This window comes from Carcharhinus amblyrhynchos, chromosome 11, assembly GCF_965287045.1.
Source record: "Carcharhinus amblyrhynchos chromosome 11, sCarAmb.v2.hapA, whole genome shotgun sequence".
NCBI classification, from domain to species: Eukaryota; Metazoa; Chordata; class Chondrichthyes; order Carcharhiniformes; family Carcharhinidae; genus Carcharhinus; species Carcharhinus amblyrhynchos.
This window is the reverse complement of record NC_137334.1, coordinates 81,735,941-81,880,119: the sequence shown is the minus strand read 5'-3', so window position 1 is coordinate 81,880,119 and position 144,179 is coordinate 81,735,941. Positions and strand designations below refer to the sequence as shown.

At 41.7% G+C, this 144,179-nt stretch overlaps 1 protein-coding gene and 1 non-coding gene across 2 annotated transcripts; both read left to right on the top strand.

Annotated features, from left to right (window-relative positions):
- Positions 1–43,006: 43,006 nt before the first annotated feature.
- LOC145350293 (ras-related protein O-RAL) lies at positions 43,007–102,047 on the top strand. The gene is made up of 5 exons (XM_080199478.1): positions 43,007–43,116; positions 76,012–76,176; positions 82,486–82,694; positions 99,622–99,799; positions 100,083–102,047. Exons 2-5 carry the CDS (start codon positions 76,063–76,065, stop codon positions 100,200–100,202), a joined length of 621 nt encoding a protein of 206 aa, XP_080055604.1. The 5' UTR covers positions 43,007–43,116; positions 76,012–76,062; the 3' UTR covers positions 100,203–102,047.
- A 33,311-nt stretch (positions 102,048–135,358) lies between these two features.
- trnae-cuc (transfer RNA glutamic acid (anticodon CUC)) lies at positions 135,359–135,430 on the top strand. The gene has a single exon. It is a non-coding gene; the product is annotated as a tRNA-Glu (tRNA).
- Positions 135,431–144,179: the final 8,749 nt, after the last annotated feature.

The window sequence follows — 144,179 nt, the reverse complement described above, 5'->3', positions numbered from 1 at the left end:
TTTGAAGATTTCAAGCAAAGATTCTGAACTTGAAAATGGATTGCTGCAGGGAATGGAATCTCTGTGCACGTGCCAGGGCTCCATAACCGCTGACCCATCCACACTTTGCCTCAGGCAGATAGAGATATAGTGTTAGATTGGTTGTTGCAGCGTAATTGTAGCCTAAGTAGAAACTGAGGAAAAGTCCTCACAGAGATAAGATCATCCTAGTGGGGATAGGTATTCAAGAGAGCTTGCACTATTTGAATAGAAACAATATGCAAAGGAAAAGAAGGGAACGCACAGTACTCCAAATGTGGTCTTACCAGTGCCCTGTACAACAGAAGCATAACCTCCCCACTTCCGTATTCAATTCCCTTTGCAATAAATGATAACATTCAATGTTGACAAGTGTTGACAATGCATCAAATTTAACTTCTGTTCTTTTCATGTATTATGTTTTAAACAGTTCTGCTTGGTTTGTTGATATATCTGTGAGATGTGTGTTTTCAAACTAAGAAGGGTGCCAGGGACCTGGGTTCAAATTCCAGCTTGGGTCACTGTCTGTATGGAGTTTGCACATTCTCCCCGTGTCTGTGTGGGTTTCCTCCGAGCGCTCCGGTTTCATCCCACAATCTGAAAGATGTCCTGGTTAGGTGCATTGACTGAATAGGTGCCAGAATGTGGCAACTAGAGGAATTTCACAGTAACTTCATTGCAGTGTTAACGTAAGCCTTACTTGTGGCTAATAAATAAACTTTACTTTTTACTTTAAAAAACAAACCTCTTCAGTGTTGATCCCAAGTTCTAAATGTCTCAGTGCAGCTTCAAGGGCTGGTAATTAGTTTGCTGCTGATTATTTTAACAGACTGAGGATGAAAAGTACCCCAAGAGTGATTAGCTGAATATTAAGGCAGTTGATAAGTTTTCAGGAAAGGAATCAGTTCTTCATCGTAGCCATATAGTCTCTAGAATCATACTTTTCTTTTGACAAGGTAGGAGACTTTGTATAAATCTAGAAACCACAGTCATAAAACTGTGAATTTGATGCAGATGTGATGGGCCAAATGACCTCCTTCTGCATTGTAATGTCTCTGTGATTCTGTGAAGTGATGTTTGGTATTAGTCTCCAGTGTGAAAAATTCCCCAGAAGGACTGATCCACAAATTCTCCAAAAACACATCAGATCTTTCATACAATGGCTCCATCAAAGGAATCAAGTGGAAGGTGTTGCTCAGTTTGTGGCAACCTTAAAAAGGCTGGCACAGTGGTGTGAGTTTGGTGCTCTCTGGCTGTGGGAGACGTGCCTGTGTTGGGAACATGTGCACGAATACCGCTAAATGGCCGACACGTACATCTCCCAACCTGATGCACCAAAAAACGTGCGTGCCGGGATGAGAGAATCGGGCCCTATGTGTGCAAGCCGTATCTTTTCTTTTCATTAATACCCATGACCCCTAACACAGTTAGGACATTACAGATAGATTCTTGTTAAGCGGGTGGTAGGTTAACAGGGGATAGGTGGGATGCAGATTTGAGGTTACTATCAGATCAGCCGTGATCTTATTAAATGGTGGAGCAGGCTCGAGGGGCCTACTCCTGCTCCTTGTTTATATGTAACATTGAGAGACTGACTCCAGCAATAACCTTAATGGTGAAAGTAGTTTTGATCATTTGACAATTGTTTTTGACAATTCAATAACGATTAAAAAACACGGGGCAGGATTTTCAGTCTCTGCCGGTCGTAAATAAGGAGGCAGAAGGAACCTGACAATATGGTTCATATATCGGCTGGTTTGCTGATTCCATTTCTGGGTGTAGTCAGCTTTGCAGCAGTGAGTATGGGACAGGGAGCACTACGAGTTAACAGTATAATTAAAGGCACTGAAAGCGTCTTGACTGGGATTTTTCATTCGGCTTCTAGTTTCCTCCACCTGTAAGTGGACACCTCTTATCCCTGCGCCCACTGCCTTACCCAGCTGGTGGTCCAACTGTATAAACCACTTTTTAAATTAAACTTTTCAACCAAAGTTGGTGAGAAGGCACCTCCATAATGAAGTGCCCTCTCAGCTTCTTATTATCCTTTGCAGCATGCGGCCTCTCTCAGGACAGAATGCCTTTGATAAACCCAGTAGCTTCCCAAGCCAGTCCACCAACCCAAATTGGGCAAAGAATCTATCAACAGCAGGTTGGGGGCAGGGGGGAGGCGTAGAGGTGGATGGGTGGGGAGGTGGCGGTAGAGAACTGGTGAGCTGGTAAAAATTCCAACCAGTGAATGTTTCCACCTGGGAGCAGGTTGAGGATCAGGAAGGCTTGTGTTGCCCTCTGCTTCAGGGAAAATCAGCCTGTATTGTCTCCCTTCTTTAACGTGGAAAACAAATTAACCACAAAGTTCTGCAGAAGGGTCATGATGGGCTTGGAATGTTAGCTCTATTTCTCTCTCCACTGGCAGACCTGCTGAGTTTATACAGCATTTTTATAACTGCAAAGGCATTCTAAAACGGCCGCCTGGGTACCCATTAACAACTGTCTGTATAATTATTATTACAATATAATGAAAGAAATGATTCTAAAGATCAGGAATGATTTTCCTATAACAGTTTATGACTGTCTGGCAGAGGGAACGTTAACATTATCCTGTCATTTTCAATTTAGTCCTACTCATGGCTAAATGTTAACATCTCCCTGGCTTCCAAAGATAAAGGAAATGAAGCTGCAGCATGCGTGTTCACTGTTCTCAGAGCTGATTAATAACTCATGCTGCACCTAAAATACATTTCTCAGAATGCTAGCATTATCAGCTCAGGTAGGACATTTTCCTGGAGGTTTCAAACTACTCTCCTATCCAAACGCCAATTGCCCTCACATGAACCCCTCACATTCCCCTGTATTAACAGCAGCAACATACCTTCTCATTCAAATGTCAATCTGCACTACTTTTGTAACAGAAGAGGTAAATTGTTCAAAATGAACAAAAACCTTTATAAATTCCTCAGTGATTTTTCTCCTGCCTCACTTGCAGCATCCTGAAGATTCACAGACTACTCTGGAGGGTTAAGTTAATTTATTAGTATCACAGGTGGGCTTACATTAACCCTGTAATGTAATGGGCAGCACAGTGGCACAGTGGTTAGCACTGCTGCCTCACAGTGCCAGAGACCCGGTTCAATTCCTGGCTTGGGTCACTGTCTGTGTGGGGTTTGCATCTTCTCCCTGTATCTGTGTGGGTTTCCTCCCACATTCCCATATGTCAGTATTGTGAACATTTGAATGAGAAGGTACAATGCTACTGTTAATACAGGGGAACGTGAGGAATTAATAAGAGGGGAATTGGCGTTTAGATGGGGGAGGGGTGTATTTTGAGACCTCTGGGTGCTCTGGTTTCCTCCCACACTCTGAAAGACGTGCTGGTTAGGTGCATTGACCCAAACAGACGCTGGACTGTGGTGACGAAGGGAATTTCATAGTAACTTCATTGCAGTGTTAATGTAAGCCTTTCTTGTGACTATCAAAATAAACTTTACTGCAATGAAGTTGCTGTGAAAACCCCCAAGTCTCCACATTCTGGCACTTGTTCAAGTACACTGAGGGAGAATATAGCATGGCCAATGTACCTAAGCAGCATGTCTTTCAGTCAGTGGGAGGAAACTGGAGCGCCTAGAGGAAACCCACGCAGACACAGGGAGAATGTGCAGACTCCACACAGACAGTGACCCAAACTGGGAATCGAACCCAGGTCTCTGGCGCTGTGAGGCAACAGTACTGGCCTATAATCCTATTCAAGAGCAATAATCCAACATGATGACGGCAGGACGATTGTGAATTATAATGGATGGCATGGGTGAGAATTCGGATACACAATGGTTGAGTAGATACTTTTGTGAATTATGTGACCAGCAATTCTATCCTGAAACACTTACATTAGCAAAGTCTGATCGATGTTACACCTAATTGAAAGAGAACAACAATAGTGATTATGATCAGTGGAAAAAGAACTATTTGGTGATTAATCCTGAAAGGTAGTTGCTACTGTAATGTTATGTTATACCGGGAGATTGAGATGTTTTTAGGAAGTAGAAAGGAAGATGAATTATTTTGGAAATAATAAAGTTTTGATGCCTTATTTCTGGAATCAAGCCAATCGTTTCTGGAAGGGGATCACAAAAGAATTTTTGAAAGAAGGTTCCCGAATTAGTTGAAGACTTTCAATTTTGTCGCAACCTACAGTGTGGGCCCTAAAGAACATAGCTGCTGGACTGGGACAGTGGCAGATGATGAGGGGACCAACAAAATGGACAAACATACTTGACCCCATCCTCACCAAGCTGCCTGTTGCCCACAGATGCATCTGTCCTTGACAGTATCAGTAGGATTGACAATTGCACGGTCCTTGCGGAGACAAAGTCTTGTCTTCATATTGAGGATACCCTCCATCATGATGTATAGCACCCATTTACCGTCACGCTAAATGGGATAGACGATTTGATCCATTTGTCCTGCTCTATTGCCTCAATAGATGACAACACCATAAATAGTACCCATTTCGAACCACCAGCTCTGTAAACTCACTTAAGCAGAAGCAGTTTGGCAGCATAATTAATGACACCGCCAAACTCAAAGTAAATCTCCCTGACCATCCACTTTCTGAAAATGAAGGGATTTTTCTTGCACACCGTTTCAGTTTTGGTGTGCCTTTGTCCCACATCAAGTGGGCAGAGGTATTTGTTGAGTTCAAGCTCCTCTACTTCTAGCTATCCCACCACAAACCAGCATCCAATGAAGATGCTGTGTCTGTGAAAGCTCACTTAACTTCTCTCGGACCTGCATATCGTAGGATATCCAATGCTTTGACCAATTTCTGCCTGAAGCATGAATGTCTGGTAATGTCAACAGGCCTCAAGATCTACCCAGAAATACATATCTGTACACTTCACACAATGACCAAAATAATTATCTTTAACAAGGAAGCTATGTTGACAAATTGCATGCTGTTCTTAATGATGGGTCTAAATTGGTATCGATGGGAAATACTGCTAAGAGAGACCATACAAAAGGCTTGTCAGACTTGTCTGAGAGTGATGAGCTTCCTGGTGGTGTATACCTCATAGTTCATTGCATCCACATATGTACAGACTGCCCAACACAACAGTGATGTTTCTCTACATTCTATTTAGTCTATCACTGGTCGTGCGCAACATCAAATGGCCAAATGGTTGAGTGAGTTGCCGCAAACAGTTCTGAGCAAGTTTTCCATATATACAGAAAGGGATTCCTTCACCTTTGTGAAGACCATACAGGACTTGCGTATTGTCAATGGAGAAAGAATGACTACAACAATGATTTAACAACAATATTGGCAATAGTAGCTTTAAAATGGCTAGTCTGGCTAAGAGTTAAGCATAATGGGATCTCTTTGGTCAGCTTGTAATTATAACCAGATGCAAGTCGTAAAGTTGCTCTGAGTCAGGTATCTGACTGAGGAAGGGTCATCTAGACTCAAAACGTTAGCTCAACTTTCTCCCCACAGATGCTGTTAGAGCTGCTGAGATTTTCCAGAATTTTTCTGTTTTTGTTTCAGATTCCAGCATCTGCAGTATTTTGCGTTTATCAAGGTGTCTCAACAATTTGACAACAGGGCGAAGGTAGCCATTTCACACTGCTACTATGCAGTCACAACATGAGTGGTATTCTCCACCAACAGGATGTTACCATCTAACCAAAAAGATGTTCTGTCCATTACACCAGTGAGTGATGTGGTATATGGATTTCAAGCTGGAGTGATACCAGGTACCAGTGATGGGCGGATTGTATCAAACAGCACATCCCCTGAGCTGCAGCAGGCAAAGTGCTGACCACACTCAGACAGGCCATGCTTGCAAAACTCAGAACATAGTGTTCAACATGAGATGTGATTCCATTTTGGACAGCACTTGTCCTGATTGTGCGAAGAATTACACTGAAAGCCAATTTAAGGTTATCAGTTGAGTTTGCAGTGGGACTGGCTTAATGCGTACTGGAAGCCACATATATTCCCACAGAAGGCCCTGTCTTTTGCAAACAAAAAAATGCACGTCCACATATTTTCAGCTAAACAAAAGCTTGGGAACAGCCATTCATTGGTTCATTCCACATGGCAGTGCCTTAATCAAGCAGAGTAGAACTTCCTGGTTTGAATTTAAACTAAGGCTTGGCAGTTTACTGTTCCCTGGTGCATTCTCCATGACAGCACTGCCAGCAATAAGACTTCCCTTGTCATCCAATAAGCACCCTCTTCTCACGCTGTATAAATTGTAGTTGCTTTGAAATTTGGTATACTTGTGAGTCTGTCCAGAAGAGTGCAGGATGAAAAGCTTCAAAAGCATGTCTCTTTTTAAGCAATACTCAAGTTCTGTGATAACAAGCATTTTTCTGATTGATACAGAGAAAGTCAGACATAGAGCGGGTAGCATGGAATCTTACACTACAAAGGGAGGCATTCAGCCCATCATGCATTTGTTGTGTTCTTGAAAACTCTATCCAATTAGTCACACTTTCCTGCTCCTTTCCTGAATAAAAACTGGAAACATTCATTATATCTTGCTAGATGGGTGGCGTGATGGCACAGTGGTTAACACTGCTGCCTCACAGTGCCAGGAATCCATGTTTGATTCCCAGCTTGGGTCACCACCTGTGCGGAGTCTGCACATTCTCCTTGTGTCTGCATGGGTTTCCTCCAGGTGCTCTGGTTTCCTTCCATAGTCTGAAAGACGCGCTGGTTAGATGCATTGGCCGTGCTAAATTCTCCCTCAGTGTACCCGAACAGGAGCTGGAGTGTGGCGATTAGGGAATTTTCACAGTAATTTCATTGCGGTGTTAATGTAAGACTACTTGTCACTAATAAATAAACTTGAAAAAAAGATTTGTGGGTAAATGTTACACCTGGTGTACTTCCAAACCAGACAAACTCGATCCAGCCAGGGCACCAGGAGATGGAAGTTTTCAGTACGTTACTGGTGTCCCTGGCTCTGCATGGTGAAAAATCAATCCTAGTTCTGATTCTCATTTGATGTTGGAATAAAGCCATAAAATGATGAAAGTGCACAGCTGGTTTTGCAGATGTAAGGAGAGGTTACCTTAAAAAAATGTATCCTTTTATCAGAGAATGGCTGGTTTGATCCAGCACGGAAAGGATAGCCAATTGGTATGATGCTGGAGGCTGCCCACATTGCGTGGTATCATGCCTCAGCGTGTGTACTGGTGTCGACACTGAAGGGAATGGAAAAATGGCAGGAAGTCAAAAGAGAGCTGTGGTTTTTTATCAGCAATTTGTTCCCAGCTATCCTGAAACCTACAATTTCACATAGACAAGAAAGTTGTCCTTTTTTTTAAAGTTTATTTATTAGTCACAAGTTGGCTTACATTCACACTGCAATGAAGTTACAGTAAAGCTCATTTATGACCTCAGGATGTTCTAAAATGGTTTAAAGTACTTTTGGAGCGAAGCAACTTGTTGCTGTGTAACCAAGAAAGCAGCATGGTTGGTTAGCACTGCTGCCTCGCAATGCCAGGAACCTGGGTTCGATTCCCAGCCTGGGTCTCTGGCTGTTTGTGAGTTTGCATTTTCTCGCTATGTCTGTGAGGGTGTCCTCTGGGTGCTCCAATTTCCTCCTACAGTCCGAAAGGTGTGCCAATTAGGTGCATTGGCCATGCTAAATTCGCGCTCGGTATACCTCGGGTCCTTGTGTATGAGTCGCAAAAACCCAGCTTGCAGGTGCAGCAGGTGGTCAGGAAGGCGAATGGGATGCTGGCCTTCATAGCGAGGGGGATTGAATATAAAAGTAGGGAGGTCTTCCTGAGGCTATATAGGGCATTGGTGAGGCCGCAGCTGGAGTACTGTGTGCAGAATTGGGCGCCGTACTTACGCAAGGATATTTTGGCCTTGGAGGGAGTGCAGAGGAGGTTTACTAGGCTGATGCCGGAGTTGAGGGGGTTGAGCTATGAGGAGAGGCTGAATAAACTAGGCTTGTACTTGTTAGAGTTTAGAAGAATGAGGGGAGATCTCATTGAGATGTATAAGATGATGAATGGGATGGATAGGATAGAGGTGGAGAGACTCTTCCCGCTCAGAAAGGACAGTAGGACTAGGGGGCACAGCCTCAAGATAAAGGGGAGGCGGTTTAGAACGGAGTTGAGGAGGAACTTCTTCACTCAAAGGGTGGTGAATCTCTGGAATTCTCTGCCCGTTGAAGTGGTGGAGGCTGCCTCGCTAAATATTTTTAAGAAGCGGGTTGATGGGTTTTTGATAAGAGAGGGGATTAAGGGTTATGGGGAGAGGGCGGGAATGTGGAACTGAGCCACGACAGATCAGCCATGATCTTATTGAATGGCGGGGCAGGCTCGAAGGGCCAGATGGCCTACTCTTGCTCCTATTTCTTATGTTCTTATGTTCTTATACCCGAACAGGTGCTGGAGTGTGATGACTATGTTCCATCTGAGAGGGGATAAAATTATAGATAAACTAAATAATAGTTTAGTTGAGTTAAACTTAGATGATAGGTTGTCTGAAGTTTTTACAATAAGCTCCTCTGCAACAAAATTCTGGATGTGACCACAAGGTGAGATAAATTTGTAATGTACCCCCAAAACCCTAGGCTGCTTTTAATGACACAGTGGTACAATGGTTAGCATTGCTGCCTCACAGTGCCATGGATCCAGTTTCGAATCCCAGCTTGGGTCACTGTCTGTGAGGAGTCTGCACGTTCTCCCCGTGTCTGCGTGAGTTTCCTCCGGATGCTCCGTTTTCCTCCCACAGTCTGAAAGATGTGCTGGTTAGGTGCATTGGCCATGCTAAATTCTCCCTCAGTGTTACCTGAACAGATACCAGAGTGTGGTGACTCAGGGATTTTCACAGTAACTTCATTGCAAAGTTAATGTAAGCCCACTTCTGACATTGATAAATAAACTTTAAAAAACTGACCGTTTTTAATAAAAAATCGTGAGAAATGGTTTTATCTGACTGATTTTAACTGGGATTTAGTGAATCGGTATTTTAGAAAGCTGCCTTTGTCATTAATGGGAACGAAGTGACTAAGAGTGATGAAGGAAAAGCAATATTCTTCTCTGAACTACAATATAGAAACATGGAAACTAGAAGCAGGTGTAGGCCATTCAGCCCTTCGAGCTTGCTCCGCCATTCATTTTGATCATGGCTGATCATCAAATTTAATATCCTTCCCCCATATGCCTTGCTCCCTTTAGTCCCAAGGGTTATATTTCATTTGTTCTTGAAATCAGACAACGTTTTGGCCTCAATTACTTTCTGTGGTAATGAATTCCACACTTTCACCACTCCTGCATGAAGAAATTTCTCCTCACCTCAGTCCTAAAAGGTTTACCCTTTATCCTCAAACTATGACCTTTGTTCCTGGACTACCCCCACCATCGTTCTTTCTGAATCTGTCCTGTCTTATCCTGTTAGAATTTTATAAATACAGCAAGATATCCCCTCTCACTCTCCTAAACTCCAAAAAATATAATCCTAACCGACTTAGTCCCTCCTCATATTTCATAAAATTTCATAGAACCCCTACAGTGCAGATGGAGGCCATTCAGCCCATCAAGTTGCACCGACCACAACGCTATCCAGGCCCTATTCCTGTAAGCCCACATATTTACCCTGTTTATCCCCCTGACACAAGGGTCAATTTTGCATAGCCAATCAACCTAACCCACACATCTTTGGACTGTGGGAGGAAACCAGAGCACCTGGAGGAAACCCATGCAGACATGGGGAGAATGTTCAAATTCCACACAGACAGTGATCCGAGACCGGAATTGAACCCGGGCTCCTGATGCTGTGTGAGGCAGCAGTGCTAATCATTGTGCCACTCTCCTGCCCATATAATAGACCTGCTACCCCAGGAATCAGCCTAGTAAACCTTCGCTGTATTCCCTAAATAGTAAGGACATCCTTCCTCACATTAGGACACCAAAACTGCACACAATATTCTAGGTGTGGTCTCACAGTGCCCTGTATAATTGCAGTAAGATATCCCTATTTCGAAACTCAAACCCTTTTGTTATGAAGGCCAACATACCATTTGCCTTCTTTACTGATTGTTGAGGTTTAAGCTGGCACAGAAGAATTTTAATTGAAGAAGAGGAATGAACGATTTTCAATGGGAGACTGTTTAAAGTTTATTTATTAATCACAAGTAAGGCTTATACTAACACTGCAATGTAGTTACTTTGAAATTCCCCTAGTCACCACAGTCCATCACCTGTTCAGGTCAATGCATCGAACTAGCACATCTTTCAGAATGTACAAGGAACTCCATGCAAACATGGGGAGAATGTGCAAACTCTATACAGTGACCCAAGCTAGGAATTGAACCCAGGCCCCTGGCATTGTGAAGCAGCAGTGCTAACCACTGTGCTATCATGCCACATACTTACTGCAGTCTAGTTGTATTTATAGAATCACTTTTCCTCAAAGGGTTTAGACTCACTGTTCATATAAAAGTTTGGCTGGGACACAGTAGATAAGCAACTTGGAAAGAAATCATTGTAACCAAGTGAAGCAGAAAGAAATTTTAAAAATTATAGCTAATGTGCTGCAGCTTCACATTGAACAACATGAAAGTGCAGCTGGCAGAATTTAGGGGGAAAAAAAGCACTCAGTGGAAAACATTACACCATGGAAAGTTGAAAGTTAGTGTATGGAATTATAGAAGATTGCATATCCAATATTGCCAGCGACACTTTTATTCAGCAAGAACGGAATTCTTGTAGTCATAAGCATCTGGTGACCAGGACAGAAAGCAAGTCTGAAATCCAGACATGACAAGTGAGCTACTTGTGAGGAATTATTCTGAATGTAGCGAATACAGTGATCTTCCCGAACAGGCGCCGGAGTGTGGCAACTAGGGGATTTTCACAGTGGTTTCATTGCATCGTTAATGTAAGCTTACCAGTGACACTAAAACGTTTAGACAGTTACATGGGTAAGATGGGTATAGAGGGATATGGGCCAAATGCAGGCAATGGTATTAGCTTAGGGGTTTAAAAAAAAGGGCAGCACGGACAAGTTGGGCCAAAGGTCCATCCTGTAAACCTCTATGACTCTAATAAATAAACATTAAATACTGTCACATCCACAAAAGTCCCACAAGTATTACAATTCTGTTGCATATTTAATGCTGCCTGCATTCTTCCACTCATCCTTGGGCTACAGTGAAGTCTTTTTGAATTAAGATCTTGGGTTTTGGGTTTTATTATTGATTAAATGGTGACACTTCTGGCCTCATGTAGCCATTTCCTAAATAAAGGGAAATGTGGTGAGCAGACATCTTCTGTTAACATTCTTAATGTCCTTGGTTGTCTACTCAAGTAGCTATTTGAGGCTTCAAATGAAAGACCTGGCACCTCAATCGATGAGAACTTTGAAGAAAAATGCTAGAACTGCTTTCATGGGGTAATCCCATATACAGTTTGTTTCAATTTCACAATTCACATTTCCAAGTGTAATACTCCTTCCTTTTAACTGTGAAATAAAATGCAGTGACACTAAACACTGCTGCTTAGGGAAATTGTACTCACAGTCAGGAAGCTCTTTACATTGTTTGGCACTTTCCTGCCTGGAAGTGCAGTGTTTCTCGCTCAGGAGAGTTATAGTCTGGCAACCCCAGCACTCATTCTCAGCAATTACTGTACGTGTTTAGACAAGGAAGAGTACTCCCTACTCTCTAACAATTCAATAAAACCCTGGGGAGATTTAATAACAAAAAAACCCCTGTATTGGCGCTTTGATTTTAAAGTTAAAATTTATTTGTTAGTCACACGTAGGCTGACATTGACACTGTAATGGAGTTACTGCGAAAATCCCCCAGTGATCACACTCCAGCGCCAGCGTTTATTGCCCATTCCTAGTTGCCTTTAAGACTGAAATGGTGAGCTGCCTTCTTGAACTGTTGCGGTCCTCCAGCTGCAGTTGAGATTTATCTTAATGCGGATTCCTGGGAACATCCCACAGAACACACAGTGCTGCATTACAGAAATGTTCAGGACTCACCTTGACAAATGTCACTCCATCTCTAATGGACTGGCTTTGCAAATGTACACTGTGGAAGGAGGTGGGTGATAGTCCCCCTCCCCACCCACCTCCTGGGGATCTTGCGGAGACTCTGGTCACGCAGGTGGGCTCTGATGGGGGAAGGCCCTTCTCATCACCAATGAAAATACATTGTGGTGCTTGTTTGAAAGGCGATGCAGCAATCTGTTAAATGATTTTGACAGTCTGCCCTGGGAACCATCTGAGAGGATCCACAATCTCCTTCTCCCACAGGGAATATATGTTATGTGTTTATGTCGATGATGTGCTGTACCCTCTCAGAATTATGCTGTTGATAGAGAATATGTTCACATTTGAATATTCACAGTATTTGTGAAAAGGTGAATGAAATAATTGCAAAATTCATAGAATCTCTACAGTGCAGGAAAGGCCATTTGACCCATCAAATCTGAGCTGAATCTCTGACAGACTATCCCGTCCAGACCCTCTCCCTCACCCCACCCCTGTAACTCCACATTTACCGTTGCTAATCCAGCTAACCTAAACATCTTAGACACTAAGGGGCAATTTAGCGTGGCCAATCCGTTTAACCTGCTCATCATTGGACTGTGGGACAAAACTGGAGCACCCGAAGGAGGGCCACACAGACATAGAAACATAGAAACTAGAATCAGGAGTGGGACTTCAGCCCTTCGAGCCTGTTCCACCTTTCATTTTGACCAAGGCTGATCATCGAAGTCACTATCCTGAACTCCCCTTTCCCCCTGTATCCCTTGGTCCCTTTAGCCGCAAGAGTTAGATCTAATTTCTTCTTGAAATCAGACAATACTTTGGCCTCAATTACATTCTGTGGTGGTGAATACCACACATTCACCACCCTCTGGGTGAATGCACATTCTCCCCAGACATGGGGAGAACATCCAAACTCCACACACACATTCACCCAGGGCTGGAATTGAGCCCTTGTCTCTTGAGCTACGAGGCAGCAGTGCCAAACACTAGGCTACTGTGGTAAATTGGTGTGATATGATAGCCATTACAGCGATAAAGTTCAAGGCGACCAAGGCTGAAACCTGAATATCCAGGGGTGTTTAATATTTTGGAGGGACAGTAGGGGGTAGAATAGCTCTGTTAATGGATGATATCAGTAAGGCAGTGAGAAATGATCTTGGTTCAATGGATTGGCCATAGAATCAGTTTGGGTGGAGATAAGAAATAACATAGGGAGTAAATAATTAGTGGCAGCGCTTTTTAGGCCCCCTAACAGTAACAACACTTTAGGATGGAGTATAGGAGAGAAATAATTGGGGGCTTGCAAGAACTGCAACAAGTCATGGCAGATATTGATTACCAGAAAGGTTGGATGAATCAAACTGGCAATGGTAGAGTTCATTAAGCGTACTTGGGGTAGTTTCTTAGAACAATATAGTCTGGAAGCAACTTTGGAGCAGACTTTATTAGACCTAGGGTAGAACTGCCTCTCCTTTCACTGAGTGCTAGCTGAGGCGAGAAAACCAAGCGTCTCCTCTCTCCCTGGGGGCTATTTACTTAGTTCTCATTATTAAAAACCGGTTGTAAACCTTGCTGACATGACGAGATGAGATTGCAGTGTGTGTGTGTTTGTGTGTGTGTTTGTGTGTGTGTGTGTTTGGTGGGGGTGGGTGGGGGGGGAAGGTAGGCTACAGCAGGGAAGCCATTTAATGACATAATTTATTTGAATGAGGTTGCTGACTTTTTTCGGTGACAACCTTGCCATGTCACCAGCGGGGGCCAGGGAAAAATCCGAAAATGAGATTTCCCCTACGAGATTCTCACTTTCCAGCTCTTGCAGGATTTTGCCACAATGCTGATGGTAGATGCTGAGTCCCTCCCAGGGAGTCTAGAACTTGGAGGCACAGTTTAAAAATAAAGGGTGGGATCTTCCACACAGTCTGCTGCATGCTTAGTGGCAGCCTGCACGCATTGGCCAGTGACGGGGTCTTCTGGTCCCACCATTGTCAATCCGGTTTGCCATTGAATGCAGCCCTCGCTGCTGGAAAACCCACAGAGGGAGTGTGCTGTCAGTGGGACCGGAAGACCCCGCTGGAATGAATGGCTGGAAAATTCCAGCTGAGTGGTCTCCCGTTTGATTTTGCGGTGGCACAACGGTTAGCACAGTGGTTAGCCTCACAGCGCCAATGACCCAGGTTCGATTCCTGGCTTGAGTCACTGTGGGCAAAGTTTGCACATTCTCTCCGTGCCTGTGTGGGTTTTACTCCGGATGCTTGGGTTTCCTCCCACAGTCTGAAAGATGTGCTAATTAGGTGCAATGGCCATGCTAAATTCTCCCTCAGTATATCCGAACAGGCGACAGAATGTGGTGACTAGAGGATTTTCACAGTGTTAATGTAAAGCTACTTGTGACACTAGTAAATAAACTTAATAAACTTGACACTTAAATAAACTTAACAACCACAAGGGACGTGGGACATGGAAAATTGGTTGATCTTGTACTCGGGCAAATGATTGACCTAATGAGGTCAGTCCACTGAGCTGGCACATCTTAGCAACATCATGTCCACTCAAGCTATCCATCCATCAAAACAAGCTCTGCTACTTAGAAACTTCAATGCTTTTTTTCATGCCTTTCCACACGCTACCATGGTTGAAGATGAGCTTTTGCCAGGTGCGATCGATGCTAATCATTAGCGTTAAGAAAGGTTGCACACCTTTAATTGCCCTTATAAAAGACTTAAGCTCAACGCTACTTACCCACATTCAATCTCATTTCAGCCGAGGACATTGCTGAGCAACTCTCAGCAAAGGGAAAGCAAGGGCACCAGAAATGTGCTAACTCACAAGAAAAGCAGTCACTCTCAGTTTATGTAACTTCTAAATCTTAATGCACCAAGGAAATATAAAACTGGTAAAAACAATTTCCAGTTGATGTGATGATAGTGGAGAAGGGACAGCGTGGAATATAGATCAGCAGGAAATGTTATCTCATTTTTTGAAAGGCTTGGTTGACGCTGGTGATAATTGTGATCCCACACCCCTGCCTTCCCATCCAGGATAGGATGGGAATAGAGGGATACCTGCAAGCGTGGGTGGTTTTAGTTGAGTTGGGTAGAATGATCGGTGCAGACTTGAAGGGCTGAAGGGCTTGTTCCTGTGCTGTAATTGTCTTTGTTCTTTGTGGTGGTGGCGGTGGGAGGAGGAGGGGGTTTGATGAAGATACTGGCGATGATCGTGGGGGGGAGGAGGTGAATAAGTTTTGTGTTCACTTTAAAGATGGCACCCCAATCTCAGTGTCGCCTGTCTCGCCAGCTCTAAGAGACGTGCCTCATCATAGAGGCTCCAAATCTGGAGGGAAAACTGGTCAGAGGAGCTGGTGAACTTCCCGCTGGCTTTCTCTCTAGAACTGACACTTTGCCAAATTCAAGTAAGGTTGCCCCCCCCCCCCCCCCCCCCACACCCTCCATCCCAGACTATTTTTTGGACCTTGAGTTCCTTTCACTGGCGGCCATATTCTATTCAAGATTCCCGGACACAGATGACCACCAGCAAGTAAACGTGTACCAAACCTCTCTTGCTCAGGTCAAGACAGTTCTTGTAGTGTAGCAAAGGGGCTAATCTACATTCAGGATAGTTTTCCATCGTTGTGCCTGCTGTGCAGTCTGTTTTCATCCTTATATGGTAGACAAATAACTGTGAGTAGACGCCTTGTTAATACAACTAATATTTATTTAAGTCACACAATCAATAATCACCCACCCAACCAAAAATAAGTTATAGAAAATACAAGAACTTGACTTAATTTTGCGTGATTGGCAAGTACCCAAGCAGATATTGGTCTTTAACTGTGAGTTGGTCTCAGTCGTCCTCTGTGTAGTCTGGTCCTTTGGTCTGGTTTGGCACACTGCCTCTGGTCTTCCTTCCTTCTCAGGTGTGGTGGCTCTCATGCTGGTCGTCGCTGGCGATGGTCACCAGTGTTGTAGCTCATCCATGGGGTCAGAGAGAGAGAGAGGTCTTGGTTGTGCAGCACCCTTTATACCCCATTGGGTTTCACGCTCCTTTTGGCCATTGTAAATCAATCGATCAGGACTTGATCACCCTAATTGATAAAGCGCAGTTGGGTGCTGCCACACCAATCTCCCAACGTCCATGTCTGCAGGCACTGGGGGCACATAGGGTTCACACCTTCCTCCCAAATAAGGGGTTATGGCACCCTTATGGCACCAGTTTGTCCAGAAAATCTCTTTTGTCCTGGAGATGACCCAAATCCTGTGTCTCCACTTGTCTAGGTTGCAGCCTGTTTATCTCTGTCTTTTAGGCTGCAGCCTGTCGTTTTAGTTCTTGCCCAATTGTCCCAGAGTGCTTTACAAACTGCCATTTAAATGGCCTGTTTGGCCACACCATCTTTCATACCCGTGCTGCTTTCCTCCTGAATAAGCAACTCCTTTCATGGAAGTATGAGCAGAATAGTTTGCAGCACCAAGAATTTATAAGTAACTTTCTAGGGGCAGTGGGGCTGCTGGATAAGGTACATGGTCCCAAAGTTCCTTTCTTGGCTACAAACCTGTTTTGCAACTAAACTACACAATTATAAACACATTACTGGCTCTTATAGTGCTATTTTTAAATTGCCCAAGGTAATTAGGATTACAGCATTATTTTGCTGGCTGTTTCAACACTGCTGGAAAGTCAAGCTGATGTAAAATTGGATTTTACAATTGCAAGTGACTGGAATCAATTTGAATATGACAGTTCCCAGCCAAATGATCTGAAAATCAATGGTACACTGTCCATTTGGAGTACAAAGTCAATGGACCATTAATTAATTGTATTTTGTTTTTAAATCAATAATTCCCCTAATGGAGATCGGAAAAAAAAACTTATACCTCCAGGGAGCGAATATAGGGAATGGAACAGCAACATCTGAAAAAAGTTAACATTGGCTGGAATATTCTGGCCCCCCCAACACACACACACACACACACACACACACACACACACACACACACACACACACACACACACACACACACACACACACACACGGAGAGGAAGGAGGCAGGTGGACCTGAGAGATCAGCGAGTTTGCACTGGGACCGATACCTGGAGCTTTCCTGCCTCCACTGAAAATAGATTCTGGGTGGGAAATGTCCATTGTTGACCTTAGTTTGGTTTGATTCATTATTGTCACCTGTACCAGTAAACAATGAGAAGTATAGTTTCTTGTGCGCTACACAGACAAAGCATACCGTTCATAGATTACATAAGGGAGAAAGAAAGGAGAGCCTGCAGAATGTAGTGTTACAGTCAAAGCTAGGGCGTAGAGAAAGATCAGCTTAATACGCAATAGGTCCATGCAAAAATGTGATGGCAGCAGGGAAGAAGCTGTTCTTGAGTCGGTTAGTATGTGACCTCAGACTTTTTGTATCTTTTTCCCAGTGGAAGAAGCCGGAAGAGAGGATGTCCTGGGTGCGTGGGATCCTTGATTATGCTTTTCCAAGGCAGCAGGAAGTGCCATTCTGCCTCCACTTCAGTTCCTCAAGTGGCTAATTTATAACTACTTAAAGGCCTTGTCCCATCGCTACAACCTTCCCAGCTCCAGAAAAGCCTGCTAACAGTTGAAACTGGTTGACTATTTAAAAAAAATATAAAGTCGCCATCGTCTCAGATGACCATAGGCTGCTGTCCACTTTGATTGGGCAACTGGTGATGATTTAACCTGAGGATCACCACATCTCAGGTGAGTGGTTGAGAAGACAGGGCCTTCATGAATAACCTCAGCCAGTGCGGGAATTAAACCCACACTGCTGGCACTTCATTATGAGCCAGCTGTCCAGCCAACTTAGCAGGCCAACTCCTCTAGACTGGTACATGTCAACTGGAGGGGATGGGGTGGGTCACTTGATCTGTGCATAATTAAGGACATGAACATGAGCAAGGGTTGTTCATTTACAGCCACCTCACCCCACCCCACCCTGGCTGCCAATCCCCATGCACCCCCTCTCCCCCTGACCTTCATCCCACAAGATCCCCTGCTCCCAAAAGCACTTTTTAAGGTTTAAGTAGGCTTGCATTAACACTGCAATGAAGTTACTGTAAAAATGCCCCAGTCACCACACTCCGATTTCTGTTCGGGAACACTGAGGGAGAATTTAGCATGGTCAATGCCTCTAACCAGCACATCTTTCACACTGTGGGAGGAAACCGGAGCACCTGGAGGAAACCCATGCAGACACGGGGAGAATGTGCACACTCCATACAGGCAGTGACCAAAGCTGGGAATCGAACCCAGGTCACTGGTGTTGTGAAGCAGCAGTGCTAACCACTGTGCCACAGTATTGCCCATACCCTTTTCCTTGGATAATTCTCCAATACTGGCACTCCGAGCGGCGTTGTACCAGTAGCAGCAGTGGTTTCCTCTGTGCCGTTGCCAAGGGCAAGAGCTGCTGGACTATGATGGGCCAGCCGTTCATAGGAGGCAAGAAGTCATCTTCCTTGAAGAAGGTGTGCTGCTGACCACTTCACTGCCTGACAGGTGACACCGTGGCACAGTGGTTAGCATTGCTGCCTCACAGCACCAGGGACCTGGGCTCAATTGCACCCTTGAAAGGAGGGTAAATCAAGCGCATTATTGTGGATCTAAAGTCACATGTAGACCAGAGCAGGTAAGGGCAGCAGATTTCTTCCCAGATTCAGCATGGGTATCTGGTAGCATTTTCAGGCAGCAAGTGAGACACTCATTGAAAATGGGAGATTCTGCCCAGTTCCTTTTCATCAGAATGTTACATCTAATAGGTCCTTCCCTTAGGCGGCATGGTGGCACAGTGGTAAGCACTGCTGCTGCATAGTGCCAGGACCTGGGTTCAATTCCCGGCTTGGGTCACAGTCTCCACATTCTTCCCGTGTCTACGTGGGTTTCTTCCGGGTGCTCTGGTTTCCTCCCACAGTCAGAAAGACGTTCTGGTTAGGTACATTGGCCATGCTAAATTCTCCCTCAGTGTACCTGAACAGGTGTTGGAGTGTGGCGACTTGGGGATTTTCACAGTAACTTCATTGCAGTGTTTCTGTAAGCGTACTTGTGGCAATAAATAAAAACTTTTAAAAAACTTAACTTTCATACTCTGATCAAGCTCCTGAATATTTCTTACGATTTCTACTTCTATCTGATTTTCTGTTCACTGTTGCTGAAAATAACTAATCATCCAGGAGTCATTGTGAAAAGTTTTATTATCTTTTTCACACCACTCTTAACAGAAACCCTGCCGTGTGTTTGTTTTGGTAAAAATCAGTGCTGCGGCTGCTGTTATTGGAATCCATTTACCGTTTGCAGTGGACAAAATGGAGCTTGAATCTCAAAGTTCCTCTGTAGCCTCTGACACTTTGTTTTTTTCCCTTTCTTCCCCTTTTCGATTCAAATGTGTTCTCGAAATAAATTCTATTTTTGCATCCATGGTATTTGGCTTTTATTTCTCTTGATAACTTCAGCTCACTTCCCTTCCATTTGCTGCTGACATTGTTTTCCCTGTATTCCTCCTATAATGAGGCCTTTTTCTTGTATGAAGTGAACAGCCTACATTTATGCCTCTTCCCATCCTACCTCGTCTAACCCAGTCAGCAGAACTCTCTATTCCATTCTCCCTCACACACACGTGGCTTCCCCTTCAATAAATCCAGACTATTCATTTGAACCACTCCTTTTGGAAGTGAGATTCTTTAAATTTGTTTTTATCATGTGAAGTGAGCCTTACTGACATTTGTCGCTGTCCCTGATTGTCCTTGAAATGAGGGCAAATCAGGCACATTATTGTGGATTTTAAGTCACACGTAGACCAGACCAGGTAAGGACAGTAGATTTCACAGAATCTTAAAATCCCTACAGTACTTGAGAGGCCATTCAGAGGTCTACACCGCCTCTCTGACAGATTATTTTACCCAGGCCCTCCCCCCATTACCCCACGCATTTCACATTGCTAATCCTGCTAATCCATCCATCTTGGGACACTAAGGGGAAATTTAGCATGGCCAATCCGCATAACCCACACATCTATCGACTTGGAAGGAAATCAGAGGACCGGGAGGAAACCCATGTAGACATGAGGAGAATATGTAAACTCCACACAGCCATCCATGTGTGGAATTGAACCCGGGACCCTGGTGCTGTGAGGCAGCAATGCTAACCACTGTACCATGTCACACATTTCTTTCCCTAAAGGGCATTATTGAGCCTGATGGGTTTTTACAACAATCAATGATAGTTGTCATTGTCATCATTACTGAGATTAGTTTTATATTTTAGTTTTACTGATTGAACTTAGATTCTACCAGCTGCCATGCTGGGATTTGAACTCATGCCCCTAGAGCATTAGACTGGGCCTCAAATCTAGTGATACTATCATAACACCATTATCTCCCCCATAGTTCCACATTCTTACCATAAAGAAGTTTCTTTTGAATTCCCCGTTAGATTTCTTGGTTGTTGTTGTTACCTCTTCCTACACCTAATGGTGTACAAGACAAACTTTCATCTGCTCCCATAACAAAGTCTTACCTGGATCAGGTCACTAGCCTATCATCAGAGGTTTATAGCATGAGGCACACCACTCCACACTAAGCATGGCTGATCAGGAGTCTTTCCCGCTCATCCCACCTTTCATTGGCGTATTGGAAGAATTTTGCAGGTCGATATATAACTTGTTGGCTGTATCCTGAGTTGAAACAGAACTTCTGGATTAGATCTAGGGACACATGGCACCACAAGACCTCTATGTTTCTTGGTGACCATCACATATCGATGGTCTCCAGTGTTGCTCTTTTCCACAAGTGAGAAAGCTGTCTTGCTATTTGCCTTATCAAAATCTTTCATAATAGATCTGATGCCTATGAGGTCAACCCCTGCTTTGCAAGAGAGGGAAAGATCCAACCTGTTCCAGGTATAACCTGGTAATCATTCTATTTTTTTTCCAACTTCTCCATTAACTTTAAAACCCTTTTACAATATGGCAACAAGAATTGTACACGGTATTCCAAATATCATCCAGCCAAGCTTTGATATATCTAGATTAATTTCTCTTCTCAGTCCTGTCTCTCTAGAAATAAACCCCAGCGCTTAGTTTTATTTTATAAGTGGGCTCATTTGCACGCTTTTGTGATGCCAGATCTCTTTGCTCCTTTAACTTGCTTGGAGTTTTATTTTCCAGTTAATATGTGGCCCTGTTGTTCACCTCACCACAGTACAATAACTCACATTTATCTATGTTGAAATTCAGTTGCTAATTATATACCCATTCTGCAAGGTTGTTAATGTTTTCCTGTAATTTCTTGCAGACCTCCTCAGCATTGGCCATCAGCCACCTCAGTTTGGGTGTTCACCACAAAATTGGAAATGATGGCTGGAATTTTCTGGGTCCATTGGTGACATGCTGGCAAAATGACATCAGGGAGTCTGCTGACCCCCATGCCAAATTTTCGTTAGCTGGAAAGGTAGCAGATCAGCTGCTGGCACTAAGTCAATTGACCTTAAGTGGCCAGTTAAGGGTCACTTCCGGCCACCATGGACATTTTGCCCATGTCAGGAGACGACAGCCCAGTGAAACCTAGCAGCATCCTAGTGGACTCTGGGTGGTCACCCTGCTTATAGGTTACCCCAAGCTTTGGGTGTGAATTTTCCCGTGCCGCCCACCACGGGAATCATAGTGGGTGAGGGACAGACCATGGAAAGGATGACCTCGGATGGGATTTTCTGGTTTTGGGTGAGCGCGGCTGGAAAATTCCACCCTTAGTCTCTGATCTCCACCAGATTGGACTTCCCTCTCCCTATTGTCCCGCCTTCCCCCAACGAAACTCTTTGAGGATTCTCAGCCATCAAGGAGTCCTCTTCTTGGATCTCAACCCTCTGCACTAGCCACCATTAGCTGTGGCACTGCTGAATTGCTGGCCCCCTGACTGGGGCAAGGCCCTGGACTTTAATTGATCAACAGCCCCAGTCTACTGGCAAAACACTGACCAACTTCCTCTGCCTGCCAAAGTCAGGTTGCTTTCTACCAAAAGCGATTGGATTTCTGCCCTCTCCACAAAATGCAGCTCAGTGCTTTTTGACTTCAAAGTTTTAAATCATCGATATAAATTGTAAACAGCAATGGTCCCATCACCGATCCTTGTGAGATCTGACTTTCCACCTTCCACCACACTGAGGAGTTACCCTTCATCCCTACTTTCTGTTTTCAGTCTTGCAGCCAGCTAAATGGACTGGTTATGTGTTGTAAATTCTGTGTGATCAAAACAAGGTTTGACAGTAGAGATTGTAGTAGTAGGATCTGGTATATAAAGGGTTAATATGAGACTGAGTGCAATACCACTCACACAATGATGTAAGAAAACACATGACTCAGATCCTGGGGCAGTCTGGAGATGGACAGAGTTGAATAAAGACCTAGGATGGAATTGGCTTCATACCTGTACCCTGTACTATAAATATCTACGTACGAGTTGTTCATGAAAACTTGCTGTTAACATACTCTGGTCTGTGAAGCCTATTTCATGGTGTCTGAAGCAGGGGCGGCCTGGCGGCAGGGTGGTTAACACTGCTGTCTCACAGTGCCAGGGACCTGGGTTCAATTCCGGCCTCGGGTCACTGTCAGTGTGGAGTTTGCACATTCTCCCCGTGCCCGCATGGGTTTCCTCCGGGTGTCCGGTTTTCTCCCACACTCCAAAGATGTGCCGATTAGGTTGACTGGCCATGCTAAATCATCTCTTAGCGTTAGGGAGACTAGCAGGGTAAATAGGGGGTGTTAAGGAGACGGGGCTTGGGTGGGATTGTAGTTGGTGCAGACTTGGTCGGCCAAATGGCCTCTTTCTACACTGTAGGGATTCCATGATTCCATACAGTAGCATCATCAGGATCAAAAGAATGCTGAGAAACGAAGAGAAAGGACACCTTCAACGGATTCTGCACCAAGCCTAACTCCTAACTGAAGCTATAGACACTGACAAATTCACCAGAAAGAAATAAAGAAGAAGCTCCAGAGACAGAAGAGCTTGGAAGTAAATAAGAAAGGTAGAAATTTTAACTCAAGCAGATAACTCCATTGCAGTCTCTTTGGAAATACAGCTTCAGGCAAAGGTTATTATGTCAGAATTGCTGTCTGAAAACAATACCAAACCCAATCCCTGTCTCTGAATCTCCATCCATGTCTCCCGAGTCCAGCACAAAAAATACCCATTAATGATTAATTTTGCCTACTCCATGTACATTGCAACTGTCTATGTTCCAAACAGCAAGTCCATGGTTCCCTTTCAAGAGTACCGATTCGTAGCATGATAGCACTGTATGAATAAAGCCGGCAGCTAGCTGACTGATACCACCCTTGCAGTCCCTTCTTCTTCAGGCGGAAAAGCACTGCCGCCATTTTGAAAACGACTGCCAAAATCTAGCAATTGTGGGAAGATGCTTTGTTCAGCAGCAGTGGACAATGCTATCTTGGAAGCCGGTAATCTCTTAAACCACACTTCTTAAAACCTTCAAAGAATGGATTGCAATTCCCCATTTTCCAGCTCCACCAGGATCTGCTCTTGGCCCAGACCAGTCACAGAATTGGAGTCTTTGAAGGAGAAGATTTTTAAGATACAACATTGCCGCAGGCGTAAATAAAAAATCTGAGGCAGAGCAAGTTAGTACACTTCTTACTCGATCGGGTCAATGGCAGATATCATCATTTCATGACATACTATTGATGAATCGCCTACCAAATTTATAAGAACATAAGAACTAGGAGCAGGAATAGACTGTCTGGCTCCTCAAACCTACTCCACAGTTCAATAGGATCATGGCTGATCTTTGATCTTTATTTGACTTATTACTGTCACATGTATTAACAAACAGTGAAAGGTATTGTTTCTTGCGTGCTACATTGATTTGTGCGCTATACAGACAAAACATACCGTTCATAGGGAAGGAAACGAGAGAGTGCAGAATGTAGTGATACAGTCACAGCTAGGGTGTAGAGAAAGATCAACTTGGTGAGAGGTGGGACCATTGAAAAGTCTGACAGCAGCAGGGAAGAAGCTGTTCTTGAGTCGGTTAGTATGTGACCTCAGACTTCTGTATCTTTTTCCTGACAGAAGAAGGTGGAAGAGAGAATGTCCAGGGTGCGTGGGGTCCTTAATTCTGCTGCCTGCTTTGCCGAAGCAACGGAAAGTGTAGACAGAGTCAATGGTTGGGAGGCTGGTTTGTGAGATCGATTGGGCTACATTCACAATCTTTTGTAGTTCCTTGCGATCTTGGGCAGATCAGGAGCAATGCCAAGTTGTGATACAACCAGAAAGAATGGTGCATCTGTAAAATTTCGTGGGAGTCATAGCTGACATGCCAAATTTCCTTAGTCTTCTGAGAAAGTAGAGGCATTGAGGACCAGGACAGGTTGTTGGTGATCTGGACACATAAAAACTTGAAACTCTTGATCCTTTCTATTTTGTCCCCGTTGATGTAGACAGGGGCATGTTCTCCTTTACACTTCCTGAAGTCGATGACAATCTCCTTTGTTTTGTTGACATCGAGGGGGAGATTATTGTTGTCACACCAATTCACCAGATTATCTTTCTAATTCCTGTACTCTGTCTCGTCACTGTTTGAGATCCTCCCACTATGGTGATGTCATCAACAAACTTGAAAATCAAATTGGAGGGCTCTTTGGTCACACAGTCATAGGTGTATAAGGAGTATAGTAGGAGGTTGAGAACATAGCCTTGTGTGGAACCGGTGTGTAGGATGATTGTGGAGGATGTGTTTCCTATCCATACTGATTGTGGTCTGTGAGGTAGAAAGTTCAGGATCCAGTGACAGAGGGAGATACCAAGGCACAGGTCACAGAGCTTGGAGATGAGTTTCATGGGAATAATGGTGTTGAAGGTTGAGTTATAGTCAATAAATAGGAGTCTGACATAGCTATCGTTGTTATCTAGATGTTCCAGGATTGAGTGCAGGCCAGGGAGATGCCGTCTGCTGTGGACCTGTTGCGGCAATAGCCAAACTGTAGTGGATCCAGGTAATCTGGGAGGGTGGAATTGATTAGTGCCATGACTAACCTTTTGAAGCACTTCATAATGATGGTTATCAGAGCCACCGGCCAATAGTCATTAAAGCATGTGGACTCAGCTCCACTTACCTGCCCGCTCACCATCATCCTTGATTCCTTTACTGTTCAAAAATTTATCTATGCTTGCCTCAAAAACATTCAATGAGGTAGTCTCAACTGCTTCACTGGGCAGGGAGATCCACAGATTCACAACCTTTTGTGTGAAGAAGTTCCTCTTCAACCCAGTCCCAAATCTGGTCCCCCTTTTTTTGAGTCCATGCCCCCTAGTTCTAATTTCACCTACCAGTGGAAACAACCTCCTTGCTTCTATCTTATCTATTCCCTTCAGAATCTTGTATGTTTCTATATCTGATGATGTTCGAAATCTTTTGATGTCTATTTCAACTTGAAATCCAATAACATACAGGAGACAGCTAAATTTAATATGAAAGTTCCAGTTCTTTAGGAACTTGTCAGTTACTTCATTTCTGATCTCTATGGGGTTTGTAGGAGGATATGAATGTGGCTATTGGCAATCTGAGCTCACCCGAGACAGAATTGTGGTGGGTGTTGCAGATGACTCACTCTCTGACCTCCTGCAAGATGAGGCAGTAAGGCAATCCAGCTAAATAAACCATCTGAGCTATGTAGACACCACAGTCCTCAGGGAAGGAACTCTTCACTGGGCAGTAACCAAGCCTCCATTCATCACATCAAGTGGCAAAAATACAGGGACCACCCAAATCAGGGAAAGCAATCCCTGACCATTTAATAGAGTGACCTTGCCAATGCTGTGGTGTGGAACGCCCTTACTGGAAAGATTAGTGTCCATCGGGTACAGCTCAATGCTTCCATTGCAACAGCCAAGGACACTTAGGTAAATCGTGCAAGAGCAAACCTCAGCACCACACAAAGATAATCCACAAGGCTGAGACCAAAGACCCAGAAGGCACACAGCCATTCTTCTTGGGTGACATCAAAGAATGCAATTCCTCATTTTAGCATGCTGACATCCTGATAAATGGTCACCTCACAAATCTCAAATTATTCCAGGTGGCTGTCCTGCCAGGTGAGGAACCAAGATCATTGAATTTGAATGACAGACACTCCACTCTATAGAGCAAAGGAATCTGACTCCTTGAGTGGGATTTTCTGGCCATGCTCACCCCAAGACACCACTGCCCCCCCCCCCAACTTCACCGCCTGCGACAATTCCTGTGGCAGGCAAGATGGGAAATTTCTGTCCCCTGTCATTGGCACATTTCTTGAACCAATGACAAACAAATCTTCACCTAATATATGTCATCTGCTTTCCTGCTGAGCAGGGATAACCGTGTAGCCCTTGATCTTCTCTAGCCAGAGGAAGATGTGTAGACTAACACAGTCAGAACAACAGAGTCCTGAGTCCTCAAACACTGAAGACTATTTAGGCTGTGGTTTCACCTGTGATCTCTCTTCTCTTTTTGTGAAGCAGGTTTGTCTATCAGCACTCTGGGCCCCAGAAAGTCCCCAGTGGTCAGACCAACATACTGCATGTTAGATTACCATGGTACCACCAATGGAGGGATTAACAGCTTGAGGAGCCGTTGCCTCCAAATACAATGATGGTACAGTTGGTGGACACAACAACAGCGGAGGTGAGCAGGCTACTCAGTCTTCTTCATGCCACGGGGGTGCTCTTATTATAGAATCATAGAAACACTACAGTGCAGAGGGAGGCCATTCAGCCCATCGAGTCTGCACCAAAAATAATCCCACCCAGGCCCTATCCCCGTAACTCCACATGTTTACCCTGCTAATTCCTCTAACCTATGCATCATGGGACACTAAGGGGCAATTTAGCACGGCCACTGTGCCTAACCTGCACATTTTTGGACTGTGGGTGGAAACGGGAACATCCAGAGGAAACCCACACAGACATGGGGAGAACGTGCAGACTCCACATAGACAGTGACCAGAGTGGGGATTGAACCTGGGTCCCTGGTGCTGTGAGGCAGCAGTGCTAACCATTACGCCACTGTGTTGCCCTTTTTTTGGCAGTAGTGCTAATCATTGTGCCACCTTGTTGTTCTTTCTTTGGGCTCGGAGAGCTTTCAAATGGCCTAACGGAGAAGAAATAGGGAAAAACACCAACAAGAAGCTGAACTTATCATTTTTGTCCATCCTGCAAGAAACAGTCAAGAGTAACAACACCCATGTACAGACAAGCCAGCCAGACCATCAAGCAACGAAAAACAAATGGATGAAAGCATATTCCAAAACTGTCAAACTTTCCAAGTCAGCAACAAGAACAAACAACACCAGAGGCCACCCCTCTCCTGACAGAATGGTAAATGAGGTGTGGAAGGCATAAATAGTTTCCAGACTGCCTGAATTTTAACTTCAAGGATTTGAAATGGTTAGATGGAGTTGTCAATGTTAATCCTATAATGACAAAAATGTTAGACTAGCACTAAGGTTGTAACAATAAGGTGAATGCACAAGACTTACAACAATGTAACTGGAATAACTCTACCTCTTTGGGATGAAGATTTGGGGGAAGGTTTAGCAGTAGAATCTGGTACATAAAGGATTAACGTGGGACTGAGTGCTGTACCGCCTATATAGTGTTACAGGAAGACACATGGTCCCAGAAGCAGGCAGTTCAGAAATAGACAGAAATGGGTAAAGACCCATGGGGTGCTCTTACCATTGCACCCCGCAGGCTGAGGGATGTGTGAGATCGTAAAATCCCGAGAGAGCCTAGAAATCAGGTTTCGCACCCAATTTCTTGCCTCTTCTGATCTCACCGACACAGATATCTGATGTGATCAGCCTCGTGCCCATTTCCAGCGCGAGGCTGAATAAATTATTTAAATTCAACTTGTGCCTATTTTTAATGTGCTTAGCGAGCCTGGGGTTCAACTATCCAGACTCACTTGCCTCAGTGGCCTGACCACTCTCCGGCGAGAATCACAGCTGGTCGCCATCAACAGGGACCGGTCTCACTGGTAGAACCAGAGGCCATTTGTGTATATCTGGGTGATCAGGAGCAAGGGGGATGCCGTTGGATAGTTCCAGCATGGCATCCTAGCATTGGCCATGGGGAGAGGGGTTGGGCCGGCGATCGGGGGAGGGAGGGAGGGGTCGCAGGGTCGATCGGTCTGGGCAGGTGGAGGGGGTCACAATAGCCTGGGGGCCTACATGGTAGCTTGCGGGGTGCAGTGCTTAGGCAGAGATGCTGGCTGAAAGCAGCAAAAGTTGAGTAACAGGCCTCTGCTGCTGGAGACCTGCACATGCGCAATTGCACCCTTTGTTGCTCTCAGCCCATGTTCGGGTGATTTAAGCCCTATCCTCTCCCCCTATAGGCGAGAAACCATTTTTGAGGGGGTTTTTTTACCCTAAGTGGATAAGATAGTAGATCTGAACTCACCCAAAAAACGGATAAGAAATTCTCCTGTTTTCCAGGCCAGTTGGGTCTTAGAATTTTTTTGATAAGATCGTTCCCCCTGGACCGGAGTCAGCTCCATACTTGTACCTTCTGCTATAAACATGTACATAGTTACATATTGTTAGTAAAGATTAAGATACTCAAGATTTCAGGATCTACTTCATGGTGTTTGAAATAGGGTTCTTCAGAGCTCTTGCCTGTTCTCACCTGCAATTATTATTTCAAGACATACGTTTCAGGTTTGCTGTGAAGAGGCCCAGGTGGTGTCTACACTGAAACCTCCTTCAATTGACATTTTTGCAAAAACAGAGACAAGAAGAGGAGGCTGATGGAGAGAAGAGAGAGATCAGAGGGTACTGAGGATCTGTCAGTCATTTCCTTTCTAAATATAAACATTTTCAGAATAATTTTAGAATACTTTCCAAATAGTAAAGACTGACAATACTAAAAATCCTAGCATATGGTAGGGCCACAGATTAATAATTTGTTCATTGTCAATGTCATTTTAAAAAGTGCTGCAAGGTCATCCTGCTCCATTTTGACTTGTTTTAACATAAGGGCACTGATTTAAGTAAAGTATTTATTAGTGTGACAAATAGGCTTACATTAACACTGCAATGAAGTTACTGTGAAAATACCTAGTCACCACACTCCGGCGCCTGTTCACATAACACGGAGGGAGAATTTAGCATGGCCAATGCACCTAACCAGCATGTCTTTCAGACTGTGGGAAGAAACCGGAGAACAGGAGTAACATGGAAACACCATATTAAGATTCCAGTCCAGGACAGAATTATGGCATTAGGAAATGCTTCCAATCTCACCTCTCTTGCTAAGTTGGAACAGAATTCTGCTTTAACAAACACGTCACCATAGGAACTGTAAGAGGAAGGTAATCCAAGATTATCGAGAGGTAAAGACAATAAGGGATGATTATAGACACTGAAAAGATTAATTGTTTCAACTGGCCGATGCAGTAAATTACATATTGCTGTTCATCATCCATATCAGCATCATTGTAGTTATAAAATTCCAGATACTTCTCATTTGGCAGGTTGCTATTGCGACCTAAAGACAGATTACTTTACTTTGCATGCCAAGTATAATGACTGGATATTTCACAATCCTATCACCCTCTTTGAAATTGAAGCATCACTCTTTTTTAACAATCTGCTTCAAATGACTTCCAGATTCTGTAAAAACCTGAGAACCTTGGAATCCCTTGGGTGCAGAAGGAGGCCATTTGGCCCATTGAGACTGTACCGACTCACTGACAGAGTATCTTATCCAGGCCCTCTCCCTGTAACCCCACATATTTAATCCCTACAGTACATAAGAGGCCATTCAGCCCATCAGGTTTGTACCATCTCTCTGACAGAGTATTTTGCCCAAGCCCTCTCCCCATTACCCCACACATTTCCCAATGCTAATCCATCTAACCTACACATCTTGGAACACTAAGGGCCAATTCAGCATGGTCAATCCACCTAACCCACACATCTTCGGCATGTCGGAGGAAACCAGAGCACCCACAGGAAACTCACGTAGACATGGGGAGAACGTGCAAACGCAACACAGACAGCCACCCAAAGCTGGAATTGAACCTGGGTCCCTAACGCTGTGAGGCAGCAGTGCTAACCATGGTGCCACAGTGCCACCTTGGTAGGAACATAGGAAGACATTTAGTGAGGAAATACATAGAGCCCATTTAATATTTTGTGAGGAAATACTTGCTTGTTCCTCTTTCTTAGCAGGAGAAAATTACCCTGTCATAAATTTCACACCAAGTTCTTTAATCACTTGAGGACTGATTTGACAATCTTTCCCCCTGCCCCTGAAGTAATAAAGTGAAACTCCAGAACACGTACTCAACCTTTCAAAATGCATGATTCATTCTTGACTGCTTTGAATCTCACAGGATGACAGCTCACCAACACCTCTGTCGACTCCACCACTGTTGCTAAGTTAACAGACTGTTTATCACACATCCCGTATTGGTTAAAGGAACCATTGTGTTCCATAGCGAATTGACTGTCTTAACCTATCCTTTGCCCTGTAACTTCCACTACTTTAAGAAGAATTTTCCCATCCTGTCCGGCATGGGGATTGTAGTGGGGCGGATCATGCAAAGTCCATTGATCTCAGTTGGGAGTTTTTGGCCTTGTGGTGAGTGCAGCCAGAATATCTTATCCTTCATATATCAACGTAATTTGCTTGGAATATATTGCACACCTTCACTGTGGAGGTGAACATTTCTTAATTTAGGTTTTGTTTGATCTTATTACTTCTGCACTTGTGAATCCTAAAATTAATATTGACATGTCAAATTAACTAAACCTGTTTGGAACGACACTACCTATGTCTCCCAATAATTTGGGGAAGCTGGCGTTGGACTGGGGTAAACACAGTGAGAAGTCTCACAACACCAGGTTAAAGTCCAACAAGTTTATCTGATAGTGAACCCACTAGCTTTTGGAGTTTGCCCCTTCGTCAAGTGAGTGGAGAGTTCCACTGCTTGTGACCAGAATTCTCCACTCACCTGACGGAGGGGCAAATCCCGAAAGCTAGTGGGTTCACTATTAATTAAACTTGTTGGCCTTTAACCTGGTGTTGTGAGACTTCTTACTGTCCTAATAATTTCACAGAGTCACTGAGTTGTTACGGCACAGAAGAGGCCATTTGGCCCATAGTGTCTGCACTGGCTCTCCAAATGAGCTTTTCCCCATACCCCTGTACATTGTTTGTATTCAAGTAATTATCTAATGACCTCTGAAGTGCTTCGGTCTAACCTGCCTTAGCCACAATTCCAGCCAGTTCATTCCTGACCCAAACCATTCATTGTGTGAAAGTTTTTTTTTCTCATATCACATTTGCTTCTTATGTAAATCACTTTAAATCTGTGTTCTCTTGTTCTTGATTATTTTGCAAGCAGGGACAGTTCCTCCCTCATGATTTTGAACATCTTTATTAGATTGCTTTTCTTTCTCCTCTCCAAGGACAATAGTCCCACTTCTCCAATCTATCCTCATAACAGAATTTTCACATTCCAGGAACCATTCTTTTAAACCTCTTCTTCACTGTCTCCAATGCACTCAGATCCTTCCCATAGTGTGATGCCCAGGACTGTACACAATATTTCAGCTGAAGTCTAATGAATGTCCTGTATAAGTTTGCTCTTATTAATAAAGCCCAGAATACTACATGCTTTATTAACTGCTATTTCCACATGTGGATCTCATGGCGCCAGAATACTGGCACTGGGAGATGCATTCATGGCAGCAATGCATGCCCGAATCCAGTGCTTGCCCAGGCTTGCGTCACTGTCTGTGTGGAGTCTGCATGTTCTCCCCATGTCTCTGTGGGTTTCCTCCCACAGTCTGAAAGACGTGCTGGTTAGGTGCGTTGGCCATGCTAAATTCTCCCTCAGTGTACCCAAACAGGCACAGGAGTGTGGCAAGATTCCCCCACTCTGCTGTTCTAGAAAATTGGCCCAGCGGGGTGGGAGAACCACTGCCATTATTTGACCTGCAATAAAGTTCCAGACTTTTTCTGCTTTTATTCGGCGGAATAAATATTTTTAAAGATCTTTCCTACATACACGATATCAGGCAATTATTTGATTTCAACACTGAACTTTAGTTGATGCTGAGTATAGGATAGTTACAACCTGTTTGGGTATACCCAATTGATTCTAGGTTGTTTAAATTGTTGATGCAATCCTAATTTGAGCTACATTTTTAGTCTGCAAGAATTGATATCTGATGGGGTCCAATACTCAATGGGGGCGGCACAGTGGCACATTGGTTAGCGCTACTGCCTCACAGTGCCAGGGACACTGGTTCGATTCCCAGCTTGGGTCATTGTCTGTGTGAAGTCTGCACGTTCTCCCCATGTCTCTGTGGGTTTCCTCCCACAGTCCGAAAGATATGCTGGTTAGGTGTGTTGGCCATGCTAAATTCTCCCTCAGTGTACCCAAACAGGCACAGAAGTGTGGCAACCAGGGGATTTTCTCAGAAACTTCATTGCAGTCTTAATATATGTGTACTTGTGGCACTAATAAATGAACCTTAATATAATTGTCAAAAGGCTGACACTCCAGTGAAGTGCTGACAGAGTGCTGCACTATTGGAAATGCTGTTTTTCCAAAAGGACATTGAACTAAGGCCCCTTCTGCCAGCTCGGGTGGACGTGAGAGATCCCAAGGCAATATTTTGAAGAAAGGTGAGGGAGTTGTTACTGTTTATTCCTCAATAAAAATTGCAAGAACAGATTACCCAGTCGTCATGACATTGCTGTTGTGGGAATTTGCAATGTGCAAATTCACTGCTGCATTTTCTGCATAACAACAATGACTGCACTTCAGAAACACCTCATTGACTGAAGTGCTTTGAGACCTCTGGTGTGCTTGAAAATCCCAATATAATTGCAAGCCTTTCCTTTCATAAGACTAGTTTTTTTGTAGTCCTCATGAGCTTTATGATGATGAACCTAGAACAAAAGAGATAAACAGTTACAACTTAACAAGGATAGGACAGGTTGGAATTTAAAGGCTAAAAGAGACAGTTGTACAACATGCCACTTACCTCGACAGCTAATTAACTAGGAGATAAACTGGCGAGTTGACCTTGCACTGACTCCATCTGTTTCCCTTCCCCTCTGAATATTATTTCTTCCCTTCACAATCCGAAGAAAATCACCAATTTTTTTTTGGTTTTCTGCAGATGTGTTTTCTGCACATTTTACTACATTCGCAAATCTAAACAACAGCAGAGGAGCAAACTATCAAAAAGCGGAAGTTTGTTAGCGATTGATAGAGCAGTACAAGAGGAAACAGGATCTGAGCTGCTTCATGACCATCAACAGTTAGCTTCCTGTGCAGGGTTGTAGCATTAGCAGCTATCCTTCGACAGTACATTGCCAGATTAACTTGCATGATTTCATGTGTTATCAATGTGTTCTTGGACAACGTGACAGTTTCAAAATTATGTCGAACTAAGGCTGGAATCTTATCATCATTCACACCAACGTGATTTTCCCATCCCACCGTAGTGAACGGAGATTTGGCTGGCCGCCAAATTCTCTGACCTTATTGTAGCAGGAGCATGGCATAAATGGAAGGTAACCCTTAGGGTGGGATTTTCCAGTTGCACTCGCCCGAAAACTGGAAATTCCTACTCAAGGTCAACGGATCTTTGCATGGTGCGCACCCCCCCACCCCCCCACCCGCTACAATTCCCATGATGGGCAGGGCGAGAAAATTCCTCCTTAAGCTTTGACAAAGGGTCATCTGGACTTGAAAAACATCATCTCTTTTCTCTGCTGCCAGACCAGCTGAGATTTTCCAGCATTTTCTCTTTTGGTCTCAGGTTCCAGTATGCGCAGTAACGTGCTTTTATGCCCCTTAAGTGTTTTATGTAACATATCCCACATGATTTTCCACTTCAGGCAAATTTATGTTGCAATTTAAAACTATTCAACAAGGTACTAAATTAACAATATTCATTATTGTTACAACTGTGAGATTTCGTAAGATTTTTATGTTTATCTGTTTTAATATAGGATAAAATGGAGGAATGATGGGGGTCACATGACCTGTTCTGCGTTCTCCTGGCAACAAGCCAGGATAGCATGAATGTTAAGAATGAAAATGAGGCCATTTTACTTGCAAGAAAATGCAAGGAGTTCACACTTGTCACCAATGATATAAGCTTTAGTGCAAACAATGGATGGATTGTTAACCTCCAAAGTCCCAGTGAGGTGTTGAGAATGTCAGGTTGTAAGTCATTCTACCTTAAACTGCCTATTTAATTCCAAGGAAGTATAAAGTTAAGGGCTCAAGGTTAGTTAATCTGCATTTCTACATGGATATAAGAGCCGCACGATTCACATTGCCTTAGAGATGAGTTTCGAGAGGGGAGGGTGCATAAGAAACTATTGTAGGAATGATTGCACGATTCTCCTGAACGATATCTCTGAATTTCACTGATAGGCAGTCTACTAGGAACTAAGAGAGATAAAGGGAGCAGACTGAATTGGCAAGTTTCTATGGTTCACCATGCAGGAATGCAGGCAAGGGCTCATACTCAGAGTATAAAGACCAAATTGTGATGCTTTAAAAATGAGAAAGGGAAATTTACATAGTTTGTACTAGAGGGAGAACCTCCAGGAAAACCCTCACCATGATAGTTAAAAGTTACTAAGCTAGGAAAGTAAAATGGTGGAAGTAAAACTTCAGGAGCTAAGAATCATTCTTTCCTGGAGAACTGAATGTCTACTTAAGAAACAGTGTAAAGGAGAACCAAGGAGCATGAGATTTTTGGTTATTTTAATGTTAGAAGGGAAATTTTCTGCTCCTTAGTTTAAAGTATAAGTTTCCTAAAAAAGATGTGTTTAGTCAATGTTGCTTTTAGTCTGTTTGTTACAGTAAAAGTTATAAAATATTAAATCTTTTCTGCTCATCCTTTACTGGGAATGTGAAATTATTTTGAAGGTTATGAGTCTCTATGTAACATTACATATTTCTATTCACGTAAGAAAGTATGACATTGAGCCTCACATTATTTTTCCTAGATGATAATATTTGACCCATTACCAATTTTTAATATTCTTTGTTTCTACAATGCTGCGATGACTTCAGTCAGGCCATTGAAGTTGGCCTATTGGGGTATGAACTCCCTGATTAAGGATCTATTGGATGAGGCAATCGGGGAGTCTTTGCCTTGTACGTAACTAGGAGTGTCAGTTCCTCTGACACCCCCTGAGGTAGACTGCTGAGTGCTAGCACTCTGTATACGGCTGTTAAATAAAGGGATTTTTGTGAAGGGACTTCAGCTTCCAAAGACTTGTTAAATGCACAGATGAATGGATTTTAATAAGAAATCAAAAGTACTGGCCCTATGTTGCATATATCCATTAACAAAATCAAAATGGGTATATGATTTTCTCAATGGGAGAAAGAGAGTTAGCTGCAAATTGGATGATTTTGTTTTTTAACTTTGATATATGTGTTCCTGATTGCCCTTATAGGTATGTCCTTGCAAGCATTCACATTTATCTTTCAAGAGTCAGAGAGATGGATTTTTGCTCGGTCAGATTTTCAGGGGATAGGGAGCAGAGGGAGGTCAATGGAGTTGAGATACAGATTAATCATGATCTAATTGAACAGTCTCGGGAGGCTGAATTGCTTAAATCTGTTCCTATGTTAAACCTGGGGAAATTTGATAGCCCGCCGGTGGTTGTGAACAGAAATGTTTCTTTAGACTTGTGGATCGCCCCTGGTTCGATCCCATGCCTTCACAAGATTTCCCTCGACTTTGAGAAGTGGCAAACACCAGATATAAGCTTGAACACTTCATCAAATGTAGTTCAGAATGATCAGGCAAATAAATAACTGAAGTTTGGCGTGTAATTTTGCAGCAATTGACAAAAATTTTTAACCCGTTGGTCATGATTTTTGTCACCTTTCCATCACATTTTCCTGGATGATTGGGACAACAGTGAGGTGTGAGTTGCAAAAGAAGCCAACATTGCCGCTGATGTGATGTTGAGGGAGGCTTCAATATAGACAGTGGACCTCCCACTGGAGGTAGGCAGGCAGGACAGACTAATGCAAATATTCATTGCGGGATCCTATCACATATTTCCGACTCTGGCACCAGTTCGGTGTCAGTCAATAACACCATCATTGACCTTTAAAGCCGCCCGCTATCCACATGCCAAGTTCTTCCTTCTTGTCACTGAGGTAGTTGTAGAGTAGCAGTTATAATTTTACATTCAGGTAATTAAGCCAGATCATTGCACCAAGAGAGGAGTCTATCACCATTGGGGCCTCCTGCGTAATTGTGAGTATCCATATCTGCCATGGCTTGTGTGAAAGGCGGTTTTGGGTGGCCAATGAGCTTCACGAACTATTTTTCTTATTAGTTCATGGGATGTGTACTTTGCTGACGGGTCAGCATTTATTGTCCATCCCTAATTGCCCTTGAACTAAGTGGTTTGCTATTTCATAGGGTATTTAAAAGTCACTTGACCCGGAGCCACATGTAGGCCAGACTAGGTAAGGATGGCATATTACCATTAGTGAACCAGTTAGGTGTTTACAACAATCAACAATGACTTTATGGTGAGAGTTTTAGTTCCAGATTATTATTGAATTCAAATTTCAAGTATGGTCAAATATTGCTTACTAATAGCCTATACAAACATCATCAACCAAATTATGACTGGGGCATTGGAGCAAATTACTCCTGTTAAATGGTTTCTTCTCAACCACAGCTTTGAGCTGCTCCTCCAAAGTTTTCAGTATGTGAGTAGAGCCTATGACAGAAAAGATTGAAACATAGAAAATAGGTGCAGATGTAGGCCATTCAGCCCTTCAAGCCTGCAGCACCATTCAATATGATCATGAAGTATTTTAATGTGACATGATCCTGGTTATTAGTACACATTGGCCGGAACTCTACCACCTTGCCCGCCACAGAATCAGCATGGGTGAGGATCCACCAATTATATTCTCCATTGACCTCAGGCGGAAATTTCCGGTCTTGTCCGAGCGAGGCCATAAAATCTCACCCACAGACTCTAGCCAAAAGGATCTGAATTCAAGCAATAATGCAACTTAATAATTTGAGGGGGTGCGGATACTGGATTATTGGAGTGGGGACAATGTGGTCTGTGTTTCACACAAGATGTCAAACTGTACTGTGTATAGTGACCCAATGAATGTTAAAGATCAGGGAGCTGGGATTGCTTTTCAACCACTGAGCACTTGTTTCTACCTCAGAAACTGGCGGGGCAGTAACTCAACATGGTAGGTGCTGCCCCATTAACCCTCTTGATTATGTTAGCAGTTCAACGGCTTGAGCTTCATCCCAATAAGAATGGCTTCATTGATTGTGAGTCAAAGGTATCTGTTTCTCCATACCTTTCAGCATGGCACATGTTGATGAAAAGCAGGGGTTGGTCCTGGTCAGCATTCTTATAATCAACACAAGCAGAAATAGTTAGTGATTCATCTTATTGTTGTTTGTAGCATGTTGCTTGTTCCAAATGGCTGTTGTGTTCACCCATATGGCAACACGACAGCGTGATGGCATTCATTCTATGTGAAGTGCTCTAGCATGCTTATGAGAGATGTGATAAGGTGCTATGTCAATGCAAGTTGTTACTTTTTATAGAAACATAATACAGCATAGTTTAGTCAAATGCTCAGCTTGCATTCTACTTTTTCTATGACCTGCCATCATTTTCCTCTCAGAGTCTGCATTTAATGATTAAAGATAATAGCTTACAAAGCATAACTTTGACATGACACAGAAGGTACATGAATACTAAAAGCATGATACACAGATTTGAGCCAAATTCTGGGTAGTGTCCAGAAGTTTCATTTGAGATTGTATTAGGTTCTCTCGGCACAGAACAGAAATCTAACCCTGTATGTATTTTAAAAACATCATCCTTAAAAATTTATTTATTAGTGTCACAAGTAGGCTCACATTAACACTGCAATGAAGTTACTGTGAAAATCCCTGAGTCGCCACACTCCGGCGCCTGTTCAGTTACACTGAGGGAAAATGTAGCATGGCCATTGCACCTAACCAGCACATCTTTTGGACTGTGAGAGGAAACTGGAGCATTTGGAGGGAACCCACGCAGACACGGGAAGAACGTGTAGACTCTGCACAGACAATGACCCAAGCATAGGGAATTGAATCAGCAAGGGAATTGAACCCGGGTCCCTGACACTGTAAGGCAGAAGTGCTAACCACTGTGCTGCCCTAATTTCTATTTCTTATTTTTAAACTGCACTTTTCTACTGAACAAAGAAGATCCAGCTGGTGACCAACGAGAGCTGACTCTGCTGCTGGGAAAATACTCCATGACTGTCCTGGAAAATCTGCCACCGAGTTGGAAGCAGAGCAACAATGGGAAGGAAGGTTCAAAATTATACAAAATTTATTTTTCCAATCATGGATTGGTATCATCCTGTTCTGAGGTCATACTTAATTGTCACTTCCTTTTTCTTTTTCAAGACAATGAAAGTGACACACCCAGAGGCATATATCAAAGTAATAATGAAGATTGGTCTTCATTTTGAGATGTATAACTAAAATACCTATTGATTGCCATAAAAATATCCTCAGAGTATTTATTTTGTAAAACATACAAATTTGCATTTAGACTTCCATTCTTTTCCTTGACATGCATTTTCCAAATGGACCATTTCATTAATCACTTACGTAACAGGAACAAGTGGAGAAACCAGGGGGAATTTGCAAACCTTGTATCTTATTAATCAAACGACAGCCAACTTCGGATTGTCTGCTTTGAAAATAGTTTCAGCTTTGTGGAAAAGCTGCATATAATGAGGGTTCATATTTATGGCCATCTTAAAATAAGTGATCTAAATTCTTGTTAAAAAGAAAAGGTGGCAACTTGTAAAAATTGATATGAGATCCAATATTCCATCAAAAGGACGATTGGGTACAAAAGCAAAAAGGTAATGCCAGACCTGTATAAATCACTGTTTAGGCAAATGGTCAGTTATTGGCCCAGAAACGGAACTTTGTTTTTCAGGCTAAGAGGAGGTCTTATTGAGGTGTTCAATATTGAGGTGTACTTTGGTAGGAATAATGGTAGGAAGGACTATTACTTACGTGGCGAAAAACTGCAGCATGCGACAGTGCAGAGGGACCTCGGGGTCCTTGTGCATGAGTCGCAAAAACCCAGCCTGCAGGTGCAGCAGATGGTCAGGAAGGCGAATGGGATGCTGGCCTTCATAGCAAGGGGGATTGAATATAAAAGTAGGGAGGTCTTGCTGCAGCTGTATAGGGCACTGGTGAGGCCGCAGCTGGAGTACTGTGTGCAGTTTTGGTCGCCGCACTTACGCAAGGATATTTTGGCCTTGGAGGGAGTGCAGAGGAGGTTTACTAGGCTGATTCCGGAGTTGAGGGGGTTGAACTATGAGGAGAGGCTGAATAGACTAGGCTTGTACTCGTTAGAGCTTAGAAGAATGAGGGGAGATCTCATTGAGACGTATAAGATGTTGAATGGGATGGATAGGATAGAGGTGGAGAGGCTCTTCCCGCTCAGAAAGGACAGTAGGACTAGAGGGCACAGCCTCAGGATAAAGGGGGGGCGGTTTAGAACGGAGTTGAGGAGGAACTTCTTCACTCAAAGGGTGGTGAATCTCTGGCATTCTCTGCCCGTAGAAGTGGTGGAGGCTGCCTCACTCAATATTTTTAAGACGCGGGTTGATAGGTTTTTGATAGGCAAGGGGATTAAGGGTTATGGGGAGAGGGCGGGAATGTGGAACTGAGCCACGACAGATCAGCCATGATCTTATTGAATGGCAGGGCAGGCTCGAAGGGCTAGATGGCCTACTCCTGTTCCTATTTCTTATGTTCAAAAGTTTGAACTGTTTTGAAAACAAAATCAATTCCACCAGCCCCTGAATTAGTAATTAAAGGGCGTGAAGATGAGATTGTCACCAAAAAAGGAGAGAAAGAATAGGGGATTTGTTTCTGCAGAGACTTAGTTGAATACTTGGCAGATTTGGTGGTATAAGCAAGGTTTAAAAGGAAACTGAACAAGTATTTGCGAAAGAAAATCTTTAAATTGCATGAGGAAAGAGTAAGGGAATGGGAATTTCAGAGATCAAACACAGGGATGATGGATTGAATGGTATACTTATATGTAATAGAGTTCAAAGCTTCGGTCAATGCATTTGCAATTTTATATGAGACTGTGTATAACACTCTTCCTTATTTGTCACACCATGAATGTTTATAAACGCTGATGAGGGAGCAGTGCTCCAAAAGCTTGTGATACTAAATAAACCTGTTGGACTTTAACCTGGTGCTGTGACACTACTTACTGTGCCTAGCCCGGTCCAATGCTGGCATCTCCATATCAAGTCTTTAAGATTACACTGTACAGATGAAACATAGCATTGTGGTTATTTGGGGAGTATAGCATGGTATCTGTGGCACAGAGTGGGGCTTTAGAGGGTAGGTGTGGGGCATGAATGGCCATTGGAGCTGGGTGGGGACCATGATGTGACATGGGTTAGAATGGACGGGGCATGCGTGTGGTTGACGGGAGGTGAGGGGAGAAGGTTGGAGGAATGTTTGGCATTTTATTCTTTCCTCTTAAACTTTGGACACCGTGTTGGATCTCCGAGGCACACCGGTTGACTATCGGAGGAAACCAGAGCACTCAGATGAAACCCATGCAAACTCAGCACAGACAGTGACTCATGCCAGCAATTGAGCAAAGAGCGTAAGAACATAAAAACTAGGAGCAGGAGTAGGTCATCTGGTCCCTCAAGCCTGCTCTGCCTTTTAATAAGATCATGGCTGATCTTTTTGTGGACTCAGCTCCACTTACTCGCCAGCTCATCATAACCCTTAATTCCTTTACTATTCAAGAATCTATCTATTCTTGCCTTAAAAACATTCAAAGACGTAGCTTCAACTGCTTTACTGGGCAGGGTATTCCACAGATTCACAACCCTTTGTGTGAAGAAGTTCCTCCTCAACTCAGTCCTAAATCTGCTGCCCCTTATTTTGAGGCCATGCCCTCTCTTTCTACTTTCATCTGCCAGTAGAAACAATCTTCCTGCCTTATCTGTTCCCTTCAGAATCTTATATGCTTCCATAAGATCTACCCTCATTCTTCCAAATTCCAATGAATATAGCTCCAGTCTACTCACTCTCTCTTCATAAGCCAACCCTTTCAACTCCGGAATCAAGCTAGTGAATCTCCTCTGCACCCTCTCCAGTCCCAGTATATCCTTTCTCAATTAAGGAGACCAGTCCTATACACAGTACTCCAGGTGTGGCCTCACCAGCACGTTATACAGCTGCAACATAACCTTGCTGTTTTCAAATTCCATCTCTCTAGCAATGAAGGACAAAATTCCATTTGCCTTCTTAATTATCTGCTACACCTACAAACCAACTTTTTGTGATTCATGCACAAGGACATCCAGTTCCCTCTGCACAGCAGCATGCTGCAATTTTTTAATCACTTAAATAATAGTCCATTTTGCTGTTATTCCTACCAAAATGGATGACCTCACATTTACTAACATTGTACTCCATCTGCCAGACCCTCATCCACTACTTAGACTATCCATATCTCTTTGCAGACTTTCAGCGTACTCTGCACACTTTGCTCTGCCACTCATCTTCGTGTCATCTGTGAATTTTGACACACTACACTTGGTCCCCAACTCCAAATCATCTATGTAAATCGTAAACAATTATGGTCCCAAAACTGATCCTGAGGCACACTACTGGTCACTGATCGCTAATCAGAAAAATACCCATTTACCCCCACTCTTTGCTTTCTTGTTAGTTCACCAATCCTCTATCCATCTGATACATTACCCATAACATTGTGCACCTTTATCTTATGCAGAACTGGCACGGTAGCATAGTGGTTAGCTTCACAGCCCCAGTGACCTGGGTCCGATTCCTGGCTTGGGACACTGTCTGTGTGGAGTTTGCACATTCTCCTTGTGTCTGTGTGGGTTTCCACTGGGTGCTCTGGTTTCCTCCAACAGTGTCAATAGTAGTCATGATGTGGAGATGCCGGCGTTGAACTGGGGTAAACACAGTAAGAAGTCTCACAACACCAGGTTAAAGTCTAACAGGTTTATTTGATAGTAAACGCTACTAGCTTTCACAGTGCCTTTCCTTCGTCAGGTGAGTGGAGAGTTTTGAATAGCAGATTAGCTGTAAAGACTCACATTCTAATCAGTATTCTGTAAACTGTGTGTGCCTTTATATGCTCTGTTTCTGATCAGAGCTCTCCAGTTGCCTGACGAAGGAACAGCGTTCCAAAAGCTAGTGGCATTTACTATCAAATAAACCTGTTGGACTTTAACCTGGTGTTGTGAGACTTCTGTGTTTCTCCCACAGTCCAAAGATGTGTGCGTTAGGTTGATTGGCCATGCTAAAATTGCTCTTTAGTGTCCTGAGATGTGTAGGTTAGAGGGATTAGCGGGTGGATATAGGGGTAGGGCCTGGGTGGGATTGTGGTCTGTGCAGACTCGAAGGGCCTAATGGCCTCTTTCTGCACTGTAGGGTTTCCATTGTTCTTTTCTATGGTTTCTAACCCAGGTCCCTGGTGCTGTGGGGCAGCAATGCCAACCACCGTGCCACCAGTGGTTAGCACTGCTTGTATACTTGTAACACTAATAAATTAATTTAAACTGGTAATGTAATCTAATTGACAGCCTTCTTGAAAGGTTTGCAAACTGAAATGTAAGCTGTGTCTACTCATTAAACACAGGGTGGTGAATCTAATGTCTTACTTTTCCACTCTCTGCCTATTTTTATATATATTTGCACTGGGCGGGGCGGGGGGGGGGGGGGGGCGAGGAGCCTGGTGGGTGGAGCTGAGAGGGGCGGAACCTTTCTTTTGCACCACCCACTCAGCCTCCCTCCCACCAGCGGGAGGGAGTGGGGGGCTTTTTGAGGCGGGACGCGCGCCGTCACTTCCTGTCTGCTCCGGCCGCGGTAGCAACCCATGGAGTGACCGACTGCCCGGCAGTTTTCATGCCCGCCCGCGGATAGCTGGCTCTCCGCGTAAGTAGCCGCGCTTTCGTCCCGCTGACGCCGCCGCCCTTTAGTCCTGGCTCCCGCCGGTTAATTCACAAATTTTACTTCGAAGAGGGAGAGGAGGGGAGGGAGGGAGGGAGCGGAAAAAAACCGTGAGCGCTCAACCCAGCTTGATAATTCGAGGTGTGATTGACAGCTGCGCTGACCAATGGAGATTTGTCATGGGCCATCAATTGACCAATGGGCCCTCTGGGAGGGCGGGGCTAGGGCTGGCTTTAGCAGGATTGGTTGCACTGTTCCCTTTCAAAGGTTCCTGCCCAGGTTCAGTCTCTAATCTCTGGAATTGCTAACAGGCAACTGGGCACTGAGCTTTTCTTTACCATGCTTTTTTGCAACTTATTTTTTAAGTTCTGTTTATGTCACGATAGGCAGTATGTAAAACGAGCTAAATAAATTGGGAAGTTTTATTCCTGATTCCTATCGTATCACTCATTTCCAATCCAGTAGAAGCCCCACTCACTTATTTTTGTGCTTTTTTTTGGATTTTTCATTTATTTATTTAGTGTCACAAGTAGGCTTACATTAATGTTGAAATGAAGTTACTGTAAAAAATCCCCTAGTTGGCACATTTGGCACCAGTTCAGGTACATTGAGGGAGAATTTAGTATGGACAATGCACCTACCCATATCATTTTAGACTGTGGGAGGAAACTGGAGGAAACCTCATGCAGACATGGAGAACATGCAGTCTCCACAAGACAGTGACCCAAGCTGGGAACACAACCTGTGTGCTGAGACAGCAGTGCTAACCACTGTGGCACTGTTTGCGCCTTTTTCAGCTCTGGTGCAAGGTATGCTATTGAGGATTGAACTTGGGGCCAGTGCAGCTACTAAAAGTGGCAAAATTCTCACTGAGGGAGGATATTAGTGTGGTCAGTGCATCTTTTGGACTGTGGGAGAAAACAGAAGTGCCTGGAGGAAACCCGCATAGCCATGGGGAGAACTACAGATTCTGCATAGACAGTGACCTAAGCTGGGAATTGAACCTGGGTGCTCCTCCACCCCCCCCCCCGCAAGACAGCAGTGCTAACCATTGTGCTGATAAAAGCACCTCATTATTCACGTCAATTGGTCAACATCACTTGCAGTCCTAAAAGGGTTTTTAAGGGTTTTTTTTAAACACTCATTTGGGGTTTGCTGCCAGTGATGAATATTTGCAAAGTGTGGAAGTACCATTTTGCTTAAATGTCTTGATATTGACACAATAATTTTTCAATTCTGAGCAATAGGTGCTGCTGGAAAGGCAGGAGTTTAATATCTATCCCTCAGTTGTGTGAGGTGGTTGAGCCTCTGCCAAAAATTGCTGCAGTCTGCTATGTGGAGAGCTTGAAAAATTGGACTGTATGATGGCAATGTATGTCCAAGTCAGGTTGGTGTGATGGAGATGGTGGTGTTCTTGTGTGTCAGTTGACCTTGTCCTTAATGTTCCATGGTTTGATAGGTACTGTCGGAGAAACCTTAAAGAGTTGCTGCAGTGTACCCTGTAGCTAAAACACATTACAGCTACAGTGTGCTGGTGGTGGAGGGTGTGAATGTTTAATGCATCGGATGTCTTCTGTGTGAGCTACTTTATCCTGAATAGTGTTGAACCTCTTGGTATTGCTGCAGTTAATACTCCTGTCAATTATCTTTGTTATATTTTTGAGTTTCTGGCTGAGCTGCATAGTATATAGTGAAATGTTAAGGATTATTTGGTTGAATGTGGACCTCTAACAACCATTTTGAATGTATATTTTGTACAAGTTAACACTTGGGTTGAGATGACTTTCATCAGGATTGTTCTGTTGAAAGCTCTCCTTAACCTGAAAGGATAACTCTTAACTTTCAGCAGGTGCTGCCCGAACTGCAGAGTATTTCCAGTATTTTATTACTTCAAATATGCAAACAGTTGGAAAGTGGTCTGTTTAAATGTGCTCGGGGATTGTCAAACTTCACACATCCTGTGAAAAATTTGCAGGAGCAGATGCCAGAATTTAGCTGCCACTGATATATTCTTGGGCTATCTTAGCTCACAAGTGTGGAGCGAGTCATTTTTTTAATGCTGCAGAGCAATCTTAAGCCAAACAATCCAAAGATGGGTATCTGTTTAATGTCATCTGTAAACTGATGTGAAATGCGTCCTATACAATGATTGCCATCTGTCTGCAATATCATTTACTGATCCTTGAGCTATTTGTATCCTTTGTATTAATTTTAAAATGTGTTTGCTGCAGTGGGAGTTAGTGAAATGATAGCTGTTGATTAAAGTAGTGGTACAGGAGCGGGACTGGTGTCTCTGTTCTTGGACTGTGTGGGGTAAATCAGACATGGCTCCTGTTCTTGATTTCTTATTTAATTTGGGAACTGCATGCAGGCAGATGAAGAGCGAATTGTGTTTGAATATGATACTCGTTAGTTTGCAGATAGTCACTGAATAGTAACTCCACAGAGAATGCTAAGTAAAACAACTGCACTTCAGCAAAAAGTTAACACTGTCAGGAGAAAATCCATTTCCTGCAGGGATTTTTTTTTTTAAAGATGAAATTGTAAGAGGATTGGGAATGTTGTTTGACTGGTTGCTCATCATGTTCAGTCTGGTTAAAGCTAAATAGAACATGCTGGCTTACAAAATGTAACACATCTATGAATTTATAGAGAGGCTGGTAACACTCAGCATCTGTAGAGAAAGAAGGATAAAAGTCAGGTCTTTGTTTGAACTGGGTGCTGGATTATATTAAATTATTTGACTTAAATCCCTACTAGTCCTGTCAGTTTTATAGTGCTTGGGCCTGGTTGCATAAACATTTAATCCTTCCACCACTGGTGAGCAGGGGCAGCAATGTGCACCATCTACAAGAGGCACTGCAAGCATTCACTAGGTTCGTTAGGTAGCCCTTCCAAACCTACAATTGGTACCATCTAGAAGGACAAGAGCAGAAGATACTTGGGAACATCACCATCTGGCAGTTCTCCTTCCAAGTCAGTCACTGTCCTTATTTGGATACGTATTGCTGTTCCTTCTCTGTCGAGTCAAAATCCTGGAATTTCCCTCCTGTGGGTATATTTGCATCTCAGGAACTGCAGTGTTTCACCACCACCTTCTGAAGGACAACTTGAGGTGACAAATGCTGCCCTAGCCCATATCTTGCAAAATGAATTTTAAAAAAGAGCTTTTCACACTAGAGGACAGTGGACAACATGTGGCCCACAAGACATTGACTGCTCATGCACAGGTTTGCCAGATTCTGTTGGTTTCCATCTAGGTAGCTTTTCTCCTCCTGGCATGACTGAAGTCAAGTATGTGTGAAGTGAGGTGCATACTCATTGACTGACTGAGAGCCATGCACTCCCACTAGGTCCAAAGGGTTAGAAGTTATTTTGTTTTACCAACTGAAGTTGATAGAAAATGATTATATATTAAATCAAACTATCACTCATTACAACATATTTGGTGTATATTAAATGTGTTTAATTTTATTGACTGGGTCATAGTTAGTGAACAAGCCCAATTTGCAATCTTGTGGTTCTCTACGACGGAGGCGTGCAGCCCACTCATTTGCCTACATTGCCCATCACTGCTGTAGGAGGATAGAGCAGAGTAATGCAACTAAAGCTGTTGTTATAGAAGCAGTGAGGTTTCTGCAACCATAAACTGATCTGAAATCAATTTGTAGCAGGTCTGCAGCATGGTGCACGTGCTTCTAGCAGTGTTGGTAAATGGCAGTCAGGACCAGGAACTGTTCTCTTTCTGATTACAGCTGCCTGGTAATCTTCAGACCAATTTATAAGATCTATCATCCCAGCTGAAGCCAACTAACTTTGCACAGATGAAGAATTAAAACTAGACCTTCCTGGCTGCAAGACTCTGATCTTGCTAAGTTTGTCTCAGCTGGCTTTAACCAATCTTTCTTCAGGCTATTTTTTTGAGCAAATTTATTACACTAAGTTTCCAGCATATGCACATCCTCTGGGTTTTTGTCAGCATGTAGATGCTGCCTTGAAATATGCCTTAAATGTTACATAGAAATAGGAGTAGGCCCTTTCAGCATTCTCCACCATTCAGTATGATCATGGCTAATCCTCTGTCTCAACACCAAGCTGCCACACCCTCCCCATACCCTTTCCCACTATTATTGTCTAGGGAATGCTCTAAGAAAATGGAGGGTAGTGTTTATTTTGAAGATCTTCCTTTGGTGCAAAAGCTTTTTATACTGAAACATGTCCATTGTACTAGTGTAACTTCTTAGAAAAGCTTTTCATATTTCTCAATATCCTATTATTTTCTAATGGCAAATATTCATAGAATCCCTATAGTGCAGAAGGCCATTGGATCCATCGAGCCTGCATCGACCACAATTCCAACCAGGCTCTATCCCCATAACCCCATGCATTTACCCTGCTAATCCCTCTGACATTAAGGGGCAATTTAACATGGCCAATCAACCTAATCTGCACATCTTAGAGAAATATAGTTAGAAATGCAAAGAATAGAAATGGTTTTGATATATAAAGAGAAATGTTGGTGTTCGTGCTTGTGTAGCCCACTGGGGTATGTTCAAGCGATTATTCTTTACAATTCCTCAGGATTTGGCTGAGGGAAGAGGCCTGTCCTGTCACTAACAACGTTGTTCCTGGAATAGTTGTAATCTATTACCACACTTCTGAGAATTAATTGAATATTGTTTTATTTGACACAGTGAAGTTTGGCAATGGCATGCTGATTTTGCTATCAGCACACACTTAATGGTGTATGTTGTCATAGTGGTTATTTTGCTGGATTAGAAATCCAGACAAGTGGATGAATGATTCAGACGCAAGTTCAAATCCCGTTGCAGCATCCGGAGATTTGAACTCAAATAATGATCACCATGAAACTATCGCGATCTAGTTCATGACTGTCCTTGAGGAAAGGAAATCTGTTGACCTTTGGGTGGCACAGTGGTTAATGCTGCTGCTTCTCAGCCCCAAGAACCTGGGTTCAATTCCTGGCTTGGGTCACTGTGTGGAGTTTGCACATTGTCCCTGTGTCTGCATGGTTTTCCTCCCAGGTACTGATTTCTTCCCACAGTGCAAAGATGTGCAGGTTAGGTTGATTGGCCATGCTAAATTGCCACTTGGTGTCCAGGGGTGTGTATGTTAGAAGGATTACCAGAGTAAATATGTGGGCTTTTGGAGATGGGGCCTGGATGGGATTGTCAGTATAGACTCAATAGGCTAAATGGCCCCCTTCTGCACTGTTAAGGTTTCTATGACTTCCCCTTTGTAGGACACCAAACGCACACCATTATAGCTAATGCCTACCTATCCTATGACATCATGACAAGAAGATAGCTCATAATCTGCTAAAGGATGGGTAATAAATACTAGTGTTGCTAGTGACATTCCCACCTAGTGAACAATTTATTTTTGCGACACAAATGACCTAAGCTGCTTTCTTTAAATGTGAAAGTCAAGAAGGATATGGCTCCTGTGAGTCAAATATTCTTCACACTTAACAGCATAAACTGTAGGGTGAGCACGGATTGGGTTAAATTCAGAACAAAGTACTGTGCTGCAGTGAGCATTTAACCTCAACTTTTGAGCACCCTTATTACGCCATGTTGACCATTGTTACTTGCAAGAACACACCCTCATTTGATAGTCTTTAGATCCAACCTATAGGAAGTTTGTAAACACATACCTGAAAGGAGTTGAATTAAAAGCTGTTTTATTTGTTTTCTTACTACATTTTATCACATCAGCCTAGGCTATATTAAGTCTGAAGTTGAATGACTAACCAGCTGCACCGTCCCTTTGGGAGCTGAATTGACAAACTGTTGTGGTTTGCAGTTCTTGCACACCAAATTGCTGGTTCTTTAGGACAGTCCGTCTCTGAATTCTGGTTCAGCATTATTGCTTTGTTTTGTACTGTTCATGTGTGAACTGCTGTGTTTTTAAAAAAAAAAGCTGTTGTGCTAATCTATATTTGGTGTGCAGAGAGATTTGGCCAAGAAGTCAGTGTGAGCACAGTATAATATGAAATCTTCTGAATGTATCTAATTTAAATGAAATTGAATGTGATAGATATTGCTTTTTTGTGGACCATAAGATAATTCATTATTCTGATTTCTGTTTTGTGGAGGTGGCTTTGTAATCTCTTAATGGTGAGCATTTTGTCCAGAAATCTCTTCAGATACTTACCCATTGACTCTAGGAATTTTAACCATTCATGTTTCTCATTTAGTGTAATTTGGTCTAACTTGTTCCTTTATCATATCTGCGTCTCCGACTATTGCAGTGAGGCTAACACAGGAGTTAGTCAGAGGTTTATAGTGTGGAAATGGGCCCTTTGGGCCAATTTGTCCATGCTGTCCTTTTTTAAACCCATAAGCTAATCCCAATTGTGTGCATTTGGCCCATATTCCTCTTACCCACGTAACTGTCTAAATGCTTTTTAAAAGAAAAATTATACCTGCCTCTGTTACTACCTCTAGCAGCTTATTCCAGACACTCACCATCCTCTGTGGAAAAAGTTGCCCCTCTGGACACTTTTGTATCTCTTCTCTCTCACCTTAAACCTATGCCCTCTAGTTTGACTTCCGATCTTTGGGAAAAGATAATGACTATCCAGCTGATCTGTGCCCTTCATTATTTCATAGACCTCTAAGATTACCCCTCAGCCTTCTATGCTCAAAAAAGGTTCCAGTCTATCCAGCCTCTCCTAACTCAAACCAACTCCCAGTAGCATCCTAGTAAATCTTTTCTGCACTCTTTCTAGTTTAATAATATCCTTTTCTATAATAGGGTGACCAGAACTGTATACAGTATTCCATATGTGGCCTTACCAATGTTTTGTCCAACTTCAATAAGACATCCCAATTCCTATATTCAGTGTTCTGACCGTATTCTGACCAATGAGACCAAGCATGTTGAATGCCTTCTTCACTACTCTGTCCACTTGTGACTCCACTTTCTAGGAGCTATGAACATGTACCCATAGATCTTTGTTCTGTAACTCCCCCCAGCACCCTACCATTAAGTCCTGTCCTGTCCTGGTTCAGTCTACCAAAATGCATCACCTTGTATTTATCTAAATTAAACTTCATCTTCCATTCGTCAGCCCACTGCTCCAATTGATCAAGATCCTGTTGCAATCTGAGGTGACCTTCACTGTCCACAATGCCACCAATCTTGGTGTCATCTGCAAACTTACCAACCATGCCTCCTGTATTCTCATCCAAATCATTAATATAAATGACAAATAACAGCAGAATGAGCACTGATCCCTGAGGCACACTGCTGGTCACAGGCCTCCAGTTTGCAAAACAACTCTTTACAAATTTTGTATCCATTTAGGTACCTCACTTTGGGTCCCATGAGATTTAACATTATGCAGCAACCTACCATGCGGCAACGTTCCATCAATTGTGAATGTTTGTGTCTTTTCAAAGTTTGTCTGCTTTTGCTGTCAAATATGCTAACTACACAACAGTGGAATGGATTAAGCATTAACTTTTCCGGGAGTTTTTGAAAATCTGCTTATAGATTGACTTTTGCACCTGAGCCAAGCCTTTTAGTTAAACCACTGTTGGCACTGCCTGAGTGGCAGAAACGCAAACCCTAAATTTGATGTAAAAAAAAAACTGGGAAGCCTTATAAGGCTACAGGCCAAGAACTGGGTCATGGCATTAGACTAGGTAACTTTTTTTTTGGCTGGCATAGTTATGATGGCTTCTGATCTGTTGTCTTTGATCCTATTGTTCCTACCAGTGAAAACACTGTTAAAACCCAGGAAACTTCCTCTGAGGGAGCATTGTAGTTTAACTATTAGATATCTCAACCACAAATGGAGCTAATCAAATTTTCGACTTTGCCACAATGAAACCAGACTGTACCATTGTGACCAACCTCTTTTGGGTGTTCTGTGACTTGGTTTGCTTTCTCTCCTTTTCCTCTTCTGCCTCCTTTTTCTCGATTTGTGTCATCTTAGTTGTGACTGGAAGCTTTCGATGCTGAACGTTTCAGGTCATGTCTGCAGTGCAGCTTCTGCACCTTGTCACATGTTATAGCATTTAATTCAATTAGTTTAGTGCCTTTTTAATTTTACTGGTGGTTTTTTAATATCACTAATGCCAGCCGCTTAATTTTTGTGATGACCTAGTGAATGATTATAGCCAGGGATAATCTAAAAGAGAATGCTGGAAATACTCAGTCCAGGCAGCATTCTGAATGACAGTTTTACAGGAGCCAGAAATGCTGATGGGGCAGAAAAGAAACACACAGGATGATGTGCTTGGAGTAGGTGTGCTGCTGACTGGAAGCAAAAAGAGAAACAATGGGTGGGACTGGCAGCAGACTCATCATTTGTTTATCCCTGGAGGACTGACTCCTGTCATTTAGTCTCCTATTTTTCACCTGTTGCAAGTCTTCCCTTTGTCCATGTCCCGTTCACCTTGAACAAAATCTGTTTACATCTAACTTTTGCCAGTTCTGATTAAAGGATGTTGACCCAAAATATTACTTGTTTCTCCATCTATGATGCTGCCTGGTCTCATGAGTATTTCTGGCCCTTTTCTGTTTCTAATTGTGATTTCCAGCATTCAGAGTATTCTTTAAGACAGGACCGATGTTGGACCTGAAATTCTATAGTGCAATATGACTACTGCAGTATTGTCTAATTCTTTTGTTAAAATTCACCAACTGTCTTTCATGGTCCTTTTCAGTAACCCCTGTTTGTTTTTTTTAACTATACTGGAACATTATCATATGTTGTTGCAGTTTGCCCTTGTGGTGTCCAGGTACTGAAACAGATATTTCTGAACAAGGCGAAAAGAGGCAGTCCGCAAGAACTGGTGTGGGGATTGAACCTATGCTAATGGCAATATTCTGCACCACACTCGCCATTTGGCCAACTGAACTAATCTTGGATTTGCTATATATAGATCTTTCAATTTAACAGTACTATGGGAACTAAAAATTACACTATTCAAAATCTGCTTATGATCCTGAAGTGCAATGTGGCATTAATATTTCTGAGCCTGTGTCATTAATGCATTCATTGGGGGCCACTATCCTCCGCCGAAACAATTTGCAATATATGTCTTAAAATTCACTTAAAATAAGACCATTGCCATTAAAGTTGTGAAGACAAGTCCTATGAAGCAGATTGATGAGATTGCTAGACCCAAGTTCCACTTGAGGGCCTTTCCTATCTTGTGCAATTTAATGATCTTTTGAGACAAGCCTGATGTGTTGCTTGTGTTGGAGGATGACATGAGAATTTTCATTTGAACACCTTCCCCTGGCGACGACCACTTCCAAGAAAACTGTGTACTCTTTTAGTCATATTTGCGTCATTGCAAGTCAGAAATTAAAGCAGTCTTGTGTCACATCTGATCCTGAGGTGAGTCTCTGACCTAACGTGTGTCATGGTTAACTTGTGTCTGATTTTTCTGGACCAGCAATAAATGAAGGGTGGGGCTTTTTTGTATATTTTTGATCTCCTTACTTGAAGGATATAAATACATTAGAAGTGGTTCAGAGGTTTCATTAGATTGATTTCGGGGCTGACGGACTTGTCTTACGAAGAAAGGTTGAACAGTTGATGCTGATATCACTAGAGTTTAGAAGAATCAGAGGAGATCTAATTGAGTTATAGCAGATACTTAAGGAGATTGACTGTATATGTAGTACGGATGTTTTCCCTTGTTCATTCTAGAACAAGAGGCCATAGTTTTTGGCTAAGAGGTGGCACATTTAAAACAGAAATGAGGAATTACATTACTCAAACATTGTGAATCTGTGGAATTCTTTATCCCAGAGTGCAGTGGATGCCAGGACAAATTTGAGGAGAGAGTTAGGTTTTTAATTGGTAGCAGGATGAAGAGCTATGAGTGTGGTTAGGAAGTTGGAGATGAGGCTTAGATGAGATCAGCCAAGATTGTATTGAATAGTGGAGCAGGCTCAATGCTTGCTCCTCCTAATTATGTTCTTTTGTTTTGATGGGACTTGAACAAAAGTGTCTATTTAATTTTTGCTCTGGGATGGCAAACTTCACTGCTACGCTAGTGCCAAAGCCCAGCAAGTCACTATAATATTCCAGGTTTTGAGGGTGGAGGAGCAAGCTGTAGCACATGGATTCAGAACTGATTCCCCACGGCATTGAGCTATGGTCCTGGCCACATCACAGAAATGCCAGGCAAAAACCTGAGGTTTTTGAAAGAGGGGAGAGAAATGGGAGAATGTCCCATGTGAGGCTGATTTTTGGAGGCAATTGGCCGTCTCCAGCCACATTTTGTATGTATCCTATGTTTGTTCAGGGAAATAGAAAAGCACTTGAGGTGAAAATAGCTTCCTGCACTCTTATCTTCTGTATTAATTGCAGATTTAAAACTGCTGAGTTTAACCAAATGCTCTGCTATATTAAATACACTTTTATTTTCTACTTTAAGGCTGTTGTCCAGAGTGCAAGTAAAGGTTGGAAATGTCCTACTGCATGTGATATTTAGTTTCATGAGGTCAAAAATGCAATTCTAGATAGTAACTCAGACTTTCCCAGTAATTCCGTAGTAGAAATGAAGAATAAGTCTGCTATGGTCAAAGGTGGGGTTGAAACTTCTAAGTCAATCTCACTGATTTTTCTCCTCTGTTTGTTCTCTTGACCGAGGAGAAGAGGATGTGTGGGGGGAGGGTTCTGCCTGAAGGTCAACCTGTTTTTCTTCTAAACTTGCAATGCTAACTAACTCCACAATCCTGGAAATATACAGTTGTACAAGCCACCTCATGGCATGTGTGTGAATTGAGAAGTGACCTTTTGTATTTTTTCAAAAACTAAAACATTATGATCTTGTATTTAATGAACTAATTATTAGTCACGTAGTCCCATTCACAGTGCTATTTTAAATCGCCCACATCCTGTGAGCAGTATTTTTGTCCCATAGCATCTGGAATATAACTTGGAAATTTTTAAGCAGGGGAGTTGAGTTGGTGAATATGTCAATAAATATTAAGTTATGGGAATTAAATCTGAACAAACTATTTTACTTTGGAACAACAAAAACGTTGAGAGGAAAGTGGCTGATTTTTATTTGGAAAATGTAAACGTCTAAGACTGAGATTAGCAAGGATGTCAAAGTGGAATGTTACAAGGCACTGTCACTGACTGTACAGTGTCCTAGTTATCAGGCAAAATCATGGTTGCATGGGGCATGGATCTGAGCTTTAGGTGTGTAGGTTATAAAAATGTACAGAGGTCTAGTGTATGTGGAATTTTATGATGTGTGCCAGGATTTTATTTTCCATCCTTGTAGTTACGGATATGATTTCATTGTGTCAACAGATGGTAGCCTGCCTATTTTATTTTGCAGCATTTCCACAACTAATTTAAAGAAAAATGATTAATTGTTCCTTTTTTGTTCTATCCCAATGATGAAAATTCTCATCAGTTACCAGAGATTAGTGATAAAAAGCTTCATATTTAATTACTAGTTTTTCATTCATTTTTAAGTGAGTAGATAATTATGATGCAGTAAGTCAGTGCTTGATTTGTAGAATGTTAGCTTGTGAATGTTAAATTTCATGTGCAGATGCATATGATATTTCATTTAAGTTGAAACTCTATGAAAAATTATTCATAATTACTGATGTCCTGTGATTTGTTTTTGAATGCAAAATGCTGCAGATGCTGGAAAACGAAACTGCCAGTCTCTTTTGCCTTCCACTCATCCAATCCCTGCCTCTGTATTTGCTTAAAATTCATTTAATCTCTAACTCCTTTCAGTTCTGACAACAGGCCAGTAAGAACTGAAAAATTAACTGTCTACAGACACTACCTGACATGATGAGTATTTGCAGCATTTTCTGTTCTTCTAATTTACTTAAAATTTGTTTCTGCTGAGTTTTGAAAGTGGAGTGATGCAGGAAACCTTTGATTGCAAAATTAATAATGACATAGAGATGCTGGTGTTGCACTTGGGTTAACTCATTAAGTCTCAACACTAGCTTAAAGTCCCATAGGTTTATTTGGTAGCAAAAACCACTAGCTTTCGGAGCACTGCTCCTTTATCAGCTGAGCGGGTGATGGGGGAGGGGAAGCAAATTTTAATGCAGAAAGTTATGATCAAGAATGGACTGCCTAAAATGGTGGCAGAAGGAGATTGTGGTAATTTCAATAATAGGAAATAGTAATTGGCACAGGACATGCTAAATGGCCTCCATCTGCACTGCACAGTATGACAGACTCTAGAGGTGGTGCTAACACTGAAAATTATAGGCGGGAGGTGATAAGTGTGGTGATTTTGAAATTCTAGCCAAATAAGAAAGGTGCACTGTTTTTCCAATAACATGGCCATGCAGGGGTGGCAAAAAATCAGGTACCTATGACAACATTTAGTTTGTTTTCCAGAGGCAAACATCAGATCATTTTTGTTTCATTGTCAATGCCAACAGGCAAATTGTGGCAAATAAACAAAATTATGTTCACACATCTATTAACTGTAGAGTATTAGGTTGACACCACCCAGATTAGTAAACAGCAGCTCTGCCACAAAGATTTAAATTCTAAGATACTGTGTAGCTCAATTTCAGTTCTCTTTTCCCACTCTTTCCACCCCCCCCCCCCCACCCACCAAGCCATTTAATTTCTGTTGAATAATCATAAGAATATCTAATCCCCCCCCGCCCCACAATCCCATCCCTATTTCCATAATATCACCCTTCTCTCTTCCACCTCAGTTCATCCGAAATGGTCATCATGCCTGTCATTTGTAGACTTGACTGTTCTATGCTGTGTGACTTTCCTTAAATCTTGCACCTTTTATAAACTTGAGCTCATTGGTATCCTTTGTGCCAAATTCTGATGAAGTATAATTGACCTGACCTGCTGAATATTTCCAGGATTTTCTGTTGATTTCAGATTTCCTGGCATCTGCAGTGCTTTGCTTTTGTCACATCGAGTCCAATTCATCCATCACCTCTGTGCTTGCTGACCTTCATTGGCTCAGTTTTTATGTTTTCAAAGCTCTCTCTACCCTCGCCCTTCCGTATCTGTGTAATCTTTACCAGCTCTGCAATCCCTCAATTTGTGCAATCTGTGTTCACATGCAGCCCCGAATTTCTTCATTAGACAGTTCTCTGCCTTAACCCTGGAATTTCTTCCCCCGTACCCCCCTCAATGACATTTCTTAAAACTGATTTAAAACGTCTTGGTTTCGAGTTTTGTTTATTTGCTTAAGAGACTTTGTTTAAAAACAGTAAATAAATGCAAATTGCTGCATAAATCTCTATTTTCTTAAAAATTAAAGAAATCAAAGTAATTAAACAAAATGTAGTTTTTCTATGATTCTATAAAATGTGCAAGATGCACTTGGTTGATGGTTTATGGTAGGGCATGTGTCATTCCAATTTGTAGTGTTGGATAGCTGATAAATTGCCAATTATTAGTGAGTCAGCTTGAAATTTGAGATTTTTTGTTTTTAGTAGATTGCAGAGTTTTGTTTGCGCCAAAGAGATTTCACACCCCGTGCTTCACCATGGCAGTTTACTTTCACTCCTTAATGCTAATCTGCTTGACTTGCCCCACTTCAGGCAGGTCCTTTTTAATCACACTTTCATCTACTTAATATATGAATTTATATTGTCTAATTGCATTTTCAGGACATCCTAAATGCACTGAACCATTCAATTACTTTTTGAATTAAGGTCATGCACTTTTTATTAGGCAAGTGTGGCAACTAATTTAAACAGCAAAATCCTCTTCCTTTAAAATAAAGGCAAGAGTGGGAATGAGGAAAATGTCGGCCTTTTTTGGCAGTAAATGAAGGAATAGTCACCAGGACACTAATGTCATGGAATTGTTTGTATCCACTGAGCAGGCAGCCAGAGCCTTGTTTTAAAACCTCATGTGAAAGATGGTGTTTGACAATTGAGTGCTTCCTCAGTACTGATTTGTCATTTTGGTGCATTATATGGGGGTATAATTGCTGACTAGGCCCCACAATCTGGAACTTGCTGTTTTCAGTTAGTCTGTTTAATCCCTTAAAACTGCCTCTCTGGCAAAACATATGTGCACTGATGACCACCTTTTCAAAAAGTAAGCATACAGTACAACAACCAGGGAGGCAAATGGGATTTTGGCTTTCATTGCATAAGGACTCAAGTACAAAAGCAAGGATGTCTTACTGCAGCTGTACTGCACCTTGGTGAGACCACACCTGGAGCATTATATGCAGTTTTAGTCACAGGAATTTTTTGTCCCACCTGCCATTGGAATCTAGCAGGAGGGAGGCAGTCCATTGATCTTGGGCAGGATTTTCTGGTTTTAGGGTGAGTGCAGCTGGAAATTCCCCCCCCCCGCCGCCACCGCCATAGCTTTACAGCACGGAGAGGAGCCCTTCAGCCTATCACATCAGAACTGGCCATCAAATACCTATCTATTCTAATCCCATTTTCCAGCACTTCATCTGTAGCCTTGTATACTATGATGTTTCGAATGCTGTTCTGATTGCCTCTCGAATGTTGAGGGTTCCTGCCTCTACCACCTTTTCAGGCAGAGAGCTCCAGACTTCTACCATGCTCTGGGTGAAAAAGTGTTCCTTCCAGACTCTTCTAAATCTCTTGCTGTTTACTTTAAACCTATGCCCCCTGATTGTTAACCCCAATACCAAAAGGAACAGTTTCTACCCTCCAAGTTCCTCATAATTTTGTACACCTTGATGAGCCACCACCCCACTACCTCAGCCTTCTCAGCTCCTAAAAACAACCCCAGCTTTCCACGTTGCTGAAATGCTGTAGCCCACACAACATCCTAGTGAATCTCCTCTGCACCCTTTCTAGTGTTATCATACCTTTTCTATAGTGTGACCATCAGAACTGAGTATAATATTCTAGCTGAGGCCCAACAAGTATTTTATACAGCTCCATCATAACCTCCCTGCTCTTATATTCCATGCCTTGGCAAATAAAGGCAAGTATCCCATAGGCCTCTTAACCATCTTTATCTAGCTATCCTGCTGCCTTCAACAGTGTTTGAACATACACTCCATGGACCCTCTGGTCCTCTGTACTTCTAGTGTTTTAACATTCATTGTATACTCCCTTGCCTTGTAAGGTGATGCATTCTGGGAGGGCTAACACTTTTAAGGTTAAATTCCATTTACTACTGTTTTGCCCATCTGACCAGCTGGTCTATCATTCTGTAATCTGAGGCTTTCTTCCTCACTTACCACACCATCAATTTTTGTGTCATCTGCAAATTTGCTGATCATATCCTTCACATTCACATCTTGATCATTAACACACTACAAGCAACAAGAGACCCAGCATCCATTCATGAGATACACCACTAGACATAGGCTTAGCGGAACGGTCGAAGATTGTTTTTGAGTGGAAGCCTATTTTGGATCCAACTTGCCAGATTGTCCTGGTTCCATGGGTTCTTACCCTCTTGACCAGTTTCCCATGCAGGACCTTATCAAAAGCCTTACTGAAGTCCATGTAGACTACATCAGCTGTTTGTTCATTTATTAATGTCACAAGTGGGCTTACGTTAACGCTGCAGTGAAGTTACTTTCTAAATCCCTTAGTCGCCACTCTAGTGCGCTGGTGGGTACACTGAGGGAGAATTTACTATGGGCAATGCAACTAACCAGCACACGTTTTGGATTGCACTACCCTCATCTGCACACCTGGTTATGTCCTTGAAATAGTGAATCAAATCTGTTAAACATGACGACCACACACACACACACACACACACACACACCCCCATTCTGACTATCCTTGATTGATCCTCCCCTCTCCAAGTGAAGATAAATTCTATTCCTCAGATTTTTCCAATAATTTCCACACCATTGATGTTAGACTAACTGGTCTGTAATTACCTGGTTTTCCCCACTTTCCTTTTTTGAATAACAGTACCACATTGTTGTCCAGTCCTCTGGCACTTCTATGATGTGGAGATGCTGGCATTGGACTGAGGTAAAACCCAAATAAATCCCACAACCAGTTTAAAGTCCAAACAGGTTTATTTGTAGCAAAAGCCTCAAGCTTTTGGGACAGCCTGTCCCTTTGTCAGGTGGCTGGGAGTTTTCCTGTGGCCAGAAAGGAGTTGCATTAATGCCTCTGCAGTCTCCTATGTCTTGCACAGCAGCTGAGGATACATCTCACCTGGGCCTGGAGATGTATCCAATTTCAAGCGCATAAGAACTGCAAACCCCAACCATGCTAATCTGTTCAATTATGTCACAGTTCCGCTGCCTGCGTTTTATACTTCGTCCCTTTCCGTAGTGAACAGAGAAGCAAAATATTCGTTGAATCTCTCACCTATATCTGACTCTTTGGTCCCTAATTGGCCCTTCTCTTCCTCAGGTTATCCTGTTGCCCTTAATATATTATAAAATACCATGGGATTTTCCTTTTGTTTTGCCCATCGATGTTTTCTCATGCCACTTTTTGCTCACCTAATTTATTTTATTTCACCACCCTTGCACTTTCTATACTCTTCTAAGGCTTGCACTGTTTTGAGCCCCTGAATCTGCCATAAGCCTCCCTTTTTTTCTTATCATATCCAATCCTGAATACTCCTTTGACATCCAGGATTCTCTGGACTTGTTGGTCCCATTGCTTACCTCTTACAGGAGCGTGTTGGCATTGTACACTCTCTCTCATTCCTTTTTGAGTCTGTGGATCTTCCTACAAGCAGCTGCTCCTAGTCCACTTTGGCCAGATTCTGTCTTATCCTGTTTAATATTGGCATTCCCCCCAGTTCAAAACCTTATTTTTGGTCTATCTGAATTTTCCCATGGTCACTATCATTGAAATGGTTCCCCCACTGACTACTCTACCACCTGTCCAGCTTTGTTCTCTAAGATTAGGTCAACCACCGCCCCCTGTGCTTGTAGGACTTTCTGTGCTTGATTAAAAAGCTCTCCTGGGCACACTTAATTCTGACTTCTAAGTCTTTCACACTTTGCCTACCCCGATTTAATGTTGGAGGAATTGAAATCCCCTCTAGTATTTTTATCCTTCTGAGATTTGCCTGCATATCTGCTTTTCTCTCTAACTGTTTGGTCTCCTTACTTAAAGGACATACTTGCCATGGAGTGAATACAGCGAAGGTTAACCAGGCTGATTCCTCGTTGTAGTATGAGGAAAGATTGGAGCGACTGGAATTCAGAAACATGAGAGGAGACCTGATTAGACAGACTGGATGCGGAGATTTTTGTTTGATGTGGCTGGGGGATCTAGAAGGGGTCACGGTCTCCATGTGGAGTAGGCCATTTAGACTGATGAGGTGAAACATCTTCACTCAACGGATGGTGAACCTGTGGAATTCTCTGACGAAGAATGTTGTGGAGGCCAAATTACTGATATATTTAAGAAGGAAATGGGTTTCTCGGCTCTAAAGGTGTCAAGGCGCATGGGAGGAGTGCTGTAGAATGGTGTTGAGAGAGATTGTCAGTCATGGGCATGTTGAATGATGGGTAGGCTTGAAGGGGCAAATGGCCTACTGATTTTTTTCAGTGTCTCCTGACCAACATTGAGGGATAAATCAACACTACTAAACAAAACAATCTGGTTGTTACCATTGGTGTTTGTGGGACCTTGCTGTAAACAAATGGGGTGGCATAGTGGTTAACATTGCTGTCTCACAGCACTAGGGACCTGGGTTTGATTCCTGGCTTGGCTCACTCATTGGGTTTTCTCTAGGTACTCTGGTTTCTTCCCACACTCTAAAGATGTGCAGTTGGGTAGATTGGTCATGCTAAATTACCCCTTAGTGTCAGGGGGACTAACTAGCATTAATGCATGGAATTATGGGGATAGGGCCTTGGTGGTCTGTGGTTGGTGCAGAGCTAATGGGCCGAATGGCCTGCTTCTGCACTGTAGGATTCTGTAAATGGTTTGCTGTGTTTTCTACATTACATGACTGCAATTGGAAAGTGTACAAGTGGTTGTAAAACTCACCCTGTGCGGTTTCTTTACATTGAAACACAATAAGTGGGAGTACTGTATCATTTTGAATATGTTGTGGCCAGGGTGGTGTAAACAGCTGTTCACAAAATTACACAGTAAATGATCAGGTTTTTGTTGTACTTTGCAAATTTCCATCAGTTGCCCCATACAGTGCAGTGTACAGAGAATTTTTCATATTCAGATTAAACCTGGACTTCCGTTCTAAGTCTTTTTAGTTTAGTGGGTGTGGCTGAAATTGCATGCATATCAGGAACGGAGGATCTTGTGACTATTTGATCTGAAGATTGGGTAAGTTAAGGTTTGTTGCAGGAAATCAATATTCTTTGCTCAAAATTACTGTAGTGCTAATTAGTGCATTTTCAATGTTACATCATCCATAGCTGACAAGCTATTTGTCACATTTACACTAAAGTAAATTTACATTAAAAGTATTTTCCTTAGAATTTATAATGCTGCAATAAGACTGTCATTCTAACAGGCTTCACTAGGTGAAATTGCTCCTGCAGATCCCTGGTATGCTGCAGTTAACTCTAAGTAAGAATTGATTACAAATAAAGATGCTTTAACACTTTTTGTGGTAAGTCTAAATAACTTGTGTATCCTGCAAGGTGTATTCCGAGGCCAATTTGTAGTGTAAATATTTGACTTTTTTTGAGTATTTGCTTGAGAGCCGGTTTGTCTAGTATTTTTGTTAATTGGAGCCCCTCAGCTGCATTGAGCTCACTTTTATACCCAAATATGTTGGCACCAAGAATTTGTCTTCAAAGTCTTTGAGTGAAATTGTACTATAAATTGTTAGGTTGAGTCATCAATATCTTACTGGGTGCCATTTTTGTTTCTGATTCAGGCAACTAGAATTCAAGTCCCACTATGGAGATTTGAGCGCAAAGTTTAGGTGGTTACTACAGTGCAGTTGTGTCTGAGCTGCAATATTTTAGCTGAGACGTCCACTGGAGAGAGCAAGCTAACATAAGATTTCATGGCACTACTTCGCAGTAGAGCAGGGGACTTTGCCTTGGTATTTTGGCCAATATTTATCCTCCATCAACATCTCAATGCAGATTATCTGATCATTATCATATTGCTTTTTGAGACCTTGCTGTGCACAAATTGCTGTCATGTTTCCTACATTACTACAATGAATATACTTAAAAAGCCTTTGGGACATTTTGACTTTCCTATATGTACCTTTTTTTGAGGTCCATTTTTCTATCATCGCTAACCCCTTTTTCAAGATTCCATTGCAGCCAGGCTGTCAGGAGATGCACTCCCTGCCCCTTTTTACTTCCTCTGTACCTATCACCCAAGGCCCCAAATAGTGCACTTGGGTAAAACTGCAATCTAGTTCAATTTATTATATTGATAGGATTTATTATTGTCACATGTATTACACTGAAAATTGTTTCTTGCGCGCTATACAGGTGAAGTATACTGTACATAAAGAAGGAAAAGTGCAGAATGTAGTGTTGGTCATAATAAGGATGTAGAAAAAGATCAACTTAGTGTGAGGTAGGGACATTCAAAAGTCTGGCAGCAGGGAAGAAGCTGTTCTCAAGTTGGTTGGTATGTGACTTCAAACTTATCTTTTTCCTGACAAAACAAGGTGGAAGTGTATGTGTGCTGTGTGTTGGGTCCTTCATTTATGCTGGCTGCTTTTTTTGAGGCAGCAGAAAGTATAGATAAAATCATTGGATGGGAGACTGGTTTGCATGATGGACTGGGTGTTGTTCACAACCGTTTGTTGTTTCTTGTGATCTTGGACAGAGCAGGAGCCATACCAAGCTGTGAAACAACCAGAACAAATGCTTTCTATGGTGCATCTGTAAAAGTTGATGTGAGCTGTAGTGGCCGTGCCAAATTTCCTTAGGCACCTGAGAAAGTAGAGGAGTTGATGGGCTTTCTTAACTATAGTGTCAGCATGGTGAGACCAGGAATGTTGATGATCTGGACACCTAGAAGCTTGAAGTTCTCGACCATTTCCACTTTGTCCCCATTGATATAGACAGAGGCATGTCCATCTCCTTTAGAACTTAGAACATTACAGCACAGTACAGGCCCTTCGGCCCTCAATGTTGTGCCGACCAGTAGAACGAATCTAATGACCTACACCTAAACTATTCCAATGTTATCCATATGCCTAGCCACTGACCAATTGAACGCTCTTAAAGTTGGTGAGTCCACAACTATTGCAGGCAGGGCATTCCCTTACTACCCTCCTGAGTAAAGAACCTACCTCTGACATAGGTCCTATAATTACCACCCCTTAACTTAAAGCTATGTCCCCTCGTTAACCATCACCATCTGAGGAAAAAGGCTCTCACTATCCATCCTATCTAACCCTCTGATCATCTTGTGTGCCTCAATTAGGTCACCGCTTAACCACCTTCTTTCTAACGAAAACAACCTCAAGTCCCTCAGCCTTTCCTCCATAAGACCTCCCCACCATACCAGGCAACATCCTGGTAAACCTCCTCTGCACCTTTTCCAGTGCCTCCAAATCCCCCTTATAATGCGGCAACCAGAACTGTACACAATACTCCCAAGTGCGGCCGCACCAGAGTTTTGTACAGTTGCAACATGACCTCATGGTTCTGAAATTCAATCCCTCTACCAATAAAAGCTAACTCACCGTACGCCTTCTTAACAACCTTATCAACCTGGGTGCCAGGTTGCATCAACAGCTCACATCAACTTTTACAGATACACCATAGAAAGCATTTGTTCTGGTTGTTTCACAGCTTGGTATGGCTCCTGCTCTGTCCAAGATGGCAAGAAACAACAAACGGTGGTTTTGTTGACATTGAGGGAGAGGATATTGTTACATCATTTCACCAGATTCTCTATCTCTTTCCTGTACTCCGTCTCATTGTTTGAGATCTGCCCCACCACGGTGGTGTCATCAGCAAATGAGAAAATCGAGTCGGGTGGAATTTTGCCTTAAGTTTATTAAGAATATAGTAAGGGGCTGAGGACACAGGTGTTGAGCATGATCATGGAGGAGTGTTGCTGCCCTTCCTTACTGTGGGTTAGGAAATCTAGGATCCAGTTGCAGAGGGAGGAGCCAACCCCAGGCCATGGAGTTTGGAGATGAATTTTCTGGGAACAATGGTGAATAATAATGTATTATTCACTACTAACAATTTGCCCCATGCAGTGGGCAATTAACTGAATGATAACATCGTAGGACAAGCATGACTGAGCTTCTGGTTGACTGTCATAGAAGTTTACAGCATGGAAATGGACCCTTCAGCCCCACTTGTTCATGCTGTCTCTTTTTTTGTTTTAAAACCCCGAAGCTAGTCCCAATGCCAGTGTTTGTCCCATATCCCTCTATACCCATCTTAACTATGTAATTGTCTAACGCTTTTAAAAAGACAAAATTGTACATGCCTCTACTACTACCTCTGACAGCTTGTTGCAGACACTCACCAGAGTCTGTGGAAAAATTGCCCCTCTGGACCCTTTTTGTATCTCTCCCCTCTCTCCTTAAATCTATGCCCTCTAGTTTTGGACTCCCCTACCTTTGGGAAAAGATTTGACTATCTAACTGATCTATGCACTTCATCATTTTATAGACCTCTGAGATAGCCCCTTAGCCTCCTACAGTCCAGAGAGAAAAATGCCAGTCTATCCAGCCTCCCCTTATAACTGTAACCATCAAGTCCTGGTAGCATCCTAGTAATCTTTGCACCCTCTTTCTAGTTTAATATCTTTTTCTATAATAGCTGATCAGAACTGCACACAGTATTCCAAGTATGGCCTTAACAATGTCTTGTACGACTTCAAGATGTCCAAGTTCCTGTATTCAATGTTCTAACCAGTGAAACCAAGCACTATGTCCACCTGTGACTACTTTTAAGGAGCCATGAACCTGTACCCCTAGATCTCTTTTTCTGTAGCTCTTCCCAGTGCCCTACCATTAACTGAGTAAGCCCTACCCTGGTTCGATCTACCAAAATGTATTACCTCCATGTGCCATTCATCAGTCCACTGGCCCAATTGATCAAGATCCCATTACAATCTGAGATAATCACCTTCACTGTCCACTATGCCACCAATCTTGATGTCACCTGCAAACTAAGTAACTATGCTTCCTATATTCTCTCCCAAATCATTAATATAAACGTCAAATAACAGTGGACCTAGCACTGATCCCTGAGGTACACTGCTGGTCATGGGTCTCCAGTTTGAAAAACAACCCTTTACAACCATCCTCTGGCTTCTGTCATCAAGTATTCATTTAGCTACCTCACTCTGGATCCTGAGAGATTTGACCTTGTGCAACAACCTACCATGCCTTGTCAAAGGCCTTGCTAAAGTCCATGTAGTCAACATCAACTGCACTGCCCTCACTTACCTTAGCTACCTCTTCAAAAAACTCAATCAGATTTGAGACACTCTCAAAGCCATGCTGACTGTCCCTAATCAGCCCTTGCATCTCTAAATGCCTATAGATCCTGTCTCTTCAAAAACCTTCCAACAACTTACCCACCACAGATGTGAGGCTCACCGGCCTGTGGTTCCCAGGCTTTTCCCTGCAGCCCTTTTTAAACAAAGGCATAATATTTGCCAACCTCCAATCTTCAGGCACCTCACCTGTGACTATCGATGATTCAAACATCTCTGGTAGGGGACCCACAATTTCCTCCCTAGCCTCCCACGATGTCCTGGGATACATTTCATCCAGGTCCTTAAGATTTATTTACCTTGATGCGCTTTAAGACTTCCAGCACACCACCTCTGAAATATGTACACTTCTCAAGACGTTGCAGTTTATTTGCCCAAGTCTCCTAACATCCATGCTTTTCTCAACAGTAAATACTGATGAGAAATATTCATTCAGGATCATGGAGGAGCTGTCATTTTGATTTCTTGCCACACACCCACACTGGCCTCCTCTTCCAGTGAAGCTTGAGAAACTCAATGCCCCTCATTTTTAATTTGGCACTTTGCAACCTTTCAGCTTTAACCGAGTTCAGCAATTTCAAATAACAACCATTACTTCCATTTATGTTAACACTGCAGCTGTTGATCGTGAATGTCATTGCCAGTTATACTTCCTGTAGATCCATCTTTTGTCCCTTTTTTGTCTTGTCTCATTACCATCTCCTTTTGCCTTGCACAGTCATGCCTTGTCATTTAATTTCTTCTGACTTTCACCTTTTTCACAGATCCTTCCTTTGACTCTCCTGCCTCTGCAGTTGCTTAAAACCTGTTTCGTTTCATACACTTTGTTTCTGATCTAAGCATTCTACCACTTTCTGCTCATGCTTTGTCTTATTTCAAATCCCCTAGGCTGCTATAAATAGTTTAATTTAAAATTTTGCTTTTATGTTGAAGGCAAAGCCCACAGATCCTCAAGAGTAAACCTCCACCTAACCTCCATGTTTATACTGTGGGAGAACATGCAAACTCCACACATCAAAGGCTGCAATCAAACCCAGGTTCCTAGAACTGTGTGGCATGCAGTGCTAACCACTGTGCTGGCACTCCGAATCTGCTGCATTGAAAAAAATCAGATCAGAATATTCCATAGGATTGAGCGAGAGATGGATGGATGTCTAATTTCTGGGCCACTACCAGCTTTAGCAATTACTTGAACTGGCTAGATAAGCTCAGAGTAGCACCTTGATTTTTAATTGGGTGCTATTCTGAGTTTATCTAATCAGTTCAAGCAATTGCTAAAGCTGGTAGTGGCTCAGAGGTTAGTCATCTGTATCTTTCTCTCTAATTGTATGAAATATTCTGACCTGATTCCAATGAGTTGCATTGAGGAAACACCAAGCCATAGTCTTGTGACAATAGCATAACAAACCCCTAAATCTGATAGTTCTTTTGCTGCATTAAATCTGTAATGCAAAAACTCAGTTACAGGAATGTGACTTGCCATAATAGCAGATCTGGTAGGAGCAGAAAGGGAGACAGATGGAATATTTGCATCCCAATTCACTAAGTCCAACTAGTCAAATTCTGACACCATATGACGAGTGGTTTGCTTGATCTGTCATTTAATTGATAATCCCTCTGCCAACAAGACACTGGTTCAGGGTTGTGCCAACCACAGGAAGTATTATAATTCACTATGGTTGCTTAGACGTTAACTCATTCCTGCAACAAACCCTGCCATGAGAATGATGGACAGTAATGTTGTAAATGATCACATTGAGTCACACACCAGCTTGAAATGGATATATGTTGTCATTTCTTCATTATTAAGTAGTCTGGAATTTGTTACAAATACAAGTTTTTGTTAGGTATCAAATCTTTAATGTAGTAGTATGTCTAAAGTGTCACACAAGAACATTGTCAAACACCATTTAAAACTGAGCTCCATCTGAGGAGGTATTGGGGGGATGGGGGGGGGGCGCGAAGATCAAAAACTTGGTAAGAGGTAGGATTTAAGCATATAAAGGGAGGAAAGAAGTATGGAAACAACTTCAGGGCATTGACTGCTGAAGGCAAGGTTGCTTGTGGTGGAGCAATTTAAAATCCGGGTTGCTCAAGTAGTCAGAACTGGAGGAGTGCTGATATGTTGGAGGTCTGGAGGTGGTTACTACGTTGTGTAAGCAGAAAGGCTGTAGTGGCTCAAGGTGAGAACCCACTGCCCTGCTTCTCAGGTCAGGCAATAAATGTGGCTTTGCCCAATTCCTGGAAATGCAAAACCCCAGATTTAGTAACTTGTCTTGCTCAGCTTCAGTGTTGCATTAGCCTGTACTACAGTGATTACACTTCAGAAGCAATTCATTGGAGACAAAGCACTTCAGTACACCTGAGGATATGAAAGGCACTCTATAAATAGAATGTCATTACGTTTTTAAAAAAACTGCCAGTAGGCATACGGAAATTCCAGTCTCCTTGAACTGGTCATTAAATTTTTGGCTCACACACCAATGTTGAAATATTTGGTATGAAGTGATTAAAGTTCCAGTAGTATCTCTGAGGCTATGGAACTAAAATGTGTTTATACACAACTTGAAATTTCCCTTGCATTATTTTTATTCCTATGGCCTTTTGGTACTGATATTTTAAAATCTGCATAATGCCTATTTTTCTAAATGGAGATTAAAACTGGCCTTATTTTTCCATAACTCACTCCATCCACCCTGATTTACTGAGACCTACTGTGGAGATCGAAACTGTTGGGGCAATTACTCTGAAAACTGATTACAATTTTTCTCAACAAATTGAGTGTCAGGAACTTTGCTGTGAGATGGATTAGTACTTTTAGGTATTTTGATTAATTTGCCTCTTGCAATATGTGCATGTCCAAATTTCATTGCTGTTGTTAGATCTTGCTGTGCATTATTTAGTTACTGTGTTCTTACACTAAAATAGTGACTGCACTTTGAAGATAATTGCCAGCACAGATGCAGTAGGTCAGATGGTTGTATCATGTTTTGATCTGAACGGGGAGGCACTGGCCTAGTGCTATTATCATAAGACTATTAATGCAGAAACTCAGCTAATTTTCTGGGGCCTGGGTTCAAATCTCACAGCAGATGTAGAATTTGAATTCAAATAAAAACCTGGAATTTTGAATTTACTGACCATAAAACCATTGTCAGTAAAACCCATTTGGTTCAGTGATTTCCTTTTTCAGGGAAGGAAATCTACCATCCTTACCTGGTCTGATCTACATGTAATTCCAAAGCCACAGCAATGTGGTTGACTCTGATTTGCCCTCAAGGGCAATGAGGGATGGGCAATAAATGCTGGCCAGCCAATAACACCCATATCCCATGAATGAATGAAAAAATTATTCACCAATCTTTCCCAGTGATGAGCTGAAGAGGGAGAGCTGTAAGGCACAGTCAGAGGGGGCTTGAATAGAAGATTCTCAAGTTTGGGTGGGATTGTGCATGTCTGAAGCTGTGTGTGGCTATGAGAGGACTAAGGCAGAGAATCTCGACTTTGAGGTGTTGTAGAACTGGGAGCCAATTCAATAAATCTGGAATGTTGGATGAGCAGAAGTTGGAAGGAGACAATAAGGAGAGCTGAAGTTTGGATATTTCAAAAAGGGAGACTGCTCAGCAGAGTATTTGAAAATTCAATACCAGAGGTGACAAATTTTCATTGAAACAAATCTATCAATCTTTAGGATGTCACTACAAATCAATTTACTATTTCATTTTGTGTACACCAGACATTGCAAGACATTTTAAGAACATAAGAAATAGGAGCAGGAGTAGGCCATCTGGCCCTTTGAGCCTGCTCTGCCATTCAATAAGATCATGGCTGATCTGTCGTGGCTCAGTTCCACATTCCCGCCCTCTCCCCATAACCCTTAATCCCCTCTCATCAAAAACCCATCAACCTGCTTCTTAAAAATATTTAGCGAGGTAGCCTCCACCACTTCAACGGGCAGAGAATTCCAGAGATTCACCACCCTTTGAGTGAAGAAGTTCTTCCTCAACTCCGTTCTAAACCGCCCCCCCCTTTATCTTGAGGCTGTGCCCCCTAGTCCTACTGTCCTTTCTGAGCGGGAGGAGTCTCTCCACCTCTATCCTATCCATCCCATTCATAAACGTTTTGTTGAAGTGGAACCTTCTACTTCAGAAATAAGAGCTGCCAACTGAGTTACACCTGACATCTAGTCAATTTAAAAGATGCCTGTGTCATAAGTGCTTGATTTTAAGAACCATCTTCAAAGACCTACCAATGGGCATAATGGAGAAACATGCACCAGTAATTAAATTGATCTGGAAGCATGTTCAGTGAGTGGAGGAGGTGGACCTGCTTCTGGTGCAATGCTTTTTAAGCAAACATTTAAGATTGTTGAAATTCTATATGCTGAATATAATCTGCACTTGAAATCCTCATGATCTTTTGCGCTGATTTTGGTGGTTTTTGCTGCACTGTACTGGGAATACCAGCTTTACTTTTGCTCTGAGGTGTTTTTACATTATAAAAGTTAAAGCCAGAGGCAAATGTGCAGTTCCCACATCATGTATGTTCTAGGATTGCTTTGCTCTAGCATTAGTGGCTTTTGACTTTAGATTCTAAAATTTCATCTGTCTCCCCAATACCATCCCTTCTTTGGACTTCTGGTCACCCCTCCTAATAATTCTGTTTGCTCATTGTTGATCTTCTGTGAGGCACATGAGATTTTAAGTGTTATTTAAGTGCAACTGTCACTTTTTTTTTGTATTATTTGAAGTGAATCTATAACATGCTGCATCCTCACTGAAAAAGGTGAATTGAGGTTTTCCTAACTTGTATTCATCTCCGCCAATACAGATTAACTGACCAGGCCATCTGATTTGCTGTTTGAGACTTTGTGTCTGCAGAAACTGACATACTGGGGGGAATCCTCCTATCTGTCCACCATGGGAATCATAGTGGGCAGTGGGGTGGCCCATACAAAGGTCCATTGACCTCAGGTGGGATTCTCCACTTTTGGGGTGAATGTGGCTGGGGAATCCCACTCATTTTGTATTTTTGCCTACAGCCCAATAGGGATTATACTTCAGAGGTAATTAACCTGTAAATTGCTTCAGGCATCATAAAATTTCAAGTAGTATATGAATGCAAGTTCTTTTCTCTATTCAATGGATGTGGGCCTTGCTGACAAGGCCAGCATTTTGTTGCTCATGAGCTGCTGCCTTGAACTGCTGCAGTCCATCTGGTGCAAGTACACCCATAGTGAGGCTCGGAAGGGTTACAAGACTTTGACCCCCATGACAGTGAAGGAATAATGATGTAGTTCCAAGTCAGTGTGATGTGTGGCTCGGATCTGTTGTCCTTGTTCTTTCAGCTGATCTCAGTCTCGGGTTTGGAACAAATGCTGTTGAAGGAGCTTTAAGTTGCAGCAGTGCCTCTTGTAGTGGTACATTGCAAATCTGAAGGAGGGAGTAAATGTTTGGGTAGTAGATATGCTGGATAATGAGCTGCCTGAGTGTTGTTCAAGTTGCATTCATTCAGACAAATGGAGTGTGTACCATTACACTCCTGTTTTATGCCTTGTTGGTGGACAGGCTTTGGGGGATCTGGAGGTGAGTTACTCGCTGCAGGATTCACAAACTCTGATCAGCCGCTGCAGCCACAGTATTTATATCACTGGTGTTCAGTTTTTGATGTGGGTATGCCGGCGTTGGACTGGCGTAAACACAGTAAAAAGTCTGACAACACCAGGTTTTAGTCCAACCTATTTATTTGATAATATTCTCACTAGCTTTCGAGGGGACAGCCTCTTCGTCAGGTGAATGGAGAGTTCTGGCCTCAGACCATATAAAGCACAGACAGTTTAGAGATTACTGATTAAAATGCGAATCCTTACACCTAACCTGCTGTTCAAGACCTGAAGTGGCTGATAATGTGAGTGGTAGGAGCACTGATCACAGTTTAAAGAGATGTGTATTGTCTCCAGACGGTACAGTAAGTGAGGTTTTGATAGCCAAGTTCCGCACACATGAGGACGGTCTCAACAGGGATCTTGGGTTCATGTCGCACTATCTGTAACCCCCGTGACTTGCCTGGGTTTGCAAAACCTCACTTACTGTACTGTCTGGAGACAATACACATCTCTTTAAACTGTGATCAGTGCTCCTACCACTCACATTATCAGCCACTTCAGGTCTTGAACAGCAGGTTAGGTGTAAGGATTCGCATTTTAATCAGTAATCTCTAAACTGTCTGTGCTTTATATGCTCTGTCTGAGGCCAGAACTCTCCATTCACCTGACGAAGAGGCTGTCCCCTCGAAAGCTAGTGAGAATATTATCAAATAAATAGGTTGGACTAAAACCTGGTGTTGTCAGACTTTTTACTGTGTTCAGTTTTTGGTCAGTGCTTAGCCCCAGGATATTGATCCCCTTGTTCTCCAATGCCTCTTTAATATGTCTAATCCTAGAATTCAATGTCACTGCATGTCAGGGGATGATTAATTAGATTCTGTCTTGTTAAAGACAGTCATTGCCTGGCACTTGTGTGGGGGGAATGTTACTTGCAATTCACCAGGCTAAGCCTGAATGTTGTCCAGGTCTTGATGCATATTCTGTCTGAGCAGTTGCAAATTGTATTGAATGTTGTACAGTCATCAACAAACTTCTGAACTTACGATGGAGTCATTGAAACAGCTGGTTATTAAAATAATTGAAACTGGCTGAACCTAAGCCTAACCTGTGTAGCTTCTACAGCATTGTCCTGGGAGTAATTTATGGTTGTGACTGCTGTATCAAAACTTAAGCTTTAATATTGAGCATAGCACACTTTTTTCAAGAGTTGTTTGTCTTGCGGTAGAATATTTTAACTGTTGGAGCTTCATATGCTCTTTTCCAGTCACAAACCCAGTGCCCTATTTAGGGATGGGTTGAAGCAGTAGCAAACTGAATCTGCTACTTCAGGTATAGTGCTATAGAATTACTGCGTTCACCAGGGATCAGTGCTGGGACACTTTTTTAAATGTAACTGGTTTGATTAGTTTGCAGATGATGCATAGGTTGGTGGAATCTCAAAGCAATGAAAACTATTTGAGGATATAGATGGGTTGGAGTTTAATTTGGACAAATGGGAGGTAATGCATTTTGGAAGGTCTAATACAGATGGAAAATATAGAACCGTTGAGTATTGATAGGCAGAGGGATCTGGCTGTACAGGTACACAGGTCACTGAAAATGAGAACACAGGTGAAGAAGGTAGTCAAGAAGCATATGGCATGCTTACCTTCATTGGTTGGGGCATTGAGTTTAAAAATTGGCAAGTCATGTTGCAGCTTTATAGAATCTTAGTTAGACCGCACTTGGAAAGTAGTATTTAATTCTGGTCACCTCACTACCAGAAGGATGTGGAGGCTTCAGAGTACCAAAAAGATTTACCAGGATGTTGCCTGCAATGGAGGGCATTAGCTATGAGGAGAAGTTGGAGAAGCTTGGTTCATTCTCATTGGAACTGCATGGACAGAGTAGATAGTCAGAAGCTTTTTCCCCAGGGTGGAGGAGTCAGTTATTAGGGAGCATAAGTTTAAGGTGTGAGGGGCAAGGTTTAAGAGATGTACAAGGCAAGTTTTTAATGATGTGGAGATGCTGGTGTTGGGCTGGGGTAAACACAGTAAGATGTCTCAACACCAGGTTAAAGTCCAACCAGTTTATTTGGTAGTAAACCCACAAGTTTTCAGGTTAGCTGTAAAGTTGTGCATTCTAATCAGTATTCTGTAAAATGTGCGTCTTTTATATGCCCTTCTCTGATCAGAACTTTCCACACACCTGACGAAGGAACAGCGTTTCCAAAAGCTTGTGGGTTTACTGTCAAATAAACTGGTTGGACTTTAAACTGGTGTTGAGACTTCTTACTGCAAGTTTTTTTTAAGAGTTGGGTGCCTGGAATTTGCTGCTGGGGGAGGTAGTGGAAGCAGATACAGTAGTGAGTTTAAGGGCATCTTGAAATAGAGGGATATGGTCCCTGAAGGATAGGGGCTTTTAGTTCAGTCAGGCAGCATGGTGCAGGCTTGGAGAACCGAAGGGCCTGTTCCTGTGCTGTAATTTGTGTCCTTTACTGCATGGAAGTTCTGTACCCTGTTTTAATTATGAAAGTTTCAAAATAATATGCTTATCATTAAAATTGTTTTCCTAATTTAAATTCAAGGCTAATGAGGTGATAATTTGTGCTGTAGCATTTGGTTATAACTTGAAACTTCTGTCACCCAAGGTTTAAAAATGTTTAGGCATTCAGTAAAGTTAACATTTTGGCTGATGTACTAATTTCAGTGAGCCTGAAGAGCAGTCTCTGTGTCACTTCTACTTTGACAATGAATCTTCTGATCACCTTGGACCCAGTTGAGTGGTGGTATGCTTTTAAAAAGCATTTAGACAGTTACATCAGTAAGATGGGTATAGAGGGATATGGGCCAAATGCTGGCAATTGGGACCAGCTTCATCCCTTCTTTTAAAAAAAAGGCAGCATGGACAAGTTGGGGCCAAAGGGCCTGTTTTCATGCTGTAAACCTCCTCAGACTCCTTTTTTTTTTGCTGGAAATTGTTCAGATCTCATTTAGAGTTCCTCACTACTTTTTTTTGTTTTAAATATACAAAATTAATAGGTTTTGCTCAGACTTTGGCAATGACTGGAAAAGTATTTAAAAAAAAATCCCAACCCTTCTTTCAGTTTGCTTGCCTTGTCCTGATGCTGTTTCCCACCCCCCTGCCCCAATACTGTGAATCTTTGTCAGTAAATGAATCTGGCAATTAATTTTCACTTGGAACCATCTATTTCAAAATCACTGGTGTACAGTATGTGGATAAACTGGACAACTTAAGTGGAGGAGATTTGATAAAGATGTTTAAAATTGTGAGTAAGGAGAAACTTGCCAATAGGTGAAAGGTTAGTTGAAGGGTTTGGTTTAGCTCAGTTGGTTGGATGGCTGGTTTGTGATAGAGTATCAGTAAAAGTGAAGGCCCTGCCTTCTCAGTCTGGCTCCTCACCCTGAGCCTATGGTCATCTGGGACTATGAACATTTTATCTTTTTTTACTTAGTAACCAGAATATTTGCAATTGGCTGAAGAATCAGTGGAAGAAAAGCTTTTTATAAAGCAGGTGGTAAAAGTAGATCCATTGTTATCCTTCAAAAGGGAAGTGGGTGAATATTTGTTTGGAGGAACAAAATATAAGGCTGTGGGAAAGAATGGATGACTGGGATGAGCCAGATTACTCTTCTGAAGAAGTGTAGACTTGATGGACTGAATGGCCTCCTCCCATGCTGTTTAAATCCATGGTTTAGCATTTCTCATGTGAAGGACACCACAACACCATTTTACAATGCAGTGGGGGGAAAAACTGAATTTCAAAGGTGCATTTAACTTGTCATTTCTTGTATGTACTTACTGTTCCTTGACACTACTTCAAACTTTTTATGGGTAGGTGATTCAAATTTCTACCTGCAGAAATTATCTCGATTTAAGCCCTGCCTCCCTGTTTACTTCTCAGCAATTTGTGTACATTGACACTAAAGTAAATATTGACTTCACTTTTGCAGTTAGAATTTTAATTTAATTATATTTTGATAAGCATTTCAATTCATAAACTATTTTAAATAACTTGACATTTCTGCATTTTATGCTATATGCCACTGTACTTAATTTGTGTTGATTAATTGTAAAACAAAAGACACATGTCATATTGTATAATGTTAAGCCATAGTTCAAAGCTTGTTTGCATAGTGGAAGTGTTTTTAGTGTCTTTGATAAACAAACAGAACGTGCACAGCCTTAAAGTCAATGTTTAGATCGTTTCCATTGTAATTCCAAAAGTGCGTTGAATTATAAGAGCACTGTTTTTATACAGAAGGTGGTGGGTGCCTGGAACTCGCTGGGAGATTGTCATGTCTGCTTCCACTGTGACTTTTAAGGGGTGTCTTGACAAATACATGAATAGGATGGGAATAGAGGGATATGGTCCCTGGAAGGGTAGGGAATTTTAGTTCAGTTGGACAGCATAGTTGGTGCAAGCTGTAATTTTCTTTAATCCTTGTACTTTCACAGAATTTCCCACTTGATTCAGCTATCAGTTCTCTGGTACATATTGGAAAATGGACTCAACTTTCTTAATTTATGTTGAAAACTTCGTATCTTTTCTAGTTTATAACTCATCTGTTTTTTTCTATGCATGCATGATCAAGTAAGCATGACTACCAGGGTAAACTAATTACTTCTGTTTCCTGAACTTCTTCATTTGTATGGTTAATCCCAAGTTAACTGGGACAAATAACATGCCAGCATGTTTCCATTCTATAACAAAACATTTAACTACATAAAATTGTCCCGAGGAAATGAAGGAGTGAGTTTCGTTTTATGGTAGGGAATCTAATCTGTGCTGCTTCATAACTTGAATATTAACATAGCTGAAATGTTGCTGCCCCCTTGTTTGTTTTGAGGCAGGAGAAAAAGTGACCTGACCTAATCTCATGTTTAAAAACTAATCAAAATGTTTGTTTCATACACAGCCAAACCTGTCAATCAAGTACTGCTTATCCATTTGACAATCTGGTCTAAACATGGCAGCTAACAAGAACAAGAATCAGAGCTCGTTGGCACTGCACAAAGTGATTATGGTGGGCAGTGGTGGTGTAGGCAAGTCAGCACTAACATTGCAGTTCATGTATGATGAGGTAAGAGAATATCTTATTCAAGCTAATATTTTTTAAAGGGCAATCTATTTATTTGGGATGGCAAATGCAGAGGGTATAACATGCAACAATTTGGCAGTTGCCTCAGGTAGAAGTATCAAGTACTGTGTAGACCAAATCTTTACATATTTTATAAAGGGGCCTGTTCTTTTTATACATGTGTACAATCCTGTAGTGCAGGCTCATCAAGCCTGCAGAGATGACAATTTCACCTGGGCCCTATCCCCACATTTGCACTAATCCCCATGACACTAAGGGCAATTTAACGTGGCCAATCAATCTAACCTGCACATCTTTGGACTGTGGGAGGAAACCCATGCAGACAGTGACAGAACATGCCAACTCCATACACACAAGTCATCCTAGGCTGGAATTGAATTGAGGTCCCTGGTCTTTACATGCCTCTAAGATGATTGGAGGATTAGATAGGGTGTACAGTGAGAGCCTTTTTCCTCAGATGGAGATGGCTAGTACAAGGGGATACATCTTTAAATTGAGGGGTGATAGATATAGGACAGATGTCAGAGGTAGGTTCTTTACTCAGTAGTAAGGGTGTGGAATGCCCTGCCTGCAACAGTAGTGGTCTTGCCAACATTAAGGGCATTTTAAATGGTCATTGGATAAGCATATATGGATAATATTGGTATAGTGTTGGTTAGATGGGCTTTAGATTGGTTTCACAGATTGGCGCAACATCGAGGGCCAAAAGGCCTGTACTGAGCTGTAATGGCATTGTGAGGCAGCATTGTTAAATACTGTGCCACCATGCTACCTGGGTAGGAGCATAGAAAGACATTTTATTTTAAATTTGCAAGTTAGGAAACAGGGAAGCAAGGAATGTTTAGCATGTGTATATATTTAGTCCTTCAATCTGAACGATTTTACATTTTGTTACAATAGGAGCTTGAAGCATAAATTAGTGATTCTTTGTCCTTTTGAATTTGCATACAATTGATACTGAAATTTTCCTGCATACCATCACCATATATCATGCCTTGAAGGTGAAAACTGCTCCTGTAAATTGCATCCTGCCATGAACCTCAAGGAACACATCAGGTTATGTTTGCAATACTATTTAGAAATGTTATTTCTTCTGCACAAACTGTTTCCTTGAAACCAGCAAATTTGGAGCAGAACTACTGTCCTTTTTCTAAGCAGTTATTCCCTTGAATAACTTCTTGCCCCTGTTATTCATGAAGGCCCTGCCTTCTCAACCTTGCCCCTTGCCTGAGTTGTGATGAACCTCTAGTTAATTCACCACCAACTAGCTCTTCTCCTTAAAGGGTAAATTTACCTTTTTTACCTTTACCCCTGTCCTCTACATGATGGTTTTGGAACTGCCTGGAGTGTTCCCCCTGCTCTCTCATTCGATAGCTGCTATTTACATAAGTGTCTAAATGTTGTCAGCTTCTGCCTTTAAATTATGATTTACTTTTTAATATTACTTGGTAATAAGCACAGCCTGACATATTTTTCTTTACATTTTCTAATCTGAATATAACAAGTGTGTATATACACACCATGGACCTGATTTTTACCATTTTCATTCGAAGTGCTGAATCTCAGCTTAATTCAGATCTGTCTTAGAAATCTGCTGTAAGGCACCCCCATACAGTCAGTCTGGGGAAAAAAAATTGTGGGTCCCATTCATGCTGTGGGTGGGGCTTAATGTGGCCAAAACAATTGGAGCTCTGAACTGCACATGCACAGTTAGGGGGGAAAAAATTTGAAAAAGTCCATCCCTGTCAGATTGCTCCCAGGCCATAAATGGCCCAGGAAAGACCAGCAGGAGCGATGATGTGTGCACACAGCAGTGCCCCCCTGCCTTATTCACCCCCACACTGCCCGCAGAGTGGCAGCAGACCCACTGTCTCTGCTGCTACTACGGGTTGGGGAGCCATCAGGAGGTCTGAACTTGTTCTGACCAGTCGCTGGAGCACCTGATTCAGACATTTATTCAGCAACTTCATTTTGGCACGATTCCAGATCGGTGAACATGGCAGTAAAGGGGGAAATGTTGATAAAGTTGAGTAGGCAGTTCATTAATTCAATTGAAATACATGTAAATGCATTTAAATTGCCATTGCACCTGTTATGGGCACAAATCGGATCTCCGCCATTCCTGAGTTTCAGTAAAGTGGCCTTCTGTGTGGACATAGGCATGTTAATAGCCTCACACCCGTCTTTATCATGTTTTCGTGACGTGATTGTAAAATAGTGCCCCGTGTCCCATACACATTACTTGCAGCAAAATCTATATATTGGCTTGTAACTTTATATTGTTGCAAGTATACAGTTGATGGCTTCTGAGAGGGATATTCATTTTTCGTGAATTTTCTGCATATGGAGGGCACGAGTGTTTGCATACAGTTTGCTTGGTGTCTGCATTAGGCAATAGCAGATAACTATACAGTAAAGCTGGCTTAGCTTTGATTTGCTTCTTCAGAAGAGCACCCTCTGCTGTTACTGACATAAAAAAATTGTGTACCATTTCCTCAGTTATGGTCTGCCTGATCACTGGTGTGAAATTAAGGAGATAACTTTGTATGCACCCACAAACAACTGGATTTAAATGGCCCAGTCTCATTTATATAGGATCCTTTTAGGATTTGAAAATATATATTTTTGCATAATATTATGCATTGTGAATGAACATAATTTTTATGATAGCGTGGCAGTGTATATAATGGTTTTTCAGCAGATGTTTGAGTGCAACTCTCCAAGTGTCAATTTAGTATTTTTAAAATCCAGAATTTCTCAAATGAAGATGAGGAATGGCCATATGTTCTATTTAAAGTCATTCTGTTGATGACTTCCCTTAATACTTCAGTAGTGTCTAAAAATTTCTTTACTGTACTTTTTTCCTCCCCCCCATTCAGCTGATTATTCCAATATTTGTCATTTTCCAAGTCATATCTAATATGTTTAAAGTTTCTTTCCTTAAACACATTGGCTAGTCCCATCTTAACCTCCAGTATCACTGACTCTAACCCTACTTAGCACCAAAAGTATGGATATGGTGGCTTTATAGTGGGTGCCAAGAACTGAACACTCTCTTGATGGGCTTGGTCCAAACTTCCATTAACCTCTTCTAATATAGATTAATTTCCCTTATGGATAAGGGATTATCATCTCATCCAAAAGGAATAGAACAGATAAATCAGCATCTTTTTTAGCCACCCAAAAGAATGTCGAACTCTTGCCATCTTCTAGCATCTACCTTCATAATAGCCAAACTGAAGCTGCCTGTATCCTGTGTAGTCATGATGTGGATGTGCCAGCATTGGACTGGGGTAAACACAGTAAAAAGTCTGACAACACCAGGTTAAGTCCAACTGATTTATTTGATAGTACACTCACTAGCTTTGGGGTTAGCCCCTTCGTCAGGTGAATGGAGAGGTCTGGCCTCAGAGCATATAAAGCACAGACGGTTTACAGATTACTGATTAGAATGTGAATCTTTACACCTAACCTGCTGTTCAAGTCTTAAAGTGGCCGACAATGTGAGTGGAAGGAGCACTGATCATAGGTTAAAGAGGTGTGTATTTACCTCATAAGAATAGGATATGGTGCTCGTCTTGTAGATCAACAGTTCCGATGCACCACAGCAAAAAACCACACCGATCTCCTCAAAACAAACACAGGACACGGTGAACAGAGTACCCTTCGTTGTCCAGTACTTCCCCGGAGCGAAGAAGCTACGACATCTTCTCCGGAGTCGTCAACATATCATTGATGAACATCTCGCCAGGGCCATCCCTACACCCCCACTTCTTGCTTTCAGACAACCACTCAACCTCAAACAGACCATTGTTTGCAGCAAACTACCCAGTCTTCAGGAGAACAGTGACCACAATACCACACAACCCTGCCACAGCAACCTCTGCAAGACCTGCTGGATCGTCGACACAGATGACATCACATGTGAGAATACCATCCACCAGGTACACGGTATATATTCTTGCAACTCAGCCAACATTGTCTATCTGATACATTGCAAGAAAGGATGTCCCGAGGCATGATACATTGGGGAGACCACGCAGACGCTACGACAACGGATGAATGAACATCGCTCGACAATCACCAGGCAAGACTGTTCCCTTCCTGTTGGCGAACACTTCAGTGGTCACAGGCATTCAGCCTCTGACCTTCGGGTAAGCATTCTCCAAGGCGGCCTTCACGATACACGATAGCGCAGAGTCGCTAAGCAGAGACTGAAAGCCAAGTTCCGCGCACGTGAGGACGGTCTCAACAAGGATCTTGGGTTCATGTCGCACTATCCGTAACCCCCGTGACTTGCCTGGGTTTGCAAAACCTCACTTACCGTACTGTCTGGAGACAATACACATCTCTTTAACCTGTGATCAGTGCTCCTCCCACTCATTGGCCACTTTAAGACTCAAGCAGCGGGTTAGGTGTAAAGATTCGCATTCTAATCAGTAATCTGTAAACTGTCTGTGCTTTATATGCTCTGTCTGAGGCCAGAACACTCCATTCACCTGACAAAGGGACTAACCCGAAAGCTAGTGAGTGTACTATCAAATAAATTGGTTGGACTTAAACCTGGTGTTGTCAGACTTTTTACTGTATCCTGTGTCTCAGGTTCTTGTCCATCATTTCTATGCTCGCTGACCTAAATTGACTCCCTGTCAAAAAGCAAATAAATCTGTCAATTCTCCTTTATTTATATAAAATATTCTCTCAGCATCTACCCTGCCAAGCCCCCCCTCAGAATTGTCTCAATTGTTATTGTGTCTCAGTAAAATCATCTCTCATTCTTCTGAACTCCAATGAATTTGGGCCCATTTGCTCAGCTTTCAATAGAAGACGACCCCTTTTATCCCAAGAATCAGCTTGGTGAATACTCTCAACTGGTTTGATATGAGTACATCTCTCAAACTGTTCACAGTACAGTGATTAGTACTGCTGCTCACCGTGCCAGGGACCCAGGTTCAATTCCAGGCTGGGGTCACTAGAGTTTGCATGTTCTCCCTGTGTCTGCATGGGTTTCCTCCAGGTGCTCCAGTTTCCTCTGTCCAAAAATGTGCAGTGTTAGATGGCCATGCTAAATTGCTCTTTGGTGTCAAGGGGACTAGTTAAGGTCAATGCATGGGGGTAGGGTGTAGGGTTAGATTGTGGTTGGTGCAGACTTGATTTGTGGTTGGCTGCCTCCTGCACTGTAGGATTCTGTTATTCTACTCCTAGATGCAGTCTTGCCCTGTTCAGCTATAGCAAGACTTTCCTACTTTTTATATTCTATCCCCCTTTAAATAAAGGCTAACATTCCACCTGTGTTCCTAATTGTCTGTTGTACAGGCAATTGATGACTTTACATGATGCATGTACTAAGACAGCAAGATCCCAGTGTACCTAGCATATTCTCATTTTAAGCAATCTGCTTTTCTATTCTTTCTACCAAAGTGGCAAATCTCATGTTCCACATTATGCTCTATTTACCAAACCTTTGCCTACTCACTTAACTTGCATCCCTTTCTGTTCTACCTTTGTTGGTAAAGCCTTCTAGCTGCCACATCTTGTTTTGTTGATCCACCCCAAATTGTGTCTGCCTTTTCTTCACCATTTTTAACCTTGTGAAAACACATCTATAAAGCTTTTGCCTAGTTTTCCCTGTTCTCCTGCAAAGCATTGACTCTTGTTTTCTCCTGTGGAAGGCATGGGACAATTTTCTACATGAAAGACACTATCTAAATCCAAGTTGTTAAATAAAGCTTTATTTTTGAAGTAGCACCACTGTCTTCAAGTATCAAAGTATTTTCAACCCTATTATTAACATGCTGGTTGGTATGTATTGCAACATGCTTTGCCAAATCAAACATGAAAACATACAATTAAACTGGATTGAATACTGTCTTCCCCTACTTATGGTTAAATTAAGGCAGCAATTAGTTAAGGTATACAGTCTAAAGGTGCTAGGATTATTATTATTATTTTCTCTTTCCCCCCTCCCCAAAAAATAAACAGGTTGTTCTAAGGGAGCAGAATGGAAGGTATAACAAACTTCATGTTACTGATAAAGCTATTCAGAAATATCACTCTTGCTATGAAGGATTTGAGCGGTATGTACAAGGGTGAAAACAAATTTTGGCCTACTGCTGGTACACTCATAAAACCATCCACTGCAGTCAAGTCCTGAAAGGTACACATGAAACTATACTCCAGCAAACAACCTAATTCCCTCACCTAAAAAGGAATGATATTAAAATGGAGAAGGTTAAAATCTTTCAAATGTGTTCGATTTTATTATTATGCTCTTTTTATCTTTCCTTTCAGTTCGTTGAAGACTACGAGCCTACTAAAGCCGACAGTTATAGGAAAAAAGTTGTTCTGGATGGTGAGGAGGTCCAGATAGACATCTTGGATACTGCTGGACAGGAAGACTATGCAGCTATACGGGATAATTACTTCCGCAGTGGGGAGGGCTTTCTCTGTGTCTTTTCAATAACTGAGCAGGAATCATTTACAGCCACTGTAGAATTTAGGTAAGGTTTTTTTGGTGACTGGCTTTGACTTTGTATTTGATTTTGGGCAGCACTTTTATCTTTCTTGCCACTTTGAAACATTAGTTATGGATTTCTGAATTTGCAAGTATTGTATGTTGTGTACTAACATTGCACCATGGAGCAGTATAAAATTACTGCTTCCTCGTTTTTTTGAGATTTGTTTCCTCAAAAATCGAGGATGTTTCTATCCTCACCCAATCTTTGCATCTTCTAATTGAAAGGACCCATAGGCCGATCATACCTAATCAATTTTTTGTAGATCACATACCACCTTCTCATCACATCTCCTCATTTTGTTTCTTCAGGAGTTTGGTCAGTTGTCTCGAACCTATCTGTGCTTTCTTTTTTCCATTATGTTTTGATCTTTTTTCCTGAACTGTATTGCACTTTCAGTTGAAAGTTAGATCCCCATTGTTTCTTAATGTGACTTTCTCAGGTGTTGAAACCCTTCCAAATATTTGTTTTTTTAATATTTGACATTGAATCCCCATGCCACATTTCAGTCTCTGGCAGGTGTTGGTGGAAGGGATTGGTGCTTCTCCAAAATCTACATGCAGAATGTGTTTGCCCTATATGAAGATCACTGTTCCCATTCATTATCATACCTTTTTTTAAACTTGAATTCAGATGGCATGGGGTGTTTCAAGTTTGCACAGTGGTAAGAGTTTAACTGGTCCAAACCAAGTAGCCTACCAAATCGGAACATTGTTAAACTTGCTGTTGGAAGAAAGAGCTGCTGCTTTTCTGATATAGTGCTTTCAAAGACAAAAAATAGTAATGTTTTATGTTTTTCTTCTGAAATTTTGCCCTCTTGAGAATATGATACAGACTGAGAGAATAAATGGAGAAGCCTTGATGGCAGTGCAGAATTTTCTCAAGATTGGTGTCTGCAGGAATTGGCAATGTGTTGTGCAGTGCACTAGCGATGTTTTCTTTTGCTATGTAGCTCTGCATCAGTGTTAAAGGGACCATGCAGTACAGGCAGCAAACAGAGGTTAAATAGAACATTGGCTTGTGACACCCTGCTACCAACTTCATCCTTTGAATCATAGAATTCCTAACAGTGCAGAAGGAGGCCATTCAGCCCACTGATTCTGCACTGACCACAATCCAATTGGGCCCCGTCCCCATAACCCCATGCATTTACCCTAGTTAGTCCCCCTGATACTGCAGGGCAATTTAGCATTGCCAACCTACCTAAACCGCACATCTTTGCATAATGGCTTTGCACATCTTTTTTCCTAAAGTAGTTACATTTTTTATGTAGTTTTGGAATACATTCTGCCCATCTCCATTTTGTTTTTGCAGTCCTCTATTTTTCTACTTGGGCCCCTAATTGTTTCTCTCGACATTTTTCACTACTGTCAGGACTATGCAATTCTCTACCCCCTCTCAATAGACAACGTTCAGCATTTTTTAAGCTATTGGCACACATTTGCATGGTGTAATGCACAATTCCTCTGTCCAAGAAACCAAGCTTGACAAGCTGCCTGCTGCAAACACCCTGAATGAAAATAAACTGAATTGATTTCAGATTTTCCAGGCGCTACAATTACTCCCTTTGATTTACTATGCCCTCTGCATTGAAGTTCAAAAGGTTTTTTAAAGATCAGGCCCCAGGCTAAAGATGGCAGATGTTGAAAACATTTATATAGACTTCAAGATCAAATATTGTCCTTCCTACCAGTCCACTTCATGCTTCAATGCTTGTTGCTGCCTGCGTTTTCTAGTAGCTCTGTTTTATAACCATCTTTGTGTAGCAGATTGGATGGAGGTATATTAGTGGCGCATTGGATCTTTATTGTGTAAAGCTATTTTCATGTTGGGTAAAAAAATGTCACCAGCTCCTAATAATTCTTGGACAGTATGTGACAAAGTACTGGATTTGTGTAATCTTGTCTGAACTATTGAAGTTGTTACATGGTTCGTGTTAATGGTTAAGAGGTGAGTATTGGTTAGGGGAACTCCCTGCCCCTCTGAATATAGAATCTCTCTCGTCCATCGAAATTAATACTTCACAACACTCAGTACACACTGAAGTCTCCTCTTAGGTTGAGGGAGCTAGGTCTCTTCTCCCTGGAGAGATGAAAGTTGAGAGGTGACCTGATAAAGGTTTATAAAATGTTGAGAGGAATAGATAGGGTGGATTCTCGGAGGCTGTTTCCCAGGGCTGAAATGGTCGCTGCGAGAGGACACAGGTTTAAGGTGCTGGGGAGCAAGTACAGAGGAGATATTAGGGGTAAGTTTTTCACTTGGAGGGTGGTGAGTGAGTGGAATCGGCTGCCATCGGTGGTGGTAGAGGCAAACTTGCTGGGGCCTATTAAAAGACTTCTGGATGAGTACACGGGATTTAATGCAGATTGTTCTATGGCCTGGTAGGCATGGATATGATCGGTGCAACTTGTGGGCCGAAGGGCCTGTTTTGTGCTGTAGCGTTCTATGTACATTATGTTCAAGTTTTTAGCCTGTGGCTTGATCTCAGAGGCAAGTGTGCTATTACTAATGAATCAAACTGGTGTTGCATAACAAAGGGTTATTTATCCTGTTAAATTCCAGAACAAACTCGTGCACAAGGAAAATACTTATTGTTTAGTTATGTTCCATAACCAGATAATGGCATGAGTGTCTTCATTTATTAAAAAGAAGCATTGTAATCAAGATGTTCAAACTATAAATTTGAAGTTTTAATTACTCCATGTGAAACATTTGAAATTGAAAAGGCAGGACCTGTTCCACTTAAGTTTTGGCTGTTTTAATAGCTGAAGCAGCATCCTTGGAATTGATACAAATTAGAAATGTGCTCCTTGCATGTAGGTGAGCGAATTATTACAAATGCATTTGCATGTGATTACATTACTCATAGACATACAGGATGTGATGTATATCAATATAATTGCTTTCAGCTGAATTTGGTTATGAACCAGTGGCCTTTGAGTGTGATATTGGCTCCAACTATCTGTTCTAAATCGGTTTAAAACAAATTTTTGATTTGAGATTCATTTGTTGACTCCATATCATTGCTACTGATTTCATTCCCCTCCCTGATCATACTTCTGGGCATCAGTTAAGTTTTTGGCCCCTATCCTGCACACTGAAGACAGCTTGCTCCTACCTTTTTTATGGCATTGCCTGTTTCTTTTCCCATCTTGGTTCATCTACTGAACCTTCATCTGTTGTGTGATTTACTTAATAGTCACAAGTAAGGCTTACATTAACACTGCAATGAAGTTGTGTGAAATTCCCCTAGTCGCCACAGTCTGGCGCCTGTTCAGACTGGTCAATGCACCTAACCAACACGTCTTTCAGAGTGTGGGAGGAAACCGAAGCACCTGGAGGAAATACACACAGACACTGAATAGACTCAGCACAGACAGTGACCCCAAGCTGGGAATCAAACCCTGGTCCCTGGTGCTGTGAAGCAGTAGTGGTAACCACTGTGCTACCATTCTGCAAGAAGAAATTAGATATAGCTCTTGGAATTCAAGGAATATGGGTGTTTGGGGGGGGGGGGGGGGAGGCGGGCGGCGGGGAGGTAGGACCAAGATATTGAATTTTATGATCAGCCATGATCAAAATGAATGGCGAAGCAGGCACAAAGGGCTGAATGACCTGCCCCTTCTAATTTCTATGTCACCTGCACACTGTTCTCCTGCCCAGCCACCCTCATGCATGCTGTGAACTTAACTGATTCAAAACTGTGGTGCCATATCCTGGCCTGCACCAAGTCCTGCACAACTGCTACACTGTCCTTCATGACTAACATTTGCTCCTGGCCCCATAATGCCAGTTTTTATCCATGTTTAAATCCCCATTACTAATACTTTTCAAACCCCACAGTATCTTTATGCTTCTGAAAACAGCTGGGCTTTGCTATTGGCAAAGGATGTGTTTTTGAGCTGTGTCTTTATCATTTATTCAAGCTTTCCTTTTTGCAATATCAATGTGGTAACTTCCCATGAAAACTTGAGTCAAGTTTATAACATTGCCATGTAATCTTCTGCTGTTCATGTCATACAATCTCCCTTTTACTCTGTCCCCCTCAAAACAGAAACACATTTGGATTATTTTTGTAGATAATTGTGCTTTATTGCATTGAAGTTCAACTTTGTACTCATTTTTATTATGAATAAATATTTGTCATCTATTCTGCATTTTCTGGAAATTATATCCTTAAGAAATGAGTGCTTTTTAAATGCATTTTTAATGTCTTTTTTTTATAATGTGTGCATTATCTTAGGAGCACTGTGTTAATGAATGGCTCAGTTGAATTTTGGATTCACTGCAGGTTCTACTTATGAAATGGTTCTTGTGTTTTTTTTTGTTTCCTTCAGTTTTCTCCTGCATCCACAAAATATATGGGTACAAATTTAGTCAATTGAAACTGCTCTCAGCTTTTGAATATGTTGCTGGGAGATGTGTTGTCTGTCAGATTGATGCTAGAAGGCCACGGAGGCTCAACAAAGTAAGGAACTTTTAAGATGTGTTCAGTACAGACTGCAAACCTATTCTGCATAGTCGCCTGCATGAATGCTCAACCATGCAAAGTGCTCAATTCACTTTCAATGCTGCTGATAAATCACTAAATTTACAACATTTCCTCCCCCTTTAAATCAAATATCCCCAATAGATTTAAACAAATATAACATGAACAATGATCAATAAGTCACGTGATTTTGGAGGTTTTCGTTCTCTGGTTGTCAGCAAACCTCAGTCACATGCTTCTTGTGGGCCTTTTGCTTGGCCCCAGTTGTAACCTCAGCTTTGTATGAATGTCAGTGGTTTTGAGCAGTATCAATGTTGTGACTAAAAGTTGATAGCAATTGAGATGTTTTTTCCCCAATCAGTTTCATTGTGGTCAGGTTTTCAGGAAGGTTCAGATCAGAACTCGGCTCAGTTGGATTTGGACTTATTGCAGGTTCTACTTGTGTAAGAGTTCTCCCCCACCAGCAGTTGGCCTGTATGCTGCCTCCAGATGACATTGTCTCAGGTTTGGATGGCCTATGAGACAGGTCTGGATTGTGCTATGATCTTGGCAGGAACCAATTTTTCTCTTGTAGCATTGTCTGCTGCCAAGGGTAAGTGACTGTTTTGCTTTGTTTTCCTGCCTTTCAATCTGACCTTGTTGCTTAAGGATTTCTTTACTTTTGATAAGTCAGATGCCTTCAGTAGTAATGCTGGAGAAATTTTTGTTGAGTGAACAATATTCCTGTACCTGTAGGAATTGGTTCAGATGTTTGGTCAATGAACTGTTTCCTGGTTGCCTATCCTGTGCTTCATCATTTGCATGAAACATTCTGTTAGTCTGTTCGTAGCAGGATGGTATGGTGTAGACCTAATATAGTTGTATGCTGTTCTTCAAAAAACTTTCAAATTCTTGACAGATGAATTATGAGCTTGCAGGTGCAGCAGGTGGTCAGGAAGGCGAATGGGATGCTGGCCTTCATAGCGAGGGGGATTGAATATAAAAGTAGGGAGGTCTTGCTGCAGCTGTATAGGGCATTGGTGAGGCCGCAGCTGGAGTACTGTGTGCAGTTTTGGGCGCCGCACCTGCGCAAGGATATTTTGGCCCTGGAGGGAGTGCAGAGGAGGTTTACTAGGCTGATACTGGAGTTGAGGGGATTGAGCTATGAGGAGAGGCTGAATAAACTAGGCTTGTACTCGTTAGAGTTTAGAAGAATGAGGGGAGATCTCATTGAGACGTATAAGATGATGAATGGGATGGATAGGATAGAGGTGGAGAGACTCTTCCCGCTCAAAAAAGACAGTAGGACTAGGGGGCACAGCCTCAAGATAAAGGGGAGGCGGTTTAGAACAGAGTTGAGGAGGAACTTCTTCACTCAAAGGGTGGTGAATCTCTGGAATTCTCTGCCCGTAGAAGTGGTGGAGGCTGCCTCGCTAAGTATTTTTAAGAAGCGGGTTGATGGGTTCTTGATAAGAGAGGGGATTAAGGGTTATGGGGAGAGGGCGGGAAAGTGGAACTGAGCCACAACAGATCAGCCATGATCTTATTGAATGGCGGGGCAGGCTCGAAGGGCTAGATGGCCTACTCCTGCTCCTATTTCTTATGTTCTTATGAATTATCACTCTCCAATTCTCCAGAGAAACTGAATCTACTAAAGTTTTCTTCTAACTTCTGAATTGTCTTACCTGATGGTGACTTCTGGTCACTTTGAGCATCGATTGTGATTAGGAACATGTGTCCTTCAGAAGGTCCTGCGTTATTGAGATGTTGCCATTGCCAAGCCTCTTCAAAGTGCAGCAGTGCTAATGGTGACAGTTTTTGCAACTTTATGCAAAAAGAACATGTTCCAGTCTTCTCCTCCTGTTTTCTGCATTCAATCCAAGCCACCAAAAGTAGCTCCTCGCTATCTCTTACGTTCTCTCAATTCTACAATTGTCCTCATGTAATTTGTTCAACATTCATCTCAATGGAGGCAGAATAATTACACTCAGCTCTCAAAGGAGACATTGTGCCTGTACAGATAACGCCACCCTTTGCTTGTGGAACGGTTTCACATCAGGGTTTATTCCTAAGGTCTTGCTTTGAAACACCATGTCCAATACCTTGAAGAGTATTGGATCACTCTTGGTGTCCTTCACTTGTTATGAAGTGACAGTTCAAAGCAGAAAATGCCTTCGCTCGAACTGTTGGAGATTGGTAGTGATAGTTGGGGGAAAGCCCATTGGCATTACGTTGAAGGCATGATTGACAATACTTAATGGTAGACATGCTGGCGACAGCAATGCCCATCTTTGCATTCTGCTCACTGTCTCTGAAATTCCTGCATGTGGTCCAAAAATCGTTGTTCAGTTAGTGAGTTTCCTTTCTGTATAGAAATGTCTGGGAACTTTTTATTCTAAAGATAATCCCTAAGGCTTCCTTTTCAATGTGTACATAGTTACTTTTAGCTTTGCTCAATGTTCTGGACACAAAAGTAATGGATTTCTTTTCCCCTGACAGCAAAATGAGATGCCAAAGCTTCAATACCATAGGGAGATGCATCAGAAGCTAACTGTAGGGATAGGTATGGATCAAAATGTGTTAGGGTTATTGATTTGAGCAGCTCCTCCTTGGCTTGCACAGATGTGTTATTGATCCAACCACTTCCACTTTTTGACACAGCAGGTTATGCAACAGTTTTAAAAGGGTCACAAATTTGGAACAAACATTTTGTAGTAATTCAGTAATCCTGAATGGGTCACAGCTGGTTAACATTGAGGTACAGGTCCCTCCTGTGATAACATTGACCTTCAGAGAGATTTGTGAACACCTGTGGCATAATTCATCTGCCCCAAATACTCTGCTGAACACAGGAAAAACAGACATTTGTCCTTATGGACTCGGTGCATATTTGAAGGGTGGTATCCAAATTCTGAAGGTGTTCTTTGTCTTTACCAGTTACCAGAAGTGTCATCCAGATAACAACACTGAGCAATGGACCAAATCTTGAGCAGGTTAAGTTGAATCCAGTGTCGGAATTGATGCCAAATGGTAATCTTGGGTATTAAAACAACCCTTTAAGTGTCACAATCATCAGAAGCTTTTGCACATTCATTTTGTAGGTATGCCTGGTTTAGGTTGATATTGCTAAAATGTTGGACCCCTGGGAACAGATCATCAAGGTAGAAAATATTGTTCCCCATACAATATTGAATTGAGTGACTTTGAAGTGTCTACAGATCCATCCTTTTTTGAGAAACAGTACAAATAATGTAGCCCATTTACTGATATTGACAAGTTCCAAAACACCCATCTTCACCAGTCGTTCCAAATCCACCTCTATTTTGGTCTGATAACAAAGGGTACTCGCTTGTCTTCAAGTGTTTTGCTTGAATCCCTTTGATCATCTTCACTGAGGATATCTTTCATACTTCCCAGTTCACTGTCAAAAATAAGTGTTGCTTCAGAATTTTGGCACAGCTTGATTCTGCGTTAATCATATGATTTGACTTTGGCCCAATTTAGTCTGATCTTTTACAACCATGTTTGACCCATTAATGCTGGATAATTGCCTTGTCCTGTGTGTAAGGACAAATCTGCCATCTGTTTTAGTTGTACAGCTACATCAATGAGGCCCTCCAATGGAACCACTTTACTAGTGTACATCTTCAACACTTGAGGTTTCAGGGGCATGTGATCTTTGGCACCAAAGAGACTGCTGCCCCAGTGTACACTTCCATCTTTACTGGCTGTCCATCAGGTAGTGGAGCGACTTAGTATCTGTCCATCATGCCAGCAATGGCTAGCATATTTAGTGACAATTCATCTTCAGACTGCAATCAGAATAGCTTCTGTTGCCCTTTTTGCAGAGCATGGACACTTTGTTCTGACGTTTTATTCTGCTCTTGCCTTTTGCTTGAAGCATGCATTTTCTCCCAACATGTGCACTTGATGTGACTGCTCCTTTTTTCACAACTTCCGCATACAGTATCCTCGCACTTGCATTCCACTGCTGAATGTCATGCTGCAGATGTGTGAAGACAAGTGAGTCTGTGTTTTGAGTTTGACTTTCAAAACTTGAGGTGTCACTTCAGCTGACATCTTGTGAATCCTCATATTCAAACTTGCTAAGCTGCTTTTGCTGCCAGTTCTATTGACGCAGCAGAAAAGTCAACTTACTTTTGGTTAGCAATCATTTCTGTGTTGCCTTGCTTCTCAGACCACAGACCTGTTCGTCCTGGATTGTATCATTTAATGTATCACCAAACTCGTGATACGCAGCAGCCTTTTCAATATAGCCACAAATTGTGCAATTGATTTCCCCCTCTTGATGACATTTTGTTAAATCTGAAATTACACTTTGACAAATCGTGGAAATTTTGCAAGCACACTATTTCAACCTGTTTTGGTGTCTGGTTTCACTGGCTGTATTGCACTCCTGACGAGATTAAATGTTTCCAACCCCCTCTCTGTTATGCTTATGAATGTGGGAACCCTTGTGTCTTTGCTTTTTTAAAAAAGGTGAAACCACCCTGTATAGGAGTCCAATTGCTTCGCATTTGTCAAAGAATCCCATGGTGCCAAAGCTCCCACTACTTTCTTCCTGTGGAACAGTGTGATGTGTTTTTCAGCAGCCACTTTGCTTTTCCCTTTTGAAACTAGGTACAGCCTGAGCTTGCCTGTTTTCTTGAACACACCTAGTTCTATATAATTGCTTTGGCAGAGCAATTATTCCTGGTGCCCACCAGGCCTATTGTCTGGAGGACCTAGGGAGCTCTTTTTTTTTTCAAAGTCCCTTTTTTCTTGACCATGTGGTGGTTGTTTTTTGTTTCCTCCCAGGTGGCGAGCAAGCATTGTTTGACATCCTTGTTGCCAGTTTTTATGTCCACAGGATTGATGCTAGGAGGCCAGAGGTTTAACAAACTAAGAGCTTTACGAAGATGTGTTCAGGCTGCAAACCTACTCTGCGCAGTTATCTGTCTGAATGATCAACAATGTCACTTCTGGTGATGTCATGCATGTGTTATCTTAAAGTGCTTAATTCAGCTTCCATGCTACTGATAAGAAATTACTAAGTACTCAACTATATGTGCATTGTTATTCACTTTGAACACTCCTGGGTACTGGTAATACTTGCTATTACTTTGATCTCATGAGCAAATTGATTTGTGTTGATACTCCTTTTTTGTAGGCAAAAATAAGATAACCATTGAAGGATCACCAACGTTGCAGCTACAAATCGATTAAGAATGTAGATTTCTGTCTGTCGATGTCCACTCTGTACAGGTGTTGCCTACTAAACATGTTACAGCTAGTATTACATATGAGCCTCATTTAAACAAATTATCCCAGTCTTGTAATCCTGACTGGTTATGACATGTCCTTAACTAGATCTTAGTTATTTCAAGGTGTCAGCTGCAGAAATGGAAAAGATAACTCGGGAGGCTTTGGGAACTCCCTATTTTTTTTGTCCCTATGGTAGCCATAAGGCATCACTTTTTTTAATGCCCTGGATGGCTTTGCAACTCCTGAAAGGTCCTGTTTTAGGCACATATGAAGGAGCTTTTTAAAAATCTGTTTTAAAGCTACCAAACCTTATTAACAAATTGTTCTGTAATAATTGGATGGATTGGAGCAATTGGTAATTGGAGCATTTTTGACCATTGAACTGCCAGTACAATCAAATTAATAGGCGCAATGTGGATATTCACTTTCTTTTAAGAAAATATAACCTCTTCAGTCCAGATGAAGCTTTTAAACCTGAACTAATGCAGTGGTTTACTAATGAAGGCAGCAGGTGAGGAGGAAAGGTGCTGAATCATAAGTCAGTAATGGAACAGTTAAGAAACACTAGCATGAATGCATGTTTTTTTGATGTGTAAAAGGGATGTCTGACAAACACTTTTTACCCACCAGTCACCTATTACTTTGAAAAGTTTTCTTAATTTTAGAGACCAAAAGCATCAAGATTTTTTTTTATTTGAGGTGTCAGGTGTTTTCATTGCATTTCTCTCTGCAGCTTCTCCAGTAACAATTGTTACAAGGATTATTTGCACATGAATTGGAGCAGCATTTTTAAAACAGGAGCCAAAGGTTTCTCTGGCTGACCCAGAACCTGGTGTTGTCAGACTTTTTACTGTGTTGACCCAAAATTCCCTGACACTGGCAAGCCCTCTGCTGGTTAATGCACAGCAGTACGCCATTAGTAAAGCCACGCCAAATAATGGTGTTGGTAAACCAGGCTGTCTGGGATGAGTGATTGTTGTGGGCACTAACAGCTCTGGAGGGAAGCTGGGATCCATAATGGTGGCCTTGGAGAGCAAGAATAAAGAATCAAACCAAGGAAGAGTCAGATTTCCCAGTTCACCCATCAATAAAGTATACAATATCTAAATGTTAATATCTTGTAAATGTGTTTCTTCCCCTTGCGTTTTTTGGTTAATCAGTAAAGTATTAAACTGAAATACAAATCTGCTATTTTTGTTTTCTTTCGGGGGTTCTTGCCCAGTGTGGATTTCAGGATTGCTGGATTGCCAATTCGGTTGTAGGACACAAACTGAGTATATTTCTAATAGCAATGAAATGAAGGTGCTTTCATGCTTGAATCTGACTTGCAATTCCAATAGCTGACAAGCTTATTCAATTTTAGAAGAGTAGATCTACCATGAGCAGCTATAACAGAATGTGTTCACATTTTCTCAAACGTTCTTTTGCTTTCTGCTGTGTTCCTTTGTGCACTATCCTTCCATGCTGATTTCAGCTACAGCTTTTCATCTCTCATTCTGACCACTAGTTATGGAGGTATCCCTCACCTTATTGAGCCCTAAACGCTAGAACTCCTTTTTGCCATCTCTCTGCTTCCGTTTCCTGCATAAGGTACTCCTTTAAAAAGTGCTCTCCTCGGCCAAGCTTTTGGCCCTCTGACCTCCCTTATCTGGTTTGGTGTCATATTTTGCTTCCTAATATTCTTGTGAAGTAGCTTGATGTTTTATACATTTAAAGCACTATGCAAATACAATATTTTAGAGGAAATAGTGAAGGGAGAAATCATGAAGGTATCTAAATATGAAGATTTTTAGATAAAAGCAACAAAAAAGACAGCAATTTGAGAAGCAGTGAATTCACCCCTTGTTTTTCAAATCCACACCACCAAAAACAGATCAACTTTTCACTTCTGATTTGCTGCTAACTGAACTTGTCTTCATACAAGTTAACTACCATGTTTGCCTTGAGTAAAAAGCATCTGTAGTGCCTTTAGGACATAAGGCACTATAACTGTGAAGTGTCTTTAGGATACTTGGCACAATATAATTAAGGTTTTTTGTTGCTTCCCCTTTTAAAAACAAAACTGTGCTAACTACACTGCACAGTTAAAATAGTAATTTTACTGTTTACTGAGTCATGGGGGACCGACCATGGAAAGGTTAGTTGACCCTGGGTGGGATTTTCCAGTTTTGTGGCAAGAAAATTCCACCCAGGAGATTAATTCGGATGAATGCTTTGCTAGAGATGTAGTACAAGAGGAAGGGTTTTAGATTTCTGAGACATCTGGGTGGGATCTGACAAGGTGGACAGGTTGCACCTGAACTGAAGTGGGACCAGCATCCTTGCAAGGAGGTTTGCTAGTGCTCTTGTTGAGGGGTTAGGTTTCAGGGGGAAATGCACAGCCAAAATTAGATGGAAAAAAAACTAAGGAGCAGTAATCACATTGGGAGTGCTCTGGAGATCCCCTAACAGCCTGAGAGAAATAGAAAAGAAGATATGCAGGCAAATTTCAGAAATGTGAAAGTAATAGGATAGTGATAGTGAGGAGACTTCAACTTCCCCAACATTAACTGGGGTAATCAGTGTGAAAGATTGAGGGGGAGTGGAATTCTTAGTGCGGTTCGGGAGAATCTTTTAAGCCAACATAGAACGTTACAGCGCAGAACAGGCTCTTCGGCCCATGATGTTGCGCTGACCAATTAAAGCAATGACCCTCTAACCTAAACCAATCCCTTTCCATCCATAAACCTATCCACGGATCTCTTAAACGCCCCCAAACTAGGCGCATCTACAACTGCAGCAGGCAGGGCATTCCAATCCCTCACCACCCTCTGGGTAAAGAACCTACCTCTGACATCTGTCCTATATCTACCACCCCTTAATTTAAAGCTATGCCCCCTCGTGCTAGTTTTCTCCATCCGAGGAAAAAGGCTATCACTGTCCACCCTATCTAAACCTCTGATCATTTTATATGTTTCAATAAGATCCCCTCTTAGCTGCCTTCTTTCTAACGAAAACAACCCCAAATCCCTCAGTCTCTCCTCATAGGACCTTCCCTCCATACCAGGCAACATCCTGGTAAACCTCCTCTGCACCCTCTCCAATGCCTCCACATCCTTCCTATAATGTGGGGACCAGAACTGCACACAATACTCCAAGTGTGGACGCACCAGAGTTTTGTACAGTTGCAACATGACGTTGCGGCTCCTAAATTCAATCCCCCTACCAATAAATGCCAAGACACCATATGCCTTCCTAACTACCTTATCTACTTGATTCCCAATATGTAGAAAGTCCCATGACAGAGGGAGCAGTCCTGGATTTGATTTCAAGCTGAGCAAGAGGTTGAAGTATCAATGGGGGAGTATTTTGCAGTCAGTGATCGTAACTCCATTAGTAACAAGATTGTTACTGAGAAGGAGAAGAGTGGGCCTGAAATCAAAGTCTTTTCAAAAAGTTTAAAGCTTACTTTTTCAGACAGAAGGTGGTGAGTGTCTGTAGCAAGCTGCCAGAAGTGGGTGTAATTTTGTCTTTTAAAAAGCATTTAGCCAGTTAAGTGGGTAAGATGGGTATACAGAGATGGGCCAAATGCGGGCAATTGGGATTAGCTTAGGGGTTTTAAAAAGGAGGCATGGACAAAGTTGGGCTGAAGGGCCTGTTTCCATGCTGTAAACCTCCTATGACTTAGTCACAAGTAGAGTTACATTTACTGTGAAAATCCCCTTCATGTTGAAATATACTTCAAACTTCTTATTGAAATAGGAATTCCTGAGATGGATCTGTAATGTTTGTGGCAGATCTTTTGCTATTTGAATCAGCAATGTAAAACCAGTATCAAACCTGGCCTTGCATGGTTTCCAGACTAAGTCCATGTACTCCTCTCATGCTCTACTACATCACTATGCAGGATACCCCAATGGACTTTTATTTTTCTTGGAGACTCACCTTTTAAGAACACAAGAAATAGGAGCAGGAGTAGGCCATCTAGCCCTTCAAGCCTGCCCTGCCATTCAATAAGATCATGGCTGGTCTGAAGTGGATCATTCCACTTTCCCGCTCTCTCCCCATAACACTTAATTCCCTTGTCTATCAAAAACCTATCTACCTGTGACTTAAATATATTTAGCGAGGTAGCCTCCACTTCAACGAGCAGAGAATTCTGAGATTCACCACCCTTTTTGTGTTTGTTTTAAATATATGGATTCAGATTTCATTTAATTCCATTTTCTTGTTCAGAAACTATAATCTGTTCCTGTAAAGACATAGTACCTAATGTACTTGGCAATGCAGCACTGTAGTGTTTAATTGTAACCCATGGCTCTATAATCTCTCAGAAGTCAGCAAGTGGAAAATGGACCACACCCATGGTTATAGAATGAATTGCCAGTTGTTAGACAAGTGGTTTACCACGCTGTGCACCTCTGTTTATAACAGATTAAATGTTTAAGAACTAATGTGTATTTGTGGACTGACTCACTGTGCCACTGAACAATAGGGTGTGCATCTTGTGGTAGTGTAGCAAAGGCTTCAGAATGGGCTGTTTGCCTGTTCCTTTGCTTACAGATGAAAGACTTTCTTTGGTGATGCAAATTTTAGAATTGCATTTTATCCTGTCATGTACATTTCCCCTAATTCAGATTTAACATCCACAGCTGGAAAAAAAACATCAGGCTCTCAAAATGCATAATAACTTTTTTATGACATCATGAATGTGAACAATTTTGTTTCTGGTTTTAGAACTGTGCCAGTAGAGAATTTTATAGAATAGAAGTGGGATTAGATGGCTTTATTAGGAGAAACACCTGTGGACCAAGTTTAGTTTGTGCTATAGGTTGAACTATACATTTTTGCTGTGCAAGTCCAAGGTAATACAAAATGACCAGTGAAGGGATAATTGGTGTGATTCTTGTATTTATTGCTAAATTATCCAAAGACAAATCGATTGTTTGCTTTAATATTTTTGTGAACTAACAAATATTGATTACATTATTCGTTTTGATTTCTCATGCCTTAAAGAAATTCATTGGATAGGGTGATTTGATTGAAAGGACCATGTAACTTGAGGGTAGCTGGGAAAATTGTAGCCTGTTTGAGCAGAGTGGAATCAAGAGTGATGTTGGGGAGTTTGGAATTAAGGGTGTAAAAGGCAGCATGGACAAGTTGGGCCTTGACTCTGATCTATCAATTTGTGGTCCTTAGTTTCTGCAGTTAATACTTGCACTTCAGTCTTGGACTTGTTCTGTTTTTATGTAAAATTTAACATTCTCATTTCTTTCTATGCTAATGCAATAATGGGAAATATTTTGTTACATGTTTTCTAATTTGACTACTGTATATTGTTTGCTGGCCTACCTGCTTAATATTTTATCCAAATTGGTGGCACAGTGGTTAGCATTGCTCCCTCTCAGTGCCAAGGACCTGAGCTCAATTCTCGGCTTGGATCACTGTGCAGAGTCTGCACATCCTCCCCTTGTCTGCATGGGTTTCCTTTTGGATACTCTAGTTTCCTCCCACAATTCAAAAGGTGTGCTGGTTAGGTGCACTGGCCAAGCTAAATTCTCCCTTTATTGTACCTGAACAGGTGCTTGAGTGTGGTGACTAGGGGATTTTCACAATAACTTCATTGCAGTGTTAATGTAAGCCTACTTGTGACACTAATGAATAAATCATTTCCTGAGCCACCTCTTTGGTTATATCGATGAAACAAATGTTTTGAGTCTAAACTGAAAGCAATGACAGTAAAAATTGAGCACCCCACTAAAAATAAAATTTCCACATCCTCCCTGCCGATTTGTTTTAACTTTTCTCCCCACTACCAATTTTTCCATTCTCTAATCTGAGTCTTGGGTTTTCTTAAGGTGTCACTACTTCAACAGGCAAGTTAAGGAAGTTCAATATTTTGGGCCTTATCTCTTTGAATCCATTTTGACTGCTGTTTACAAAATTATTGTACATTTTAGTCCTGATCACTTCCAGTGTTGTACATGTTAATGAAGTAGTCTGGGTCTGTAGTTACCTTCTGCTTAACATTTTTTTTGAAAAAGGACACTTTTTTTTGTCTTTCTAATTTACTGCTATCTCCCCAACTCCCCCTCAAGCCTGTTTAAAAGGTGTACAGATGTCCTCCGTCAGTCTTGACAAGTTCATCACTCAAGACCTTGAGCATTTTTTTGATCAGTGGACAATTTTTTTGCATCTTTTTTGTCCTGTCTGTTTTTATACCTAACAATTCTGCACAAAGGTTTCATTTCTTTGCTTCTCTCTGGTATCTTGAATTTTTATTTTGTTGATTTTGTCTTGACTGCGTTTCAGTCACTACTATTTTTAAATAACTTCTAAGATTTTAAGAGTTTCACTACAACCTCTCATTGCCAGAGGACCCAAGTTCAATTCTGGCCTTGGGTGACTATATGGAGTTCTCACCATATCTGCATTGGTTTCCTGTGGGTGCTCTGGTTTTCTCCTACAGTCCAAAGGTGTGCAAGTTAGGTTGATTGGTTGTGGTAGATTTTCCCTTAATGTCAGGGGGATTAGCAGGGTAGATATGTGGGGTTATGGGGATAGGGCCTGGGTGGGATTGTTGTTGGTGCAAACTCGATGGGCTTCCTTCTACAGTCTATGGATGTTATTATTCTTAGCCCAGCACACTCCCAGTTTAATTTCCTTAAGTTAGCCATCCTGGACTGTTTCACATTTGTTTTGAGGCCTTTGGCAATCAAATAGCACATTTCACTGAAAATAAGTTTGTGGTTACTTTTACTCTTAAATATTGTAGCTCCTGATTGCACAATGCTCTCTTGTGGTTTTTTATCTCTGGCATCCTGGTGGTGTCTGTACATTTCCAGATCACGATGAAAGATTGTGAAAGCCCTCTTGAGCAGTGCTTGCACTGTTTGACTGGAAATCAAGGCTCTGTGTTAATTATTTCTGCACATGGGCAATAAATTTGCAGTCAGGCTCAGTTAATGCAGTTGCTGAGAATTGTTGCTTGTGATTTCACGTATAAGGGATCTGGGACCTGCCTGATTGGTATGAGAGTATTTTCCTGCAAATTTTGATGGCTGCTGAAACGGTCCACGAGGGCCACTTTATTAGACATTGTCTTTTTGTTAAACTTGTTCCAGCTGCGTACAGCCATACCAGTGAATTTCAAAAACAACAGTACGGCCATAGAGGTAATGAATGATTCTTCGTTTTTAGGGAACAAATCCTCCGTGTGAAAGCAGAGGAAGATAAAATCCCCTTGCTTCTAGTGGGTAACAAGTCTGATTTGGAAGATCGGAGGCAAGTGTCTGTTGATGAAGCAAGGAGCAAAGCAGAAGAGTGGGGCGTTCAGTATGTTGAGACTTCAGCTAAAACAAGAGCAAATGTAGATAAGGTAAGAATTCATTTTATTTGTATAATTTCTCCATCCATATTAAAAATGGTGAAATCTGAAAGATATTTTAACCTGCTGTGGATGTAATATTTCTACAGGAATTCCAGCTGAACTTTCATTCTGCAGAGGGATTATTACAACCTATGTATTGCCAGCATTTTTAAATTTGTGATAACAGTATAAACTGTTCAGTGAAGATTTTGCTTGTATGATTTTGGAAATGCATTGGATATTTTTGGCATTTTTAATTTTTTTTTGTAAAATTCGTATTTGATTTCCTTAGGTATTTTTTGACCTGATGAGAGAAGTTCGAGCAAAGAAAATGTCAGAAAACAAGGACAAAAATGGGAAGAAGAGCACCCGGAACAAAAAGAGCTTCCGAGAACGATGCTGCATACTGTGATTTTTTTTTTGGGGGGGGGGGGGATCAGTTGGCAGCAATTTGAACTTGGGCACTTAATGTTCATTTAGCCACTCAATTTGTTTATAATCAATCACTGTTTATTTTGTAGTAAAATGGTGTTTATTCAAAGCATTGAGTAATGTTAGGTTCATTACCAATGCTCTTTGAACTATAGAGTGAGCTGTATCCTTTGGACCTACTTGTAGGATTTGTATTTCTTTGCCTTTTTTTTACAGACACTTTTTTAGTTTTGCGCAACTGTTCTTATCAAGCAGTAACATGCTTCCAGCTTCCATGTAGATCTCTGGATTCCCTTGTCCAGTTAATTGCTAATTATTCATGACCTCTCTTTTCAAAATCAATTTGGGCAGTAATTAAAGGGCAGATTCCTAATGCATCAAAAGCAAACTGCAGGCTTATAAAAGGCAGCATGTTGAAACTCTTATAATGCAGGGTGTTCAAAGTTTAATTTGTCTTTTAATGTGAAGATCTTGTTCAAAATGACATTTGATAAACAAGTTTGAACACTCTGATCCTCTTTATATCGCACCATATGTGGTCTTGAAGTACAGCTAAACTCAACTTGTGCCATTCATTGGAGGGAGAGGGGAATGATTTTTAAAAAACCTAGCCTTCTGGCTGTTTGTTAATAAGTCAAATTTATTAAAGCAACTAGCGTTTAAAGTCCAGAGAAATAATTTCCCATGTACAGTATAATCATTTTCTGCTACTCTTGCTTAAGTCATAACAGATTGGAGGTACATTCTCCACAAAATTAAACATCTAGTGTAATTAACTGAAAAAATCGTTACTTTAGATCAAATCTTTTCACTAGCACAACAACCTCCTTCTCCCCAACTCACCCCACCCAATCATGGTTTTGATATTTTGCACCCAATAATGTAAGTAACTCTAACAGTGAAGGGATCTATTTCACTGTTTCATAAGTCCATTATGTTGCATTCTCTACCTCCCATGTGATGTATTAAAAGTGCTGGCGTTCAAGATCTGATGCACAAACACATCATTGGCACTGAAGAGTATTCCATGTCTACTTCGCAGATCAGCAGATACATTAGTAACGAGTTGGATTGTGTTCTTGTCTGTCCCTTTTGGTAAAGCATTGGCATGAAGAAAATAAGTGAATATTTGTAAGAGCAAATACCGTGAATGACTTGAGCACACATGAAACACAGCAATCATAGGTTTAGAGTTCAGTGTTTTTTTAAAAAGTCCTTTTACGTTCTTGTGGTAACAGAAAATTAATGAAAAAAATCCAATTCTTTCAGATGTTTTTAAGAATACAAAGTTGACCTGTGTGAAATGGACCAATATCTCGCACTGATTTTTAGACATTTGTAAAGAAATGAGATTTGGATGGTGTTAGTTTTTATGTAGTATCATATGAATGATTTGTACAAACCTTGGGCTAATACTGACTTGTGTTTTTAAAGACCGATTTCTGGACGGAGGTAGATTGTTAGTGTAGTTAATGCATTAAAACACTAGGTTATTGGGACAGTACAGCAATTGATTTTTCTACATTTGCCTTAACATAAATTGCATGTAATATGTACTTCACTTTTCTTTGGTTGTAGATAATGTAACTAATTGAACCGTTGTGATTTAATGCAACTTTTTTTGTTGAGCTGAAGGGGTTAGGGGTTCTTTGCCAGTAATTAACTGTGGTATTGTATTTGCCAAAAACTAAGTTACCCAGATTGTTTACATTGCTTAACAAAACTAATAAAAGTTTCCAAATCGAGACAAAACTAATGTCATCATGAAAATGTGAAATATTTTGACATGAATTATGAATAAAGCCAATAGCATAACTTGACTAATCTCTTGTCTCCAGCATTCCTTGAAATTAATTTTAGGATTTAAAGTTGGTGTGCTAAAATACTATTTTCATGTCCTGGGATCTGTTTAAAATCTGATACTTTTCCCACCACTTATCTCTAATAGATGGAAAGATGCTAAGAGAGAGTCTGGCCAATCTGAAATTCTTAAGTACGAGTGTACAGTTCAGTCCTCATTTAAAATCTCTGGTCAGCAGGATGGCTGGAGTGAGAAATAGAAATGGTGCTATGGCCTGACTCGGCTGGCACAGTGGCTAGCATTGCTGCCTCACAGCACCAGGGACCCAGGTTCAATTGCAGCCTCGGGTCACTATCTGTGTGGAGTTTGCACATTCTCCCTGTGTCTGCATGGGTTTCCTCAGGGTGCTCCGATTTCCTCCCACAATCTGAAGATGTGAGAGTTAGGTTTATTGGCAATGCTAAGTTAACCCTGGTATGAGGGAATTGGCAGGGTAAATATATGGGGTTACAGGAATAGGGCTCAGGTGGGATTGTGCTCAGTGTAGATCCCATGAGCTGAATGGCTTCATTCTGCATTGTAGGGATTGTATGATTGTTAAGCTCCATCTACATTGGACTGAGAAGCTGTGCCCTCATCATTATATTTTTGTCTACTGTAAGTATTTTAACATTTAGGTGCAAAAGGAGTGAATAAATGTTTGATTTAGTAAGATTTGTGCTGTTTTTCTTCCCCGTGCATCCATCTTTTTTGCATTTATCTTGTTGCTGTACCTCCTGGTCTTGCTGTGGGGTGAAAAGCTGCAATTTTTAAGAGGTGTCTAGATGGGCACATGAATAGGGAGGGAATAGAGGATACAGTCCAAGTAAGGGCAGAAGGCTTCTTTTAGTTGGGCCATCATGATTGGCACAGGCTTTGAGGGCCCAAGGGCCTGTTCCTGTGCTGTACTTGTTCTTTTGAAGCCAGCCTGATGACTTCTCAAGGTTTAATCCGTACTGTTAGATTTGCCCCTGCTTTCTCAGTAAGCCTCTTGCATCTCAAGACAACCATGTGTGTTTTGCCAATTCACTTGTGGGTGATCAAGCATCATTGTATCAACACTTCTGGCCTAGGTTTTAATTGTATTTTCAATTGTATAACCATTGGTGTTTTTAATTCTATTGATACGACTTGTAATAAAAGCCAGACCTCTGACTTGTGTGATCATGAGAAAAGCCTTCTGAAATCTCTTATTTTGGTACAAGGAATGAAATGTGAACTTGTGCTTTTCCCACTTCATTTGGGGCAATCTGAGTTTAGCCAGAAACAATTCACTGAGTGTGGTATTCCTTGAAACACTTCCGTGCATGCTTTTGTCAATTGCTTTTCAACCACATCCAGCTTGAATTAGTCGCCTAACTCTAAGCTTGTGCTGAAATCAAGTAGCAAATAGGGCATTTTGTTAGGTGCACTAGCCATCAAAACCACTCCTTATTTGGATACCTTGGCCTAAATTTTTGCCTAATGAACAGGGATGAGAATTCCTTCTCGAGGGTATCTTAATAAACATGCATGAAATGAATTGTCAGGTTTGGTGTAGGCATTTTTGGTTCATGCAATAGAAGAATCAGAATATTGATACTTTATACCTGAAGTCCAACAGATGCTGCTTTCTGAATGATTTGTGTTGATCAAAATTCTAGTCTGGACAAGCTTATTGGGTCCATGTACAAGTAATTCTTGGAGCACATTCCAGAAGCACTTGGCTATAGTACATCTTGCAGGTTTCAGTAGAACAATCGTTTCCAATTTTGGTTAGAGATTCAAGAACAGTGTGCGTGGCAAAATGAATTGTTAAGTCATAGAAATAATGAAGCTAAAAGACAACAGGTGTGATAACAACATTTTAAGGGGAAATTGCCGAGATGTAGGCTGAACTTGTAGCAATAGTCTGAGCAATGTTTTAGTTATGTGTTTGAAACTGGTGACTAGACCATCTGTTTCTATTTAAAGTATCCCTAATTTGAAATCAAATGCTTGCAGCTCAAAAGTACGTACACAAAATCAAGTATTTCAATTCATGGGACCAACGGCAAAGCATTGTTTGAGGATTGAGGAGAAACCGGTGTTTTGATAGGAAATTTTTTTCATTGGTTGTAACTTCTGGCCATGGATATGCCTTGTAATGTGAAATTTTACTTTTTAAAATGCTGCCAAGTAAAATCGATTGTAGTAATTGCTCCTTTAACAAATTGCATCCTGATTTTTCCCAACCTTATTACTCAAAGGAATATTTGCACATTTATACTCTGGTAGTATGTCAATTTTTGTTTTGATACTATATGTTTGTGCATTTTTCAAATCCTTTGGTCTAATTATATAATTAACCATGATCTCGGCATAGATTACTTGCCACACCTATTCCCGTTTTAAGAGCTATTAATATGTTAACTACCCTTGTAATGCAGCCAACTTTCAGTGGGTACTGTTATAGTATGTTAAAACTGTCCAACTCATAACTTCATTGCATGAGTTGGGATATTCGCTCACCTGTATCTCAATGTACAATGAGTACTCTTGTGTTTTTAAGGCATGTTTTGGTTAATTAATTTTCTAATGTTATAACTTGACATGTATAATAAACTATAAATAGTCAATGCAATAAATTGAATTCTTTTGACTTGTGATGGAAAATCTCATTTATCATGAGTGGTGCAATGCTGTTGGATTCTGGCTTACAAGCTACAGTTCAGTTTGAAACCACCTGTTCACTCATCCCTATCTGAGATGCCAGTTGTATATTACAAATGTTTTCCTAGTAATGTGGATTATGAAATGGTAAAGCATGTGACTGTGAATCTTTTTTAAAAATGGTTTGAACCATTGTACTAGGCTGTGACTGTTTTTGTTTGTTACAACTAGTCTTGCATTAACACTGCAATTAAGTTACTGTGAAAATCCCTGAGTTGTCACACTTCGGCACCTGTTTGGGTGCACTGAGGGAGAATTTAGTATGGCCAGTGCACCTAACCAGCATGTCTTTTGGACTGTGGGAGGAAACTGGAGCGCCCTGAAGAAATCCATTCAAACATGGGAAGAACATGCAAATTCCACACAGACAGTAACTCAAGTCAGGAATCAATTTGAGGTCATTGGTGATGTGAGGCAGCAGTGCTAACCACTGTGCCACTGTATTGCCCCTTTTCCCTACTCTTTTCCCCATATTCCTTTCATCCATTCCTGTTACTGATTTCATGTTTAGGTCCAGCTACTGTGGTGGCATGGTAGCACAGTAGTTAGCATTGCTGCTTCACAGCATCAGGGACGTGATATTGATTCTGGGCTTGGGTCACTGTCTGTGTAGCTTTCATGTTCTCCCCAAGTTTGTGTGGGTTTTTCCTGGGTGTTCTGGTTTCCTTCCATAGTCTGAAAGACATGTTGGTTAGGTATATTGTCATGAACTCGTGCTGGACTGTGGCAAGTAGGGGAATTTCATACTAACTTCATTGCAGTGTTAATGTAAGCCTCATTTGTGACTAATAAACTTTAGCTAAAGCTTTGAAGGCTGGCAGTGGTAACTCTTTTCCTCCACGTCTAGATGGTGAGTGACAAGGTAATTGAATGGCCTAGGCTTTGCTTTCCAGTCCATGTTAGCTAGTGGTATCAGCCAATTTGTGCTGATCAGAATACAGCACACAAAATGATCATTGACCCACTGAGTCAGGAGGCTGATTTGACAAGCAGACCAGTCAGAACCACTAGTGCTCTGTCCCTATAACCCTGAAGGGTTTTTCTTGTATTTATTTAATTCCCCTTTTGAAGATTCTGGAATCTTTTATTGGCCAACTAATCTCAGGCAGTGCCTTTCAAATCCTCACCAATCTCCAAAGAGCTGGTAAAATCTAGCCTGTGCACTCTACTGATCTTGGTGGGGAAATGGGTTCCTTTTATGATTATAGGAATTTGTAGAAAGAGTAAGTCTTTAAATAGTCCAAGAGAGCTTGTGAGATGAGTGTTGGGAAAGAAATGCAAAAATGTTGTGTGCCATGGCTCTGTTGCACAAATGGGTTGTATTATTTTTAACCCTGGGAGGAAATCCAGTTGAGCAAGGGTTGCAGTTAGGCTTGAACAGTGTTCAAAAACCTGGTTTTATTTGCAGCCCCATGTTTGCATCTCAAAAGCAGCCAGTAGGAGTTGGCCACTCAACCATTCAAATCAGAAGGGGAATGGTCCCTGTCTCAAGGGAAATCCCATCAGATGATTTGGGTAGGGAATTGTAGTTGCTCAGAGAATGGTTGGTGGATGCCTGGTCCTGAAGAGGCCCAAACTTTGTGGTGCTTGGATGAAACATGCTTGCTTCTCCTGGCCCAGAAAGGAAATGGTGGCAAGTTTCAGGTCCTGGATCCAGATCTCAACAACTTGACATCGCTGCTTCCCTTTGTATGGGTAAAAATAGCAGTTGGGTCTCAATGATACCATTGTAAGCCTGATTTGTGTATTTGAAGATCAGCCCTGTAGATTGTAGGAAGGTTTCCTTGTCACCTGCAGCTTAAAATCACAGTCTGCTAGATCAGAATAGAAATGGGTAAATTCTGCAAAACTAAAAGGAGCGGTTTAAAGCAATCCTAAAATATCAAGCCTTTGTTGTGCTAACCTGGTTTTCATCTAGAAATAATATGCCATTTAACATACAAAATCTTTTTGACCTGGTCTGAAGATGATGTGCATTTATTCATAGAATCAACAGCACAGAGACAGACCCTTCAGTACAAACAGGTCTCTGCCAACCGAAATGCCAATTTAAGCTAACCCCATTTGCTTGCATTTAGCCTGTATCCCACTAAACCTTTCTTACCTGAATACCTTTTAAATGTTGTCAGTGTCCCTGCCTCAACCATTTTCTCTGGCAGCTCATTCCACATACGTACTGCCCTCAGTTTAAAAAGTCCTCCTCCAGTTCCCATTCATTCTTGCCCCTCTTAATTTAAATGTATGGCCTTTAGTTCTTGATTCCCCAACCCTGGGAAAAAGACTGAGTGCATTCATCTTATCCATACCTCTCATGATCTTATACACCTTATAAGATTAACCCTCAGTCTTCTACGCTCCAAAAGAAAAAAAGTCCTAGCCTATCCAATCTCTCCCTATAACTCAGTCCCTTGAATCCTGGCAGTGTCCTTGTAGATCTCTTCTGCTCTCCCTCCAGTTTAATAACATCTTTCCTATAGCAAGATGACCAAAGTAGAGCACAATAGTCCAGGTGTGTCCTTGATCTATAATGGAATCATGGAATACAATTTTTTCAGATTTAAGAATTCAGTTTTTCTATACTCTGATAACAGGTATAATGCAAAACCAATCAGCAGCAAAAGAATGTGTTGATCTGTTTAAAGAAAAAATTAAACACTACCTTTTTTCATTTAGTAGGACAAACTTGAATGCTGATTACAGGATCAATGGCAGGCTTCTGAGGTAATTTTGGAGGAACAGAGAACTTGGGGGTTCATATCCACAGATCTCTGAAGATTGCCACTCAAGTGGATAGAGCTGTGAAAAAGGCTTATAGTGTGTTCATGTTTATTAACAGGGGGTTTGAGTTTAAGAGCTGTGGGGTTATGCTGCAACTATACTGGACCTTGGTGAGACCACATTTGGAATATTATGTTCAGTTCTGGTCACCTTACTATCAGAAGGATGTGGAAGCATTGTGGAGAGAGTGCAGAGGAAATTTACCAGGATGCTGCCTGGTTTGGAGGATAGGTCTTATGAGGAAAGGTTGAAAGAGCTGGGACTTTTTAGAGCGGAGGAGGATGAGCGGTGACTTAATAGAGATTTAAGATAATGAGGGGGGATAGATGGTCTCTGCATGCCCACTCTATTTCCTTGGGTGGATGTAGCTGTTACTAGGGGGCATAACTATAAGGTTCATGGTGGGAGATATAGGAGGGATGTCTGAGGTAGATTCTTTATTCAGAGTGGTTAGGGTGTTGAATGCACTGCCTGCTGTGATAGTGGAATCGGACACTTTAGGAGCTTTCAAGCGGTTATTGGATAGGCACATAGAGCACGTCAGAATGATAGAGATGAGATAGCTTGATCTTGGCTTTGGATGTAGCTCGGCACAACATCGAGGGCCAAAGGGCCTGTACTGTTCTATGTTTGTCTTATAGCACCCGTGCTATTGTATTTTATGTCCATCACAATCTTGTTTTTTCTTAACTTTCATATGCCAGTGCAGAGCTTCCTACCTTGGATCCTTTGAAAGTTACAAATGCAATTTGCTGGTTCTCATCTCTATTAAAAAGTTAAATTATTAGTCAAGTAAGGTTTATGTTAGCACTGCAATGAAGCTTCTGTGAAATTCCTCTAGTCACCACACGCAGGCACCTGGTCAGGTCCATGCACCTAATCAGTACGTCTTTCAGACTGTGGGTGGAAACTGGAGCACCTGCAGGAAACCCATGCAGACATGGGGAGGACATGCAAACTCCACACACTGACTTAAGGCCAGGAATCAAACCTGGGTCCCTGGTGCTGTGAGGCAGCAGTGCTGACCACTCTGTCACCACGCCACCCAGACTGTTCTCACCGTTGAAGTCAATTTTCACCTGTTCTAATGTCCCTTTTTCCCTAGGGAAATCTCTGAAATTCTCATTTGCTTCTGTCCTCCTCCAAACTTGAGGCTTTTAAAAAGCCAGAAAAATTCTCCCTTTAATGTTTTAGAAGAAAGATAACAGTTACTGTTACTGCAGCTATCCACACCTGTTGTATCGTGGTGGCTCACTGCCAGTGAGATGAAACTAAATATTCTAATGGGTGTAAGTACCTGTCAAGCAGTATATTTTAATTTCAGTAATGAATTTTACACTCATTGAACAGATGGAGCGTCTTGCCTCACCCAGTGTCACCAGGAGTATAATATGTGACTGGAAATGAAAACGACTACTTTGAATAAATTGTACCCATGTGGGAAGAAGCAAATTGTTACAAATTGTCTTTGTCATCTTGATAATGTAGGTTTCATGTGACAGTTGTCCTAAGGCTGTTCACTTTGTACTTCTACATAAAAGTCATTCACACAGCTCAAACTGAGCATTCTGATAACTGATAGTCTTAATGTGAAATCAATCAGTAACAAAAAAAAATGAAATAAGATGCACTGATATAAAAATAATCCTTTTTATACACATCTGCCAGACACTGAAGTGTAAATTCCCACTGAGGTCAGGCAGAACTTTTGTTTTTGGTTTTGGAATTCTTTTAGTGCATCTTCACGCCCACACTTTTTTTTCTACCCTTTAGGGAGTGGGGGAAGGTTGGAAAAGATTCCTGAGCTGATTATCCACAGATGTACAGGTTAGGTTGGCCATTATAAATTGCACCTTTAGTGTTGGGGCGGGGGAAATTGTCAGGGTAAATGTATGGGGTTAGGGCCTGGTGGGATTGTTGTTCGTGCAGGCTTGATGGGCCGAACGGTCTCCTGCACTGTAGGGATTCTATGATTATCAGCCCTTTGCTCCTTCTGTGGCCAGTAACGATTGTGCCAGAGTGAGGAGACTTCTTGCCTATCCTCACATTTCATCTTTTACACATTCTACACTCTTAAAACTTTACAAACGGTCTGTTTCATGCATGCTATACAGATGAAACAATGTGTCACGTATGTGAACACAGGAAATAATACATCAAATTAAAAAAGTCCCAGCATTGGCCTCAAATGGAGTTACTTTTTTTTAAAAGTTTATTTATTAGTGTCACAGGCCTACCTCAACACTGTAGTTAAGCCACCGTGAATATCCCCTAGATGCCACATTCTGGTGCCTGATTGGATACACGGAGAATTTGGCATAGCCAATGCACCTAACCAGCAAGTATTTTGGACTGTGGGAGAAAATCAGAATACTCGGAGGATACAAACACAGGCATGGAGAGAAGATGCAGACTCTGCACGGACGGTGACCCAAGCAGGGAATTGAACCTGTGTTGCTGGCGCTGTGCCAACATGCTGCCCCAAAAGTCCAGAGGTAGGGATGCTACCACTGCACAGCGCGGCCTCCGGTTTTGGATTCCTGCCCTGATCAATTGTGGAAGAGAAGTCTGGTAAATCAGGAATCTTAAACCTTTCTCCCACCAATGGATTGTCAATTAGCGAAGGGTGCTACAACAGGCAAAGGCCATCGACATGCTCAACCTTCTTGGATGGTGCTTCATTAATCTTTGAATCCGTTGAATCCAAAACATTACTGACCAATTGTTTTTTCCAGTCACGCTCTATCAGCCAAATGCCTCGCTGAAGTTGAGAATACTTCTGTATATTGTGTAGGATGAGCGCATCATTTTTTTCATTTCTCTGAGTTTGGACATCAATGGCAATTTATTTCATTCCCTTAGTCATCTCAGGTTGGAGGTGTGGGTCACTGCCTTCTTGTATTGCAACAGTTTGGTACAACTTCAGAGATTTGCTGGGCTGATTCAGAGGGCAGTCCGAAGTGAACCATGTTTGTGTGGGACTGGAGTCGCGTCAAGGTCATACCAAGCAGACAGAAAATTCCCCTCGCCTAAAGGAAATGGCTCGCTAGGTGGTTGAGATTCTAAAAGCAACCCAATGATAATGTAAAAGCAAGTTACTGTAGATGCTGAAATCGGAAACAAAAGCAGAAAATGCAGGAAAAACTCAGCAGTCTGACAGCATCTGTGGAGAGAACAGAGCTAAAGTTACAATCTGGATGACTCTTGTTAATGATAATGATTGCTGGTACTAGTTTTTAAAAACTTTGAAATTAAAATGTTAAATTCAAATTCTCAAACTGCTATGGCAGGAATTAAACTTGGGTCAGGCTAGTCTAATAGTGCAGGCCTTTAGATTGCTAGTCCAGTACCATGACCTCTGCAGCACCTGACTCATTAGTGTCTCAGAGGGGGAGGATTTACTAACTACAAAGAATAAACACTGGAGCTGACCATGAGGACAAGTGTGGGCAAGATATCAGAAAATTAAGGACCGGCAGACCTGGCGATTAGTTTGGCATAGACATTGGATCAAACGCTGAAGAGTTTAAGGATGACACCGTGGCATAGTGGTTAGTGCTGCTGCCTCACAGCGCCAGGGACCCAGCTTCGATTCCCAGCTTGGGTTAATGTCTGTGTGGAGTCTGCACGTTCTCCCTGTGTCTGCATGGGTTTCCTCCGGGTGCTCCGGTTTCCTCCCGCAGTCCGAAAGGTGTGCTGGTTAGGTGCATTGGCCATGCTAAATTCTCCCTCAGTGTACCTGAACAGGTGCTGGAGTGTGGCAACTAGGGGATTTTCACACTAACTTCATTGCAGTGTTAATGTAGGCCCACTTGTGACTAATGAATAAACTTTATTTCTGACAATATTGAGAATGTCCATCAGAAGAACACAGTGTATAGATCTCACTATTCTGTTGGCGAGGTAACTAAACTGATGGAGAGAATTTACTTTGATTTTTAGAAAGCACTGAATGAAAGGTCAGGTGTCAGGCTATTAAAGGCTAATAATATCAGTGCCCCCAAATTAGCTGCACTGATTGGAAACTAGATTATCAGTATGAAATGGATAATTTAAAGTAAATGGAGAAAGCTATCTGGGAAATGTGATTGGAGGGGTTTTGTTCCTCCCATTCATTCATTTCATAAATGAATATGGTAGGATAGTTCCCTGTACTGTAATTCTATAACATTTGCTGATGATACTGAACTGTGAAGAAGGTAACCACTATAAGAGAGAGAATTAGCATTCAATGTGATTTGAACCTGTTAATGTATAGCAAATTGATTTTAATATAAAGTAATTTTAATGTAAGTTAGCACTACTGCCTCACAGCGCCGGGGGACTCGGGTTGGATTCCCAGCTTGGGTCACTGTCTGTGCAGTGTCTGTGAGTTCTCCCCGTGTCTGCGTGGGTTTCCCTCCAGGTGCTCTGGTTTGCTCCCACAGTTCGAAAGATGTGCCAGTTAGGTGCATTGGCCATGCTAAATTCGCCCTCAGTGTACCAAAACAGGCGCCGGAGTGTGGCAACTAGGGATTTTCACTGTAACTTCATTGCAGTGTTAATGTAAGCCTACTTGTGACACTAATCAATAAACTTTAAATTGAGGCTGGATGCTACTTCAGCCAAAACAGAGTAGGATAGGGAATGGGGCAATATCTAGCAGCGAGGCTAATTATTGCCTCACTTTCTAAAACTGGATATCCCTTCCTCCTCCTGCCTTGGGAACATTCTGACTGTTCTTGTCCTGACCACTGCTTGGAAAGTCTAAGGGAAGGCATAACCCTGATTTCCGGGCCATTTTCCTTTTACCTGCCCTAATCACTAGCACTGTGTGGAAGGTGATCATACACCAGTGTAATACTAGCTATGACTGTGATTTTCATTGCTCCATTACTGGCAGCTGTGCCTTCATTGCTGAGGTCCTAAGCTTTGGACTTCTTGGCTGCATCTCCCCTCTCCTCCTCTATGCATTTCTTTGGCCAATCTTCTGGCCTACAATCCTAATAACTCCTTAAGGGGTTGTCTCCTGTGAAACACCATGAGACATTTTATTATGTTAAAGGCATTGTTGCATGGAAAGAGAGAATATCTTATTCTCACATATTTACCTGCGTAAGCTTCAGTCTCTGTTGAAAGATACCAACATCTTGGAGGTTTTTCTGCTCCTTTAAGTGCTTATTTTCTTTTATTCATTCGTGGGCGTCGCTGGCTGTCCAGCATTTATTGCCCATCCCTAGTTGCCCTTGGGAAGGTGGTGGTGAGCTGCCTTTTGAAACGGTGCAATCCACATGCTGTGTGTTGACCCACAATCCAGTTAGGGAGGGAATTCCAGGATTTTGACCCAATGACTGCGAAGGAACGGTGACATATTTCCAAGACAGGATGGGAATTGGCTTGGAGGGAAATTTGCAGATGGTGGTGTTCCCATGTATCTGCTGCTCTTGTCCTTCTAGATGGAAGTGATTGTGCATTTGAAAGGTGCGGTCTAAGGATCTTTGGTAAACTTTTGGTTGGCAACAGCAGACCATACTCTTGGCTACTGGAGACTTGTTATATGTCTTCAATGACTGACTTGGGGAAATGGGTCAGGGCAGAGTTGGAATGGTGAATGAAAATACTATCCATATTGTATCTTATGTCTACTGGAGCGGGATCCATCAAATATTCAATACTGAAGATGTGTCCATTAGCAATGGAGAGAAAGGTAAAAGATGTGGGTATGACTATTACAAAGGATTCCAGTTATCATTATGAAAGGTACTGTAATTATAAACAAGCACCAGATCATTAGTCAAAACAAGTTATTCTAACCTTTCCTAAGCCACCGTTGAGGTCCGTTTTGGAACATACAGTATGTAATTCTAGGCCATTTGTCTTCAAAGCAAAAGTAAAATACTGCAGATGCTGCAAGTCTGACATAAAAACAGAAAATGTTGGAAGCAGTCAGCAGGTCTGGCAACTTTTTTGGAGTAAGAAGTCTGACAACACCAGGTTTAAGTCCAACCAATTTATTTGATAGTAAACTCACAAGCTTTCGAGGTTTCCCTCTTCGTCAGGTGAATAGCGAGTACTGGCCTCAGGCAGAGCATATAACTGCTATCAAATAAATCGGTTGGACTTAAACCTGGTATCATCAGACTTCTTACTGTGTTTACCCCAGTCCAACGCCGGCATCTCCACATCATAACTTTTTTGAAGAGCAAACAATCTGTGACCCATTATCAGAATCCCTCACCAAACAATGTTGACGTCTTGGAGAGGTTGCAGAGCAGAATGAAGGAGGTGATTTTGGAACACTGCTCTTAAGTTATGGGACTGGAGAGATTGAGATCAGCAGAAAATGAAGTGACACAATCCAAGCCTTTGAAATGCTGAAGGCACTAATGTAGATCTATGTGAGTTACTTGACTTCAGATTGTGGGCACAACTCCATTAGGAGTAAAAGGGGAGGTGATGGCCTAATGATATTATCGCTAAACTATTAATCCAGAAACTCAGCTAATGTTTGGGGGACCTGGGTTCAAATTCCACCATAGCGGAGAGCGGAATTTGAATTCAATAAAATTAAAAACCTGGAATTAAGAATCTAATGGCAACCATGAAACCATTGTTAATTGTCAGAAAAACCCATCTGGTTGATTGATGTCCTTTAGGGAAGGAAATCTGCCGTCCTTACCTGGTCTGGCCTACTTGTGACTCCAAGGCCACAGCAATATGTTTAACTCTTAATTGCCCTCTGAAATAGCCCGGCAAGCCACTCAGTTGTTTCCATCAAGGGCAATTAGGGATGAGTAAAAAGTGCTGGTCAGCCAGAGATGCCCATGTCTCGCGAATGAATAAATTAAAATGAAAAGTCAAAAAAAGCAGGTGGTCTATGGCAGGATAGGTTGGATAAAATGGTTACAGGTTAAGACAGATATAAATGGGCTGAATGGCCTCTGACTGCACTGTAGGAATTCTATGATTCTATGATTCTACCTGTGGAAAAGTAATATGGATTTCAATAGGAATCAATTCTGGGACCTGGAGCTTTTGACAGGGTTTGTGAAGTACGTGGACCAGGGCATCTGCAGTGTTAAATTTACTGATGAGGCAGAGATTTGTGGGCAAGCTGAGAGGAGACTGACTATCTTCAGAGAAACTTGGTCCGATTACATTGATGGCAGTGAGATATGGCAGATAGAATTTAACATGGATAAATGTAGCATAAAGCATTCAGGATCAAGTAACAGCAAATGCATACAACTTGAAAGGATTTCCATTTGCATGATAGAGGTCTTTGAAATAGAAGAAAAAGAATTTGGGAGTGATCATGCTCTGAAAGCATCTGCTTGGTGTCAGGCAGTTATTAAAAAAGGTAATTGGGTACAGTGGGGTGCATCAGAAGGTCAGCAAAACTTATACTGTCATAGTTCAGATCGACGGTGAGACCCATTCTACAGCAAAGATGCAGTTTTTGTTTTTGTAAACCACTTCCCTTTATAGATGTGTAACAAGGAAAACTTACTGGGATGACTCCCAATCTTAGTGGACAACAGTCTCATGACAGAACTAGTGAAAAGACTTGAAGGGATATGATTTCCACAAAATAATGAAAAGCATAGAATTTAACTGGCAAGTTACAGAACAAAGGGATCTAGGGGTATATGTTCCTAGTTCCTTGAAAGTGGAGTCACAGATGGACAGAAGACATTCAACATGCTTTCGTTGGTCAGAACATTGAATACAGGAGTTGGGACATCTTGGTGAAAGACTCTGGTAGGAAAACTTGCTAAGAAATTTTTAAATACAGAGAGAGAATGAATTTTATTTTTTCATGGGATATGGGTGACACTGGCAAAGCCAGGAATATTGCCCATCTCTAATTGTCCTCGAACTGAATGGTTTGCCAAACCATTTCAGAGGGTAGTTCAGAGTCAACCACATTAGTGTGGGTGTGGATTCACATATAGGCCAGACCAGATAAGAATACATTTTAAAATTCTTACCTTATATATTGAATATTTAAATATTCAATGGCGCATCCATCAGACACCATGGTAATCCATGTGAAAGTGAATCTAATAGATGTCAATAACATCAAATAGGGTTTCTTGTGAGATTCGCATTCAAAGTAGACTTTGACTTGCTAGCTAGCTCTTGCTTTCAGAAGACACTGAAAACTCTGCTCTCTTTCACACTGCCTTAAAACTCCCAATATTCCCCTATACCTATCCCCTTTCCCCTCCAATCCCATCAAATTATTTTTCCTACATCCTTAACTGATTTGAGGTGGCGGGGGTGGGGGTGGTGTGATGGCTTTTGTCAGGGTGGAGGATGATGGTGGTGGTAGTTGTTATATAACATCAATGGTAGCTGTAGCTTCATGGTCACCATCACTGAATCTAGTTTTCAATTCCAGATTTATTAATGGGATTCAAATTTCACTAGCTGCCGTTTGGGATTTGAACCCACATCCCCAGAGGATTAGCCTGGGCCTCTGGCTTACTCATCCAGTGATGTTCTCACTACACGACTCTATAAGCTTTGCTTATGAGTTTTGAGTTCGGAAATGCTGGGGCAATGGATGAAAAAGCTCTCTTCTACCATCTCAAATTCCCTCCCCCCACCAGGGGTTTGTAGGGGGCAGAGGCATTAAAAAGGAAATGGTTGGATATTCCTGATCAGTGTGTAAAAGTCTTCCTGTGGGAAAAGCGCTTTGTGGCACAACGCAGGGAAAAGAGGATGGATACGAAAAAGGAAAATTGAAATGAAAGCAAAATACTGCGGACACTGGAATTTGAAACAAAAACAGAAAATGCTGGAGAAGCGCAGCAGGTCTGATAGCATCTGTGGAGAGCCAACATTTTGAGGCTGGATGAGCCTTCGTCAGACATGAAACATCGGAAAAATATTTTGATGGGAGAAGGTTGAGGGTGAATGGTGTGTGTTTGAAAGCAATGTGAAAGAGAGCAAAGCTTTGGGTGGCCTCTGTAAGGACTAGAAAGTAGGTCCAAGTCAATTTTTCAGAGAATGTAAAGGGGGCAATGTTCTACTTTCACCAACAAGCAAGTGCACAATGGTAAAGCATAGATCCCACATGAATCCCTATTTGATGTTACTGACATCTGTCTAATTTCCTTTCTCATGGATTACAATGTTGTCTGATGGATGCGCCCTTCAATACTCTGCAAAGTAAGGAGATTATTAAAAGCTGACAGTGCAGGACACATAAGAGGGTAGTATCGCTTTCTACTACCTTTTAATTAAAACAAATCAAAATAATTTAAATGGTGTGCAAAAGAAACCCCACACAAAATATGTTAATTACAGCAGCTGTCTTCTTTGCATGATGGCCTGTAATAACCAGCAGCAGTTTTTGTGATCTCTGACACGCATAGGATCTCTATCTGATCTGATCTGATCTGATGCGGTTTTTATTGTGTTATCCTATACCCCGAAATATGAGAAAGTAATACCCTAAAGCCCATTTGATTCCCATGCAGGCCACAACATTATCTCATCCTCTCCTTCATAAGGCCTGCAAATATGTATCAATAATGTGAAGAAATGTATTCACAAGAGTTGTCCCTTTTTTATGCTTCTGGGTAATGACGCAAACATGTGTTTATTATGAGTTGAGCATCAGGATGAGCCAATACCTTAGGGCACCATGGGGATTCAATTTAATGCTATTATATTATGTTTACATCTGAAACAATGAGATCTGGATCAGATTGAAAACTTGGTAACCTAAGTACCTTCAGTTTTAATGATCTCAAGGGAAGCAGAACGGTCATCTCAGTACAGCGCCATGTGGTACCTTTATTAACTACCATCAAGGCAGCTCTCCCAATGACATTTAATAAAACAGCATTCAGTGTAATCTCCTAGGTGCTGAGCTTTTATAGAATGCCTTTTGGATTCAGAACATGTTGAATATACAAACAAGGAGGGGGTACAGGCCACTCATTCCCCCCAGCCTACCCTACTATTCAATAAGATCATGGTTGATCTGACACTAAACTCAAATCTGGATCCCATCTACTCTTGATATCCTATCACCGCCTCCCCCCACAACACCCCCCCATCCCAACATTGCCCCCTCCCCCTCACCCCCCACCAGCTCATCAAGAATCTATTTACCAAATAATCTGCTTCCACTATCTTTTCAGGAAGAGAGTTCCAAAGACCCTCTGAGTGAAAATGTTTCACCTCATCTCCATTTTAAATGGGTCACCCCTTATTTTCAAACAGTGATCCCCTAGTTCTATCTCTTCCATAAGAGAAAACAGCCCCTCCACATTCACCCTGTCAAGATTCCCTCAGGATGTTATATGTATCAATCAAGTCGTCTCTTACTCTTCTAAACTCCTACACCTATAAGCCTCAGCTGTCCAGTATTTCCTTAGAAGTCAACCCATTCATTCTAGATATTCTGTAAAAGGGTCATATGAACTTGAAACATTAACTCTATTTCTCTCTCCATAGATGTTACCAGACCTCCTCAGTTTAGTCAGCATTTTCTGTTTCTATCCAGGTATTAGCCTGGTAAACCTTCTCAGAGCTGCTTCCAATGCATTTACATCATTCCTTATATAAGTTGACTAATACTGTACACAGTACTCAAAATGTGGTCTCATGAGTGCTTGAACAATTGAAGCATAATCTCCCTACTTAGTATTCAATTCACATCACAATAAATGATAATATTCTATTAGCTTTCCTAATTACTTGCTGCACTGGCACAGTAGTTAGCACTGCTGCCTCACGGCGCCAGGGACCTGGGTTTGACTTCTGGTTTGGGTTGCTGTCTATGTGGAGTTTGCACATTCTCCCTGTGTCTGTGTGTATTTCCTCCAGGTGCTTTGGTTTCCTCCCCACAGTCCAAAGATGTGCAGGTTAAGTGCATTGGCCATGCTAAATTCTCCCTCCATGTACCTGAACAGATGCTGGAGTGTGGCAACTAGGGGATTTTCACAGTAACTTCATTACAATGTGTATGTAAGCTTATTTGTGACTAATAAATAAACTTTACTTTATCTGCATGGTAGCCTTTTGTAATTCATACACTAGGACACCCTGATCACTTTGCACCTCAGAGTTCTCCAATCTCTCACCATTTTAATAATATGCTTTTTTAATCTTTCTACCAAAATAAACAATTTCACACTTTCCCACTTTATACTCCATTTGCCAGATCTTTGCCCACCATCTTAACCTATCTGTATCTTTTTGTAACCTCCTCATGTCCTCTTCACAACTTACTTTCCTATCTAGCTTTGTGCAAATTTGGCAACCATCCCTTCAATCCCTTCATCCAAGTCATTTATCAATTGCAAAAGGTTAAAGTGCCAGCATTGATCATTACACCTTGCCAACCTGAAAAAGACCCATATATGCCTACTTTCTGCTTCCTGTTAGCCAGCCAATCTTCTATCCATGTATTGGAGCTTTCATTTTCCATAATAACTTTGATGTGGTACTTTATCATATGCCTTCTGGAAATCTAAGTACAGTTTATCTGCCGGTTCTCCTTTATCTATGGCACCTTATTTCCTCAAAAAACTCCAATAAGTTATGATTTCCCTTTCACAAAACTATGTTGACTCTGTCTGATTACCTTGAACTTATCCATGTGCTCTGCTATAACTTCTTCAATAATAGCTTCTAATATCTCCACTGCAACAGATGTTCAGCTAACTGTAGTTTCTGTCTCCCTCCCTTGTTGAATAATAGAGTTGCATTTGCTATCTTTCAATCTAATGGGTCCTACGCCAAATCTGTGAAGTTTTGGAAAATTAAAACCAATGCATCAACTATCTCATTAGACACTTTTATGATTCTGTATCACCTGCCATCCAGCAATGAGACTTAGATAATGCGCACATGAATTAGGAGCAGAGACACCATTCAATAAGATCATTGCTGATCTGATTGTAACCTCAACCCCACATTCCTGTCCACCTCAATAACCTTTCATTCCCTTGTTAATTAAATGCCTATCTAGCTCTGGCTTAAAATATTAAAAGACTCTGCTTCCGCTGCCTTTTGAGGAAGAGAGTTCCAAAGACTCATAACCCTCTGAGAGAAAAAAATCTTCTCATCTGTGCCTTACATGAGCAATCCCTTATTTTAAACCTTGCCCCTTAGTTCTAGATTCTCCAACAAGGGGAAATATCCTCCCCACATCCACTCTGTCAAGACCTCTCAGCATCTTAAAGGTTTCAATCAACTCTTACATTTCAGTGGAAACAAGAGCAGCAGTAAAAGCCCTAACTGATTTGTTTTATTCTATTCTAGGGGTCTGTGGTCAGGTGCCACAGCACCTCTCCCACTGTAGCTGAGGACAGTCATGTAACTTTGATGTTATACCAATGGAACCTCACTTAGATAGATCAAGGAATGAATGACAACTGGAAAATTAAATGCAGGTTTTTAATTTGCATCTTCAACACTTTTGTAACTTCCAAACCATCTCTTTAATGTTGAACTTGTAAACTGCATCATGGACAAATTTCTACAGAGACAGCAAAGAATCCAATCAATAGAATTACATGGCATTTACAGCACAGACCAAGACATTTGGCTGGTACATGTTGCTGTTTATCCTTCACATCAGCCTCCACCCATCCTAATTCATCTAATCTCATGGAGCTGTCTATCCCATTACCCCTCATATATTTACCTAGCTTCCGCTCATAGGCGCCTACGCTTTTCATCAATCTTGTAATTGTCCTTTGTTTTGTGGTTTGCTGGACAGCAGTTTGAAAACTTGTGATGTTTTACCTTAGACAGTTTAACCAGAGTCAGATTCAGTCTGAACATTCCCTGAAGAGCCTAAGGTTGAGATTAATATCCCTACCTGTGGCTGTGGAACACAGAAACCAGAAGGGGCATACTTATATCGTTTACATCTACACGGGCTTGGATACTGCAAGAATACATGTTTGGGTCTGAGGTATTTGAAACTTATGGTCAATGACACAGATGAGAGGACTTAATGTAACCCAGCCAAACTTCCTTATGACACTAAAAGGAACAGCACGATGATGCAGTGGTTAGCGCTGCTGCCGCACAGCACCAGAGACCTGGATTCGATTCCCAGCTTGGGTCACTGTCTGTGTGGAGTTTGCACGTTCTCCCTGTGTCTGCATGGATTTTCTCTGGGTGCTCCGGTTTCCTCCCACAATCCGAAAGACATGTTGGTTCGATGCTATTGGCCATAGTAAATTCTCCCTCTGTGTACCCAAACTTGCACTGGAGTGTGGCGACTCGGGGATTTTCACAGTAACTTCGTTGCAGAATTAATGTAAGCCTACGTGTTAATGTAAGCCTACTTGTGACAATAATAGTGAAATAAATAAATAATAAGTTAGATGGGTAAGTAAGTAAGTAAGGAGAATGCAAAGAGGTTTCTAAAGGATTTAGGCAGGAGTGTGGTAGGTGGTATACAATGTGGAGAATTGTGAAAGTTATTCACTTTGGTAGGAAAAACAGAATATTTTTTGAAGTGTGAGGGACTGGAACATGTTGACATTCAGAGGGACCCGGATGCGCTTGTACACAAAACGTAAAAAGTTAACAGGCATGTAAAGCAAGCAACCAGGAAAGCAAATGACATGTTAGCCTTTATTATAAAAGAGTAAAAGAGTAAGGAAGCCTTACTACAATTATACCAGACCTGGTGAGACCACACCTGGAGTATAGTGCACAGTTTTTGTCTTCATACCTAAAGAATGATATAATAGACAGAGTGCAATGTAAGTTTACTAGGCCGATTCCTGGAACTAATGGTGGGGTTTTCTGCGCCGCTTGCCCCAAAGCTGGAAAATCCTGTCCTGGGGGGAAGCGGGGGGAGGAGGGGTGTCAACGGACCTTTCCATGCTCTGCTCCTCATTTGCTACAATTCCTGTGGCAGGAGGAATGGGAAACTTCACCCCTAAGTGTTTGTCTTACAGGGAGAGATTGAGTATTTTAGGCCCGTGTTCTCTCAAGTTTAAAATAATCAAAGCTGATCTCATTGGAACGTATAAAATACTGAAGGTGCTTAACAGATACATGCTGGGAGGGTGGAGAATCTGGATCGGAGGGCTGGTCACACTCTCTGAATAAAGAGGCTACTATTTATGAGGTGAGGAAAAAATATCTTCACTGAATGGATATGGGATATCCATGTCGAGACAGAAGATCATCCATAATCTGCTGAGTACTGGAGCAAGTTTGAAGGTCAGATTGACCTCCTCCTGCTCTTATTTCTTATAAAGAACAAAGAACAAAAAAATTACATTACAGGAACAGAGCTTTCAGCCCTCCAAGCCTGCACTGACCATGCTGCCTGACTTAACTAAAACCCCCAACCCTTCCGGGAACCATAACCCTCTATTCCCACCTATTCATGTATTTGTCAAGATGCCCTTTAAAAGTCACCACCATATCCGCTTCCACCACCTCCTCTGGCAATGAGTTCCATGCACCCACCACTCTCTGTGTAAAAAACTTGCCTTGTAGATCTCTTTTAAACCTTGACTCTTGCACCGTAAACCTATGCCCCCTAGTAATTGACTCTTCCACCCTGGAAAAATGCTTCTGACTATCTACTCTGTCCCTGCCTCTCATAATCTTGTAGACTTCTATCAGGTCGCCCCTCAACTTCCAACGCTTCAGTGAGAACAAACCAAATTTCTCCAACCTCTCCTCATAACTAATGCCGTCCATACCAGGCAACATCCTGGTAAATCTTTTCTGTACCCTATCCAAAGCCTCCACATCCTTCTGGTAGTGTGGTGACCAGGATTGAACACTATATTCTACGTGAGGCCTGGCTAAGGTTCTTTAAAGCTGCAACATGACTTGCCAATTTTTAAACTCAATGCCCTGGCCGATGAAGGCAAGCATGTAGTATGCCTTCTTAATTACCTTCTCCACCTGCATTGCCACTTTTAGTGACCTGTGTATCTGTACACCCAAATCCCTTTGCCTGTCAATACACTTAAGGATTTTGCCATTTACTGTATATTTCCTATCTGTATTAGACCTTCCAAAATGCATTGCCTCGCACTTGTCCGGATTAAACTCCATCTACCATCTCTCTGCCCAAATCTCCAACCGATCTACATCCTTTGATATTCCTCATCGCTATCTGCAAATCCACCAACCTTTGTGTCAAACCAATAATCAAACCAGTTACATTTTCCTCCAAAACATTTATATATATTACAAACAGCAAAGGTCCCAGCACTGATCCCTGAGGAACACCACTTGTCATAACCCTCCATTCAGAAACGTACTCTTCCTCTGCTACCATCTGTCTTCCTTGACCAAGCCAGTTTTGTATCCATCTTGCCAGCTCACCTCTGATCCCATGTGACTTCACCTCCTGCACCAGTCTGCCATGAGGAACCTTGTGAAAGGCCTTACTGAAGGTCTTACTTATGTTCTTTAAGTTCTTAAAGAGTCTCATTATGTCCTAGTTTTATAATTAATGCAAGTTACGTGACTACTATAGCAATAATCCACCTGGAATTCCATACAAGACCTCAACCTGGAACACAGAAGAGACAAGGAAGAAGCAATCTGGTGGAGAGGAATCAAATTGGCAAGAGGTGTCTTGGAACTTGAGGCTAACAATAAAACGTTATGATTCTGTGCTGAACCCAGCAAGAAGTGCAATGCCCTCACTTCTGAGACAGGAGTTTGTGTGTTCAAGTCCCACTGTAGTCTGTGTATGTAATCTAGGCTGACACTCTGGTGCAGTGTTAAGCATTGCATTTTGGAAGCTTTCATCCTCCAGGTGAGGTAGCAGACTCAGAGACAACCTGCCTGTTTTGAACCCATGCCTATATTTAAGAAAGCGTGGAGAGTTTTTTTCTTTTAATCATTTGTGCTATGATGGGTGTCGCTGGCCAGATCAACATTTATTGTCCATCCCTAATTGTCCTTAAGAAGGTGGTGGTGAGTTTCCTTCTTGAGTCACTGAGGTGACTCAGTCCATGAGGTGTAGGTGCACTCACAGTGCCATTAGAGAGGGAGTTCCAGTATTTTGAGCCAATGAAGGAACAGTAACATATTTCCAAGTCAGGATAGTAAGTGAATTGGAGAGGAACTTCCAAGTGACGATGTTTCCATATATCTGCTGATCTTGTGCTTCTCCTGATGTCTTAGTCAAAATCCCTGTTGCAATTCATGCCACAAAAAGTAATCAACCAATAATTTAAACCAGTGTTGTTTGAGGAATCTTGTTTGAAACAAAGTGATTTCTATCTACCTATATACGTTAGGCCACTGCATTTGAAAGTTCATTATCATTGGAGACCTGATTGCTGGTACATAAATGCAGGTTCTTCCTTCCCTTAAAGGATTGGGATTGCTGCATTCAAATTAAATTTTACTTAATCCTCTTTGCTTCTAACTTCCTTTTACCAAAGATTATTTAATACATTTTGAAAGGGTGAAAGCTCAACCCTTGAAGTGTTTCATCTCTCTCCAACTAGTCCTCAGGCTACATGGCGTGACATGTATGAAAGCTAGCCTGCCCCACGTTGACATTGTACCACCCACATCCTGCAATTCAGGGTTGAGTTGCAGAACATAAGGAATATGCTGATACAGGCTACTTAGGGTTTGACAAGTGGTAGGGGAGAGGTAACAGGAATAGCTCTGCAATACCATAAATCATGTGTTATAATTCAGATTAGAAACTCCGAAAGGTTTTATGAAGCCTGTCTGGATCATAAATTTTGCATCTTGAATTTGGCTAGGATAAGCATGATTTGTTTCACTTTAGGAATGATTCAAATGATTTCAAGAAGAAATTAGATATAGCTGTTCGGGCGAAAGGGATCAAGGGATATAGGAGGAGGGGGGGTGGGGGCAAATCAGGACATTGAATTCGATGATCAGCCATGATCAGAATGAATGGTGGAGCAGGCTCAAAGGACTGAATGGTGTAGTTCTGCTTCTAGTTTCTATGTTAAATGACCCGCTAGGGAACATTTATCAAACAGAATTTATTGAAGAATATAGTTAACATGTGAAGCAAAAAAGCTAGCAATAGCTTTTATCAATTACAGACAAAAACCACCATGATAATGTATAACTCTTAACTATAATATATTAACTTAATATATCTAAGATGTTCCAATCAAACAAAAAATTCCCATAGACAAAAAACCATTTCCACAGGTTTGACACAGCAATGACTAATGCTCATGTGATACTGGAACTGAGTCTTTTGGTTGGAGAATTGAAAATCCTGACTTCTCAGCTTGTAATTTCTAGCAGATCTCTGGACTCACCCAGAACAGCTCAAAGTCAGACCAGCTTCTCAGAACACCAGGGACAGACTCTGGTCAAGCCACCAACAGCAGATATTCTACTCCAGGAAGGCAAGAAATCTTGCTTTCAATGAATGAGCAGAATTTCCAAAACCAGGGAGAGAGAGAAACAGTTCTTATCCACTTGATGTCCCTTCTAAACCTCACACAGCTAGCCAAACAGAAAATTCACAAGGAAGAAAAGAATGTCCAAAATGCATGACTTTCCTCCTAACATTTCAGGTCATAAAAGACCACAGAGTAAAAGTAAATAACCCCATTTAAACCACAGGAGGAGCAATAAAAAGACTTCTAGCAGACGGCAATGAAATCAAAACAGCTTATAGCTGCAGAGAACACGATTTTAAAAAAATTCTTCAAGGTACACTAACTTTCACATGGAAGGAGTTTGATTTGTTCCCTTGCTATGCATTTCCACGGAATATTTCATATCGCTATCAGATTTATGTCTAAGTTTGCTTTAATGATGATTTCAGGCTATAGTTTCAATTGAGATTTTGATCCGTTTATTTATAAATTACCGAACTGGGGTGTTTTGCAAATTGTAAAGCATGTATTCACTTTTGCTTCTCATCTTCATTTAATGTGGTAACAATGATTTATTCTGAAATGTTAACCTTGGTATAAATCTGCGCAGTGTGTTCCAGAAACAAGATAAACACAATGAACTTTGGCTCTGATGTGTCCTACATTACACCAATAACTACGCTTCAAAATGTACTTCATTAGTTGTAAAGCACTTTGGGATGTTCTGTTTGGGATTTTTTTTTCTCTTTAATTGTTCTCTCTGTTGTGTCCATTAGTGTCAAGGGGATTATCAGGGCAAATACATGTGGTTATGGGGATTGGGCCTGGGTGAGATTGTTGTCGGTGCAGGCTCAATGGGCTGAATGGCCTCCTTCTGCACTGTAGGGATTCTATGATTCTATGGATCATAAAATATCTGATAGAACAGTCACTTCACATAATTATTGAGTACTAAGTTAATAAATAGATGTTTTAGCATGTCACAGACAGGAGGGGATTTAATTTGAAACAGTCCTGATTTCTCCTTTGCCCGTAAACAGAAAGGTACTTTTTGATTTATGGTTTTCCCCTTTATCGGTATTTTCCCCGACTCCACAGCTCGATTACTAACCCCACAGCAAACTCAAGATAGGTTAAAATCAGAGGGTTAGTTTATTTTACATACATTCAAAATGTAGGAAAGTGGTTCGCTATGTAGCTTGCATTCAAGCAATAAAAAAGGATAAGGAAAAGAAAGAGGGCAAAGACCACAAACAAAATAAACGTTTTTGTTTCACATGAGTCCAGAATCAAAAGTCCAATGGTGTGTTCCTTCAGAGCTGCTAGCAGGCTGAATCTGATATGGAGCAATCCAATTTTCCAGTAGTCCTGTCTTCCACAATGGGATTTGATTTGATTTATTATTGTCATATGTATTGGTATACAGTGAAAAATATTACTTCTTGCACTATACAGACAAAGCATACTGTTCATAAAGGAAAAAAGGAAGGGATGTGGAATATAGGATTACAGTCATAGCTAGGGTGTAGAGAAAGATCAACCTAATATAAAGTAGGTCCATTCAAAAGTCTGATGACAGGAGGGAAGAAGCTGTTCTTGAGTCGGTTGGTATGTGACCTCAAACTTTTGTATCTTTCTCCTGAAGGAAGAGGATGGAAGGGAGTATGTCCAGGGTGTGTGGGGTCCTTTATTATGCTGACTGCTTTTCCAATGCAGTGGGAAATGTAGACAGAGTCAATGGATCCACGTAGAGCTGAATTAGTCTTGTGGTAGGTTCTGGGACAGAAGTTCAGACATTCCAGTGGAAAGCAGTGTAAATGAGGGCTAACCAATTGGAAGCCTGGGCAGAGCTCTGTTCTGCTGCTGCTGTGATGACGGAAGATAGCAGACTGTCTCTGTGTAGCTCCACGAGGTAATAGTACAGGTTCTAGCAGTTTTAGAGCTAGGGTGGTAGCCATGTAACATAATTCCCACTTCTTCCCCTTGGTTTGAGCAAAGGACGTATGTTCCTGGTTTGGGTTCTTGAGATGGCTAATGTTGCATCCACAAATATGTTTGAAAGGTTTTATAGCCCCTTTGTCCTTGCAAATGTGTCATCTCTGTTGACTAGAGCTCTGCCTTAGAAATGGAAAGAATCTTTGCATATTTCCTTGCACAGGGGGCATTAGTGCCTCTTTAGAGATAACAAAATCTTTCTGAAGGCTATATATAAATGCCTTTCATGTGAATCATAGTTAGTCAGGCTTCAGTCAGTGCAAAACGTTTGTCCAATAAATAAGAATTTTATAAAGTAGCCAGAATGATATTATATATATATATACTGTCACATCTTCTGGGCATGACTCATGTTAAAACAATCAAAACATCAATATTGCTGAAAAGAGAGAGACATGTTGGTGGAAGCTGTTTGTCTTGTACTCATCAGGACAAACACAAGAATGCTAAATTTTCAGCGAGTGATGTCTTGAAAGTTTTAGCAACATGTCTCTTTTTTCAGCAACATCTCATGTTATTGGTTACAGCACCTCAATCAATGCTGTAACACTGAGTGTGCAGCAGTCCTCCTTCTGGCTACACATAAATACAGCAGTTCAGTAATAACCTGTGTCTGAACTGCTCTCTGATCAGCCCTTCTCTGTGAACAGTCCCTCTCCATCTCCCTGACCTGCCAACCAACTCAATATGGCAGCCAAATGATCTTCTACCCTCCCGCAGCCAGTGAGCCTTCAGTGTGATGCCCACAGCATTAAAAGGATGCCCGACCTGGAAAGTGGCATGAACCTCTCAGCTTTTGGTGGGTGGCATGGTCACTGCATCAAGCTTTCACTCATTCAGTGCAGATTTCCTCTCAGATTGTCCTGGTGGCCATTTCTGCCCTCATGTGTAATGCGGGTGTACTGCGGATACTTAAATCACAGACTAGAGCTATCTGGGAGCATTCATTTCTGGACATTATTCCTCAGGAAGGATATATTGTCCTTGGAGGGACGTAGCATGATCTCACTTGAATATATCAGGGCTAGAAGAGTTAAATTAGAAGAACTAGTTGCATAGATTAGGTTTGAGAAGCAGAGCTAACCTTGCAGCCCAATGATCTTTTGTTGGAAATGTTCCGATGAAAAGTCACCAATCTGAAATGCTAACTCTGTTTTTTTCTTCACAGATACTGTTAGACCAGCTGGAGTATTTCCAGCATTTTTTGCTTTTGTGTAAGAGCTACCCTTGTATGTCACGACACTTAGCATACTCACTGCTAAGGTGGTATTACAATCCTTAACCAAATTATACACCACTGAAGATTGATCATGCCAAGATTAGACTGTGAGCAATATCCCATGTATAATCTCTACTTATTACCAGTCATCTGAGGTCTCCTCCCATTGCTTACTTCAGCGGTTCTGCCATTCCAGTAGCCAGAACAGAGACGCAAGACTTGTGTTTAACTCGGATTTTTGGAATGATGAAAGAAGTACAATCCAAATTTGTGAAGATGAGCATTAAATAATGCCTGGGGCCATAAGTTAATGGCACATCATGAGTTACTTGATAAAGCCCATCTTCACAGATGCAAGCTCTATGAACTGTGAGAAAGATATTTTGATTTGCTTTTGTGTTTTTTCTTGGGACATGGACTGATGGGCCAGCATTTATCACCCATTACCTAGTTTTCCTGAGGATATTAAGAGTCAGCTATACAGGATGGGACTAGAGACACGTTTAGGTCAGATTGGATAGTGATAACTGACCCTATCCCTGAAAGACATTACTGAACCTGTTCACAGCAGCTTTCATGGTAGGTTTTATGGCGCCAACCTACAAAATGGGCAGATTTGTTGACTTAAGTTCGACACCCAGAGAGTGGTTAGAACATGAAACTAGTCACCACAAGGACTAGTTAAGGTGAAAGCATAAATACATGTAACCGAGCGCTAAATGCATACATGTGAGAGAAAGAGATAGGGTGGCACGGTGGCACAATGGTTAGCACTACTGCCTCACAGTGCCAGGGACCGGGTTCAATTCCGACCTTGGCTTACTGTCTGTGCGGAGTCTGCATACTCTCCCTGTGTCTACGTGGGTTTCCTCCAGGCGCTCTGCTTTCCTCCCACAGTCCAAAAGACGTGCTGGTTAGGTGCATTGGCCATGCTAAATTCTCCCTCAGTGTATCTGAACAGGTGCCGGAGTGTGGCGACCAGGAGATTTTCACAGTAACTTCATTGCAGTGTCAACGTAAACCTACTTGTGACACTAATAAATAAACTTTAAAACTTTAAAATGTTTTGTCAACGGGGGGAGATGAAGGAGAGTGGGAGAGTGCTCGTGCAAAGCATAACCCAATGGGGAAAATGGCCAGTTTTTGTGCTGTAAAGTTCTTAGCTTGCCATGGTTTAATTTGCTGATTCTTTATGCAGGGATAGAACATAGAACATAGAACATTACAACGCAGAACAGGCCCTTCGGCCCACGATGTTGCGCCGACCAGTTACAAAACAATGACCCACTAACCTAAACCAATCCCTTTTCGTCCATAAACCTATCCACGGATCTCTTAAACGCCCCCAAACTAGGCGCATTTACAACTGCAGCAGGCAGGGCATTCCAATCCCTCACCACCCTCTGGGTAAAGAACCTACCCCTGACATCCGTCCTATAACTACCACCCCCTAATTTAAAGCCATGCCCCCTTGTGCTAGATTTCTCCATCAGAGGAAAAAGGCTATCACTATCCACCCTATCTAAACCTCTAATCATCTTATATGTTTCAATAAGATCCCCTCTTAACCGCCTTCTTTCCAGCGAAAACAACCCCAAATCCCTCAGCCTCTCCTCATAGGACCTCCCCTCCATACCAGGCAACATCCTGGTAAACCTCCTCTGCACCCTCTCCAAAGCCTCCACATCCTTCCTGTAATGTGGGGACCAGAACTGCACACAGTACTCCAAGTGCGGCCGCACCAGAGTTGTGTACAGTTGCAACATAACGCTGCGACTCCTAAATTCAATCCCCCTACCAATAAACGCCAAGACACCGTATGCCTTCTTAACAACCTTATCTACTTGATTCCCAACTTTCAGGGATCTATGTACACATACACCTAGATCCCTCTGCTCATCCACACTATTCAAAGTCCTCCCGTTAGCCCTATACTCGACATATCTGTTATTCCTACCAAAGTGAATTACCTCACACTTCTCCGCATTAAACTCCATCCGCCACCTCTCGGCCCAGCTCTGCAACCTGTCTAAGTCTTCCTGCAAACTATGACACCCTTCATCACTATCTACCACACCTCCGACTTTGGTGTCATCAGCAAATTTACTAATCCACCCAACTATACCCTCATCCAGATCATTAATAAAAATTACAAACAGCAGTGGCCCCAAAACAGATCCCTGAGGCACACCACTCGTAACCGAACTTCATGATGAATATTTACCATCAACCACCACCCTCTGTCTCCTATCCGCTAGCCAATTCCTGATCCAATTCCCTAGATCACCCCCAATCCCATACATCTGCATTTTCTGCAGAAGCCTACCATGGTGAACCTTATCAAACGCTTTACTAAAATCCATATACACCACGTCCACTGCCTTACCCCCATCCACCTCTTTGGTCACTTTTTCAAAAAACTCAATAAGGTTAGTAAGGCACGACCTACCTGCCACAAAACCATGCTGACTATCTCCAATCAATTCATTACTCTCCAAATAACTATAAATCCTATCCCGAATAATTTTTTCTAAAACCTTGCCCACAACAGAAGTGAGACTCACCGGTCTATAATTCCTGGGGAAGTCTCTGTTCCCCTTCTTAAACAATGGGACAACATTCGCTAACCTCCAATCTTCCGGTACTATACCAGAGGCCAACGACGACCTGACATACGTCATTGTTTTGGTTTTATTACAAATTTCAGAATGAATGTTGCAACACTACACTTAGGTTGAGGGAACTGGGTCTCTTTTCCCTGGAGAGACGTAGGTTGAGAGGCGACCTGATAGAGGTTTATAAAATGTTGAGAGGAATAGATAGGGTGGATTCTCAGAGGCTATTTCCCCGGGTTGAAATGGTCGCTACGAGAGGACACAGATTTAAGGTGCGGGGAGGAAAGTACAGAAGTGATGTTAGGGGTAAGTTTTTCACTCAGAGGGTGGTGAGTGAATGGAATCGGCTGCCGTCAGTGGTGGTGGAGGCGAACTCGCTGGGGTCTTTTAAAAGACTTCTGGATGAGTATATGGGGTTTTATGGGATTGGGGGTTATAGATAGGTGTTGATGTGATCAGCGCAGCTCGTGGGCCGAAGGGCCTGTTTGTGCTGTAGTGTTCTATGTTCTATGTACAGTTTTTAATATATGAAAGATTACAAGACAATTCCTAAAATCAGGAATTAAAAAAGGACAACTGTAGATTTTCTTTTTCAGTTTACAATTTGACACTTCATTAACATATTGTTAATTAGAGTTGCATTGCAAATGAAGTAATCGAAATAATACCCTGGTCTATTGAGATTATCATCCTTTGTTCTCTTATGCTTCTCAATTTGCAATCATTATTTCAAAAATGGCACATTTACACGGTTAAAAGTGTACATTGCAGGGTCGTAGAGCAATACAGCACAGAAACGGGCCCTTCAACCCAATCAGTCCATGCTGACCATGGTGCCCTCTCAGCTAGTCCCAATTGCCTGTGTTTGGCCCATATCCCTCTATACCTTTGCCATGCATGTACTTATCCATATACTTTTTAAATGTTGCTTAAATGCAGCCTGAAATTTTCTGCAACAGAAGAAACTAAAGAGGTTACAAATTGTATTATAGTGTGAATTAAAAGGCGAGGTTTATATTACTTAGAAGAGCAGTAAGTCTGATGATTGAGTGAGTTCACGTACCAGCAAAGGATGACCAAAACATTTATAGCAAAGGTGAAAACACAGTATTAAAGAAAACTAACAAGAAATGTAAAAACAGATTGTAAGAGCTTTTGCCAATATGTAAAAAGGAAGAGAATGATGAAAGTATACGTTGGGAAATTAAAGTAGACGTGGAGACAGGGGAAATTAAAATGGAAAATAAAGAAATGTTGCCCCTCAGGTCCCTTTTAAATCTGTCCCCTCACCCTAAACTTACGTCCTCCAGGTTTTCAATTTCCCTACCCTGGGAAAAAGACTGTGTTTATCCTATCTATGCCCCTCATGATTTTATGCACTACACTGGAGATTGCCAAAGTTCTTGGTCACGTCACTGGAATATTAATCCAGAAGCCCAGGTTCATGGTCTGGTGGACACATATTCAAATTCCATAATGGCAGCTGGTGAAAATTAAATTCAATTAACAAATATGGAATTTAAAACTAATCGGTGGCAATGAAACTATCACTGATTGTTGTTAAAAACAAACCCAATTTGATGCACTGTACCCATTAGGAAGAAAAATTCACTCACCTGGAATCAATGGGTGCTTTTCTGGTTGGCGGTTGGTGACTAGTGGAGTGCCACGGGGATCGGTGCTGGGGCCTCAACTGTTTACCATTTACATAGACGATCTGGAGGAGGGGGCTGAGTGTAGGGTAACAAAATTTGCTGATGACACGAAGATGAGTGGAAAAGCAAGTTGCATGGAAGGCGCGGAGAGTCTGCAGAGAGATCTGGATAGGCTGAGTGAATGGGTGAGGACCTGGCAGATGGAGTATAACGTTAGCAAATGTGAGGTTATCCACTTTGGTAGAAATAATAGTAGGAGGGATTATTATTTAAAGGGTGAAAAGCTGCAGCATGCTACAGTGCAGAGGGATCTGGGAGTCCTTGTGCACAAATTGCAAAAACCCAGTCTGCGGGTGCAGCAGGTGATCAAGAAGGCAAATGGAATGTTGGCCTTTATAGCGAGGGGGGTAGAATATAAAATCAGGGAGGTCTTGCTGCAACTGTACAGGGCACTGGTGAGGCTGCAGTTGCAGTACTGTGTGCAGTTTTAGGCCCTGTATTTGCGAAAGGATATATTGACCTTGGAGGAGTGCAGAGAAGGTTCACCAAGCTGATACCGGAGATGAGGGGGTTAGCTTATGAAGAGAAATTGAATAGACTGGGTCTGTACTTGTTAGAGTTTAGAAGGCTGAGGGGGGATCTTACAGAGACTTACAAGATAATGAAGGGGCTAGATAGGGTAGAGGTAGAGAGATTCTTCCCGATTAGAAAGGATAGCAGAACTAGAGGGCACAGCCTCAAAATAAGGGGGGGCAGTTTAGAACGGAGTCAAGGGGGAACTTTTTCGCTCAAAGGGAGGTGAATCTCTGGAATCCTCTGCCCATTGAAGTGGTGGAGGTTACCTCATTGAATATATTTAAGTCACAGTTAGATAGATTTCTGATAGACAAGGGAATTAAGGGTTATGGGGAGAAAGTGGGGAAGTGGAACTGATTCACTTCAGATCAGCCATGATCTTATTGAATGGCGGGGCAGGCTCAAGGGGCTAGATGGCCTACTCCTGCTCCTATTTCTTATGTTCTTATGTTCACTTGAAGAAGAAACGATACTCCAAAAGCTTGTGATACCAAATTAACCTGTTGGACTTTAACCTGGTATTTCTGGCATATCACTCCAGACCCATAACAATATGGTTGATCCTTAACTGCTATCTAGCAAGCCACTCAGCTGAAGGGCAATTAGGGATGGGTAACAAATACAGGACTTGCTAATCATGACCATATTCCAATCAATAATGATTTAAAAATTCTGTACCATAATCATTTCATTTATCAAATAGAAGACAGACTAGTTTTAGTTTAGTTTATTTCTTAGTGTCACAAGTAGGTTTACATTAACACTGCAATGAAAATTCACTACTGTGAAAATCCCCTAGTCGCCACGCTCCGGCACCTATTTGGGTACACTGAGGGAGAACTTAGCAGGCCAATGCAGCTAGCCAGTTCATCCTTCGGACTGTGGGAAGAAACTGGAGCACCCGGAGGAAACCCACGCAGACACAGGGAGACCGTGCAGATTCCACACGGACGGTGACCAAAGCTGGGAATCGAACCCAGGCCCCTGGTGCTGTGAGGTAGCAGTGCTAATCACTGTGCCACCGTGCCACCCATAATGGATTTAATGGGATTGGGAGGTACAGATAATTCTATGGCTTGGTAGGTATGGATGTGATCGGCGCAACTTGTGGGCTGAAGGGCCTGTTTGTGCTGTAGTGTTCTATGTTCTATACGTTGAGGGCCAAATTCCCTGGGACTGCATTGGGTCGTGGAAAAGAAATCGCACGATGAAATGAGTTGGATAGTGTTTCCTCAAGTTTACCCTTTCATGCTATTAAGTATTGAATAATTTCATTGGCAACACAAGTCCGGGCTTTTAGCTGTTTAGGAAATTTGGAGCTACAACAATTCCCAGTGTTGACTTTCTTTGAAAAATACAGAAGAAGCTACAGTCTTCAGAGCTTTCATAATGTGAACCAACACAGGGTTCAAAATATGCTTTTCATGTACATTACCTGTGTCACACTTTGATCTTGAAACAGATTTCAAAATGTTTTAGACCAAGTTCTAAAGTGCATGAACAACCACAAGATTGTCAGTTAACAACACATTTCAACCACACTAATTTTTTTTCAAAGCTACACTTTTAAATAATACATGAAGGGTGTGATTAAAGCAACCTACTGATTTCATTCATTTTTTTCCATACATTTATTAGGTTGGAAGAAAAGTATTAATTAAATTATTATTCATCATCTTGGAACCCTTCTTAAACTTGTGAGTTTGCATTTTGAACGAGCAAATGTTATAGGAGCACGCACGAAACAGCACCACAAAAGTTCTTCGGGTATTTATACGTCAAAAGTGCAAATTAATCATTTTCTATGGATGGCGAAGGAGGTAGAGATTAAGGTGAAGCAATAAAAAAGTGTCCTTATGACAGATGTCAGGTAGATAATGCTGAATTTCGAAGGTTCAGAGGAGAATTGAAAATCCAATATGAGATGTAAAGGTAGAGTATAAGAAGAGGCCGGCAGCTAACATGAAAGGGAATCAAAAGTCCTCTATAGACACATAAATAATAGAAGGGTGGTAAAAGGAAGAATGGAACTGATTGGGAACCAAATAAGGGATTTATGAATGGAGGCGTGGGTGTGGGTGTGGAAGGGGGCTGGGGGGGGAGTGGGGGGTGTGGTTGGCTGTACAGGTTGGGGGAACATGACTAAGTTATTAAAAACTTTATATCTATCTTTACCAAGAACTGAAATGCCTAGCAAGTCAAGGCCATAATTCGCCTCAGACTCGGAGATGGTGCCAAAGGATTGGAGAAATTTAAAATTTACGCCCTTGTTCAAAAAAAGGTGTAAAGATAAGCCCAGCAACTACAGGCCATCTAGTTTAACCTCTGTTAAAGCTTCTAGAAATTCAAGACAAGTTTAATAGTCACTTTGGCAAATGCGGGTCTATTAAGGAAAGCCAGTGTGGAGTTGTTAAGGGCAAATTATGTTTAACTCATTTTAACTTCCCTGGTGATCTAATGGTTAGGATTCGGCGCTCTCACTGCCATTGCCTGGGTTCGATTCCCAGTCAGGGAAAGTAAATTTATTTGGGTGGCACGGGGACACAGTGGTTAGCACTGCTTCCTCACGGCACCAGGAACTTGGGTTCAATTCTGGCCTCGTGTCACTGTCTGTTTGTGCGTTCTCTCTGTGTTTGCATGGGTTTCCTCTGGGTGCTCCGGTTTCTTCCCACGGTGCAAAGATGTGTGGGTTAGGTTGATTGGACATGCTAAATTGACCCTACTGTGAGGGGGATTAGCAGGGTAAATATGTGGGGTTGCGGGAAATAGAGCTTGGGTGGGATGTGGTCAGTGCAGACTCAAAGGGCCAAATGGACCCCTTCTGTACTGTAGGGATTCTATGATTCTATGAATTTGCTGGGTTTTTTTGATAAGGTAACAGAGAGTGTTGAAAGTCATTGATGTGATGTATATGGATTACAAAAAACATCTGATACAGTGCTAAAACAACAGACTTGTGAGCAAAGTTAGAGTTCATGGAATTAAAGGAACAGCAGTAACTTGGATACAAAATTGGCTAAATGACAAGAACCAAGGTAATGGTTAATAAATGTTTACCAAACTGGAGGAAAGTTTGTAGTGGAGTTGGTTTTAGGCTATCAGCTCTTCCCAATATATGTTAATGACCTGAATCTTGATGTACAAGGGAAAACTTCAAAAATTGCAGACAATACAAAAGCTGTAAGTATTGCAAAATTTAAGGAGGATAGCATCAAACAACAGAAGGACTTGGTGGAATGGCCAGACAAGTGACGATGAGGTCTAATGTAGCGAAGCGTGAGGTGATTTATTTTAGTAGGACGAATGTGGAGAAACTGTATAAAAGAAAGAGTACAATACCAAAGTGCTTGCAGGAGAAGAGAGACCTGGCTGTATTTGTGCATGAATCTTTGAAGGTGAAAGGCTAAGTTGAGAAGGAGGTTAATAAAGCACGCAGCATCCTGGGCTTTATTAATAAGGACATTGAGAATAAAAGCAAGAAGTTATATTAAACTGGTATAGAACACTGTTTCAACTTCAGCAGGAGGAATGCATCCAGTTCTGGGCACCACACTTTAGGAAGGATGTGAAGGTATTATAGAGTGCAGAAACAATTCATGAGGATGGTTCCAGGATGAGGAACTTCACTTATGTAGATAGGTTAGAGAAGTTGTGTTTGTTTATCTTGGCGGAGAGAAAGCTGAGATGAGATTTGATAAAGATATTTAAATACATGATTGATCTGGGGAGTAGATGGGAAAAAATTCTACCCAGTGGCTCTCTTCTGCCTTCTCCCTGTGCCCTGCACATTCTTCCTTTTCAAATAACAATCATATTTCCTCTTAAATGCCCTCGACTGAACGTGCCTTCAAGTATACTCTCAGGCAGTGCACTCCATATCCTCGCCACTTGCTGCATAAAATATGTGTTACCTCATGATGCCATCACTTTTTTTTCCAATTAGCTTAAATCTGTGCCCTCATTTTCTCAATCCTTCCACCAACGGGAACATTTTTTCCCTATCTACTCTATGTGGACACCTCATGATTTTGAGTGCCTCTTTCAAATCTCTTGGCCAAGAAGAGCTTCTTGCTCTCCCTTCACCAATCTCAGAACATCTCCAACTCCACGTCCATGTTTGCTGATGAGTAGTGGGTCAGATATCAAACAATGACAAGGTGGGGTACAGGAAAGAGGTAGAGAACCTGGTACGACAACAATAATCTCTCCCTCAATGTCAGTTAAATGAAGGAGATGGTCATCGGATTCAGGAAGCAGAGTCGAGGACATGCCCCTGTCTATACCAGTGGTGATGAGGTGAGAATGGTCGAGAACTTCAAGTTTCTAGTGTCCAGATCACCAACAACCTGTCCTGGTCCCTCCACGCTGACACAATTGTTAAGAGAGCCCACTAACTTTGGAAAACTAAACCCAATGAAACAACTTTCTCACTAGACCAGCAGCCGAGGCAGATGCTAAGCTGTGACCAAGCTGAATGGCAGATCAGGCTTAAGGGGCCGTATGGTTCTACTGCTGGTTATTTCCTACGGTCTTATGGCTCAGAGGTGAATGTGCTAGACATTGAGCCAGGCTTGACACTGAAAGACAAATTACGCTGGGTAAGCTGAATGGTCATAATCTCATTTACAATTATTATTATGGTTATAATGAATATTTCAATGTGCTTCATACTGGTACAGAGACAGAAATAATTAAGACAATGTGCTGAGTTTACGAGTTTGAAGTAATTCAGTAATCATCTTGCTGCTGCTGACTCAATAGCTAAGGAGCAAGTGAGACACGGCAGGAAAGAAAGGTGACTGCGATGGTAGAAATACTTTTTTTTCCGTCAGGAGCCGGGTTACACTTTCCATATCAGTAGTGAGTAAAGGTTATAATTTATAGCTCTAAGGGTGCACTTATACTGCAGCTACCAGTCTGCGTGGAGCTCTTCCAGTAGTTTAAACCTAAACGTTTGCAGAGTGCAGCTACAATGGTAATAAGTTCAACTAGTGCCACTCAGGTTTGAGAGATTTTAAACCCAGTTTGACCTGGAGTCTCAGTTTGTATGGTGACAAACTGGTGCAATACCAGGCTGATCTTCTTCAGGAAGTCTCAAAACTGCTTCTCTCTGGAGTTGGAATGGGTCTGGACTCTGGGGCTACCTGATAATTTCAGCATGATGCAAAAATGACACTAAAGGTTTTTAAAGTTTATTTAAAGTAAGGCTTATATTAACGCTGCAATTAAATTACTGTGAAAATCCTCCTGTGAAAGTCTGGCACCTGTTCGGGTACACTGAGTGAGAATTTAGCATGGCCAATGCACCTAAACTGCACATCTTTGAACTGTACGAGGAAACTAGAGCACCCGGAGGAAACCCATACAGACACGGGGAGAATGTGCAGACTCCACACAGACAGTGACCCAAGCTGGGAATCAAACTGGGTCCCTGGCACTGTGAGGCAGCAATGCTAACCACTGTGCCACTGTGAAAGGTGCATATAATAAATATGAAACATATGATTGGGGGTAATATATTGGCGTGGATACAAGATCAGTTGGCTTACAGGGAGCAACTTAATCTACTAAAACAGGTGGAGCAAACTTCTTATCAAGTGAGACCACCTGAGGCATAGGTTGTTTAGTAGTTTTATCTTGATAGGACATCTGTGCTTTTCTTTCAATAATCCGAACACTGCGGTAAATGGACTTTAATCAAGAATTCCGTCGAGGCTTTACATCATGTCACAGGTTGGTGCCATAAGTGTTGTTGGAGACATTCAATGTTAATTAAACCTGAAATATTATTGCCTCAAAACACATTTCTGCCCGTATTTTTCAGTGAAGTGAGTAGACTTTATGGAAGTAGTTCAATTTGATTTGGACCAGTTTATAGGTCATGGACTTGAGTCAAATATTATGAAGTGGAGGTGCACATCAGCTGACTGCAGTGATTTGTACTTGTCTATATGTTGAAGCAAAACAACATGCACTAAATATTATTAGGCAACAATGCACCTATGAATAGTGAAATACATGGTTAATTCCAATCAAATCCATCATGCAAACCAGCTTCCCATCCATTGACTCTGTCTACACTTCCTGCTGCCTTGAAAAAGCAGCCAGCATAATCAAGGACCCCACACATCCAGACATACTCTCTTCCACCATCTTGCATCAGGAAAAAGGTACAGAAATCTGAGATCACACACCAACTGACTCAAGAATAGTTTCTTCCCTGCTGTCATCAGACTTTTGAATGGACTTACACTAGATTGATCTTTTTCCACACCCTAGCTACATCTGTAACAGTACATTCTGCACTCACTCCTTCCCTTCTCCCCTATGTACTCTATGAATGGTATGTTTTGTCTGTATAGCGTGCAAGAAACAATATTTTTCACTATATCCCAATACACGTGACAATAATAAATCGAATCAAATAAGGTGCAGATCATTACATTTACCTGTGTTACATAAAATTATCTACTCTGATTAGATGTGTTCCAAGAAGATTGGCGTAGATAGAAGATCAGCTGGCTTACAGGAAGCAACTTGATCTCCCACCTCCAACCTCCCTGCTATTGTTTGCTTGGCAGGCCCATCCTGAAACCATAGACTCAGCCCATACCAATTGGGAAGTGAATAAATGCCCCATTACCCAATGGAATGATACTTGACTGTTGGGTCAAACAGCCTTTGTACCTCTCTCCAGTATTGTTCTAACTTATGAAAAAACATTTATTATCTTGTGGCCTAATTGTACTAGTGATCTAGAGATTCGTATTTAATTTCTGGAGCCTCCAGAACAATCCTAACCATCCAGCAACCATAACGTTACACATTATGATACAGTACATTTAGATAGTAGCACAAGGAATTCACCTTATAAAGAATATATAGAAGCATCAATTCCCAGTGAGACAAGTGCAATAGTTCAGGGCATATCCATCAACATCACATTGATATGTGTTCAGACTACCTAAAAGAGAATATTATCAATGATTAAAATGGTTGAAACCCTAATAACATTCATTACTTTGGGTTTTATGTATTGCAATGATACTGTGCATTTAAGAAATGTGTTTGTGTTAGGTTTCTTGCGCAGAATTGTTTTGAGAAGTCAGTTCTATTTACCCAGTGCTGCTTTGTCTATAACCAGCAGCCCAAATGTTGATACTGCAGAAGCATAATTGATCGAAATTGCTGGAATGTTTTCTTCAATTTAGGTTAATGCAGTTTTGTTTTTATTGAGTTCTTCCCCTGGGATTTTACCGAGTGAGGTTTGATAATGTTGATTGACAGGGAAAACCATGTGACTGGACAGGGATAGGCTCACAGATAGAAACAAGCATTCTTTACAGAGAAGTAGTTCTCTGTCTCTCCCTTTCTTTCTCTGGTGATTGGAGTCTGGAACCTGCCAGAAAATAGGTCTCTTTCTCTGAAATTCTGCTGTTTGAAGATAGATCTTCCTCTGGAGGCTGCTGCACAGGGGGTCAGAAGACATGTATCTTTCTGTATTTCTGTCCAGAGATGCTAAAAGGCTGGAATTCTACCAGTCATGTAAGCCTACATGTCTTGTGCCAACTGATTCTGAAGAGGGATTTATGTCTGTGGGGATATTGCTTAAATTGGAACTATAGAGATAGCTAGCAGTCAAAAATTATACCTTGTCATGCTTAAGTATCTCAATTGGGTAAAAATTATGTTAATTATTTTTGCTTTCAGTGTGACTAAATAAAATTTATTTTAATAAAAGCTCCCTAGTGGGTCACACCTGGAGCGAAACACCTTATGTGCACATTGATGCAAAAATCAAAATAAAGTTGGGATCCAGGCTAACTTCATAATATACATTGGACTTTTTGATACGGGGCCAAAAAGTATGAATACAATGTTTATAAGAATCAATTTAAATTAATATTCTGATCAATTTTGTATCATACAGGAAGGGAGATAAATTATCCCCTTTAGTTACATTCTGTATGACGTGCCACATTACAAAGTGGCCAATTCCGATTTCTGCATAAAAATCCAAGTTTTATTTAAGGCACAGCATTTGGAACTCCTTCCAGAATCTGCCTGTCAGTTCTTACGATGTGGATATGCTGGCGTTGGACTGGGGTAAACACAGTAAGAAGTCTGACAACACCAGGTTTAAGTCCAACCTGGTGTTATTTGATAATAAACTTGCAAGCTTTCGGGGTTTGCCCCTTTGTCAGGTGAATGGAGAGTTCTGCAGAGTTCTGTTATATGCTCTGTCTGAGGCCAGAACTCTCCATTCACCTGACGAAGGGACAAACCCCGAAAGCTCGCGAGTTTACTGTCAAATAAATCGGTTGGACTTAAACCTGGTGTTGTCAGATTCTTACTGTGTCAGTTCTTACAACGGACAGTGCATAAAATCCTGTCACTGAGCTATACAAAGGAGAGTTTCACTCTTGGGCTCTTTGAAGTTGGCTAATCTGAGCCAAGTGGAAAAATGAGTTTTGTTGCACCTCAGTACCACATGGGGAGGGGTGCCTGCCAGAAACACATGTGTGTAGGCATCAGATTAATATTGGGTCAGTCTTATCCTCCAACACAGAATACCTGTCGGGTGAATAATCCTTACTTGAAACTGGAATTTGATGGTTCATTTGATTCACCGCAAGCTGAGTGAGATGGGTGGATAGCAAGACTCACTGAGCCAATTCATCCTTGAACTATCACTTCAAAGATTCCAGCTGGATTATCAGACATCAGAGGTGAAACTTTATTAAGTGCTGGTTTGGCTTCAACTGAAGTGTTCTGTCCAACTCTGGGCATCCGACTTTAGGATGTGAAAGCATCGGAATGAGTGCAGCAGCTATTTATGTGGATGGATAGATTGGAAAAGCTAGGACTTTTCCCCTGAGGAAATTGACTTGATGGCAATGTTCAAAATCCCAAAAGGATGACGCTAGTCCATTGCACAGGGGGGCTTTGGACAGAGTTGATAGGGAAAAGTTGTTCCCATTGTCAGAAAGGTCAAAAACCAGAGGACACTATTTTAAAGTGACCAGTAAAAGCATTGGAGGAAAATCATTTTTTACCCAGCAACAACACAAGAGCTAGAAGCAGGAGTTGGCAATCTATCCCCTTGAGCATGTTCTGCCATTCAATATGATCATGGCTGATCTCATTTCAGCCTCATTGCCACCTTTCTATCAGCTCTCTATACCCTTCATACTGCTACTAATTAAAAAAAATCTATCTCCTCCTTAAATTTATTTAGTGTTCGGGTATCCATTCTGGGGTAAGGAATTCCACAGATTCACAACCCTTTGAGTAAAGTAATTACTCCTCATTTCTGTTTTGAATCTGCCACCCCTTAGCTTAAAACTATGGCCTCTCATTCTAGAGTATCCAACAAGGGGAAACATCCACTCCAAGTCTACGCTGTCAATCCCCTTTAGCATCTTATATGCCTCAATTAGATCTCCTCTCATTCTTCTAAACTCCAGCACAACAGCTCAATCTCTTTTCATAAGACAAGTCCGTCATCCCTGGAATCAATCAAGTGAACCTTCTCTGAACTGCCTCTATATCCTTCCTCAAGTAAGGGATCAACACTGTGCAATGCTCCAGGTGTGGTCTCACCAATGCCCTGTACAGTTGTAACTGCACTTCCTTATTTTGTACTCTATTCCATTAGCAATGGAAGCCAAAATTCAATTTGCCTTCGGTATTACCTGCTGCATCTGCATGCTAACTTTCATGCACAAAGACAACCAGATCCCTCTGCACTGAAGCAATTTTAAGTTTCTCTCTATTTAGATAAAATGTTGCCTTTTTATTCCTCCAACCAAAATGGGTAAACTCACATTTATCCACATTAAATTCCATCTGCCAAATTTTGACTCACTCACCTAATCTATCCATGTTAATTTGTAAATTTTTTATTTCTTCTTTGCAACTTGCTTTCCCATCTATTTTAACGTGATCTTCAAATGTTACTTTAATACCTTCTATCCCTACATCCAAGTAATTAATATAAATTAACCATTGTAATTACTAGTTGCAGATTGCAACCAGAAGACTACTTATCCCCACTCTCTTCTTTCTGTTGGTCAGCCAATCTTCTATCCAAGCTACTACATTAACCCCAGTCCCATGTAATCTTATCTTGTGTACTAACTTTTTGTATGGCACCTTATCAAATGCCTTCTGGAAGTCCAGGTTGATAATGCCCAGGCCAGAAACTCCAAGGTGCTTTATGAAGTTAGCCTAGACCCTATGTTTGGAATTGGCTGGCATAAGGTGTTCCAATCTAGGTACTGTTCAAATGATCTACTGGGAAGTTTTCATCAAACAAAGTTTATATAAGAACACAGTGAAAATATAACAAAAAGAATTAGCATAACTTGTACCAATTACAAGACTTAAACATGACACAGTGTAATTCTTAACAGCTAGCTATCTCTGTTGTTCCAATTTAAAAGCAATGCCTCATAGATATGTGCTCTTCTTCAGAATTAGTTAACACTAAAATAAACAAGTTCATATGATATTAGGTTTCCAGATTTTAACACCTATGGACAGTACCAGCAGTTTTCAGAGAAGGATATATCCTCAAGACAGTGAAAAAGAGAAGTAAACCTACACTCTAGTAGTTTCCAGTCTTCAGATGTTAGAGACGGGAGAGGATACCTCTCTCTCTGCAGCTTTCAAAACAGCAACACTCTGATAGCACAATCTCCAACTCCACAGAGGGGAACGAAAGAGAACTTCACTCTCTCAACTCCACACTGCATCTGAAAACAGCATGAGGCTGTGAAAGCCTAGCTGTCCCCTGTCATTTTACTTGACCTGTCTGTTATTCTAATTAAGCTGTACTCTGCAATCTCAAAGGAACACTAAAACAACAGAACACTGCATTAGTTCAGATTAAAATACACATGGTATTAGTTATACTGGGTGGCACGGTGGCACATTGGTTAGCACTGCTGCCTCACAATTGAACCTGGGTTCAATTCCTGGCTTGGATCACTGTCTGTGCAGAGTCTACATATTTTCCCTGTGTCTGTGTGGGTTTCCTCTAGATGCTCCCATTTCCTCCCACAAGATCGAAAGATGTGCTGGTTAGGTGCATTGGCCATGCTAAATTCTCCCTCAGTGTACCCAAACAGGCACTGGAGTGTGGCGAACAGGTGATTTTCACAGTAACTTCGTTGCAGTGTTAATGTGACACTGATAAATAATCTTGACAGGTTAGATGGATTGGCCATGCTAAATTGCCCCTTAGTGTCAGGGGGACAAGC

Coding starts and splice junctions, on each gene's coding strand:
- LOC145350293 (XM_080199478.1), top strand. CDS start 76,063: ATGGCAGCTAACAAGAACAAGAATCAGAGCTCGTTGGCACTGCACAAA. Junction 76,177..82,485: donor TGCAGTTCATGTATGATGAG/GTAAGAGAATAT, acceptor CTTTCCTTTCAG/TTCGTTGAAGACTACGAGCC. Junction 99,800..100,082: donor CAAGAGCAAATGTAGATAAG/GTAAGAATTCAT, acceptor TGATTTCCTTAG/GTATTTTTTGACCTGATGAG.